We start from the raw sequence: 144,179 nt of genomic DNA on the forward strand, positions 1-144,179 counted from the left end.
ACACTCTGATTGCTTAATATAATTCTGAAAAAAAAAGCTCATAGAAACCCCTAAACTTAGAAACTCTGGCAGCAGCTCCCTTGGGCCCCCTCCCTCTTCAGGAACTTTGTATTATTTGCTTAATAAACTTTGCATTGCCGCTCACCTCTGTTCATCTGGTCGACCTCCTCATTCTTTGAAGCAGCATGACCAAGAACCACGGACACAAAAGGCTGAGAAATCCTGCAATGACAGGCACAGAGGAAGAGCAGTAAGTCTACCCTTTAAGAAATTCAGTGAATGAATGAACCATTAGCCTCTCATTCTTTATAGTCAACACCACTTCGACAAGTAAGTAATTTTCTTAGAGAGCCACAATTATTTGTTAAATAAAATTATATGTATTTAAGGTGTACAACATCAAGTTTTGATATTAAATTTTTGCTTCTTTGCTGAGTTATCTCATAGGGACTCAGGTAAGAGTGGGTAGGTTAGTCATGGAGTGAGGGGCTAGTAGTGGTGATGGTGGTTGGCTGATTACTAAGTCATAGGAATACAAATGGACTCCCACATGTTAAATTCATTTTCAAAAATGTGTATTTATTTCTGTTTGTCACCACCATTTGTTCTTATTTTGGGACCACAGGGCAAGAGGACACATTTCACTTAATGTCAAGTTAAATAAATATTTTAAGTGTGCAAAGTGAAGAGTAAAATGGGTAAAAATCTTGTGTCCAAGGAGAATGCCTGAATTCGGTATTCTTCCAAAACAGACCCTAAAGTAAGGGTGTGGGTATATAGCATTCATTTCAGAAAGCATAAGTGAGGGGAGCTTGTAACAGCAAAGCCAAAGAAAGCCAATTAAGTGTTCCTAATGTGTGATCTATTGCTGTGGGCTCAGGCTCACTGGAGATTCTAGACAGCATAAAGCTCAGCATTGTCCCATTGAGGAACAGGGCCAGGGCAGCTGACATGTTGACCTTACCCATTCCCATTCCTGATTAGATCAGCACTGAACCTAGGGACAGTAAATGACAGCCTTTGTAGGGCTGCCTTTCCTATGTGTTTAGCAAGCTTTGAAGATACTAGTCCATGCAGAGAAATGAAAAAGCACAGGTATTTAAAAAAATATAATAATAATAGGAGATCTTAGATTTCTTTTTTTGAACTTCTTAAAAGATTTTTATTTATGTATTCATGAGAGATACAGAGAGAGGCAGGGACACAGGCAGAGGGAGAAGCAGGCTCCACACAGGGAGCCCAATGCAGGACTTGATCCTGGGATTCTGGTCCTGGGACCCCGGGATCACACCCTGAGCTGGAGGCAGATGCTCAACCACTGAGCCACCCAGGCATCCCAAGAACTCTTATATTTCTACAAACTTTCCACCCCACCTGCTGGTGAATTTAGAGGTGGATTGGGAGATTCAAAGCAGAGTTCCCATATCAGCTGTGATGAGGCCATAGCCATTCAGCTAGGTTCTCCAATTCCAAATTCAGTGGTCTGTGTGCTTCCAATAATCTGTATTTCAATTACAGGAGAAAGATGGGTGGTTTCCATAGAAACCTCAGAGACACAACATACAGAAGAATTTCTTTTTTCAAGCTTTTTATTTTCATTTTTGGTCATCTTATCAGTTATTAAGTTTGAGTAGTATATATCTAACTGCCCACAGTTCTGAGTGGAAAGAAAGACATTATTTCTTGTGCTAAAATGATCTTGCATCTGTGGACAAAATAAGAAATTTCATAAACTACCTATTTTTCTCTTCAATTAATCCAAACTAATAAGCATTGTTAAGTTATCCTAATAAAGGATGAAATAGTTAAATTGCAACAAATTCACAGGTTTGGACTACTATCTAGCATGGAAAAATCTTGAATAAATCTTGGCCACTGAAAAAATCATCTTTGACACTGCCCCATACCTGAAGGTGACTATTTATTGCCATATGAGGGCATTCAAGTAGCTTTGAAATGCACTTGATAATTGAGTGAACGTATTCATAGATAGTATATCTCATTGTAACTGTAGAATATTCTTTAGATCTGAAATTAGAAGGTTATTTAATCAAGCTTTATGCCACATATTTCTGCTGAAAGAATTGTTCTCATCCCCTGTAAGAACCAAACAAATGGGAAAAAAAATTAAAAATGGGTAAGCTAGAAGCAGGCACAGATGAAGAAGGAGATAATGGTGACAGTGCTAGAAAGCAATGGAATATTGCATGCTCTGGGTAACTGAAGCATTCAAAGACAATTTGGGGTAACTGAAGGGTTTATGATGAAGATGTCTTGGAGAGTAAAGCCAGGGGGGAATACAATGACAGGGAAAATTAAGAAAGTCCCTTGTCTAAAGTCTTCCCTGTCTGCATAATGGAGACAGCTCTTGTTATGAAGACTCCCTGTGACTGGACTTTTGTTAAGATTCTGATCTTTGCAAGCAATCTGCAAATTAATGTAATTTGCATGCATACATTTTATGTTAATTATAATTATCAAAAGTATTTGAATTCTTAAAAGGCTGTTGGGAATCTGTATTGTTCAATGTCTCGTAAATTCTAAGATGTGCCTAATTAAGACCAAGTGAAGTAGGAGATGCTAAACAGTGAATAGTTTCCTTGGGGTATTTAGAAAATGGGTAGGAAATTCTTAGACTAGGAAACAGAGAAATGACCCCAAATTCATGGGATAGAAGAAATTGGGTTTGACAGTAGATATAGGTAGTATATCTGGGATCATCTTTATATATACGAAATCTGTAGTTAGATTTATAAATTGGAATATTAGTGGGAGCTTACTCCACTCAAATCTAGGATAGCAATAAGTAAAACAGGGAGGAGACTCCTGACTCAGCAAATAAAGAAGGAAAAAATTGAATTGTATGTCAAAACAGGAAGTGTTTTAAAGAAAAACCAATGAAAAACAAGCAAAAGAACAAAAAAAAAAAAGAAAGAAAAGAAAACCAGACATACACCTTTTTTTTTTTTTTTTTTTTTTTTTTTGGTCATTGAGGTAAAGAGATCATGAATTGATAATGGGCATTCTTAAATGAATTAAGTTGGGATATTCTTTAATTTCTTAATTCATTTATTTACTCAATAAACATTAATTGAACTAATGCCATGTGAAAATTCTGTGTCATTTGGATCTAAAACTGTGAAATCTCCAAAATGTCTTTAACTGCTGCACAGCTGATTAAGCATTGATTTCATTTCTGCATTTGCTGACATGTGCATTGTTATGAACATCTTCATTTTCTTAAAATCATTTTGCCCACTCAAATATATTGATCTGAGAGAACATTACAATAAACACCTGATTTCTAACAAAGACCCAATGAAAGATGACACGAGAGATAATCAACTCTTGCCATGCAAGAATCATTTTCACATATATTATCTATCTTATCAATAGTTCAATATTAGCTGAAAAGTTCAATATTTATAATGAGCCAAATTGATTTGAACTATATTAAATGATTATTATGTCTCAAGCTTTGTACTACGCTAGGTACTGTAAATTTACTTTAAGAGTAAGTTATGGTATTTGCCTTCACAGAACTTAAAATACGTAAGAGAGATTCAGACATATTATTTTGACCCACTATAATATGCTAAATATAGTGATAGAGGTATGTACTGGGTACCATGACATCAAAATATGTTGAGGTGGGTCAAGGTAATATTATCATCCCATTCCATATGACAAAAGTGAAATTCAAGATATCAAACAACTTATGCAGAGGTAATGATAATAAACGACTGCATGGCAAAGACAATACAGGAGACCATCATCTGAGTGCAAGTGTTACCCATTGGGCCAGGGAAATGGCCTTCTGTGAAGGATTGGTTGGTGCACTTGGGTGGGTCAGAGAAAATAATAGAAACGTCAGGTAATTTGAATAGAAATATTGTCTCTTCAGTCTCTGAGTTATAGCATTTTTTTTCACTTCCTTAACATTATTTTTGTCTTTCCATACTGGAACTGTGGCAGAGGAAAAGAAAACCATCCACAGAAGCCATATTTCTAAATGTTCTGGACACTTCCTCACCCTCATTTCTTTACAACTTGCATCAGACTGGGAGATAGAAAACAAACGGTCCAGTTATATCCTTATTGGTCCAAAGCCTTAGATCCAATACTTACTACTTGATCTGATTTGTGCACTTATGTGCTAGTGATAATGAATCCTGATGCTTGTATCATTGAGAAAAAAAAAATGTTTTGAAAGAATAGCTTCCATATACATAAGGTACATTTTGATTTGGCTATTTGATGCATATTTGGTTTTCTTTTCTTTTTGTGTTTATCTATTCCTCTATCCCCTAAGGCTCTTTGTTGAAAGACTTCACCAGAGAAATTGGCAACTCTGCTAAATAACAAATGGTGATGAAAGTATTAGGTTGTCCTGGGAATAAAAATAAGTTCAATTTCACTTTTAGGTTTAATCATTTTATTATTAAACTAAATTCACTTACTGAATTTGAAACAAATTCAAAGCAAAGAATCCCTTAATTCTCCTGAAGCATCTGGTAACCAAAAATCCAATATCCAAGAAACACAATGATGACCAGGGACCCTCTGGGACTCATGTCTGGATTAGCTTCGACAGCCACAGAATGGATGCAAGCTCCAACTCTCCATCAATTTCAAAGTGAACTCAGTGGGCCATAGAGAATAAAAGGAAAACTATGTAGTATGTGGATAATTCCACCTAGGACAATTTCCAGGGTCTGACACTGGATTTGGGAGCACTTGAACATCAAATCCCAAATAATAGATCTTAGCAACCTGCAAAGCTCCAAAGCCCTACTTTGATTCTGTTTTTTTTTTTTTTTAAATCATCTACAGCATGAAGATAAATGCTAAAGAATTATGTTCTTTATGGGAAAAGTGAAACAAAATAATTTCAAATAAAATATGAAGACACCTTTGCCTAGAATATTTCTGAAACTCCTTTCCTGCTTCTGTAGAACATGATTAAGAGCTTTAGTCAGTGTTATGATGGATTAGCTTAATTCAGGCGGGTCTTGTTCCCCCAACAGGCCACCCTTGAGTGGTTACGTAAACTCAGATTTAAATCAATAGAAGTTTGAATTGTTTGTACTAGAGATATTTGTTCTTGGAATTGGGTACTTATTTGCCTAGGAGATTTCTAAAGTATCATATCTTAGTGGGAGGTAAATATGGTTTATTGTCCTGTCAGTGACTAGAAACCTGTGCTAAAATACAAGCTTCTTGAGTCTGCTATTCATCAAGTGTTTGGGGAAATGTTAATTGGATAGAAAGTGGTATTATCATAACTCAGGAGCCTAAGAGGACCTCAGCAATTATAGATGTCTCTATTTCAATGGAGAACTGATGTACAATTTGAAAATAAAAAAAAAATACGTATTAAGAGCTATTGTGTCAGGTACAATGAAACTTCTAACGAAGCATAAACCTATTGCCTGTCACCAAGACCATACCATTTTGTAAGGAGACAGCCCAAGGACTAGAGTAATAAATATCAGAGATAAAATGAAATATGTTATACAATGAAGAGTACAAGTGCAGCAAAACATGAGAGAAAGAGTTCTTAAAAATTCAGATTTGGAGAAGTCTTAAGATACCAGTAGGGCCTCAAGAAGGACTTGAAAGGATAAATCAAATTTGATTGGCACAAAAAAGTCAGGAGGCCAGCAGTGCTTCGAGGAGGTGTACAAACTATGGCAAAGGGGAGGAGGGAGCAAGGTACATGAAGAAACAGTTCTTTGGGAGAAGTGAACTGGGAGCTTGAGCAGCTGAGTTTTCTGTTTTGCAGGATTTAGAAAGCCAGGCTTAGCAATCAATGTAAAATCCTTGGAAGTGAAGAATCCTTCTGTTTTCTTGAGCAAAAAGGGAGTGTTGAAAAAAAACATATGTGCCCATGTATGTAACATATATGTATATATGAATACGTACTAACCATGCACATATTGTGTATATATATATAGACATTATAACTAGAATGTTCGCATATGTATAGTATACATGTGTTTATAGTGACTTTCTAATGTATAGGAGGGAAGAAAAGAAGGATGGAAGGGAGGGAGGCAAAGAAGGAAAGGAAGAGGGAAGAAGAAAAAAAAAAGAAAGAGGAAAGAAAGGAAGGAGGGAGGGAGAGAGGGAGAAAGCAGGAAGAAAGGAGAAAAGGAAAACTTGGAGTAGCCAACAAGCTGGTTTAGAAGGAAAAGAGACTGAAGGCAGACAGAGGAATTAAAAAGCTCTCAAATTGTATTTGGTGAAGGGATCAATGTGAAGGTACATTGAGATGGTAACAGTGGGGACAACTCCACAGACTGGTTCTTTAGGCCATTTTGTTTAAATGAGGTGAGGAAAATGAGTGTGGAAAAAATAATAGAGTTTCAATCCTGTGCTTATTTTATAATTTTTTTACTGGGTGCTTCATGAATAATAATGTTGTTACTATACTATTATACAAATACTATTGTCAAAAAACTGATTTGCAGATAGATGTGATGATTTTGCTTGTCATCCCATGGCAGTCTGGTGTTTATGTTTACAACCCATGACAATGTGGTCAATCACACTTATTCCCTGAGGAGTGCCTTAGTCCCTGAGGAACCAAAGATATACACTATGTTTCAGTAGATTTAGCAGAAAGGGATATGTGCAATGAAAAAATGTACAATATCCTTCCTTAACTTTTCCTTTTTTCTTATAAGATTTTATTTATTTCAGACACACAGAGAGGCAGAGACATAAGCAGAGGGAGAAGTAGGCTCCCTGCAGGGGACTCGATCCCAGGACCCTGAGATCACGACCTGAGCCAAATGCCAGTGCTCAACAACTGAGCCTCCCAGGTGACCCCTAACTTTTCCTTTTGAAGTAATTTTACACTAAAATTAGGTTACCAAAGGGGTACAGAGAATTCTCTAATACCTTCACTCAGACCCCCCCGCCCCCGACAGCATCTCACATGACCACAGTATAGTGACCGGAACATCAGGAGGTAACACTAATATAATAGTCTTCACTACATTATTTACCTTATTTGGATTTTACCAGTCATAACATGCACTCAATCTTGGCATATACATTTTCATAAATTTTTTGTCCTGTAATGTTGTATAACCACCATCGCAATCAGGATGCAGAACTATTCTGATACTTGGAAGAAATTCATTCATATTACTCTTTTATAATCACATTCTCTCCATCTCTAATGCCTGGCTACAAAGGACCTGTTCTCCGTAACTGTAATGTCATTTAGAGGTCATTGCCATTTTGCACTAGAAGAAAGAGGATTAGAAATAGCAAGTTGAACATTACAGAATGAGAATTGGGATGGCAGCATTCTTTGAGGTACACTCTAGTTCCAAGACTACACAAAGTCAAAATGATTTTCTCTTTTTCTTTATTGCCTGTCCTTGGTTTACATGTAGGGATGCATATGTGCCTATGTATGTAAATGTTTCTACTCTTGTTTTTTAATAAGAATTGATATACATAGAATATACTATACATACTCTGATAAATAGTTTGATGAACTTTGCTAGTGTCACCTCCACTTTCCTAATTAGAGAGATTTAAAAGCTAAAATCTACATGTTACTCAATCCCTTGAACTGAAGTTTTAGGACACAAACTAGGTTTCACCAGTTAGATGCATGCTTAAGAAATTCAACAACAGAGTGAATTTGGAAGTCACCTTCTTGCTGTTATTTCAGCTTACAGATCAAGGTTTTGAGACAGGAATGCTTTAAGATGGCTACTGCAACAAAACTCAATATTCTTTTTTTTTTTTTTTTTGGAGTTCGATTTGCCAACATATACCTTAACACCCAGTGCTCATCCCATCAAGTGCCCCCCTCAGTGCCCGTCACCCAGTCACCTATCCCCCCCACCCACCTCCCTTCCACTATCCCTTGTTCGTTTCCCAGAGTTAGGAGTCTCTCATGTTCTGTCTCCCTCTCTGATATTTCCCACTCATTTTCTCTCCTTTCCCCTTTATTCCCTTTCACTATTTTTTATATTCCCCAAACGAATGAGGCCATATAATGTTTGTCCTTCTCCGATTGACTTATTTCACTCAGCATAATACCCTCCAGTTGAAGCAAATAGTGGGTATTTGTCGTTTCTAATGGCTGAGTAATATTCCATCTTATACATAGACCACATCTTCTTTATCCATTCATCTTTCAATGGACACCGAGGCTCCATCCACAGTTTGGCTATTGTGGACATTGCTGCTAGAAACATCGGGGTGCAGGTGTCCCGGCGTTTCATTGCATCTGTATCTTTGGGGTAAATACCCAGCAGTGCAATTGCTGGGTTGTAAGGTAGTTCTATTTTTAACTCTTTGAGGAACCTCCACACAGTTTTCCAGAGTGGCTGCACAAGTTCATATTCCCACCAATAGTGCAGGAGGGTTCCCCTTTCTCCACATCCTCTCCAACATTTGTCGTTTTCTATCTTGAAGACTCGACATTCTTAAATAATCTGCAAATATATATTTAAGCACCCAAAGCCAAACTTGTATTACTTTTAATTTAGATTTATTTCACTTATTATTTTTGCATTTCTGTACCCTAAATTTTTCTTCCCTTACACTTATATCGTAAAGATATTATTCTGCATTTTCTTATAACACATATTAAGTTTTACTTTCTACATTTATATAGTTAGTAGAGCTAAAGTTTATTTTGTTTATTGTGTGAGATAATCAGATATTCTTTTTGCATATAGAGAGTCAATTTCCTCAATGGTATTTCTTTTAAAACATCTAGTTTTCCTTGGTGGATGTTATCAAATTTTTAAATATCCTGAGCTTTCTCTATATTTCTTTCCTAATTTCTCAATCTTGTTCAACTAGTACATTTGTGTATTTAATCAATATTTATGCTTTTAGTTAGTATATATGTAAAATATATACTCCTTTCAATCACATATATGTATAATATGTCTTGACAGCTGGAAGGCAAAGCCTCATCCTCTTATTGCAGCTTCCTTAGTTGCTTTTTTCTTTTTTCCTTTTCTTTATTTTGTCATACAAATTTTAAGATAAGCTTATCAAAATTTTTGTGAAGATATATTCTTTTCGCTAAAATTACATTGAATTTCTTAATTTATTTGACTAGAAACAATGTATTTTCATACTTAAGTAAAATATTTATTTTAATATTCTTTCAAGGCTTTAAATACAGATGCAAAAAGTTCTTATTTTTTAACTTTTTTCTTAAATGATTATTTGTATTCTTTTAATTGGTTATTATTAAATTAGAAGTGTGCCGTTGATTGTGTTTGTGGGAAAAGTGGGGGCTATGTAGTTGTATCTGAAAGGAAAATTGAGAGAAAGATGGAATTTGTTTTTTCTTTTTTTAAAAAAGATATTTTATTGATTTATTCATGAGAGACACAGAGAGAGAGACAGAGACAGAGACAGAGACAGAGGGAGAAGCAGGCTCCATGCAGTGAGCCTGATATGGGTCTTGATCCTGGGATCCCGGGATCACGCCCTGAGCTGAAAGCAAATGTTCAACTGCTTAGCCATCTAGGCATCCCAAGTTTTTTTGTCCACTAAATGGTATTGGTACCATTACTTTGTTTTTTTATATCCATTACAACTTTTTTTTTCTCTTTTCAATCTATAGTCTCTGTCTCTCTTTTATGCATAGATGAGGACGTCCAATAAAATAAAAAACAAAATGGCTATAATAGGGATTCTTATCATCTTCTACCTTAAAGGAAATAATTCCAACTTTCTAATCATTAAAAGTGATATGTAACTGTTTTATATCATACGTTAAGTAAATGAAACCTTTTTATTAGCTTGTTCTAAATGGTTATGATAAATGTGAGTTAATTTTAACAATTATTTTCCTATTTACAATCATAATTTTTATCCTTTGTATTAATTGAGTTAAAAGATTATTTTGTTTTGATACATCTTTATATATTATATTCCTCAGATAATTCCAACATGTCATAATTATTATATTTATTAATTATAATTAATAATTATAATCATTTTTAAATATTGGAGTACAAATTATAAATATAATTTTTTGGCAACTATATCCTTATGTTGAGCTTTAAATTTCCATTTTCATACTGTGCTTGTCCAGTTTTGGAATCAGTTTTCATGAAACTGAATTAATGTCTTCCACTTTTCCTATTTTACTTAAAAGTCTGTATAATCTTGGAGTTATCATCCCATAAATATTTGATTTATCAAAAAACACCTGAAAAATATTTTCCTATGGAAGAGACATGAAGTAGAATCAGTGAGTAATAATGTCTTGTTTTAATTTTTAATTAAATGAATGAAATTGAATAATATTTTATAGATTTATCTTTTTTCCCCCTTTTAGTGAAGTTTTTTAGTAGTTTTGCTAAATTTGTTTCTTTCATGGGTTATTTCTGTTTATGTGAAAGTGTTCCTTGCCTACATTTCCCATTTTTTCCCATACTTTCAGTATTTTGGCAGTAGTAGCGGTAGCAGTATTGTTGTCCAGGGAATTTCTGGCAAAAAGTATATTTAACATTTTATGTATTTAAGTTCATATTTAACTTGGTTTCTACTTAAGATATCTATATCTATCTATCATCTATCTATCTATATACACACACCCTCTCCATATATTTGATTTTTAAGACCTGTAGAGTTTTCCTTTCTTTTCTTTTAAAGTGATTAAATCTTTGATCTGCAATTTATTTTTATATGAGCACTAAGGGAAGAATTCAATAAAACTTTTTTTTTTTTTCCCCAAATGACCAGTTAGTTTTGTGAAAAAGATGGCTCTTTACTCTTACACCACTTAATGAGCAATTGCTCTTTTCCCCACTAGAGCTCGCAAGTTAGGCGAACTTATGCCGAGTAACCACAATTGCAAGCCACTGTGACTTAAAACAACAAGGTTTTACGTCTCACTGTCATTATATGTCTATCATGTCCTTTTTCTATTCCGGGATTCAATTAGGGATACCGCATAGTATGCATGCATCAGGTCTCCTTAATATCCCTTCCTCCAAGTTTTCTCAGTTGTTTCTTGTTTTTCTCGACCCCCACAGTTCTGAAGCTCACTAGTCAGGTGTTTGTAAAATACTCCTCATCTTGAGTCTGTCTGTTCCATGCTTTCTAATGATTAGACTGGGGTTTGCGTTTTGGGGGAGAATATCATGGAGATCTAGTTCCCTTCTCATTCTTTCACTTCCGGAGTACATGATATCGATATGACAAGTTTATTCATTGTAAAGTTATGATTTTTTTTTCTCTCCATTCTTTGGAAACAAATCAATAAGTCAGCCTTCAGTCAAGAGCAGGGGAATTAAGCTCACTCCCTTGAGTAGAGATTGCATATACTATAAGGAATTCTTTTGTAAGGATAATTGATTATTTCTCCCATTTATTTATTCAATAATTTATATGCTATGAACGCATGGATATTTATTTTATTATATTTTACTTTAATTTTATTTCTTAGTTTTTTTTAAGTTTTTATCAGTGTTATAGCAACTGTTTCACTATGCACTGAAATTATAAAACAAACCAGCAAAAACATCGGGAATATCCAGTTGTGTAGAGTTTGAAAAAATTCATCTGGGCAACCATCCCAAGAGCAAAGTAAGTAACACTTTGATCATTTTCTCGTATTCTTTTGTTGTTGTTGTTTTGTTTTTTGGCTTCCCCTATGTCTATTATGTGTTTGACATTTCAATAAGGCATATCACACTAAGACACTCAAGTGGTATTATATGCTTGCATGTCCAAAAATGAGACATTTCATTTTAATCTGAAGACATTTGAATTTAAGATCAAACTTCTGGCCCTCTTCTTAAATGAGTATTCACTGAACTTATATTTTATTTTATTTTTTTAAGATTTTGTTTATTCATGAGAGACACAGAGAGAGAGAAAGAGGCAGACACACAGGCAAAGGGAGAAGCAGGTTCCATGCAGGGAGCCTGATGTGGGACTTGATCCCGGGACTCCAGAATCAGGCCCTGGACCAAAGGCAGGCACTAAACTGCTGAGCCACTCAGGGATCCCCACTGAACTTATATTTTAAAAGTTTAATTTTACCTTTCTTTTATGTCTCCTTTAGAGTTCTCAAATATTGCATAAAACTATGGGTTTGCATCATTTATTACAGATTTTTATATTTGGGCTAGTGTTTCTTAAAGTAGCAGGAAATGCAAACTCAAACTGTACCTAGTATAGACACAATCACATGATCTTATCCAGAAAATGATAATGCCATCCTGTCGCTGTTCAGTGATACTAATTGCCAGGCAAACTAGTGTGTGCCCGGTGGCAGGCAGGTTATCTCTCCCTCAAGAGTTTTGTGACTTACCACATTTGTGTTGACAGGCTTTTCCTAAGATAATATCATATCACAGTGTTTTAGTATTACCTGCCAGACAGAATTATTCTTCCTTGACGGTAATTTGTCTTTCAGAATTTCAGTGTCTCCTGCTTTAAAATCCCTTTCATCTGTCATCATATCCATATTGGTCCTTTAATTAGATTTTTTAAAAGTCTGAACAATATTTTAGCTTATGTCTCAGAGAGTCATTGAAATTAGCCCCCTCCTCCTCTTCCTATCCTTTCCTACTAGCTTTCTAAAGCCTAGTAGAAGTTCTTTTTTTTTTTTTTTTGTATATTTTTTATTGGAGTTCTATTTGCCAATATATAATGCTCAGAACACCCAGTGCTCATCCCGCCAAGTGACCCCCTCAGTGCCCGTCACCCAGTCACCCATCCCCCCTCACACCTCCCTTCCACTACCCCTTGTTCATTTCCCAGTTAGGAGTCTCTCAGGTTCTGTCACCCTCACTGATATTTTCCACTCATTTTCTCTCCTTTCCCCTTTATTCCCTTTCACTAATTTTTATATTCCTCATCTGAGTAAAACCATATAATGATTGTCCTTCTCCGATTGACTTACTTCACTCAGCGTAATACCCTCCAGTTCCATCCACGTTGAAGCAAATGGTGGTTATTTGTCGTTTCTAATGGCTGAGGAATATTCCATTGTGTATATAGACCACAATTGCTGTCTGTGTGTATAGTGCCATATAGATGTGGTCAGTGTTCATCTTTCAATGGACACCGAGGCTCCTTCCACAGTTTGGCTATTGTGGACGTTGCTGTTATAAACATTGGGGTGCAGGTGTGCCCGGGTTTCACTGCATCTGTATCTTTGGGGTAAATCCCCAGCAGTGCAATTGCTGAGTCGTAGGGCAGCTCTATTTTTAACTCTTTGAGGAACCTCCACACAGTTTTCCAGAGTGGCTGTACCAGTTCACATTCCCACCAACAGTGCAAGAGGGTTCCCTTTTCTCCGCATCCTCTCCAACGTTTGTGGTTTCCTGTCTTGTTCATTTTCATCATTCTCACTGGAGTGAGGTGGTATCTCATTGTGGTTTTGATTTGCATTTCCCTGATGGCCAGTGATGTGAAGCATTTTCTCATGTGCTTGTTGGCCATGTGTATGTCTTTTTTGGTGAAAATCCTTTTCATGTATTTTGCCCATTTCATGATTAGATTGTTTCTTTGATGTTGAGTTTATTAAGTTCTTTATAGGTCTTGGATACTAGCCCTTTATCTGATATGTCATTTGCAAATATCTTCTTCCATTTTGCAGATTGTCTTTTAGTTTTGTTGACTATTTCTTTTGTTGTGCAGAAGCTTTTTATCTTGATGAAGTCCCAATAGTTCATTTTTGCTTTTGTTTCCCTTGCCTTCATAGATGTATCTTGCAAGAAGTTGCTGTGGCCGAGTTCAAAAAGGGTGTTGCCTGTGCTCTCCTCTAGGATTTTGATGGATTTTTGTCTCACATTTAGATCTTTCATCCATTTTGAGTTTATCATTGTGTCTGGTGTAAGAGAATGGTCTAGTTTCATTCTTCTGCACGTGGCTGTCCAATTTTCCCAGTACCACTTATTGAAGAGACTGTCCTTTTTCCAGTGGATAGCCTTTCCTGCTTTGTCGAATATTAGTTGACCATAGAGTTGAGGGTCCATTTCTGGATTCTCTATTCTGTTCCATTGATCTATGTGTCTGTTTTTGTGCCAGTACCATACTGTCTTGATGATCACAGCTTTGTAGTACAAATTGAAGTCTGGCATTGTGATGCCCCCGTATCTGGGTTTCTTTTTCTTTTCTTTTCTTTTTTTCTTTTCTTTTCTTTTCTTTTCTTTTCTTTTCTTTTCTTTTCTTTTCTTTCCTTTTCTTTTTCTTTTCTTTTCTTTTTTTCTTTTCTTTCTTTTCTTTTTTTTCTTTTCTTTTCTTTTCCTTCTTTTTTTTCTTTCTTTTTTTCCCTGTTTTCTTTTTTAATATTCCCTTGGGTATTCAGGGTCTTTTCTGATTCCACACAAATCTTAAGATGATTTTTTCCAATTCTCTGAAGAAAGTCCATGGTATTTTGATAGGGATTGCATTGAATGTGTAAATCGCCCTGGTAGCATTGACACTTTCACAATATTAATTCTTCCAATTCATGAACATGGAATATTTTTCCATCTCTTTGTGTCTTCCTCAATTTCCTTCAGAAGTGTTCTGTTGTTTTAGGGTATAGATCCTTTACCTCTTTGGTTAGGTTTATTCCTAGGTATCTTATGCTTTTGGCTGCAATTGTAATTGGGATTGATTCCTTAATTTCTCTTTCTTCAGTCTCATTGTTAGTGTATAGAAACGCCACTGATTTCTGGTCATTGATTTTGTATCCTGACACACTGCTGAATTGCTGTGTGAGTTCTAGCAATTTTGGGGTGGAGTCTTTTGGGTTTTCTATGTAGAGTATCATGTCATCTGCAAAGAGGGGGAGTTTGACTTCTTTGCCAATGTGAATGTCTTTTATTTCTTTTTGCTGTGTGATGGCTGAGGCTAGCACTTCTAGTACTATGTTGAATAGCAGTGGTGAGAGTGGACATCCCTGTCATGTTCCTGCTCTTAGGGGAAATGCTCCCAGTGTTTCCCCACTGAGAATGATATTTGCTGTGGGTTTTTCGTAGATGGCCTTTAAGATGCTGAGAAATGTTCCCTTTATCCCTACACTCGGAAGAGTTTTGATCAGGAATGTATGCTGTATTTTGTCAATGATTTCTATGTATCTATTGAGAGGATCATATGGCTTTTATTTTTTTCTCTTGTTGATATGATTGATCACATTGATTGCTTTATGAGTGTTGAACCAGCCTTGCATCCTGGGGATAAATCCCACTTGATCATAGTGAATAATCTTAATGTACTGTTGGATCCTATTGGCTAGGATCTTGTTGAGCATTTTTGCATCTGTGTTCATCAGGGATACTGATCTATAATTCTCCTTTTTGGTGGGGTCTTTGTCTGGTTTTGGAATTAAGGTGATGCTGGCCTCATAAAATGAGTTTGGAAGTATTCAGTCCCTTTCTATCTTTCAGAATGGCTTTAGTAGAATAGGTATTATTGCTTCTTTAAACGTTTGATAGAATTCCCCTGGGAAGCCATCTGGTCCTGGACTTTTGTGTTATGGGAGGTTTTTGATGACTGCTTCAGTTTCCTTCCTGGTTATCGGCCTGTTCAGATTTTCTATTTCTTCCTGTTCCAATTTTGGTAATTTGTGGTATTCCAGAAATGCATCCATTTCTCATAGATTGCCTAATTTATTGGCGTACGCTGCTCATAATATGTTTTTAAAATCATTTGTGTTTCCTTGGTATTGGTTGTGATCTCTCCTTTTTCATTCATGACTTTATTAATTTGAGTCTTTTCTTTTTTGTTTTTAATAAGGCTGGCTAATGGTTTATCTATCTTATTAATTCTTTCAAAGAACCAACTCCTGGTTTTGTTGATCTGTTCTACAGTTCTTCTGGTCTCTATTTCATTGAGTTCTACTCGAATCTTTATTAACTCTCTTCTGCTTTGTGTAGGTTTTATTTGCTCTTCTTTCTCCAGTTCCTTTAATGTGAGGTTAGCTTGTGTGTTTGAGTTATTTTCAATTTTTGAGGGATGCTTGTATTGTGATGTATTTCCCTCTTAGGACTGTTTTTGCTGTATCCCAAAGATTTTAAACAATTGTATCTTCATTTTCATTAGTTTCCATGAATCTTTTTAATTTTCTCTATTTTCCTGGTTGACCTATTCATCTTTTAGCAGGATGTTCTTTAACCTCTATATGCTTGAGTTTCTTCCAAATTTCTTCTTGTGATTGAGTTCTAGTTTCAAAGCATTGTGGTCTGAAAATATGCAGGGGACAATCTCAATCATTTGGTATCAGTTGAGACCTGATTTGTGACCCAGTAAGTGGTCTATTCTGAAGAAAGTTCCATGTACACTTGAGAAGAATGTGCATTCAGTTGCATTTGGATGCAAAGTTCTGTATATATCTGTGAAATCCATCTGGTCCAGTGTATCATTTAAAGTTCTTGTTTCTTTGGTGATGCTGTGCTTAGAAAATCTGTCATTTGCAGAAAGTGCCATGTTGAAGTCTCCTACTATTAGTGTATTATTATCTAATTATGTCTTTACTTTGGTTATTAATTGATTAATATACTTCGCAGCTCCCACATTAGGGTCATAAATATTCATGATTGTTAGGTCTTCTTGTTGGATAGACCTTTTAAGTATGGTAGAGTGTCCCTCTTCATCTCTTACTACAGTCTTTGGAATAAACTTTATCTTATATGAGGATTGCTACCTCAGCTTTCTTTTGATAACCATTTGAATGGTAAATGGTTCTTCAAACTTCCATTTTCAGGCTGTAGGTGTCCTTAGGTCTAAAATGTGTCTCTTAAAAAATAATAAAATAAAATAAAATAAAATAAAATAAAATAAAATTAAATTAAATTAAATGGGTCTCTTGTAGACAGCAAATGGAAGGGTCTCACTTTTTCATCCAGTCTGAAACCCTGAGTCTTTTGATGGGATCGTTTAGCTCAGTCACATTCAGAGTAACTATTGAAAGATATTAATTTAGTGTCATCGTAATGCCTATTCAGTCCCTTTTTTGTGGATTATTTCTTTGGGCTTCCTCTTTCTTTTACAGGATCCTTCTTAATATTTCTTGCCGAGCTGGTTTGGTGATCACATATTCTTTCATTTTCCGTCTATCTTGGAAGCTCTTTATCTCTCCTTCTATTCTGAATGATAGCCTTGCTGGATAAAATATTATTGACTGCATGTTCTTGTCATTTAGTACTCTGAATATATCCTGCCAGTCCTTTCTGTGCTGCCAGGTCTCTGTGGTGAGGTCTGCTTTTAATCAAATATTTCTCCCCATATAAGTTAGGGATCTCTTGTCTCTCACTGCTTTAAGGATTTTCTCTTTATTTTTGGAATTTGCAAGTTTCACTATTAAATGTCGAGGTGTTGAACAGTTTTTATTGATTGGGGGGCGGGGAACCTCTCTATCTCCTTGATATGAATGCCTGCTTCTCTCCCCAAATTAGGTAAGTTCTTAGCTATGATTTGTTCAAATATGCTTTCTGGCCCTCTGGCCCTCTTGGCACTCTCTGGAACTCCAATTATACATAGATTTTTCCTTCTGAGGCTATCACTTATTCCCCTTAATCTTTCTTCATGGTATTTTAATTGTTTTTCTCTTTTTTCCTCAGCTTCTTTCCTTGCCATCAACCTGTATTCTATGTCACTCACTCTTTCTTCCACCTCATTAACCCTTATTGTTAGGACTTCCAGTTTGGATTGCATCTCATTTAATAGATTTTTAATTTCGACCTGATTAGATCTAAATTCTGCAGTCATGAAGTCTCTTGCGTCCTTTATGCTTTTTTTCCAGAGCCAGCAGTAGCTTTATAATTGTCCTTCTGAATTGACTTTTTGACATTGAATTGTAATCCAAATTCTGTAACTCTGTGGCAGAGAGTACTGTTCTGATTCTTTCTTTTGTGGGGAGTTCTTCCTTCTAGTCATTTTGCTCAGTGCAGAGTGGCTATGCATGAGCTGAGTCCAGAATATCAACCACAACCTAAGTAAACTTCACCCTAGATGACTCTGATGAGGTCAGAAACCAGAAACTGAAAAGAAAGATCAGAACAAAATGAAACAAAAGGACCACTACAGTGAAAAACAAATTTTAAAGCAAAGTAGTAAAAAATAAAAGTCCAATAATCCCAAAGAAGAAGGAAAAAGAAGAAAAGACATAAAAAGAATATAAAAAAGCAAAAGTAAAGAGGAAAAAAATGAAAAAAGAAAAAAAAAGAAGAAAAAAAGGAGTGGGACTGGGAGATGTTGGTGGTGATGAAGTTGTAGTGGAGGGAGATTGTAGTCTCTAGTAGAAGTTCTTGGATTACTCTATTCACCATTAGAGTAGTTAGTATATGTGAATCTATAGAAGGCATGGACATCATTTGGTATTTCTCATTATAATGGTTTTATAAGAGAGCTTCAAGAGGAGAACAGAAGACTTACATACATGCCATACATTGGAGACTTTTCCAGAGAAGACATGACAAAATATGGCACCCAGACCTATTCTAGCCAAGGAGTGACCATTCTCCCTGTTTTAGTGCAGAACCATATACTAGACAAATATTATATATAATTTTTTATTCTCCCATGATTACTTTGTTCAATATGGAAGTATAGCCACCCTTCAACTGGTCTAATGTTCACAAAAGCTTTTCTGGTAGAAACTTGTCCTGTTCCAACAAAGAAAAACATAGTTAGGTAGCTGGAATTAGTTTTAATCACTTTATGCAAGATGAAAGAAAGATACAGGAGAGTCAAGATAAATAGGTTTATTTAAAGCCTGGTGAAGTTTCTGTAAGTCACACACACATTGAAGACCTAATGTTAGGAAGGAGAAGCATTCATACACCCCGCAATCCAATTTATTTTTGCTGATTGTAAAGATAGTTTTCAAACTGAAGAAGGCAAAAAAAAAAAAAAAAAAACATATGGTAGTGTGAATTGGAGAAAGGTATTTCTTCCTGACCCTGTCTATATTGGTAATGGTTTATGTGTGCCAATGAAGCCATTTAGAGAAATACACTCTGCTGATTCTGGAGTAATAAAGCTAAATCTACTTAAAAAGTCTGAGTCACAAAATGGAAAACATTACAATACTTAGATGGAGTAACTGCATGACCTTTGACAAGTCACTTCCTATATCTGGTTTATGATCTGTAAGATCCCTTCCAATTCAAGATCTTCAAGGACTCGAAGACCATGCTTGTTGATATGTAATTCCAGAAGCAACCACATCAGCATTGGTCGAAATGCAAATTCTTAGATTCCCTTTTTAGAATTAGTGAATCAGAATCTCTGGAGGTGGGAGGTTGGGTTTAACAAGATCTCCTGGTGATTCTTATGAAAACTCAAGTTGAAAAGCACTGCTCTAAGACATTTGGTGAAGGTCAGAAATAAGCTGAACACACAAATTTGTAGACTACAGGGAACAAAAGGAAGTTGTGAAGGAAGATGTGGTTTCTTTCTGGGTATAGGAGCAACCATTGGACAAAGTTGAGAATATATTTCTTGAGGTAAAACATTTTGGCTCCATCTAAACAGCAGCGAGTGATGGTTATTGTCCATTATGAGGAATTATTTCTCTTTGTCTTGTAAAAATAGCTGTGTCACTAGAGTGCAGTCTCACTCTGAATCCAAAACCAAGGGAGGTGGAAAGCCTTGCTAAAAACAAACAAAACAAAACAAAACAAAACAAAAAAACAAAACAAAACAAAACAAAACAAAAAACAACCTTGGCAAACAATACAGGCTTACAAGCTCACAGTACACTTTTCCTGCTGTGGCTCTGGAGGCTGGTGCTTCTGCTCTGAACTTGCTGCGGTTTTCTGGTCTCCAAATGCACAAAAGTCCATTTTTCTTTATGACACCCGAGATCACACTACAGGCTATAACACTGCTGGTCTTCTAGCCCTGACACAGGCTCCTACAAGGAAAAGACCCTATGGTTTTAACAATAATCACTTTCCTATCACACAAAGAAAACTCATGATTCAAACAAGACTTTCCCTTGGCACTTATAATATCAGCTTTATTGTACCTGTGGTCTTAGGGAAAAAAAAAAAAAAAAAACAATGGAGAAAGAAGAGAATCAACCAGTAAAACATACCAGGAGCAAAATGAAAAGATGATGGCTTCCATAAGGCAAAGGAATGGCACGATCCAAGAAGGGGATCTGATGTTGGGCAAAGACATTTATTTAACACAGCTGAAGCCAAGAAGAAGGGCCACAGTCCTGTTATTCAGTGCTCCTTAGATATTCTTATAGAAACAGTTTACTCCATCAGCAGTTCAAGATTATAATTCTAGCCAGGAAAAAAAAAAAAAAAAGAATAACGTTGAAACCTTAAAGGTGGCTAGAGTAACAAAGCAGTACTGCCACAGGAAGGTCATGATAAATCTTTATGGGGGACAGGAATGAATGAGTAAATGAACCAATTTATGACAACTTGTGTAATAAAGCTTTTTCGAATACAAAATGCAATACAGAGGAATGAGATCTGATCCCAGTTATTCAAGCAGGGCAACCACTAGCATTTTCCCAGTTGATTGTTTGGAGAAAAGGGAACTTTGAAAAGAACTATAGCTGTACAAACAGATTAAATGTTCAAATGGGAATATGGCATATCATTGGCATTATACTGGAATGCCAATATCATATGGTGATATTGGCATATCACCAGCTTTGGTGTCATACTGCTTGAGTTCAAATCTTGACTGTACCATTTGATAGATGTTTTAACTTCAATAAGTCTGTAAAGGGGGAAAAATGTCCCATTCCATGGACTTGATTTGTAGATAAAATCAGCTAATGGATTTCCATAATTTGACATAATACTTTGTAAGAGCTCACCTAACGGGACATCTGGGTGCCTCAGTGGTTAAGTGTCTGCCTTTGGCTCAGGCCATGATCCCAGGGTCCCAGGATCAAGTCCAGCATCGGACTCCCTGCATGGAGCCTGCTTCTCCTTCTGCCTATGTCTCTGCCTCTCTCTTTCTGTGTCTCTCATGAATAAATAAATAAAATCTTAAAAAAGGGAAAGAGCTCACCTAACTATTGACTCATTCTTATTAACACTGATTATTAAACACTATATGTTACTATGTAATTTTAGAATGATGCGCTTGTCTGAGAGAGGTGACAAATACTGCTTGTTTCTCTTTTACTGAATGTTTCAATGGTTGATGAGAGAAAAGGGAGAGGTTTTTAAGGGATAGAGATAGCTTGGTGAGACACTGTTGCCCATATGACAATGAGCATTAATATTTAAGGAGTTAAAGCCCCAGCAGTGCTGAAACTCATGACTTTCAACAAAAATGAAGTTTTTTTTTTTTCCAGACACCCAAAATTTTCTCCTCTACAAACACCCCCCCCCCCCCCACACACACACATTGAAATTATGTCTTGGCTGAGAAAAGGAGGTCAGAAGATGAAAGTCACAGAGGAAATAGAGTGTTTGGATTAAAGAGATAATGCATATCACAACATGCATCTCCTACAGTGCACCCCAACTCACATGAAAGATAGGGCTTTCAGACTGAGCAATTAGTCACAAAAGGGAAGGGAGGAAGGAAGGGAGGGTGAGAAAGAAGAAGAAAGAAAGAAAGAAAGAAAGAAGAAAGAAAGAAGAAAGAAGGAAAGAAAGAAAGAAAGAAAGAAAGAAAGAAAGAAAGAAAGAAAGAAAGAAAGAAGAAAGAAAGAAAGAAGAAAGAAAGAAAGAAAAGTAGTAGGAAATGTAGGAAGTAAGAAAAATTCTGGCCTAAAGAGTAAACAGTGCTGACCATTTCCAGAATTAGCAAGAGAAGGCAATCTCTTCCTAACAATACCACTGATAAAAACATGGTACTTAGAGGAAACTTTTAATTAAGTATGTAAGCAAGGGTTTATTTATTTATTTTTTCCTGAGGAAAAGTAATCAGGGCTCTGACACAAAGATGTGACATTCCAGAGCAGTGGGATGGGAGATAGTGTAGAAGCAAGAAAAAGCCGGGCATCAGGATTAAACAGAAAGGAAAACTAGACTCAAACCAGCAGTTTTAAAATATCTATTATTTCGTGAGAAATAAAATTTGGGATTATTGTCAGAAGAGTTTGACATACCTGGGTTTATGTAGAATTATGGACTTGACAGTGTGTAATAATAACAAAATAACTCTGTGGTACTCTTTCCTTTATGTGGATTTCTCCTTTTTTTTTTTTTTTAACCGAATTTTAGTTATGTGAGTCAAAGAAACCTTCGAAACAATGCCATAGGTGTATATTTGATAGGGTAATTCTTTCTCAAAAATTAAAGACAAGGGGGGATCCCTGGGTGGCGCAGCGGTTTGGCGCTGCCTTTGGCCCAGGGCGCAATCCTGGAGACCCGGGATCGAATCCCACATCGGGCTCTCGGTGCATGGAGCCTGCTTCTCCCTCTGCCTATGTCTCTGCCTCTCTCTCTCTGTGACTATCATAAATAAATTAAAAACCTTAAAAAAATAAATTAAAAAAAATTAGAGACAAGAGTGAGCTGAAAGTAGAATATACTAGAAACGATTCTTAGATAACAGCTTATAAATTACTTACTACTTATTGTGCTCCACGTGGAGACGTTCAACTGTTGACCACAATTAACATGCCCTTTTGTTTGTAGACCTCCAATGCTGCGGTTTGGAAAGCATCCTAATATCAGGAACTGAGCTTCCTGATGCTGAGAACTATATCCTAACCACTATCTATGCTATACATCAGAAATTAATGTTTATAGTTGAGGTAGCACCTAATATTTTCTGAAATGAACTTTTGTCAAACTTTATGCTTTCTATGAATTATTAATATTTATTTTTTAAAGATTTTATTTATTTATTCATGAAAGAGAGTGCGAGAGAGAGGCAGAGACACAGAGGCAGAAGCAGGCTCCATACAGGGAGCCAGATATGGGACTCGATCCCAGAACTCTGGAATTGTGCCCTGAGCTGAAGGCAGATGCTTAACAGCTGAGCCACTCAGGTATCCCTGAATTATTAATATTTAATTCTGGAAAATACCTTGTGATTTAGCTATTTTTATTATCCCTTATAAGGGATAAAGAAAGTGAAGTAAGATGTGCCTGGGTAGCTCAGTTGGTTGGCATCCAACTCTTGGTTTCATCTCAGGTTGTGATCTTAGGCTGCTGGAGTCCAGGCTGGGATGGACTCTGTGCTCAGAAGGGAGTCGGCCTGAAGATTTTCTCCCTTTGCCCCTCCCCCCACTTGTACACTCTCTCTCCCCCTCTAAAATAAACAAATAAATCTTAAAAAAAAAAAAAAAGAAAGAAAAAAGAAAAGAAAAAAAGAAAAGAAAGAAAAGAAAAGAAAAGAAACTGAGGAAATGCAGATTAAATAAATTGCCTGAGGTCATAGTGATGCAAGAGCAGAGTCTCTGTAACACATACTCAGCATATGCTTACAGGCATATCAAAATTTGTTTCAGTGTATAAGTCACTTTCCTAATATATTTTTTATCTTAATACTTTTTGCAACTTGAACACTTATTCATAATATAAAATAATTCTAGAATATCTATGTTGAGTGTCAACCGTAGATATTCTCCCCCAAATATCAAGTGGATTAACCAGAGTGAATTAAAAAACAGAAAGCCTGATTGTACTCAGTAAATAAAACAAAATAAAAAAGCCCAGTATGTACATTTATCATCTCTAATTCTGGAAAGCAAATGAAATCAAATAAAGCATCATTTAGAATACCTTAATGTGAACCTTTGCCCTAGACTCATTACAAGGAATATCTTTTAGCACTGAAAATGTGTCTACTTTGTCTCAAATGGGCATACTTTCCAGTCCCCAAAAGAGTTCACTGTTTCACATATTTAGGCCAAATGAAAAGCATTATCCATCAACTACCAAAAGCCCTTGTAATGTTTTTATCAAAATCACAAACTATCGTTTGAGTTGACAGATTAAGAAATAAAAATAAAGGACAACACAAGGCTACATTTGAATTTTAGAAGGACAATGAATTTTGTTTAGTGTTAGGGTATATTCTGTGATACTTGTGGGGACATACACTAAATATTACTTGCTGTTTATCTAAAATCTAAATTTAACTCAATATCCTATATTTTATTTGGCAGTGCTCCTATAAGAAATCAAAACAAACCAAATAATTTGTGAAATTATTGAATATGGTTATGCCCAATATGAGTCTTCTCAAGTGATAAATTGACTTCTGAAGAAAATAATACAATGTATACACATTTTTGCTGTAAACTAAGGCTTTTCATATTGCGGCTTCATTAGCTGCTCAAACGCTTCGAGATGAGCTCCTTTTTCATGTTTTTTAAACTAATTTTACCCTTTATTTTTTCCTCCTGGATTATCATATTTAATGTGGTGACACTGAAACATTTTCATTTCATGTTTACAAAAGAGAAGTACTCTGATGAATAATTAAATCTAGGATGAGAGTTTTTAGAATTTCCTTAGATGAAGCACTGTGGTGCTGTTTTACTTTCCTTTTTAAAGGGTATATGTACAGACATCAGCCCTCCTTCCTCAAATCCTATTAAGATGAAATAAACTAAAGGAAGTGATGAGTCTCCACCTTGTCCCTCACACAAATTCTATTTAGGAAACACCAGATCTATTCTTTGCAAGATTACTTAAGGAGGGAATCAACCCAAAAAGACAATTTAATTATCAATATCTGGAACAAAAGGTAGCTATGTTTGCAGAGTTGTTACCTGAGAAAGAGAAACAAACTTTATATTCTGTTTATCTAATTATAAAATATTCCTAATGCATTTTTCTGACAGGTTAAATTTGAAAATGATGGTAATTCAGAAGCTAGAATCACATTTGTGTTTGTATTAACATTCAAAATGCCCCATTTGGGTCATCCTGATAATAATAGTTAATATTAACCGAGTTGTGTTTTTATGCCAGTTTCTCTGTGCTAATTGTTTTATAAGAGTTATCTCCTTAAACCCACCAACACCATGAAACGGGTAGTAATATAATCCTCATTTTGTAGATTAGAATACTTGTCTAAAGCCATAGAGATAATAAGTGGCCAAACTTGTCCAAGATATTGTCCTAGGCGGAGAAAACATTCTGACCCCCTATAAAATGGGACAAGAGTGACAAAATCTACAGAGGACCCTGAATTAAGCTGACATACATCTTTCCATTTTTTTTGATTGATCATCCCCAATCCCAATAAGTACATAAAACTAGATACACTTTTTAAATCATGATTGAAGAAATTGCTCTATAAAAATAAAATAAGTTGTAGAAGCTAAACACATCCAACCAGATTTTGTCTTTAATAAAAAATATTGAAGCCTTAGTCCCTGGCTGGAGAACATGATTGAATCTACCTGGGTTATGGTCTGGGTATCAGGATATTTTAAATCTCCTTAATTACAGGAAGAAAAAACAAAACAAAAACAAAACAAGCAGACAAACAAAACAAAACAAACAAACAAAAAAACACTGTCACAATGTGCAGCATTTGTAGGTTAAACCTTAAAGCAATGGTTTACAGCAGTCTTTGCAAGTGTCTGAACAACATTCAAATTGATCCTGGCAGCTTTTCTAGTTAGTATATATGAACTATTTCTAAAAATACATTATTCTGAACAGACATCTATCCCAGCTTCTCACTGGAATGCAGAACTAGAGAAGTAGGTTTTATTTGTTCCCAGAAGAGGATGAGAAAGGAAGAGAGAAGTTATAAAGTATACGGAGATGCAAAAAAGTTGCTTAGAATTTCAGTAACAACAATAATAATAATAAAGTGGGAAGGCATATCCTCAAAGACCAGCATTTCAGAGGACTGCCTTGCTTCTCAGTGTATGACGATAATACTGCAGTAAATCATGTCCCCAGCTTCCAGTTCCATAGCTCCAAATTCTCCTAGCAATTGGCATTCTCCTGAGAAAAACAAACATACCCATGCATTAAGCCTCTAGTCCCTTGAAGTTCCCAGAAAGCAAATTAGTCCACACAGTAGATTAGAAATAGAAAAAGGAAAGTAGGGGGTGGTGACTTTTGGTGATAGCAGGAATAGGAACCTGATGATTTAAGAATGTGTGAGTGGCTTTCGGCAACAGGGATTGGCTGTGAGCTTTGAGCCCCTCTGGGTTTGTTGGCTGTGGGAGTCCTAATTATGAGTATAATAGATAAACTCATCATGGCCACAACCAGCTACTAATCTGGTTCTGCTATTAACAACCAATTAAGTTTGCATTATGAAATGATTTCCGGAATTGAAGGTAGGTGGACTTTTAATTATGTATTGTTTGAAAACATTAAAGATTTTGAATCAAGGGCTTGAAACATTATCTTTGATATGTGGTAATAATTCTGATCATACCAAAATTGTCTGCTGTACCTAAAATAGCAAATCAATGAGAAGTGGAGTCAAATTGTTGTGTAATTTGGATATAGGAGATTAGTATTATGTGTTTGTATTATTTTTTCCTCCAGACCTTCCATTATTTCTGGCTAATTTTAATCAAGATACCAAATGGCCTTTTATCTCTATTTCTCTCCCAGATATGATTCTAACTACCTAACATTTGTTTGAATTTGGATTTAGTAAATGCCTTCTTCTCAACCCCTACAGCTAAGCATTTGAACTAGTGGGTTGGTAATGAAGATATATAAAGATAAAGAGGAAAGAGGAACATTGGAATTGCATATAATAGATCTGCAGTTTCTAAGATGTCTGCAGCGCTTTGATTTTATTCTAGCTGCCTGTGGAAGTAAAGATGAATAAATATCAAACAACTTAAATCATAGTCTGAGATCACAAGAGAAGGAGCCTCAATTTTGCTACGGGTCTCTTATTGTAAACACAATTTCCAAATAATAGAAGTAAAAAAACAACTGGTTTCTAAATTCATATGTTGGAATCCTTCTACTTACTTATTTGTGTTTGTTGGCTTTGTTCTGTTTTATTAGGCTCTATGTTTAGATGCCTACGAAAAAGAGTAAAGTAAGTTTTTCTGTAGATGTTTAATAGAGGGATTTTGGTTGGACAAGTAGATTTAAGTGTGAATCACAATATCAGTCCACAGCACCGATTCTCAAAGTCTAGCATGATCAGAATCTCCTGGAGAGCCTGTGAAGACAAGGATTACCGCTTTCCATCCCCACCATGTGTGATTCAGTATTCCTAGGGGGAGTACGAAGAATTCATATTTATTTTTTTATTTCTAGAATTCATATTTCTAATAAGCTCCCAGGTGATGCTGATACTGCTGGGCCAAGGACCATACTCTGAAACACAGATTCATTAGTACTCATAAAACAATAACATTACACACTATAATATAAAAAGACATGGCCAATTTAGTCATGACCTAAAGTCTCATTTGGTTCACTCTGAAAATATGAATCCACATGAAAGAGAAGCATTTTCATGGCTTCCTTAATCAAGCACATCAAATTTTGTAACTTCCCCAGGAACCAGTCGAACACAAGAGAATGCATTCTGTGCTAGCACCCAATTTCCATCCTTCTGTGTAAATTTTACTGACATTGATGGTATTTATATACTTAATCCTCCTACTTTTCTTTTGTTATTATTATGATTATTATTATTACTATTATTATATCTATACCATCATGAGAAACAACCAAAGTAACATTTTTTTTATTAGGGTCTAGAAGGTAAGTGTCATGTTAGTGACCACGTATCTTCTCCTAAATGCCTAAATCTCAGAGTCACTGTGTCAAGTAAGACTTGTCCTCTAACTCCAAAGATGATATTGATAATCCCAATGCCTTTATCACAGTTCTGAAAACTGCATTTTGAAAGAAATCCTAGAGTCCTGAACAAAGTTTTTGCAGAACAAGAGGTAAAAGCAATCTGAAAGGCCAGGGCTTAATAGGAATCCAAAGCAGAAATGCAGAGTCATAAATCCTTATACCCCTGACAGGAACAGAATCATTGAGGAAGTTAGAGATGACACATTAAACACCCAAACAAAACGACAACACTCCCCTTGATCTGGGGCAGATGGATACCAGGGTTTCTATGGATTTTATTACTTTAATCAACCAATCAAGCTTGTTTCAGAGACCTGTGCACTCCTCATACATATGGACATGAAATTCCTGGCCAGTCCATTCTCACTTTACCTTTAGAAAATGCCTCTAGCAAATGTTTCCTGCCTATGCAAGCCATATGTTACTGGAAGGAGGTCTTTGTAGAGCTTCGTCCTTCTGGAGATAGTAACCACAAATGACGGATCACAGAGATTAGGTAAGGTTAAAACAGGAAGAGTCTGTGGAGATGAGCTAATCTAATTTTGTCGTTTTACAGATGAATGCACTTAGGGGGAGATGAGAGAATGTCACACGGCCCGTTAGCGACAGATGATATAGGGTTGCTGAATTGTGATTCTCTGCATGGCACACTTTCCTTTACTCATCCCTTCTTAAGGGATTCAGCTATTCTAGAAGATGCTTGTCAAGAGTAGCATGATTTCAATGTCTGCAAATTGAAAATTGATCTACTTATTTTGTATATTGCATCATGTATTATGATTCTATTTTGTAAACGAACAGAATCAATAGGATATATAGATACAGATATATGGATATAGATATCTGTATGGAGAGGTTTATTTTAAAGAGTTGGCCCACATGATTGTAGTGGCTGGCAAGTCTGAAATCTGTAGGGCAGCCTTAAAGGTCGGAAATTGAGATAAGACTTGATATTGTAGTCTTGACTCTGAAATCTGTAGAGCAACCCAGCAGCCTAGAAACTCAGGCTAGGTTTATAATTTGCAGACTTGAAGCAGAATTGCTTCTCTATCTGGAAACTTCAATTTTTGCCCCGAAGACCTTCAATTGACTGGATGAGGTCCACCCACATTATAGAGGGCATTCTGCTTTACTGTAGGTTTCCTGATTATAAGTCTCATCACAACTACAATTACTTTCACAGCAACATCTAGACTATTATTTGACCAAACAACTGGGCATGACAGCCTAGCCAAGTGTGCACATAATATTAATCATCACACATTTCTTTATTTGTGATTCCTAAACACGTGTTTCATTCAATCGTGAAAGACTTGAGAGTCAGATGTATAGGAGTCACCCCTTACCCATTCAGGAGTTACCTAAGAATCCTATAGATGCCTAAAACCACAGATAGTGCCAAACTCTATACATATTGTTTTTCCTATACTTATGTAGATATGAAAACTTAAAAAGCTTAATTTATAAGTTAGGTGTACTAAGAGATAAACAACAATAATTAATAATAGAGTAATTATTATTGTACAATAATTATTATAATTATTATTATACAATAATTATTGTATATTATACAATATAGTGTAATAAAAGTCATGTGAATGTGGTCTCTCTCTCTCTCTCTAAATATCTTAGTGCACTGTACTTATCCTTCTTCTTGTGATTATGTGAGAGCATAAAATGCCTATGTGGTGAGATGAAGTGAGGTGCATGACAGTATACACTGTGGCATTGTGTTAGGCTACTATTGTCCTTCTGAGGCATTGTCAGAAGGAGGAACATCTGTTTCCAGATGGGGGATGAAGAAAGTGAAACCACAGGTAAGTGGAAGCTGTTGTATTTAAAAGGCACCAAGTTGAAAGTTGCCTAGGTTAAGCAATGTTTCCCAGTATGGCCTTAGTGGATGTTGCACTCTCCATCCATGTGATCCCTCTGTTTATTAATCTGCACCAATGTTTGAGTGAAGATGAAGGCTTGGTTAATTACCACTCTAAAACCTCCATTCATATAAAGGGTCTTGACAGGGACAGAATGGGGATATCTAAATATCTTGATATTAAAAATACTTGTAAACTATATAACTCTACTCAATGTTCATTTTTAGATGATTTTCAGAGATGGGTATTATCTAAGATTTTCTTTTATCTATCAGAAAGGCAACTAAAAGTTGATTCTCCAGATTTTTTTCTTCACATTTCTTATTGTAAAATGTGTATATACACGTCACAAAAATACACAAAATTAGATTGTAAAATGGTTGAAATAAAATAAAAATAACTAGAAGCTTAAATGTTTCTTTTCCTGGTCCAATTAGCCTGCTTTTTGCACTGCAGGGTTTTATAACTCAGCCTCCAAACCCACATAATATGCCCTCATCATTGTGTCACCCTGCTTAGAATATTCAAACATTGTCATATTTCTTATTTTTTTACATTATCCTATTTTTATCCTCAAGTGTCCATGGCACTATAGACAGAGCATTCCAAAACAAAACACAACAAAACAAAACACTTCAGATTTAAGGGGAAATTGACCTTGGTCATCTGAGACTGCAACAACAGAAGCCTTAATTCCTGGGTTTTTTCTATGTAAACTATGAAAAATATTACCTCAGCCTACATTTACATATACTTTAAAAGGAAAGCTGTCCTAAAGTATTTTTGATGTTTGCACAGACTCATGCATGTAGAGATTATTGTCACGTGCAGAGTTCTTGCCTTCCCTGAAATCTGTCTCCCCTAGTTTCCTGACACTATCCTAACTTTCCCTCCACCCCTGGCTGCTTCCTTCACAATTTACAACCATGCATTCTGTGGGAATCGCAAAAGTGAGTGCAATCTAGAAATTATGGAGAAATAATTCCATCTATTCAATGGAAGCCTATTAAAAATTTAAAGAACATTGTCTCAAGTAAACTTTCTAGTAATGATTGGTTTACTCGTGTCTTTATTTCTTTCTTATTAAAAAAAAAAGCTGTTTTCTAAAATCAGAAATCGTATATTCACTACTGTTCTTTGGTTTAAAAATGTGTGTAGATCGAGCCATTAAAAAATCAAAGTTTATTTCATTATATTGACATTTTGTGGGGGGAAAAGTGCACATTAAGAAATACACGTTAGGTCTGGAAATTACAGTCATAATTTATTCTAAGTTTAATAAATGCACTGCTAGATTTTAAGTTTCCAGAATTTTAATTTTTTAATCACTCCATATTTAGAGTGTATTTTTTCTTCTTTTTTTGCTTTGTTTTTAAAGGCTAAATAGATTACCTGAAATGTTGAAGTCTCACACATTTTTCTTGGTGCCTACAATCTCATTGCTTGAAAAATGCCTACTTATTGCTGAAGCAAGTGTCATGACCTGGATGAGGACACCCCTGGTTGTACCTGCTACTAAGTCTCATCCTACTCAGTTCAGGACAGCATTCTGTTTGATGAACTGCAGTATCTCATTGGGAAAAATATGACATGTGAGGCATCTACTCTGTGCCAGGCACTTGCTCAACACCTCAGAAAAGTCCTAAGAAGTTGAGATAAAGAGAATCATTTTACAGCTTAAGAACTGAGTGTTAAATTATGTAAAGAACCCAAGGCCTGGCAGTTTGTAATATGCAAACACAGGATTTGGACCGCTTACTAGCTAGCTGTTTATATTTATTCATCCACTTAGAGCTCTGTCAGCACTAAATAAACTGTTCTATTTATCTGTTTATCCTCAACTCCAAATGCGGCCCATGGCACATAATTATTAATGAATCTTGAGTGATTGAATGAATGAATGAAGTTCGCTTTTTTTCTAAATTCAAGTCTTTCACAGTAAATTTATAGAGATTTACAAAGTCCTAAACCTCAAACAGATAAGAACATTTATTTCCAGCTCTCCTATCCATCCTACTTCAAGGTTCCTTCTAGAGGTTAGCAGTTTTTTTACCTTTGACACAGGGTTAACACATAATTATCTTCTTATTGTGAAAAAAATGTAAAGGTTATCATGACATTTGATGGAAAAAGTCAAATGAAATAATACATTCTGTGAAGTACAATTGTCAAAGAAGAAATCCAATATAGTTCTTTTATTTCTCTGCAAAACATATATACATTTAGCTACAGATAATTAACATTTATAAAACCCATAAAAGCTCACCTGAAACTTTTGGCAGGTAATTAGTAGGATGAATTGATTAATGTACATCTTTATCACTTATAATAGAGTGGCTTTGTGTGTGTGTGTGTCTGTTTTGCAAGCCCGAACAGGAAAACCGCCACAAGTTTAATGCTATGTCATGTCCAACTTCTCAAAGAAAACCATAAAAGCTTCTATAATTATGATTCATTGCATGAATATCTTTTCAAACAAATTTGGGACATAAAATCTGAAGTGATATGTGCTATTAGAATTCCAAGTTAAGAGTGAACATAGAATGATTGTATCCAAGAGCATATATGTTAGATTATACTACAAAAAATTAAGTGGTATGTCACTTATCCTGTGTCATTTCCAGTGAGAATTTAAGAATCTATTACATTTATCTTCTATGGACCACTGAAGGCAGCTGAGATTTTTTTGAAAGTAGTTTAAGAAAGAAATTCTTTGAAAATTCCTAAACTTGGTTTTGGGCCTTTTCAGATTTTCCTTGAACTTAAAGATACTCAAAGACTCCTTAGAGATGAGTATTTATAAACTATTTTATGAGAAGCCAAATACTGAGCAGATTTTTTAGAAAGCTAACATCAAGATTTTCATAAAAATAGTTTTAAAACCTGGACCAAAGATTTTCTTAGATCATTAATTAATGAGAAAAACACTAAGATATCTTAGCTGCTTCTGAGGGGAACCCAAAGAGCATAATTATATAGGCAGTCAGAAATTGTGACAAGGAATTTATGATTATATCTGCAGTTAGATCAATATCTATAGGACAATAATCAATGATATTCCATCAGAATTCTTGCATTTCTGTGCACTGGAATTATCTGCATTATTATCATATTTCCCTGGCTTACAAAATTGCAAATAGCTCAAGGACAATAAAAGATAGAATATGCCATATGGTAAGCTTGACAGGATAGTACAGTCTGTGATGGTTTTGCTCATTTCAAAATCTTGTACAGTATGACCTGAGACTTGAACAACACATCTTGGAAGTTTTTCTGGGAGATCTCTGGGTGGCTCAGCGGTTTAGCGCCTGCCTTCAGCGCTGGGCATGATCCTGGAGTCCTGGGATCAGGTCCCACATCAGGCTTCCTGCATGGAGCCTGCTTCTGCCTCTGCCTGTGTTTCTGCCTCTCTCTCTCTCTGTGTGTCTCTCATGAATAAAAAAATAAAATCTTTAAAAAAAAAGAAAAGAAAAGTTTTTTTGGTAAACTATTAATTGAGTCGCTGAGGTACTTGGGGTGTCAGATGCTATTAAGGCTTTAGAGAAGACCATGAGGCTACTTTGCATGAGACAATGGAAGAATGATATCTGGCTTTTGAAACATGGTGCGTGAGGTAGGAAGAAGGGGGAGAGTGTGAATAGGGGAGGTTGTAATGCTCAGGGTGCACCCCTCACCAACTTTCCTGAAGTCTGAGTTTCAACACAAAATAAGATGAATGTTGAAAAAAAAAAAAAAAAAGATGAATGTTTCCTGTGATTGGATTTGTAGGAAGAACTGGTAAAAGAAGAGTTTATAGTTGTGGAGAGTAGGAGAGAGTCAACGTGGGAGAGCTCAGGCCCTGGGTAAATGTCAATGTTCTCCATGGTATTTCCCTTTTCTACCTTGATGCTTTCACTATAACAATTTCAGGGCCCTTGGGATGCCTTACCTTCTCCTCTCTGTTTAGAATCTTTCAACCAAATTCTGGAAGCACCATGGAAGTTATCTTGGTGGACTTTAATTTTTCATTTATCTGAAGATTTGTTGCCCTTAGAACAGTACAGCTAAGGATACCGTTGTGTTCAACCCAATTAGACTATAAGCTCCTAAAAGGCACAGAAGTGCCACATGAGAATTTTTGTTCTTCAGTAATAATTGTTCATTTAGGGAGTATGAGTCCTTATTTAATGGCTCTAAAGGAAATGACAGCCATGGCCAAACAAATATGTTTTACTTAATCATAAAAGCAAATAAAATATTTGCTTCCATGAATTTGCATCATAATCAGGTTATTTAACACTTACTAAAATTACTTGCTATGTGATGTGTATATAGTAGGCATTGTCATATTCATTGTCACACTGGATTATGTTTATTTTCCTCAAAGTATACGATTTCAAGAGGTGAAAATAGATACAAAGTTAAATAGTCATTAAGGGGTCATGCAATTATTGAGTGCCAGTGTCAAAAGTAGTAATCAACACCTCTTATTTCTGTTCCCTCTCAGCTATGCTTGGATTCAGTTTAAATAAATCAGTGGCAATCTCAGGGCACAGTAGAATGTGTATGTAGCAGACAATCACCTACCATAATAGACACCTTTGTATCTTTCTATTTCCTTTCTTTTTATTTAATATGCCTCTTTCTTTTTCCTTCACCCACAAGATAATGTGGATGAGAATAAAAACAGGATTCTAATGATAAACTCTATATTTGACCTTGAACAAATCAATTAGCTTGTGTGATGTTATCTGGAGAGTTGCAACAAACTTAGCTGGATCATAATGCTGGTGATAAAACATATCCCAGGAGTGTGTTAATAATCAACAGATGCTGTAGAAATCTAATGCGTTATTTTTATTTTCCCATTTTCACTTTCTTTTCTCCTTTGCTGCTGTTTAAGGCTAGGTCTTCCAATGCCACTTCAGTGGGCTACTTAACTCTCTGCTGACACTTAGGACTTAAATAGTTTAGATGATGACCTAAATTAGCCTTTGGACTGTCTCAGTCCCTGGAAAGTGTTGAGTGTCTCCTCTAATTGTTGTGTTTCACAGGATGTATTCTTTGAGTTGACTTCTTCCATCGATTGTCATGATAACCTTCTTATTCTTCACAATGAGGAGATAATTATGTGTTAACCTGGTGTCTGAGGTAAAAAGCTGTCAACTTTTAGACCAAAGCCTTGCTATAGGATATATAGGAACCTGAAAAATTAATGTTCTTAGCAGTTTGAGGTTTAACACTTTGTACATTTTTAAGAAGCTACTTTGAAAAGGCAGAAGGATTCAAAACACAGAACAAAAGTAACCTCAAATGCAAATATTTCTATTATATTTTTAAAACAGAAATTGGTTTATTTACATAGAAGCATTTTGCCCAGAATGAGTAGTTGTTTTGATATGTCTATCAAATCATGTAAGCCATTATTCTAAAGTTCAAAACAAATCAGGGCAGTAGACCATATGCTATAAACCCAATTTGATTTTGATTGTTGGGCCTACCAACTGTAAGCTCTGTGGTTTTGGAAAAGTTAACTTAAGATTTTGAGCCTCAGTTTCCTCATCTGTAAAAAAGTGAGCAACACCATTAACTATTAGATATCAGCTCTAAATTCCCAGGCTGCAACAGAGCAGGTGTTTGATGCCCTCAACTGTGTTTTGACATATGAAGTAATAGCCAGAGCTTTGAGCTATTGGTCTGTATCACTTCACCCTCGCTTGGATTGAGTGCTCCTTTTTCTACAAATGTCCTTTGGGATCCCCATCTACTCTCTGCTTGACTAATTTTCTTTTCTTTTTTTTTTTAAAGATTTTATTTATATTTTTCACAAGAGACACAGAGAGGGAAGCAGAGAGAGAAGCAGCCAGCCCCCCCACCCCAGGAAGCCTAATGTGGGATTTGATCCCAGGACCCTGGGTCATAACCTGAGCTGAAGGCAGACCCTCAACCACGGAGTCACCCAGATGTCCCTGCTTGACCAATTTTCTTTTTTTCTCTTTTTTGATTCTAATTACCTTTCTGTTCTCCTTGGAATGCTATTGTACCCCCACATTTATGCTTCATCTTTTTAGCTAACACTTTACTCTGTTATTTTCCAAAGGAGTTTAAAATTAAACAATAAATTCTTGCTCCCTGTAAGCATGTTTGCATATATATGTTTGACTATAAAAGATGACTTTATGCTTAATATGTTTGACATGCAATTACACAAATTCACTCAAAATATTTCTTTTGAACTCTTAAAGCAGTAATAGATTCATTATGAAGTATGGTGAGTGTGTTAGTTTTCTGTGGATGCATGACAAACTACCAAAAATTTAGTATATAAAACAATACAGATATATTCTCTTACCATCTCTATGAGTCAGAAATCCAGGCATAGTTTGGCTGGGTTCCCTGCAAGGCAGCAGTCAAGGTGTCTGCCAAGAATGGATTCTCATCTAAGGTTTTCCTAGGTCATGTGGGAATAATCCGCTAGCAGAATTCAGTTTTGTGTAGGCCACTGGATAGAGGGCCTAAGTTTGTTTCTGGCTGTGGGCCAGATGCCACCCTCAACCCCTTGCCACTGGTCACCTATAGGGTAGCTCACCATGTGGCACCTTGCTTCTTGAAAACCAGGGATGGAGAACATCTCCTAGCAAGACAAATGTTAGTCATAATATGTAACACAATCTTGTCTACCTAATCTCATACATCCAGTCACCTTTACCATAGTTTATCAGTAAGAAGCAAGTCACAAATGTTGCCCACACTCAAGGGGAAAGGATTATATAAGAATAACAGGAAGGTAGAGTTGGTCCACCACAGTGAATAAAGATAGGACATCTTGACAATTAAAGATGATTCACCATATTTTGGACTCCTGGGTGGCTCAGTGATTGAGCATCTGCCTTTGGCTCAGGGCATGATCCCAGGGTCCTGGGATTGAGTCCCCCATCGGGATCTCTGCCTGGAGTCTGCTTCTCCCTCTGCCTATGTCTCTGCCTTTCTCTGTGTGTCTCTCATAAATAAATAAATAAATAAATAAATAAATAAATAATAAATAAAATCTTTAAAAAAGATTATTCACCATATTTCTTTTTCATGGATCAGTGAAGACCAGATTATCAATAATCTTATAAATTGCATGAAAAAGCATGAACTATATTAAAAAGAATGATTTTCCATTGAAGGTGTGAAGGTGCAAGGTATCAACATGGGCTTGCATTTTAGAAGGATTGCTTGTTGCCATCTGATGAAAGCCATTGGAGGAGAAGACTGGCAATAGAAAAATCACTTATGCTGCCCATCAATCCATGTAAAAGGTAGCATCATATCAGATTAGGGAGTGGTTACATAACTGACAAGCAGTGGATGGAGGTGAGATGCTGTTCTGAAAATAGCATTGACTGAATTTAGTAAAGTAAAAAAAAAAAAAAAAAAGAAGAAGAAGAAGAAGATGAAACCAACTTACCTGGAATAGAAGTTGATGATGCTCATTTACTGAGATTTATTGAAATCACTAAAAGAGGAGTGGGTTAGTTCATGATAAGGCAAGATATCACCCCATAGAAGGCAACTAAAGGCTTGGGACTCAAAGTGAGAAGAGAAGAAAGTTGAACATCCTCCCAGCCTAGCATTGGGATTAAGATGAGGGAAAGGAACAAAAAAGTCAGGAAAAGGGGTGACAAGTGACAGTCAGAGGGAGGAGGAAATCTACACAATATGGAACCCATGGAGGATAACTTTTGAGGAGTCAATGATGAAATTGTTTAGTACAACTGAGATATGAGCAAGATAAATAATGCAAAAACCATTGTATTATCGATAAAGACATTTTAGGTACACTTCATTAGTACAGATGTTCCTCACACTACAGCTCTAATGGCCTTCTGAAGTTATTTATAAGTTCAAAAACCTAATATTGCAAATTAGTTCCTACAAATACTGTCTATTTTCTTCTACTTATGGTGACATTTCACTGCAGGACAATTTCACCCAGCATTGAATCCTGAAGAAATTCAATCTGCATCAGCACCTTGAAAAGTTGTAAATGCTGTCCAGCATTTTAGCAAACAGAACAGTTGAAACACAAATTATTTGTTCCTCTGGAGATTTATTGGGGATCGAAACTGCCATTTGTCCTGTAGTGACAAGTACAAGTCTAGCATTTCTCTTTGAATTCTCTCGCAAGCTTTTATTTAAGCAATTACAATTGCAGCATAAGGCATTTCTGGAGATTAATGACTGCCTGGGAGGGGTTGCTCTGTGGTCCATTAACTCCAACCAGTCATTAATTTACATGAAAGGTCTTGCATGAAAGTTATTATTACTAATATAAGCTGAAAATAAAAGAAACATACAGTAGGTATATCGACTTCACCTTCTTCCCCAGGATGATGTAAAGTCATTTCATTTGAATGAGGATCTTCAAGAAAAGTGAAGTCCCTGCATCTAAGCCAATTATTTGACTTAGTGCTATTGGCGATCTAGCTTTGCCTACATTGAATCAATGAACTTAAAAAGGAAATAGGAGAGCGGAAGTCCCCAGACCTAACAAGCATCCCAAACCTACAAAAATGAGTTAATATTAACCATAATTTTTGTTAAACAGAGTAGTGTAAAAAAACACTTTGCCCTAGTTTATACTGAGATCTGTCCTAAATTTGTCAGAAATATTCCCATAAGTGGCGTATATTAGTTTTATCTTTTAAGAGATATAAACTGTTTACTCACCTTCAATTTACTAAATTTTAACCTATGAATGCTAAAATTGACCTTTTGTTCCAAATATTTGAGTGCTTTGTAAAATGTTTTCCATAATATTTATTGCTAGGAATCATTATAAGAAAGTGCTTCTAAAGAGCGGAATATAATAATCAAGTTTTATTCTTTAAATAGGTCTTGAGGGATCCCTGGGTGGCGCAGCGGTTTGGCGCCTGCCTTTGGCCCAGGGCGCGATCCTGGAGACCCGAGATCGAATCCCACGTCGGGCTCCCGGTGCATGGAGCCTGCTTCTCCCTCTGCCTGTGTCTCTGCCTCTCTCTCTCTCTCTCTCTCTCTGTGTGACTATCATAAATAAATAAAAATTTATAAAAAAAAATAAATAAATAGGTCTTGAATATTTTTTGGAGTACAAGTGTTTAAATTTATGGAATAAAATTCATGGGCAAAAAAAATTATGTGATCTCTTGTATGCGTGTGTGGAGGTGAGAGTAAAGAAGGCCGTTATATCTTATCTTTTCTAAACATACCATGATATATTTCAGCAACATTCAACTTTCATCTTTCATCTCATAAAATATTTTATACTTTCAGCCTTCTCTCTATAAAAATTACATTAAGCTAAATATGTTAGATGCCAGAATACTCATTTTTAGCACTAAATGCTTTTACCTTTTATTAAATACATAGAAGATTTGATTACAAGACCTGATGATATTAATAAAAAATACATGTACATATATACATATAATACATACAAGCATGTAAACATATCTGCACCTGTGTAGACGTGCACATGCATGAGTCAATGTGTGTATATATGTACATATGAATATATGTGCGTGTATATGAACAATGCACATGTGTGTAGGTACTGGTGTGTGCATGTGCATGCATATACAGGCATATGTATGTGTGTCTGTTTGCATATATACATATATCTACCCACACATTTATGCAAATCTGTATTTAATTAACCCCAAAATGCCCAACATGCAAAAACTACATATTCATTGAAATCATATTGTTTTGCAACACAGTCTTCATTTTACAGATGATTTATACTTAAAGTCACATTTGCATTGATTTATTACAAGTCAGAAAATAAATAATAAACATATGTTTAGTAATTTGTTATACAACATAAAGATAATTTTAATGCCTATAAACTTGAATTTGATACTTTCAATAATCTATCTTATATGCTCTATATATTTTTTAAAATGCTTATTAACATGTTTATTTCAATTAAACTGTGAAATAAGTTGTTCTCTAATAAAAAGTGAGTCTGATTCATCTGATCAGTTTAACAACAAAGATTTCCTTAGACATATAGTTAATACAATGATTGTTCTCATACATGGAATAACCTAAATCTGGATCTTCAAAGTGTTGATAGAAATGTATTTGGAACCTGTGATAAGATAAAAGTAGTTTGTCAAAATCTATCATGATGATAAAAGTCTTTTGAAATTAATGTTTAGATTTTTTAAACCCTTTCTGATTATATAAGCTAAAATGAGGTGCCCCAGAGTAAAAGTCACAGACGTAGTTAAATAGCCATTTGATACGATCTTGTTAAGCATTTTTGATAGAATCTGTGAAAAGAAATGCCATTACTAACTTGGTAACAGATGATTTTGCAAATAATATGGTTTTCAATTTTATTTCAAAATTATTAAAGGAGTATCTCATCAATTGTCTCTTGAAAGATTATTATAAAAAGTTTTGATCATAAATCATACTCATTTTGGCTTATAACTTGGAAAAATTCAACAACTTGGTTGGCATCACTATAACAAAACTCATTCAGTCTGGATCCATTAATTTCCATCAGTAAGTTTTCTTAGTATTTATATCTATGAAAATAAAGAACAATCTCATTCTAAAACTAAATAATAGGCAATCACTGGATATATTAACCTATGAACAGAAAACAAAGATGTAGTAAACAAGATTAATGGGAAAACAAAAACTGCACAAGGTCATTTGAAAAGAGTAACAAAATAGATAAACCTCCAAAAAAATTGATCGCAGAAATACAAATAAGTCCAAATAAAAATTATCACAGACAGAAAATTGGGCACGATGATGAATTGACCCTAGACGTTTATATTCAACCAAAATTTTATAGAAATATGATGATATAATAAAAAAGCCTCATGCATATAATTATAGAGGAGGCAAAGATTAAAGAGGGACATGATTACAGATAGCAAAGATTAAAATATATTAGGTATCTCTATATAAGTTTATTTCAACAATTTTGAAAACTTACATAAAAAAATTAGAGAAATGTAACTGACTAAAAAGGATTAAAAGATAGAATGCATCAATAGTACTATACATAAGAAATAGAAGTTATAATTAAAAATATTCCCACAAAGAGAGTATCCATCCAAATATATATAATGCTTATGTATGGAAAGAGTTAATAAAATTAATTTAGTAAAGGGTACACTGAATAAATACATCAAGTGTCTTCACTGTGATGATACTAAAGTTCAACATGATTTCAATAAAATATTCAAATTCATGGAATTTTTCAAAATCTATTTAAAATTTACATTGCAGTCCTAAGTATAGCCAGTTACATCTTGGGGGGGAGAGAATTATTTAAAACACACACACACTCAAAGAGATATTTGTCCTATCTCTAGTGCTATTTTTTACTAAGCAGTTTCTGACATAGTGATAGACAAAGTGATGAATATAATGATAGAATTAAGAGCCTAGAAACAAACCTACACATGTATGGAACATTGATTTATGTGGGAAGAGACATCAGATCAGTGGGGAAAAAGAAGTCTATTCTACAATTTGAGCTAACAAAACATCATGTGCATATGAAAATCCAAACATTCAAAAATGATTCGTATCTTAAAATATATACAAGTATCCATGGCAAACCTATTACCATTAAATGTCAAAAGCAAAATGTTTTAACATTTAGGAAAATACAGATAAATAGATCTCTAGCTTTGGGGTAAGGAACACAATCTTAACACAAAAGCACTTAAATACAAGAGAAAACATACACTTGACTATATTAAAGCATAAACCCTGTGTCCATCAAAAGGCACTTAAAATAACTAAAAATATATGACATAAACTGAGATAAAATGTATAACATATGTAACTAACAAAAGGTTAATACTGAGGAGCAGTATCTAGCAAACTATTGCAGAAAAGTCAAAGCAACAGAGAAAAAAAAAGGGCCAAAATTATAAACATACATTTCATAGAGGAGAAAACACAAGTAGAACTATGATGAGATGGTCCATCGTTTTCAGGAAAATTAAAAATCAGAATCACAGTAAGATATTATTTTATAATCACTCAACTGACATTAGCAAATGTTAAATCTGACAATTTGAGGGTTGGAGAAAATGTAAATCAACAGACTCTCTTAAGGTAGCAGATATAAGTGTAGATTAGTACAACTGGTTTTAGAAAAATATTTGGTATCACGTAAAGTTCTAGAATCACATGCTTTGCCAACTAGCATGTCTACTCCTGAGAGAGACTTTTACAAGGCACTTATCAGGATACTTGTTCAAGAAAGTTACAGGAAAAATATGAAATATGAAAAAAAATACATTCTGTTGATAATATAATGAATAAACAAAGAGTGACACATTAAGTCAATGGTTTTCAACCTCGAGTGACTTTGTGTCCTGGGGACATTTGATAACATCTGGAGACTTTTCTTTTTTTGTCACAACGGAAGGGATGCTACTAGCATCTAGTGAGCAGAGGCCAGGGATGTTGCTCAACATCCTACCTTGCTACAGGACAGCCTCCCATAGCAAAGAATTATCCAGTCCAAAATATCAATTGTTCTGTCAACGTTGGGAAATCCTGGGTTAAAACAATGAGATACACAGACAAGACAATAAACCAACTAAAATGAACTCTACCTACATACCACCATATAGATGAATCATGACAACAAAACATGGAATGGCAGATTTATAGGCCCAAATATTATTTACAGGATGGTAATCTCATTTAATAAGTTTTATTTTTATTCTTTTTAAAGATTCATTTCTTTATTTTAGAGAGAGAGAGTGTGTGCGAGAGAGAGCAGAAGCAAGGGGAGGGGCAGAGGAGAAAGGAGAGAGAGAATCCATTAGCAGACGTGCTGAGCAGAGCCTGACTCCAGGCCCCGATCCCAGGACCCTGCAATCATGACCTGAGTTGGAACCAAGAGCTGCTCAACAGACTGAGACACCAGGTGACCTATCTTTTCTGATGAATTTTAAAACATAAAAATCAAAATAACACATGTATGAGTACTATATTCATGTAAAAACTATGTTAAACAAAACAGGCCAATTATGAGTGTAATAAAAAATGTATCAGTTGGAAAGGGCAGAAGGATAGGATGGGAATACACAGGTAGATATAAGCAATTTGCAAATGTTGAAGTTCTCATTCTCAGTGATGGGCTTACAGGTGTTTATAAAAGAGACAGAAGGCCACCCTGAACCTGTTAGGAGAGTATGTTATGAACAAGGATCATGACTCATTCTTCTTTTAATTATATTTTATTAATATACTCCCACTTTCAAAATAAATTCATGTATTTATTCACTCTTTGTTTAACCTCAAAACACAGAAACACTGACATCAAGAGATCTTTGTTAGATTGGAAACAAAATAAACATGGAGAGGTTGGCTCTGTCAAGCCTCAGATTGCTTTTCTAACATTTGTCTTCTCTTTAGTTTGTATATAGGTTACTTTTAGAAATATACTACTTAGTAAGCCAATTAGCTAGTATATACAGATAATGTCTATCATGTTTTTATTGATTTATTGAGTCAGTTAAGTTAGGAGGGAAATGTGATTTTCCTTCCATGTGGAATTGGAAAGGAAGTCTGGAAGTTTATTTTTCCTCCCTCAGAATACTCACTTGGTCCAGCACCAGTTGGTGGAAAGACCATTATTTATCCACTCAGTTGCTTTTGCCCATTTGTCAAAAAAACAAATGAGTGTACTGGTGTGGGTTTATGGTTTTCTTTGAATAATACTAATAATCAATTAAAAGATATTAAAATTAGGTTGGCATATTGGTTTTGCCCCAAACTAAACTCAAACTGTGTCAGGTTGAGTTAGTTTACTAGAATTTGTAAAGCAAGGTTTCTGCCTAAAGGTTAACCATAGAATTCATTAAATATACACATCATTATCATGGACATGGAGTCATGTCTTCAGAAAATTTATTTATGCTTGAAATAGGATCGTCACTTAATCCATCTATTCTATTCTTAGATTCTCTCCTCACAGTAGACATTGGAAAAGCCACATATCACTGAGTTTTTAACATTGAGCTCAAATTTGCCTATGATAGAAAAACCAGTGCAAAACTGGGATGAGAAGGCTATTTAGGGCGAGCTTGGCCCTGATACTATCTGCAAAACTTCTATGAATTGGCCTTCTTTGGTTAGAACTCAAACTTCGATTTTGTCGTGGGTCTTAGCTGTAGCTGTTAATCAGTGGGGAGTGATGTCACTGGTGTGTTGAATCAGGTAAAAGAGTCTTGACTGGATACAACTCTGGTTGTACAAGTTCTCTACAGAACCTCACCTGGAGCTGGGAGGTCTATACACAAATCTAAAATGATGGTCCCCATGGGGTATTAGTCTAGGCTTCTGGAAAAATTTTCAATGTCCACCTATCTATATCCAAATCATCTTTCAGTTTCGTAGATACTCAAACTTAAAGAAATTCATCCCAGGCAGAGGTCTGCAGACCTTAAATTTGGGGGATGAGCTAGTGCTAATTCCCGGGCTGAGCTGTGCTGACTTATAAATAAGATGGCTTTCCTCTAAGAAAGAAAATGGGTTATTGTCTATACAGAAAGACAAGGCTACCTTGGGTCTCTCAGACTGTGGAAGTCCTTAAGATTCTTTGGTTTGTACACTTTCTAACCCATTTGTAGCACTCTTGGATAAACTGCATTTGTTCCTTATTGTCACTGTAACAAATTACTCCAAGTTTAGTAGCTTAGAACAACATACATCTATGTTTGTACAGCGTTGGAGGTCAAAAGTCTAAAGTGGCCCCAGAGGGTTGAATCCCTTCTAACGGCTCCAGAGAAGAACACTTTTCCTGACTATCTAGAGGATATCTAGAGTCATCTAGAGGATGACTGGCCTCTTTGGCTCATGGCACCCCTTCTCCACTTCAAAGCCAGCAACCTGGCAACTTTTCTCCTCTCTGACCTCTGTCCATCTTCTCAAAGACTCCAACCCATCTGTCTCCTTCTTACAAGGACTCTTGTGATTACACTGGGTCCACCCATGTAATCCAGGATCATTTCCACCCCTCAAGATCTTTAATGTATACATATCTCCAAAATTCTCTTTACCATGGAAAGTAGTGTATTTACAGGTTACCAAGATGAGGGCATGAACATCTTTGGTGGGGAGGTAGAGGTGGAAAGAAAGAATTATTCAGTCTAAATTTTCTTTTCTTTTCTTTTTCATTTTTTAAAAGATTTATTTATTTTAGAGAGAATGAGAAAGAGCATGGAGGAGGGTTGTTGGGGGAAGGAGTAGAGGGAGAGAGAGAGTCTCAGGCAGACTCCATGCTCAGTGCAAGACTCCAACTCACAACTCTGAGATCAGGACCTGAGCTGAAACCAAAAGCTGGATGCTTAACTGACCTTGTCACTCAGGGGCCCCCAATAAGTTTTCTTTTCAATATTGAGCTGTAGTCCATGCAAACTAAGAGATGCTAACAACATTATTTGATTACACGTGGGTAAGACCTTGTTAAAGTGTAAAACATATGCCTAATAAAACTGAGTTTCTCATAAGAAAATAAAGTATTAGTGATTCTAAATATAGCGCTGTCCATACTTCTTAAAACCTGGAAATACTTTAGGGGAGTATATAATAATCTATTTGGAGGGAGCACAGCATGGAGGAAAAGAATCCTGGTTCTAAGAAGGAACTCTAGTTAAAGTCACTGAATGCAAAGAACTGCGGAGAGACTTGGAAAACAAGAATTTCATGGCAAGGACACCATATCACAACTGCCTTTAGGTGCTGTGAAGCCACGTATCTGTAAAAGTATGAGAAATGGAGAAAATGTGTCAGAAAAAAATTAAGTTTAAATAAAATTCAGCAAGGAAGCTAATTGTGCATGCCAATATGTACCCCTTTAGCATTTTATGGAAACTTTGCTGTCTTTCCTAGTTATAGGATCTTCTGTAGAGAATATTTCTATTAATGTGCTAATTTAAACCGTGACAAACACATAGACATAAGTGGGAGTCGTGCAGCCCCTATAAGAGAATTTGTGTTAATGCTTATGTTACACTTTTAATTTTGTCCCTGAAACAATATTACAAGGTGAGTCTGTTGACTCTCTCTGGCTATTGGGCTATTAGGCTGATACACATACAGTAAACATAAACAACAAAAGGAACATTTTTTTAACATCTCACATGTGTTATTGTGTGTACAAGAATAAAGTGTCTTCCCTTAGTAGTGTACAATATCTCATAAAATCAGCTAGTCTGAGTCTATGACATAAAAACTCCTTGCTGTTTGCTAGTTGCAAGAACATTAGAAGATGTCCCATATCTTGACAATAGTCTAGAATGAGAGTGAGAAGTTTCTTAGTTGTCTGTGCTGTGTAGCAAATTGCCATACACTTAGAAGTTTAAAACAATGCACATCTCTCATCTCTGTGAGTCAAGAGTACAGGCCGAGGCTAAGTGTGTCCTCTGCTTAGGCTGTCAGAGGCTGCAGTCAATGGGCAGGGTTGCGTTTCCAGTAAAGCTCAACTCAGTGGGGTGCTGCTACTAATCTCCTTCAGCTTGTTTGCATAATTTATTTTCTTGTGGTGCTAGGATTCATAGCAGCTTGTTTCTTTGAAGCCTATGAGGGAAAGAAAGAGAGAATGATGAGAGCAATCTGCTAGCAAGAGATTTGTATCATCAGTGGAGTGATATCCCATCACCTTCACATGTTCTATTGGTTGGAAGTAAGTCACCAGGCCCATCCACCCACAAGGAGAGAGGGTTACACAGGACACCCAGAAGTGGAATCATGGGGCCATACTCAAGTCTAACATTCACAGAGAGGAAAACTAGACATAACAGATAACATAAAACCCCAGCACCATGGCTCATGCTTCCAATTAAAGACTTTGTAAAATTCCTATAACTTGAAAAATGCATTGTTAGCAATGCAAATGGTGGTTACATATTTTGGCTAAATCTGTGCTAGAATCATTTTTTCTGTGAGTCTGTCTTCGTGTGTTGAGAAATATAGACATACACCAGGAGGGAAGGATTTCAGGAAGTGTTTTTTTCAGAATGATGTCCCATAGGTAAATTCTGAAGATCTAACTTTGATAAATTTATTCACTTCATAGAAGCTCTGATTTTCTCTAACATAATGTTTTTTATCATCTTAAGAGGAGTATTCTAAGAAAGAGTACCATCTTAAGATACTAGTTTTTTTTTTTTTTTTGTATCTTGATATGACTAGTGAATTTGATGAACAGTTTCCAGCAGAAAGAACCAATAAGACAGCATTAGGCATGAGCAAGAGTGCAAGAGGGAAAAACAGAAGTTTCCAGGTGCCACGATTTTGCAGTTTTCCTTGTCTTTAAATAAAATAGATGATGATATGTAAGGAGAGTTCCTTCTCATTATCTCTAAACAAAATTCTAGGCCATATAAGTATATGATTAGTAGCCAATATATTCATTTATGAATGTAACCAATGAGTCTAATAGAGAGGGGTGGATGTATGTGGAATATTAACAGAAACTGTGATTTAAGTACAAAGAGGTAAATTCAATCTCTGCTAGAATTTCTAATGGAGACAATGAGATCTAAAAGGCAATGTACCTGGAAACACTTCAAATGGAGAGGACATGCAAAATGGCTCAGCTGATCACTCAGTGGGCTGCAAACAAAATGAGCAAATGCTAACTTTACACTTGCCCTGTCTATTCTTGTGGACTGGGAAATTCCCCATCATTTTTTTCTAAGTACTCAAAACGTGTTTTGTTTTGTTAAGTTTCATAGAGGTGGATTAAACAGGCTCCTAGGGGCAGAATGAAGCTAAACTTTTCAGTAGATCAAACAACACAAACCTTTATGTAGAGGCAGGATCTGAAATCAATGGCATTCTGAGACTAGAACTCCACTGTACTGCTCTGCTTACTAGCTTCTTAAATACTTTTAGGCAAGGTCAGAGACTCATGCAAAATATTTTTCAGTTGTCAATGTAACTTGAACGCCATTTCAATAATTAAAAAATTAATTTTTACCTTTTTATGCTGATGATCATATCCTCCTGTATTAGTTTATGTTGCAATAATGTAACTTGTAGTACAGCCACCTTTGGAGTTTAATCTCCAAAAGGTATAATAGTCATGAAGATAGCACGACATTTTTTCTTCATAGTCTTGCATTTGCTACCAGAATTAAAAGACCTGGATTTCACAATTGCATAGAAAACATTTATTGTTTAATATAATGATATATATTCTCAATAGAAAGTAAAGTCAAAATGACAATTGGTTCCCATTCTTGTAAGTGGTTGTTTTCCACAATGGCATTCAGCAGAAACAAAGATACTTGAAGATATTGAAACATTTATCTCAACAAATATAAGGTAAATTGGCACAGTTTTTCCAAGGGCTAATTGACTTTTTCAGCATAAGAAAATAAAACATGTACTTTATACATCTAAAATTAATAGGGACTAAAAAAATTAAAAAATAAAATTTTTAGGGCCTACACTTAAAAAGCATTAAATTTTGATTTAACCAATTCAATACAGTTGGGTTAACACAAACTTTAAAATTTCTGAGTAAAGTGTTAGGCCTCTTTGAAGCAGTTGGGCAGGCAATGCATACCTTCCGACTTTGGTTGATGATTATTTTGTATACTGAATTGAGAAATCGAATTATCCCATGGAATTCCATAAGCTAATGTCATTGAAAGTAGGGAGAGTAGTCATTTTTCAACTTTTAAAAGTTTACCAGCAGCATTTCACTGTTCTTGACTTTGTTTACCTTAATTGTATCCATAAAGGTGTTTTAGGGAAACTCCAAAGTCAGAAAGGAGGAATTATTTTATTTCAGTTTTATTTATCTTATCCCACCCCATACTTAACTGCCATTATCGTTACTAACATAGTTCTGCTTGGCATTTAGCCATGTAGGGAGCAATAAATCTGTAATTTGAACAGAGTCTTTGAAAGCAAACATGAAGAATTTTTGTAAATTTACTGGGACAAGCATAAAGTGAATGTCATCTTATAATACTTGGGAAATGACCAAGTTACATTACTAAAGGGAAACGAGAGAACAAGAATGAGCCTTGGGTAAGCAGAGAATATCATAAATCATGTAAGATAGTTCTGTGCTTTTATCCTTGGATCCATATGTTCTCCTCAAAGAAAAACAGTGTATAACAATTTAGCATTATTTTACATAGCTCAAAGAAAGCCTGGAATTCCCTTAAAACAGCTAAGTGACACCACTTATAAACAGTATAAATACATTTTGTTTTTTTTTTCTAAGTTTTGTTCAATTCCATTTTTAAAAAAATAATTTTTTCAAGACATATTCTGATCTTGTGGATCAGGCAGGGAATATTAAAATGTTTTATCTATTAGAAATTATTTTCATTTTTTAAACATTCTCCTTTAGGACCTGGTTGGCAAGGTCCTAAACTACAAGGACCTTCTGGACAAAGAAACTAAAATTTGTATTTTGCAGTAATCTCTCAACCTTCTTATCTTGTATATATAAAAATATATCATTGATGATCATTTGTATAATTATAATGCATGTATTATTTATGTATATATGCATATGGATTACACACAAATATGCATTTTTAAGAATACTGATAACATTTCTTCAATAACATCTGTCACACGTTTATCAGTGCAAGCCATCAGATCCAATGGGTAGTTATCCATGATCATCACTAATATCTCTGTTATTCCTCCTTCTGGACACAGGGTACAATTAAGCTTTTCTGCTCTCTTCAAATGGCCATGTGCCTTGTTTTAGCCAGTGAATTGAGAATAGAAGTAAAAATGTATATTATGTAAGAACAAAAGTGATTGAGCAAATATGTGGTTCTCCATGTGCCTTTCCCCCAACACAGCCCCCAATGACATTTTAACCAGTGATATGCTACAGACTTTATTAGCTGATCTTTGAATAAGACATGGATCAGAGTCCCTCATCAACCCAAGATGAGCATGTGGTAAAATTGAAAATTTTCGAGGATCCCTGGGTGACTCAGCAGTTTAGTGCCTGCCTTCCGCCCAGGGTCACCCTGGAGGCCCCGGGATTGAATCCCACATTGGGCTCCTTGCGTGGAGCCTGCTTCTCCCTCTGCTTCTCTCTCTCTCTCTTGTCTCTCATGAATAAATAAATAAAATCTTAAAAAAGAGAGAAAATTTTCAATCTTTTCTTTTCCTTAAGAATTTTCAACATTTTTACATTAAGCTTCTGAAAGTTTGGCTGTGTTACTGTGGCACACCCTAAACCATCCAATGACCAACGATCAATACATTCAGAAACTAACCAACCTGGTTTAAAATACATTAACTTAATTCCAGTGACTTCTAAAAATATTACTTCATGGTCCACTTTGAGCATTGCATTCATCTTTAAAGTCTATAAGGGCAACATGCTAATCTCTCATTTCATTTTCTCATATCTACCATTTAACATTAATATAGTTTGACACTCACATAGTTCAGTTAGTTGGGACCCAAGTCATAGCATTTAGAAAAAAACCTCACCAGATTTTGTGGTGAACTTGAGGTAAACATGACATTTTCCTCATATTTCCAGCAAAAATTACTAGATTAATCACTCCAGGCAGATTTTACAGTATTTCATACCTTTTTCTAGTCCCTACTTCTGGTATATTTTCTTCTTTTGAACACTGACAAGGACTCATTCAAACTGCTAAGCCATATATACAATGGATGTTTAGAAATGTTAGCTGCAGAAAGTTCCCATGTTACCAACAATGAATCTCACATTTATTCTGTGGAGCTGAAGTATTTGTAAAATGATAGAGGCTTTAGAATTCTCCCCTGGATTATTGTTGTTATAATTTCCCTTGACTGCTACCTTTTCAATGTGTTTAACTTCTTTATTTTGTCGTTTTGACTCTTTGCATATTATTCCTTTAATATGCATTTCATTTATTAACATTTCCTTACAACTGTTATAATTCATTGCACCTGCCCCTTTATTCTGCTTTTAATTATAATGAAATACAAAGGATTTTCTAATTTTATAAAATTCCCTGAAAGGTTTATAATAACAGACAATTGTAACATATACTGATTTTAAGAAGGATTAAACCTGGGGCACCTGGCTGATTCAATAATCAGAGCATGTGACTGTTGATCTCAGGGTTGTGAATTTGAGCCCTAATCTGGGCATAGAATATTTAGAAATTTTTTAAATGAAAAAAAAATTAAGGGGTAGCTGGATGGCTCAGTCAGTTAAGCATATGACTCTGGGTTTCTACTCAGGTCATGATCCCAGGGTCTTGAGATGGAGCCCAGAGTTCTTGGGCTCTGTGCTCAGCAGGGAGTCTGTTGAGATTCTTTCCCTCTCCTATCTCCCCACCCAGCTCTCATGCACTCTCTCTTCTCTCTCTTTCTTTCTCTCTCTGTCATAAATCAATCAACCAATCAATCAAAAATATCTTTTTAAAAAAATTTTAAAAAGGAGTAAAGTCTTAGGACAGCATGAAGTTTACTGTAGTTAGACAAAAAAATGAGGGGGGAAGAAAAGAGCACAACCAAGAACTTCATCCAGAAATCAGTTCAATTTCATTAAATTTCTGGAATGTTTTCTTTGACTGAATGTAAGTTGATAACTTTTGTCTCTCATGTCACCAACCATGTGATATAAGGCTTCTACAATGGTGAGGCCAGGTTTAAGGGCCAAAAGACCTTCCAAGTTACCAGAATTAAACTTCAAAAAAAATAAAGTAAGGGACCTATTATAACAATTGCAAGTATATCAAGCTAGAAAATGCAGGTTCTTGATTCAAGACATCAAAGAACTGGTCAGGAGTGTGATGATAAGATGCTAGTCTTCCAAGAATGTTGAGCTTGTAGCAACTATGGAAGCAGACACAAATGTTTATGGCATTTCCACACACATACATAATCAAATTCAAACTTAGAATGTCCATGCCAAAAAAAGGTCCAAGATGCTCTGAGAAAGAATAGCCATGAGGTGGGTGTAAGTTTATTTATAATTTTCCTTAACAAAAATTACACAACACTGATTATTTTACCCAAAATTTTAGGACCAGGAATTTGATGTTTCAGGTTCCTTGAACTATCTCTGCTATTATCATTGAAAAACAAGCAAAAAACCAATTAGATGAGTTCTATCTTGGAAAAAGTTTTCTGAACTTTCTCCCTTATAAACTGATGAAAAAATTATCTTCTATTTGTTCAATGCTCACCCTCACTAATAACAATCATTTGATCTGAGATAATGGCTCTCACCAAGGATATCAAAACTTTATATATATGAGTCAGTTCATCACAGAACCTTATAAATAGCCATTAAAAATGAAATGCCCTACAGAAGTTAAAGCAATATCATTCAGCCAATACTTTTTGACTCGTGCGTGCACGTGTGTGTGCGTGTATGTGTGATTTATATGAGAAAATTTTGGCCTCCAGTTACAATTCTGACCCTTAGGTGATCAACTTTAAGATAAATATATGATTTCTCCCAAAGACCATCAATTTAAAAGAACAACTTATAATGTGTCTTTTTTAACCTCTCCATTTCCTAAACCAGAATGAGCCCCATTATGCCTTCATAACTCTCTCAGACCAATCCTATCCTTCACTAAACATTCCACGAGAAGACCTCAATGTAATTGCTTTACCAACAAATGCCTGCCATTCTAGATGACAGCACTTAAAATCTGGGTCTATCATACATTAACAGCTTTAAAAAACCAATATAAATAACCACATCCACACAACCTACCAATTCTTTTTTTAAAAGATTTTATTTGTTTATTCATGAGAGACATAGAGAGAGAAAAAGAGAGGCAGAGACACAGGCAGAAGGAGAAGCAGGCTCTATGCAGGGATCCTGATGTGGGACTTGATCCCAGATCCCAGGATCACGCCCTGAGCCAAAAGCAGATGCTCAACTGCTGAGCTACCCAGGAGTCCCAGAACCTACCAATTCTTAACCTTGCATAACTATAGAGTATTAGCAGAGTAGGGGCAACATCTGGACATCAGAACATAGCATCTTCAATTTATTACAATGTACTCACATGTTTGTGTCTTGTGCATGATGAATGGTAAGTATAGCTTATTTTCATTTCTGTGGTTAAAAGTAGTTGTTAAAAAATCACAAATAAAGGGTTTCCAGGTGATTTCTAACTCAAAATGAATTAAAATGAGCCTTAGTTAAAAGAAATAGAAACCTAATTCCAATTAGAAAACTAGTGAACAAGATACTTTAGTGCTATAGGTTTAAAATAATCTGATTAAAAATATATCATTGTTTAGGTGAGTATAAAGAGAAAAAATACATTTGTTTCATGAACTAGTTAAATTAAAGCTTTGAGAACTGATCAGTCTACCATGAAAGCAGAACTTGAAGCAATATAATTCCATTTGGAAAGTTCAAGCTAACTAAATTTCCTAACCCCATGGTCACATAGACCTCTTGAAATAGCTCACTTAGGTAAAAGGTTAATGAAAGTTAGAATCTGTACAACTATTTGGGATGCAATGTCATTTGTTTTTCTTTCTGGTGCTATTAATCCAATGGCATGAAATTTATATTTAGTTAAAATAAATAATAATGGAATTACATATTTCTAATTAAAGTGATGCACCTAGTAAACCTACGTATGCCCCAAATGGTGTTTTTTTTTTGTAACTGAATTACATTTCCATTAATTAATTTTCATTAATGTAAGGTTAAAGAAATGCTATATTTTATTTGCCCTTTCAACACAAACAGAGACCCATGGTCTACTTCTCTTAAACTGACATACTAAGTAATTACATGTTGATTAATCACATATTTGAATCTTTCAAATGGCCTTTTATACTAGTTTACTAAAACTTTTAATGACTTGTCTTCAAGAGCTCCATAAAAATACTTATTTATTCTCTTTTTCAAAAAATAAAATAACTCACAGAAAATGTGGCACACAAGAAGTTAGGAACTTGTTCTAGTTCTATGCCTGCAATTGCTTTTGCGGTGTCAATATCATCCAGTGTATTGAAACTCTCCTTAAACCTCCATTTTCTCATTTGGAAAGTAGAAGAGTCAGAACGTGTGGTAGAGCCTGGCTTGCTGGTCACTATATCCATTTATACTTCCTACAGGGTACAGTTAGACTGCATTCCCCAGTCTCCCTATAGGCATTATGACACTAGTTTATGGCCAAAGACATGGTGGCAGAAATTTTGTAAGCCAATTTCCAACACTGCTCATAAAATCTTATGAGCAATATTCTATCCATTTTCCCCTTCTGTGGAAAGCTCAGGAATGAATTAGAAATGGCAGAGCCTTAAGAATGAAAAACCCAGGATATCTAGTGTACACTGATAAGAGGGATTCATACAGATCAGAAATGTGTGTTTGAACTTTATGTTAATGAGATGAATGGCTATTTTGTATGCTATGATTTTGGTTTTATTAATTACAGTCATTATTATTATTACCTCAACTAATACAGATTTTGTCAACAACTAGGTCCAAAATGTTATTATTTTATCATCCTATGCTATAGTTAAAGATCCAAAGGTGAATGTCCATAGTAGGGAAGAAAAAACTCATTTTCTTTTCACTTATATTTCAGAATGCCAAAAATAACTGTATATTTGTATCAAGTATCTTACCTTCAGTAAGTTCATTTATATCACAAAACAAAGCTGCCTTGGGGTTTTATCAATTGAGGTCCACAACTTTTAATCTTTGTGTCCTCAGCATGTATCAGTTGATGAAGAAGATAATTTCCTTCAGAAAGACCTATACTAAGAGTCCTATTAGTTACCAATTGCTGGGTAGCAGATTACTACATCGGTAGCTTGAAACAGCACAGGTTTATTATCTAATGGTCTCTGTCGAATCCAGAAGTTGCACATGGCTTAGCTGGTCCTCTACCACACTCTCTCAGAAGCCAACAATCAAAAGTGTCTGCTGAGACTGGGGTCTTTTCCAAATACTCAATTATAGAAGGATCCACTTCCAAGGTAATTCATGTGGCTGGCTATTGGCAGTTCCTCAGATTCTCCAGGGTTATCAGAGGAAAGGTTTTAGTTCTTTGTTGGCTGGTGACTGGAGTCTGCCCCCAAGTCCTTGGCAAATGGATCTCTCCCACGTGGCAGCTTGTTTTATCAAAACCAGCAATGGAGAGAGAGACACAGAATCTATCAGCAAGACAGAAGTCACCACTGGTTGTAACCTAATTACAGAAGTGTTAGTTCCTCAATATTACCATATTGTATTGATTAGTATCAAATTATTCAAGAGGAGAAAATTATACAAAGCTATAGCTACCAAGAGGCAAGATCACTAGAAGCTATCTTAGAGGATTCCTGCCAGAGATTATTTTTAAAATCATTTATGATTATACCCCACAAGTAACAATCAGATGCCACAGTTAGACCTTGATAAGGTTTCTTTCTTAATGGCTTTTCCTACTGCCATTAGCCAGGTTCTGGAGAAAAGACAGGGAAAAGAGCAAGCAAGAAAAGGAAGATAAAGAGTAGGAAGAGAAATGAGAACTTGGGGAAATTTTTTTTTTTTTTAAAAAAGCATGTTGATTTCTGTGTACTTCACTTTCTATCATGCAATTGTATCTATCTGAATCGGCAACATAATGTGTACTACTATAGATGTTAAAGCAGTTTGAACCCCTGAGAAAAGGTGCTGGGACAGAGCTGGCTTAGCAGAATGAAGATGTGTGATGTGAATGCATAATAAGAGTCAGAAATATAAATAGCTGTGAAGAGAACAAGAAATGGCACTTTTATAGAAATCAAAAAAGCATATGACTGAGCTTATTAGGGGTACAGTAACAATGTGTTAGATCACGGGACTACTGGAAAATGAGCTTGTCAAATTGGCATGTGATTTTTTTTTATTGCTTTAATAAATCTCACTTGAAATCCACCTATTTCAATGAGGCCTGACTTATATGAAATAAGAATGCTTAAAATTTATAATGAATTTTATTAACTGCTTTTATATGCATTGTTTTATTTTGCTCTCATACAGCATTCCCTCCTCTCATGATATACAGATTTGTTAAGTCATACCACTATTAAAATTCTTCTTTTGCTCCTCATTCTCTAGAGGTAAAGTCTAGAGTCCTTCACCTAATATACAAAACCATTCATAAGGGACGCCCAGGTGGTTCAGTGGTTGAGCATCTGCCTTCGGCTCAAGGCATGATCCCGGAGTCCAGGGATTGAGTCCCACATCAGGTTCCCTGCGGGGAGTCTGCTTCTCCCTCTGCAGATGTCTCTGCCTCCCTCTGTGTCGTTCATGAATAAATAAAATCTTTAAAAAAATTCATGAGTAGTACATGGCTGCCTTCACCACTCTCTTCTTTCCATCTATACACTTCATTACTTTGTGGTAGGCATTGGAACTACTTATTTCCTGCACTTGCCACTTTTCAGACATCTGTGTATGCTCTAGGTTAGAGTTTCTCAATTTTGGCTCTACTGACATTTAGGATCAGATAACTTTTCTTGTGGATTTGCTGTGCATTGCAAGATGGAAATTAGCATTTCTGGCCTCTTCCCACTAGAGGCCACCAGCAATCCCATAGGGTGTGACAGGTAACAATGTCTCCAGACATTACAAAATGCCTCTTGGGGGGCAAAATCATGCCCCCTTGGGAAACACTGCTCTAGATATTTTTTTCATTCTGTTTTCTCAGTCTGGAAAATGCTAATCTGATTTCTATAATTGACTGACCCCAACGTGTTCACTAGAAGTTGCCTCCACTGGTGGCTGTTACTTTGGAAAACAGTATGGAGGTACCTCAGAAAATTTCAAACAGAACTACCATAAAATCCAGCAATCCCACTTTTGGGTTTATGTCCAAAGTAAATGAAAAGAAGTTTTTGAATTATTTACAATAGCCAAAATAATGTAAATATCCATCAACAGATGAATGGATAAAGAAAATATGGTATATATTCATGAAAGAATATTATTCAGCTGTGAGAAAGAAGTAAATCTTGCCTTCTGTGACAACACAGATAAACTTGAAGGTGTTATGCTAAGTGAAATAAGCCAGACAGAGAAAAACTGCATTGTGTCACTTATATGAGAAATAAAATAAACAAGAGAAGGAAGGAAGGAAGGAAGGAAGGAAGGAAGGAAGGAAGGGAGGGAGGGAGGGAGGGAGGGAGGGAGGGAGGAAGGAAGGAAGGAAGGAAGGAAGGAAGGAAGGAAGGAAGGAAGGAAGGAGGGAAGGAGTCAAATTCAGAAATGGAGACTAAAACAAGTAGTTTCCAGGCGCTGGGGGAGGTGGTGGTAGGAATAGAGAGAGTTAAGTATTAAAAAATAAAGTTACAAATTTTTAACTGGAACATGACTAAACCTGAAGATCTAATGTAAAACATGGTGACTATAGTTGATGACAATGGATTATATAATTAAAAACAAACAAGAGAATACATTATCTCTCTTGGAAAGCTTCTCTCTATTCCCTCCACACTAAGATGCCTTCCTTGGTTCTTGCCTCTGTCTGAGCCCTAAGCACAATACTCAGAAGGATTACTTCCATCTTAATTTCATACACATTAGCTATTTGAAGATTTTACTCAGTCTATACTTTTTCTCCCTTAACTCTAAAATGGGAGTGATAATATGAAATAATTCACAGTATCTGGCACATATTCAATACTCAATATATGTCAATTAACATTACTACCATTGTGACTTTATTACTTGTTTGAGTGAGATGATGGTGAATTCTAGTTCAGTAGATGTTGTAATATGAATTGACAAATTCAAAGTTGATATATTATAGAGATAAATCTAAATAATAACATAATTATTTATTACCATTTCATATTTCTATAGCAACATGCTCACCTTGGAGAAAATCTTTGCTTAATTAAAGGATGATACATATAATTTTGGATATAAATATATAGTCCATGATCCACACTGCTGCTAAACTCAGCCAAAAAGAGAAAATACTCTACTGGAACATGCATTTTCTTTCTCTATTCATCAACCAATATTGTGAGAAGGGCTCAATATGAACTTCTTGAGAGCAAAATATTTACAGAAAGCAGCAAAAAGAAAATATATGTCAAAACAAACATTTAAAATATCCATAAATTGGTGCCCCGTGTTAACACACTAACTAGATCAGTAAAAATACATGCGTGGAACAGCAAAACTGGGTAAACATTCACATAGATGAATTGCTAAAAAAAATATGAAGACTTCATAAAATATATGCTGCTTTAAATACAGGAGAAAGATACAGAATAACTTGTCTTTGTTGAGAATTCAATACCCAGTGACCCTTAAGATAAGTATCCTGTGATTTACTTTGAAATGCACACACACACACACAAAGTTGGATCAATGGAGAGAAGGAGGGGTTAGTGGTTAGTGGATAGTGGTTGGATGGTGCAGTTGACAGAATAATGTCAAACAGTGAATGTTACATTACATGGCAATGAGGTTTTTGCAGATGTCATTAATTTAAGGATCTTAAAATAGGAAGATGATCCTGGGTTATCCTGGGTTCAATATTATTACAAGGGTCCTTAAAAGATGGAAGAATGAAGCAGAAGGTCAGAGAAAGAGATGTGGCAAGGGAAACAGGGATCAGAGTCAGAAAAAAGATTCAAAGATGCCTTGCTTCTGAACTTGCAGGTGGCAGAGAGGGGCCAGGGCCAAAGAATACAGTGGCCCCTAGCAACTAGAAAAGTCAAGGGAACGGGTTTTTCCTTGGTGTCTCCAGAAAATCATATAGTGAGAACCCAGTTCTGCAAACATCCTCATTCCTAGCTGCAGGAAAACTGTTTTAGCTTTCTGACATCCAGCTTTGTCAGATAAAAAATTTGTGTTGTCTAAACACAACCTGTAGTGTTTTATTAAATGTTAAGTGTCAAATACAGGTTATGGGTATAAAGGTCTGGACTCTATACTTCCATTTTAGCTGCGTATTTGAAAATGTTTATTAAAATGTCTGGAAAAAATAAATAAACAAAGGGTTGCACCACAAAAGAAAGAAAAACTGATAGTACATTGTGGAAAACCACTCTTAAATACTGGATTGATCAACAACAATTGATGAAAAAATTGTTTTGGATATAAATTTCTTTTTTTTAATATTTTTTTTAATTTTTATTTATTTATGATAGTCACACAGAGAGAGAGAGAGAGAGAGAGAGAGGCAGAGACACAGGCAGAGGGAGAAGCAGGCCCCATGCAGGGAGCCCGACGTGGGATTCGATCCCGGGTCTCCAGGATCGCGCCCTGGGCCAAAGGCAGGCGCCAAACTGCTGCGCCACCCAGGGATCCCGGATATAAATTTCTATATCGGTTACTCATTTTATTATAGTAATCAGCATTTCCTTCTTGAGTTCATTTCCCTTATTGATATAGAAAAAGTAACAATCACATTTCAGATTGTTAGCATTCAATAAGTACTAACAGAATATAGTGCAATCGAATATACACTTCAACTGGAATTAAATTGTATGTTTGCTGAGTTGAGATGCCCAAATCTGCAAAGTTAATGAAGTTACCATAAGTAGCATAATGTGGATGTGATTCTTTCAGCTGCCAAACATGAGTAAATGCTCCGCATCACTTGCCATCAGGGAAATACAAATCAAAACCACAATGAGATACCACCTCACACCAGTGAGAATGGGGAAAATTAACAGGGCAGGAAACAACAAATGTTGGAGAGGATGTGAAGAAAGGGAAACCCTCTTGCACTGTTGGTGGGAATGTGAACTGGTGCAGCCACTCTGGAAAACTGTGTGGAGGTTCCTCAAAGAGTTAACAATAGATCGGCCCTACGACCCAGCAATTGCACTGCTGGGGATTTACCCCAAAATACAGATGCAGTGAAAAACCAAGACACCTGCACCCCGATTTTTATATCAGCAATGTCCACGATAGCCAAACTGGAAGGAGCCTCGGTGTCCGTCGACAGATGAATGGATAAAGAAGATGTGATCTATGTATACAATGGAATATTACTCAGCCATTAGAAATGACGAACACCCACCATTTGCTTCAACGTGGATGGAACTGGGGGGTATTATGCTGAGTGAAGCAAGTCAGAGAAGGGCAATCATTATATGGTTTCAATCATATGGGCAATATAAGAAATAGTGAAAGGGAAGATAGGAGAAAGGAGGAAAAATGAGTGGGAAAAATTAGAGAGGGTGACAGAACCTGAGAGACCCATAACTCTGGGAAATGAACAAGGGGTAGTAGAAGGGGAGGTGGGAGGGGGGATGGGGTGACTGGGTGACGGGCACTGAGGGGGGCACTTGATGGGATGAGCACTGGGTGTTATGCTATATGTTGGCAAATCGAACTCCAATAAAAAATTTTAAAAATAAAAAGAAATTATGAATTGTTACTTATTTATCGCCTTCTGAAAGGTTCTCATTACTGGTACAATATATGACTCATCACTGTTGAAAATGGAGCAGAGTAGACATTGTTACTTTTTGTCATCTTGGGGATTAGGGACACTCACCAAAATAGATTAGTTTAATTCATTTTTTTAAATATGCATTAGCATATTTTCCAGGCCAATTAGCCCAGTAAATTTTTTTGTATTCTTGAAATAAAAGCTGCATAAAATCTTTGCCCTAGTTTCTACTTGTAAAAAAAAAAAGAAAGAAAGAAAGAAATGTTGATATGCCTCTGTAGCAGATACTTACAATATCCTGCTTCTATTCCCCTGACATAGTGATCTGACTTCCAACTGCCCAAATCTATGCTTTTCCTGCCCTAGGGCTTCCTTTGGCCACCAGAGCCAGCTCTGCTCAGGGCAGGGCTGACTGGAAAGGGCTGGGAATTACAGCCCCCAGAATAAGTCATTACTCAGTGGCAGAGAGTTGGTGGAAAACAGTCTAGCTTCCTATTTCTCAGGTGGAATAGTTCTGCAGCACAGTTGACTCTGATTCTCCATTGGGATTAAGCTCCAGTTGTCTGTAGTGGTAATGCCCTTGATAACACTTCATTAATTGGCTCCGTCCCATCATTTCCCCTACACTCTACTGGTAATTTCTTGGACTTACTTCTCAAAAAAAAAAAAAAAAAAATCCTGCTTTGAGAGCATTCAAATGAAAAAGTTTCCCAGCCTCAGAAAGGAAATAACAATAGAGCATATTTAAAAAATAAATTCTAGAAAGCTTTGTAATATACTGATACATTCTGAAAGGTTTTCTAATTGCCTAAGAATTTACTTCTGTCCAAACAAAGTATTACACAATACCTAGATCTCTGTCCAATGAAACTGAGTTTTAACGTCATCGTCTTCTTGTTACTACTTAAAATCTGTTATCAGCAAACAAAATCCTTTCAACATCCGTCTTGATTTGGCCACTTAACCACATGGCTTGAGCTAACAAAATCCAGTGGAAGAGTTAACTCTGATGGTCTCTCCATCTGACCTTAGTGATTTCAGATGGCAGTGATAGAACATTGCAGACACATCTTAGACCATGGCAGTGGTCTCCCCCTGTGCATTGTATCCTGGCACCCATGACAAGAATCACTGAGATTGATTCCACAAAGTATTTTTTGCTGCCACACAATTGGGAATATAATGATGTTTCTATGTTTTAGCTGTGTGGCCTGTTTCATATAGATGGGCTGTGAAAATCAGAATAATTGAGTTTCACGGTTCTTTTCAGCTTCTGCATATAGAAAATGAAGAAAAAAGAAAAGTCACACTTTCAAATATGCTTGCTAAAGAGGTTTCAACAGTAGAAGTTAAACCTGAAAAAAATAATTGAAGTTTAACAATGGTGAAAATGAACCCAGAGGTGACTGCTAGACTTGATATCAGTTACTGGGTAACTAAGGGTTGCCAATGGCTGAGGAATGGTCGTATGCTTTATTGGGAGTTAATGTGGACCCTGACATGCTCCATCAGAAAATGCTACAGTAGATAGATACAACAGTTACATAGCTAATTCATAATATCCCAAGAGTAGTCACCATCATGATGTGTAGTAGTCACCAAATGATGTCACCTCATTTACCCACCATATTTCTTTAGGTAGATCTTTGAGTTACTTTCTGGCTTTAAATTCATGACCATTGTGACAATAACTGGAACTGTAGTGAATATTGATCATTTCTGTCTCACCGGACACTCATCTCTTCATCTAGGAAGAGGAACTCAGCTTTCCTTTGGCTACACATAGCCCTTTGTGTGTAGACCCATTGGTGGTGGCAACAACAACAAAAATCCATCTATTCCCCTTCCCTGGTCAAGTTTGTGACTCCAACAAGATAGATGAGATTCTACTGGGAAAACACTGGAACATGGAGACCAGAACTGAGATGAGGATAATTTAAGAATAAAAGTAAAAGTAGGAGAAGCTATTCATCCTGGAAGAAGGGCTTGGATAGTATCCTGACTTGATATTCCTCACCAGTCTTCACTATATAAGGGGCCAGACCAGGCTGGCCCTGCTTTCTATTCATCCTGGTTTTCTTTAATTTCACAAGGTCACCCACACATTCAATAGGTCATCAGGGCCATTTCTGTTGTATGAAAATATTTACTCCTAATCATTTATTTTTCCAATACATCACTCGATGTTTCCTTTTATTGAGTCAGTTACTCAGTTTGAAAAAAATCATTTCTCATTTTATTTTTATTATTCTTCTGTTAGGTACCAATATCCTAATTTCTTTTTAAAGTAAGTATTTACTCTGCCAGGCACTGTGATTAGCCATTTTCATGCATCATTTCCCTTGGTTTTCACAAAACCTATAAGGATGTATAGTTTGGTTTTAAAATCTTTTTCTTAATTTATCTGTATTTATTTTCTAGGGAAAGAGAATAATAAAAATGTAGAACATCAACTAATGAAAGAGCTAAAGGCGCATAAGTTGCAAATCATATATATGATATATAAATAGGCGCATATATATGTATGTATTTGTTTCAGGGCTTCTGTTATGTTCTAGATACTGCATAAAAAGTATATTTTCAAACATTACTTAAATGATTGTACTTTACCTTACTCTCCAGATAAGTAAACTGAGACTTAAAAATGGCTTTTAAAATATACTTTTTCTAAGCCCCTATATATTACATAAGCAGGAAGTGGCAAAATGGGGATTTGAACCCAGGTCTGGGTGACTACAAAGCCTACCACTGTTCTTTCCAATTTTTGTGAAAGGGCCTTCTGTAGAAGACCGTATTCTCTAGATATTTATTTTCTTTGGATATGACCATGAGACTTATGTTACATTATTTTACTATAGAACTATTTAAACTTAAGGAAAACAGGAAAGAAGAAACTGTTTATAAATTCTCTATGACCTTTAAAGTAGAAACATCTGTTGGGTTACACTGATCTTGAGTGAACACAGACAGATATTTCAGGTGGATGGACTGTAGATTTTATGTGCATTGTCATTTTACTCTTCGGAAAACTCTTGGAGAAAGCTGTGGGGAATAATTTACTGTATTTTTAATAAAAATAAATGCTATAATGTAATAATATAAAATGACAGTCCTTGATTACATTGCCGGGTGAACCTGGTTCCTGAATTTCTGTTAATAGTGATAAATAATCCCAAGGGAAGCCAGTCCAGGTCCTCACCTTTGAGCAGCTTCCAAAAGCTGAGTAATATATGGATTCATTCTGGGGAATCTACTCAGAAACCTTTAGAGTTGGCTTAAAATATTTTAATATAATGTTATGTAAACAAATACAGACATGGATTCAATTTTTTATTTTTTAAGATTGTATTTATTTATTTACTTATGAGAGACACAGAGAGAGAGAGAGAAAGGCAGAGGCACAGGCAGAGGGAGAAGCAAGCTCTATGCAGGGAGCCCAACATGGGACTCGATCCTGGAGATCCAGGATCACACCCTGAGCTGAAGGCAATGCTAAACTGCTGAGCCACCCAGGCTGCCCCTGGATTCAGTTTTAAATTCCTTATACTTATAGTTTTTATGTAACCAAAAAACAAAGATACATGCAAAAATTAACTACAAACTAAAATACAAACTACTGCACTTCAAATTAATAATATTGATTTAATCCAGGGGAGGATCCTATTTTGCAGAATTCAAATTGCTGTCCATATGAGTATAGTACTAACTGCTGTAATTAGAGGGAATCTTTTTTTAAAGATTTGTCTATTTATTTTGGGGGGCAGGGCAGAGGCAGAGAAACTCAAGCAGACTAAGTGTTGAGCAGCGAGACTGACTCAGGGCTCCATCTCATGACCATGGGACCATGGCCTGAGCTGAAGTCAAGCGTCAGATGCTTAGCCAACTGAGCCACCCAGGTACCCCATAGAGGGACTCTTGAATTTGTTTTGTATTTACTACGCAGCCCTGGGGACAATGCAATTTCCCACCGCTTTTTTCTATTCAAATTCTTGGGCAATTTTAATTCAAATAAGCTGTGAAGTTTTATTTTCAATGAATTTTCAGGATTTTATCATTCTTATAATAACCCTATTATTGAAATTATTTTATTGTTACTGCTTTTAGGCCTCTGAAATTTGACAGAACTATTTGGCAACCAAGAATATCTTAAATAATAAGGGGATTCAGGGTCTTAGTCTGGGTTTTTCCAAAGCCAACCTTGAGACAAAAGCTAATCTATGAATGATTTACTCAGAAATGTGATTTTAGGAAGATAGACTAAGAGTAAATATTTATCCAAAAATATGTTATAGAATTGGCTCCCTCAAGGGAATATTGTTTGCTTGATCCAAAGGAGTTCTAAGAAATCTTCTGGTATGTTTGAGACCATCTAGCACAGGGTTAAAAAGGGAAGTCATTTATCTATTCATTCACCTTCCCAAACCTAGGCATTGTGCATGTGTGATTAGCAAACCCTTCATGGGACACATGTACTCAGTGTCAGAGGATCTTTGGGCAGAAAGTCAGGGGACCTGCTGTGCATTGTGACCGCTCTGTCAGATTACACGTGTGTCAAGCTGCTCAAAGCCTGTGTGAAACTGTCCATGGCAGCAGTAGCTGGGATAAGATAGGAGGCCAACAAGTCTTGAACCCATGCGCAAGATGGTTTCCCGTTCATTCACTGACATCATAGCTAATTTATACATCTTTATATAATTAAAACAATCAGCAGACATTTAAAATTTGTCACTAGACAACACATGGACACCTTATTGAGAAACATTCTTAGCATATCTCATTCATGTATATTTTACACAATCATTCCAGAAGTTTAACTATAGTTCTAAAGATACCTATGCACCAGTTGCTTGACCGATGTTTTGTCAATGCAGGCTCTCAAAAAAGGCATAGAATTTTTCTAAGTAGCTGATTCTTTTAATTCAATTCAACATATTTTATCAAATCCCTCTTTTGTGTATTCTCCTACACTCTGGGAATTCAAACATGATCAAGCCGCAAACACTAGAGGGTCCCTCAGTCTTTTGGGAAAGTGAGAACCTAATTCCCAAATCTTACAGAGTTCTACAGTTGACACATGTTCAAATGTTTTCTACATATAAAGACCATATTTCAGATACACAATTGGCATTCAAAAAACGGATGGCTTAATTTCAAATGTGCAGCAATAACAACAACACAAGTATGTTACTGGAGGGAAAAATAATAGGATTTTCCATAGAATTTCTAGTTGTGGCCCTTGAAATAGTGACAGAATGGAATCATTTCCTTAATCTAATGGCATAGTAAGCCCAAGCATGTCATATAAGGCTAGAGATTGAATGCTGCTCCTGTGCTTAATTCAAGTTAAATTAGATTAGGAGAAATGACACTGTGAGCTTTTACATTCATTCTTAATCCATATTTTCCACATAAAATAACTGATCTTGCAAAAAAAAAAACTCTTTTATTTTTTGCCTTGAAAAATTTTTCTGATATTTGTATTCAAACAAATGTGTCATTCTTTTTAATATTATAAATTCATCCACTGTAAATGAGTCAATAACATTGCTTCTTTATCAAAAAAAGAATGTTTTCTGTCATACTCATGTTGTTTTTGCCAAGGTACAAACAAAGGCATACACATACATAAACATATACATATGCGCGTGCATATATGTGCATGTTTACATACACATAACTATATATGTGTGTAAGACCATTTTTGCAAGTAGTAATAGCTATTAAGGGCAAAATGCTCTTTTAGGTATAATCATCTTTTATACATAATTTCAAAATAATTCGATGGAACTATCCTGCCGTCTGGCAACATTAAAGACTAAATCAAAAGCCTAATGAAGTGTAAGAATATTGAATAAATTAACTCTGTTTATGTTTTCTTTAATATGGATTTGACAGCCAAGTGCTTTCAAATACAGCCATTTGTTCTCACTATGTTACTTTGTACAAATAATATGGTGTTATTGCTATCACTCCATGTTTTTTGATGGCATTTTTTAATGCATAAAATGATCTTGATCAGAACAAACTTCTATGACATTCCAGTCTTAATACTGGAAGTATGACACACACCAAAATGGAACAATTTCATGATTTCTGAGCTGAGAATGGTCACCCATTGAAATGCAGCTTCTACCACAAATACCAATTCTGGCCACCTCTCTTTCAAGAATCTAAAGGTATTTTTCTTACTATTTTGGGGTACTTTGATTTCTGTGTAGTTTTGTTTCTTTCTGTATTTGCTTAAGTTTAAACAAATAAACAAACAAACAAGCAATTAGCCCTTAAAGCTTCATGTCTTAGTCTGCTTGAGCTGTCAAACAAAACACTATAGACTGGGTTATTTTAACAATAAAAAATTATTTTCTCAGAGTTCTAAGGGCTTACAGGTCCAAGATTCAGATGTAAGCCAATTTGATCCCTAGTGAAATCTCTTTCCTGGCCATGTTCCAGCTGTGTCCTCATATGGCAAAGAAAATGGGCTCTGTTGTCTCTTCCTTCTTTGAAGGGCACCACGCCTATCAGGTTAGGGCCTCACCTTCATGATCTCATCTAATCTCTATCACCTGCTCACAGGCCGGGTCTGCAATGCCAATCAACTTGGGGTTAGGGCTTCTGCATATGAATTTGACAGGGAGAGAGGCACAGTTAGGTCCATAAATCTTTCTTTTATTTCTTTTTTTTTTTTTTTTTCTTTTTGAGACAGATTGCATGTGTGAGGGGTTGGGGAGAGACAGAGGGAGAGGGAGTTAATCTTAAGCAGGCTCCATGCCCAGCACAGAGCCTGACTCGGGGCTCGATCTCACAATGGTGAGATCATGACCTGAGTCAAAATCAAAAGTCAGACACTTAACTCAATGAGCCACCCAGGTGCCTCATAGCACTTTATTAAATTTAAACTCTATTTTCTGGGACTCCTGGGTAGCTCAGTGGTTGAGTGTCTGCCTTTGTCTCAGGTCGTGATCCCAGGGTCCTGGGATCAAGTCCCGCACAAGGCTCCCTGCAGAGAGCCTGCTTCTCCCTCTGCCTCTGTCTCTGCCTCTCTCTGTGTGTCTCTCATGAATAAATAAACACAATCTTTTAAAAAATAAAATGAAATTCATTTTCTAATAACTCTGTAATACTTGCCTCCTATATTATTCAATCTATAGTCACACAAGTCTATTTTCCAGAGATCCTTATTTTAGTAACCACTGATAATACTGAGGATGAAGATTTTGGAAACTATCAGGAAGATGCCCTTGAGTAACTACGGTTTATTTGGCACCTCTGGTATGCCAATACTCTGTATCGAATGCCTCATTCAAGCCACAGCACCTCCCCATGACACTTACGTTATTCTGTACATTTTCCAAATAGAGAAAAGTCTTAAGGAGGTTAATGGACTTTTGCATAGTCTGAATCATGATATAATAAATAACTCCTCTCTTAGTGCTCTTTCTTTAATATTTCTGCCGACTCCAGCATGTTTAAAACAAGAAGAGCTCTGGGAACAGTGTTTAGAACTCCCTTTGGGGGAAGGTTGATCTGCTATATTGTTACATTTTTCATCTTCAAGCACATTTTACAAATCATTAGTGCATTTTAAAGATGTAGAAGTATATTATGAAATATAATGCATATTTAATATGAGGGTTTCGACATCCCTGTTTTGTATCCTTTTAATGAATTAGTATGTAAAAAGAAAGGGTGTTGGGGGGATTAGAATTGACTGAGTCTGCTATGTCTAAGGTTTGAACTTTCTCCCAAGAGGCTTTGGTTCTCCCAAGTCTATGCTATAGATGGCTCTCCCTGTGATGTGATGAAGTTAAATCATTTTCAACATCAATATGTGCCTTGAGATAAACTGCTTCCCTTTGTTTTGAGGCAGTAGGACATGGCATGTGGATTATTATTTCCTTGGTGAGATTTTTTTTTTCTTTCACTGGAATGTCTCCAATACTTCATCCTTCAGGAAAAGGAAACTTGACAGCTCATTTTCCATCCCTATATTGCCTACTTCCACCCCTAAAAAGAACAGTTGACAACTCACATTTTACAGAGATAGGATATGGAAACATGGAGCCCACACCTCAGTAGGGAGACCAAGCAAAAACTTTCCAGTGTGGGTGGTATTAATCACAAATGATAATTCAAGGTGGGAAATGGGTCAAGATATTTAGGCCCATTTTGGTATAAAATGAGATTAAAATGATAATGGAATCACGTTAGTACCCAAAACAGAAAATAGATGCTAAGTACTCATTTGTAAAAAGCAACTACTTTTCTCATTTTCCAAAACATAAAGTGCTTCCATGCCCCTCCCTCAATGCAATACTGTGATATGCTATGAAATTCCAGTACTGAGTTAAAATAAGATTTTCTAAAATCCTGGATGCATGAGATTCTGTACTTTCTAATGCAAAAGTTAGCTTTGGGTCCTCGAAATGAAGTGACCCTGCCTCTTGGCTCTGGACCACATACCCAGGACAAAATAACAAACAAGCAAACAAACAAAACCAGGAAACCTCTGTTTCTCAACAGCTGTATGAGTCCACTTCAGCTGTTATAACAAAATAATCATAGACTAGCTGGCTTACACAACAGAAATTTATTTTCTCACAGTTAAGAAGATTGGAAGTCTAAGATCAATGCTCACCCAGTTGAGGACTGGTGAAGTTTCTCTCCTTGGTCTGTGGATGGCTGCCGCCTTCCTGTTGTGTTCTCACATGACCTCTTTGTGCACACATGGAAAGAGCACAGCCTGGCAAGATCTTCGGTGCCGGCTGCTTCTCCTGCTTCTTCTTCTTCTTTTAAGATTTCATTTATTCATGAGAGACACAGAAAGAGCAAGGCAGAGACATAGGCCGAGGGAGAACCAGGCTCCATGCTGGGAGCCTGAGGTAGGACTCGACCCGGGACCCCTGGATCACACCGTAGGCCAAAGGCAGACACTTAACCGCTGAGCCATCCAGGCATCCCAGATCTTCAGTGAGTTCTTATAAGGACACCAATCCTCTTGGTTTAGAGCCTGTCCACACACACACACACACACACACACACACACACACACACACCATTTATAATCTCATTTAACCTTTATTACTTCTTTAGAAGCCTCATCTCCAAAATAGTTGCCCTGGAGGATAGGGCTTCAATGTACAAATTGAGGGTGGGGGGGGGGATACAAGCATTCAGTCCATAAGAACAACCAAAGGTAAAATGCACATCTAGTTAACTTAGGAACCATCTCCTGTATCTGTTCTATCCTTTGTTAGCGTTCTGTACTAGATATGTGTGCACAGACACACACACACACACACACACACACACACAGTTAATTCATTTTCCCAAAGGTGCTGAGCACAGTTATAAATAATTTCATGATGTGTCTGTAGCCACATGGTGATCTATAGACAAAACTACCTCTGTAATCTTAGCCTCTGTGTGGACACTTTGCAATCCTAAACAGCTGTCTCTGTTTCTGTAACCCCATGGAGGTGTAGACAGCTACATTTGTCCTTTTAAGAAGGAAAGAAAATCATCCTTTTTTCTCCCCCTCAAAAGTGTTTACAGCACAGATGCTTCTAATGAAGAGGTTTGTGTTTACGCTCTGTCTAATGGCAGGCAAATATTTGGTTTGTTCAGGAAACCAAAATATGGCTCAAACCCTGAAGTGTGGGAAGGAATTTAGAATAATGATATCAGGCATCTTTCTACACGAGTGTAGTTGGGTTCTAATCCTGGCTCTGGTTTTCATTAATTGGGGGACATTGTTTTAGGTTTCCTGATTCCTCTTTTGTCCCAGTAGGAGCTATCCTCCACATAGCAGCTGGAGCCTGGCTTTTAAAATGTAACCTTCCCTGAGCATAGCTCTTACCTGCTCAGAGGCCTCATGTATCTTCCCACCATACTATGACCAAAGTCCTTAGCACCGTCCTGGGATCCCAGTAGGATCTGGCTTCTGCTTATCTCAACAGCATCCCTAAGACTCTCAATCTGATTAATTGTGCCACAGCCACGCTGGCTGTCCTGCTATCTCTTGAAAGCATTTCTTCTCACCTCTGTTTTTCCCATCTCTCTCTCTCTCTCTCTCTCTCTCTCTCTTATAAATTGCTATTTCCCCAGTGCCTACAATAGTGCCTGGAACCTACAGATATTCAGCTGACTCTGAATAAATGTGGAAATAACACTGTTGCTAATGAAAAGTATCAAAACTGAAGATGCTAGCCTAATTGGGAGTTATTGTCATTATACGTATCCTTTAATTTAAAAGCTTCCTGACTAGCATAGCGGTTACCTTGTCATTTCCAGCTGAAAAAAAAATATTTAAATCATGTTTTTAAATGTGCCTATTATTATTAAGACTCATTAAGTAGAATATAAATGGGAAAATACATAAGGTGAATCTATACTTTTATATACTGTATTTTGGTTATATAAAATTAGATAATATCTCAAGAAAGATTAGATTTTGTTTCAGTGAGGTTCTATATTTATTCCAAGGAGTTCTGCTGAGAACTGGCAGCTGCCATGTAATAAGGGAGAAGTTCAGGTAAGAATTCATCATGGGCAAATCTTTTCGTGTGTTGCTCCCAGAGAAATGGATCAGGATTAGGGGGCAGGACATTTGCACCCCATCATATAGAAGCCATACGCAAAACACTTAGCATTGACATTCAGCTTGGCTGCCATGAGGATTCAGCTAATTGAATTTATCTACAGCCAAGCCTTCCTTTCCCTGGGTAAGAGTGCGGTTCCCTAATCCCCTGGCATTTATAGTTATATTTCTAGGGGTTCTCTAATTCCATAGAATTTCTTCTCCATCTCACTGATACCAGGCTAGCTTTGGATGGAAGACTTATCTTCATTTTCTGAGCACCCTCTGTACCGTTTCTTGATTCTCTCTCTGCCTTTGTCCCACCTGCTCTGAGTCTCAGGAAGCTGATCCATGTGGACTGCACCAATGGGCTCCTCCACCTTCTGCTTTCCTTTTGAGTTGGATCATGCCAAGTGACACCAATGGAATATTAAAGGGAGAGAAAGAGGGAAGAGCTTAATATGTTCCTTCATCCCCTCCCTGCAGGTCACTATTCCTGGTGCTCTCCAGACTCCTGGGAAATATATATATTATTATAAATCTCTTTATAAACCCTCCCACACAAATGTATATATAGACATCCTACTGGTTTTGTTTCTTTGCCAAACTCTGACTAATACACTGACCTAACTTCACATCAGAATCATCCAAAAAACTAAAAAAAATTGCCTCAAAATTTACCTCCAAATTTTCATTTGTGAAAGAAGGGTCCAGGGAGCTACATTATTAAAAAGATCTTCATGTGATTTTCTGCAGGTGATTGTCATAGACCAGAGTAGACCCTGACCAGTTTCTACTCAGTATCTTCCCATTTGGGAAATACTGAGTAGAAAAACAATTACAACTCCCCAGTCCACACAAGCTGAAGTTCTACTCAGCATTCTAGAGGTGTGATCTTATGACAGTTATTTAAATTTTGTACATCAGCATCCTCCTCTAGAAATGATATCAATTATGCTAAAAGCTTTTATATATTGTATTGTTTAATTCATGAAATATGTACCATTTGTTCTAGGGAGAAAAGCATTTCTTGATTCATAGCAAAACATCATGTGATCTAACAAACCGTTGTTGCTTTTTTGCTAGTAATTTTATCATCATTATTATTGAATATAAAGTATTTCTTTTTCATATGTTGATTCATTTAATACTTATTGAGTACTCTTTATATGCCCAGCACTATTCTTGTACTGGGAGCACAATGGTGACCCAGACAGTCACTGTGCCCAGCCCTCATATAACTTATATTCTCATGGGGGAGAAAAATATATACCTAACAAGAAATTCATCTCATCACTTAATGTTAAAGTGTGATAAATGCTGAATAGAAAAAAAAGTAACAAAGTGAAAAGGGTAGAGGTAACAGCAAAATAAGAATTCAGCAGAGACCCAATTGAATCAGGGAATGAGCTACAGAACCTGGTGGGGTGGAAGTCTAGGCTCCCCACTGGTCCTTGTTAGGTCTGGGGTGGGGGGTAGGGCTGCAGGGCTGCAGGGCTGCAGGATCCCCCCCCCCCACGGTTTTTGGCTTGAGGAGAGAAGTTTTTGTCTAAAATTGCCCACCTTGCTAAGATGCCCCTTTCCTAGTCTTTTGGCTAGAAAGAGTAGACATTGCTCAAAAGAAGTGACATGATGGGCATTTCTTTGTTTGCACCTGCTGTGCTTTGGGATGTTGGCTCTTTCAGAACCAAGCCTGGGATATATGGAGGCCAAAAGAAAACCTTAATCCACACAACTGACTTACTCTGCATGATGGCCAGTTATATTTCCAACTGAAAGCATTTTTGTCTTTCTTAATAATAAAAGGCTAGGTGGTGTTCAAGAAGGTGTCTAGATTGGCCAAAGAAATGGGCTGACTGGAAGCTCTGTCTTCTAGAAGTGACTTTAGAGAATCTTTCCCTGATAACAACCCATGATGGGCCACCTTTTTTTTTTTCTTTCCAGTTTTTCATCCTACATTTCTTATGACCCACAAAATTTTTGTCTTCAGCTAATTTGAAAGTCATGATTCTAAACTACCAAGCCATCTTACAGTGGGAGTACGTGATTAAGCTATCTATGGCAGGAGCATCACTGTGTTTCATCCCAGACAGTGTATGAGAGGAAAGTCAAGTATTTCTAAATTCTCATGAAGTATGTCATTATGGATTTGCAAGTCATAGGCTGTGTTGTGTCTCCACTAAATTTGTGTGAGGCCCCTATTAATGTTAGATTTTGAAACCAGCATGTGTCCCAGAGCCCATAGTTTACTGGGACACTGTAAAATCTGCATATTGGGGCTGAGATCATCCAGTTTGATGCTTCCCTGTCACCATAATGACAAAAACACACATCAATTAGAAAACCATGGTCTTTAGCAATCTACATCTCGACATCTTCAATGTTACTTCCCATTTTCTGGAGTCTGTTAAATGCAATTTTTTTCACGCTCACCACATTGGCAACTTTGGAGGGTGATTATGTCTCGCTGCTTTGCTTAACACTGTCAGCCAAATTCTTAATAAGAAAATCTGTCACGTCTTGATAAATCATCTTCTTCTACCACACTGGGTTTCACAGAGCAGCTGGACAACACTTCCACAGCTGCTGCTTCCCATTGCAGAATTCAGTGTTGAACGAAATGATTCCTATGGGTAGTATCCTTTGGGTCTCTTTCAGGATGAAAATACCTTCATTATCTTTACCATTAAAGCAATTCCATGTGGAAACTGAGTGAAATCCACAGAAAACACAGCTGGCTTGAGAGCATCAGTAATACTATTTTTATTAGTAGATATTTTTTTCTGATTATGCACATATTGCAGGGAATTGTTTCCAAATTTGGCAAACCTCACAAAAATCTGGCTTGTTGTAAACCTATCTGTTTTGAAGTAAATGAAAGATGTTGTTGCCTTCAGTGTTAAACTTTATTTCTTTTTCTTTTTCTCTATCCAGGTCAACTTAATCGAGACCAATAAGGTGAATACGGTAAAGGGGAAGCACTGAGCGAATCCTGGAGCTGCTTGTTTTCATCCCCATAGTCTCTCTGGGTCCCACTTCTCTTTCTGAGTTGTTTGGTTTTTGATGAAATGTTTTACACATGCAAGGCTTCCCTTGGGGAACTGATGCCCTCAATCCAACCCAATAATAGAATTTTTAAGTGTGGTTTTATATGACTTTTTACCTTAATTGATAACAGGAAAATAGGTGATTTGAAAAAATGAAAATCTCATACAATTTTAAAGTTATTGCCTTTCTAAGGCCATGCCAATATGTTTCTACAACATTGCTTACAGCATGTCCGTTTCATCATGTGTTGGAGCACAATTATACTAACTAGCTACATGGCTACTCCATTCGGGTGTAAAATATTGAACTGTCTGTGCTGAGAGAATATTTTTGGACACCTACTCTCTTTCCTTTTTAGTTATTAACACTTTGTTTGATAACATGACAATAATATCATGTCACTATCGTTTTACACAAACACACTAAGCAACACACACATAATTAGGATCGAGTGTACTGATGAACAGAGAAGAGTGCTGTAGAGATAGAATCGTGACTTAACCACTGATTCAAATTAAATACCAGCATCCTGTTGCTCAGAAGTCTTCACTTACCTTACTTGAAGAAAAAAAAACAATTATAAGAAGTCCTGAAATCCTGTATATAATGTTTCAGGTCCTACAAAAAAATCTGTAACCCCCATTATCGTTCTGAGAAAATAGAAAGTTCATGTATAGAGTGGGTAGGCATATAGCTGAGGCTCTAATTCAAAGTCATGTGCCAGGTACACTCTGGGTAGCTGTTGGCAAGTTACTTCACTGGGGGCATTCATGAAATTTCAGTAAGATGAAGTGTACATACACAGAGGACAGTTTCTAGCAAAAACTGTGCCCTCAAAATGGTTCTTTTTCCCATGTCTTCCTTCTCGGTTAGGACCAAAATGAGCAGAACTAACCCTACCAAATATTCTCAGAAAGCTGTCAAGGTATCAGTTATGAGAGATATGAGAAACCTCTCTCGTTGCTCTGGGTCATTGTAAGACAGACAAAGCCTTCTCAATATTAATATGTGGGGCGTTAGCCTGGGTGGCTCAGCGGTTTAGCACCACCTTTCACCCAGGTTGTGATCCTGGAGACCCCGGATGAAGTCCCATATAGGGCTCCCTGCGTGGAGCCTGCTTCTCCCTCTGCCTGTATCTCTGCCTTTCTCTCTTTGTCTCTCATGAATAGATAAATAAAATCTTTAAAAAAATGTGGGGAAGCAAGTCCTTCAGCATAGTGGGTAGTCCAGACATGCAGAAATCACAATAGAAATTGCCAACATGTGAACCCATTCAGAAATGCTAGATTAACTTTGTACCTCAGTGAAATTTCATCATTTTAGCCGAAAGATACTAAGAAAAGTTTTTGGAAGAAGGAAGCCGGAGGGAGGTAGGTGTTTGTTTTTAGGTAGAAAGAAATGAGTCAAAGAATATTCTAAAAGCAGGACTAAAGGAATGAAATTTTATGTGTGCATCTGCAGTTCCTTGGTGGTCCCCAATCTTGGGGAAAAAAGTTATTTTTGTAAGCCAAGATAATCTGAAACAGATTATAGGGAAATCCATCAGAAAAATAAATACAGAGTGTCTAGTATGACGTGAGGATGTCCATTAGTGTAGCTGCAGTGCAAATATGGTGAAAGAATTGTTTGTTTTTTTGTAATTTTGCACAGTTGTGTTTTTGTCTAGCTTGATCAATGCTACTCTTGTATCCCAAATCTCCCTTTCTTTGCCTTCCTTGTGAGTCACTGACCATATGGCTCCAGCTCCCAGTCTAGCTGCTGAGGGGGAAGGAAAAAAAATAGTCTCGATAAACATGCAGACCATTCTGAGTATGAGGTTGACATGGCTGATTCCGCCGCACAGCCTCAAGAGAACTGGCACATTGACTCTCTTTCATTAAAGGCCAAGTGTACCCTATTCTTATCTAGGCACTGAGTTCATCTGCGGGGTCCTTCAAAACCAAATTCAGATTTCTTACTATTTTATTTACAGTGCATGCATAAAAGCCACTATGATTTTTATGTTAGGAGAAGACATTTGTGTGTTTGGGGAATCTATGACTCTATGTTTAACTCTGTTAAATAAATTTAGGGGGCATTAAACAATTTTGTAAATATTTTTGTAACTCTTTTTCTGACGATTTTGCAAGGCAAATTGCATATATTGCGGTACTTATTCCCTCTACCAAGAATGTTGACTTGCTATCTCAGTGGTTATTCTTTATATCTAAATATTGGAAAGAGCATTAAAAATTAAAAGGACATTTTAAATAATGAGTAGAATATAGCGTCGGTATTATGTAGACTACTGTAGGTCTACCCAAGTTTTCTCCTCAAACCTTTGCTGCTGTTTGTAATTTAGTAAATTTAAGTAAGAATATTTACATTATAACTATTTTAAAACTCCAGTTATAAAATTTGGCCAAATGGAGGGCAATCTTTGTTCCGGAAAACTAGTTTTTGAAGTGTCCAATGAGAGAAATTTTAAAAATGGTGCTTTCAATCTCTTCCTGAACTTTGTTGAACTTCAAACAACCAAAGAACAGGAGTTACATTTTATTTATTTATTTATTTTTAGGAGTTATATTTTAAAGACAAAAGAAGCAATAGCCCTCTGAATTCAAATTTTCCTCTATATGTTTTTGCTATCAAATAATATGTTGTATAGTAATTTTTTTTTTTAGAAAGAGAGAAAGAGAGCTTGAGCCTGGTGGAAGAGGCAGAGGGAGAAGAGAATTTTTTAAATAAATTTACTTTTTTTTGAGAGAGAGAGAAAGAGAGAGAGCACACACCTAGGTAGAAGGGGAGTGACAGAGAAAGAGTCTTAAGCAAACTCCACACTCAGCACGGAGCCAGAAGTGGGACTCCACCTCAAGATCCTGAGATCATGACCGGAGTCTAGATCGAAAGTCAGATGCTCGACCACTTGAGACATCCAAGCACCCCTATATAGTGAAATTTTTTGAGTATTTAGATTTTTTTCAGTTTGCTCTTGGTAAATTTCTTGGAGCAAAAGTAACATTTTGATTCTTTGTATAGTAAAATGTATCAAGATTTTCACCTGCCTCTTTGCTTTGAATCACAATTAGGGAGTTCCACACTCCTAGGTTATAGAAAAATGCATTCATGTTTTCTTCCAGCATTTTGTTTGTTTGGTTATTTGTTTTGTTTTGGTTCTGCTTTATTTTATTTTATTTTTTAAAGATTCATTTATTTATTTGAGAGAGAAAGAGAGCACACACATGGAGTGAGGAGTGTGGAGGGAGAGAGAGAATCCTTAAGCAGACTCCCTGCTGAGTGCAGAGCCCAACTTGGGGCCTGGACCCAGGACCCTGAGATCACGACCTGAGTTGAAATCCTGAGCCGACCACTTAATCAACTGAGCCACTCAGGTGCCTCTGGTGTGGTTTTAACTTTAGATATTCAATACAACTGGAATTTATTCTGATAATACTGTGTGAAATTTGAAACCAGTTTTATTAACTTCCAAGCCATTCACATTATTACAATACCCTTTATTGAAAAAAAAAAATCCTTTTACCTAGTGGCTCAGTCAGTTGAGTTTCTACTTTAGGATCATGTCATGGTCTTGGGGTCCTGGGATCAGCCCTACATGGGGGAAGTCCCTGCTCATTGGGGAGTCTGCTTCTCCCTCTGCATCTCCCTCCTGCTTATGCATGTGCTCTCTCTCTCTGTCAAATAAATAAGTAAAATCTTAAAAAAAAAAATCCCTATACCCCAGCAGTTTGAGATTGTATCTTCAGTAAATATGAAGTTGTCATCTCTCCATGAATCTATTTCAGGTCTTTCTGTTTTGTATTGCAGGGAAGGTAAAATGTGCCTTCACCCTCCTAGTGTCTAGCTGCGACTGACAGGACAAATTAACCAGGAGAAAAACATACGAATATTATTTACAGGTACATGGGACCCCCTCACAAGAAAAATGAAGACCCAAAAAAGTGACTAAGCCTAAGTTATTACATTCTAGCTTGAACAAAGAGAAGAAAATATGGAAAAGTAACTTAAACATAGAGTGAGATAAAGGGAAGCGAAGAGTCATTTTATCAAATTTCTGTTGGCAAAGATTTTCTCAGTCTCTATGGGTCATCTCAAGTGCCAAGAATGTTTCTTCCTCTTGATAGAAGAAAGATGCTTTTCACATGGAAATTTTATCTCCTTTGTAGTATTTGCAGTGTTTCAAGTGCCTTTGACTCAAAATAATCAATATGACAAAGTGGCATATTTTGGGATGCATATCCTGAATTCCTTCAATAGCATTCATCTGTTTACGCCCCAGGAAAACTAGTGAGCCAAGCAGCCCTGCCAAATCTCACTGCTACCCTCACGAAACTTATAGTCAAGATAGGCATATAAATAAATCATATATTAGAGCTTTCCTGAATGCTAGAATTATATAGAGATATTTTGTAATATCCTATGTCCTTGCAATTACACAGGTGACTACCTGAGTCATAAAGTAGAAATGTGAATATTTATCACCTGAAGGATATCCTATTTGGCTTAAGTTATTAAAAAATAAATGAATAAACTACTCAATCTACAAGTTTGTTGGCTCTCATCGAATTGTATTCCAAAATTTGGGAATTGGGGAAATACACATGGCTGGTCTGCATTCTATTGTACTCTTATGTTCCTAATTAATAAATATATCTTGTAATGTGTTTCTTTTAGAGATAATATAATATATTTTTAAATTGCTATTGTTCATATATTTAAAGAACATTGCATGCATGCAATACATTTGATGGGATAATTTCTAAAATGTCTAATTTTTTGCATATGTGGCTTCCAGAATTCCTGTTATTGCCTATTCCTTCTTTGTTGACTCAGTATTACCATAATTCCCCATCAACCTTCCCCTGCATTTTCATTTCATTTGATAAAACATAAATATGCATGTGCATGTACATATGTATAAGTACACACACTTGCATTTGTATATAAAATATATATAAAATGCACATGTGCATGACATATTTTTATTATAGTAATTTCATAATGACAATAGAGAGGATCCATATGAGTCACCATTTCAGCTCTTATTTCTGTTTGTCCTGACTTCTCTTGCTTGACTCGGTTGTAAGTGGTAAGAATCCATGAATTTCAGATTTACCTCCTTGCTTCCTCATAAACACACACACACACACACACACACACACACACACACACACACGTTATCCTGGGCACCATGCTCTGAGTCATTAAAAATAAATAGAAACACTTTGGGAATACTTCACTTTGGGAATACTTCATGTACTGGGAGTTATCTATTGCCTCTAGTCTGTGTCCTCTGGGATCTAATGCTGTGTGAGTTTCTGTTTTTTTTTTTTTTTTTTAAGATTTATTTTCTTTTTGAGAGAGAGAGAGAATGAGTTGGGAGGGGCAGAGGCTTCTTTTAAAAATTATTTCTTTTTAGAGAGAGAGAGAGTCGAAATGGCAAAGGGAGAGAGGAAGAGAGAATCCCAAGGAAACTCCATGCTGAACACAGAAGGTTGATCTCATGACCCTGCAGTCACGACCTGAGCCAAAATCAAGAGTCAGCTGCTTCACCAACTGCACCTCCCAGACATCCCTACTGTGCGAGTTTCCTGCCACACCTTTCAATCTAGAACTTTATGGTGATCCCAGGGTTAATGCCCTGCAAGCCAGCTGGCAGAAATCAGCATGCTGTTATATTTAGTTTTTAATGTCTCTGTACTGTATGTAGGCTTTTGTCTCCTTAATTTTAAAATCTGAGTGAGTTTAGGTGGGGCATGATCTTTCCCCTCATCTTATGCCAGGTTTCTTCACATATTTATTTAACTGCTCTGTCCTAAGTCATCTGCGTATTTTTAAACTTCTGCTGAAGCTTCCTGTCCAAATTCCTGCTTTTCACATATTTCCTTCCAAGACTGTGGCCAACCACGACATCTATCTTCATGCACCAAGCGCCCAAACGTACATGCACTGCGTTTTCCTTTCAAGATAGAGTCTGTTCCAGCATTTTTTGCATTAACTCAGAACTGTGATTCTGAGTTAATGCAAGATCTTTAAAAGCCTTTCTGTAGCGGCTCAGAAATCCTGTGAACCAAGCCCCTCAGTTTTGCCATTCAGCAGCTCCCTAGGTCTTGTTGATTAAAACACCAGTCTGTATACCATCAGTCAGTCACTGGTACTGTTTCGAGGGGGGGCATAGTCTTCTCTGCTGTACTTGCTAAGCCCCAGCTCTCTTGTATTGACTGAATTACCCAGGCAAGCAACCTCTAGCATTCATTACTTTCAGAACAGCTTGTAGCAGACACAATTGGGTTCAAGTGACATTGATGTAAATTGAGAACCCATTTCTCCTTATTATGTGGATAAATTGGGCAGATTATTTAAATCAATTCTGCCTTAGTTTCCTTGATTGTTAATATGGATAATACCAATATTTTAGGATTTTTTCCTTTTCACTGAGAATTAAATGATACTGAGCATATGTATAATGATACGAAAATAGCAACCATTTATATTATATATCATACTCCAGTTGCTTTACATATATTATCTCTAGTCCTTACAACAAGGAAAGCTATTTTTCACCACCACCATTTTTGTTGTGTGTTTACAAATGAAGCTCTAGAAGGCTGACTCAATTTAGGCTACCATGGTATTGAATGACCGAATTATTTAAAGTAAAATACTTGGTCCCATCACCCATGCACTCTGCATCATACCATCCTGTCTTCAGATGTCAGTAGTTGGCACATGCAAAACACTCAGTAAATGTGATTTTTACCATTTCCTTTAAGATAACATAGTATCGTCACAGAAATAGTTAAATTAAATCACTGCAACACTATCCAGCATATGGATATTTTGAGGACAGGAATCTTAACAATCATAATTACTTCTCCTGAATATTCAATATGATGATTCCATATAGTCTATGCTCAACAAATATTTGTTGTCTTACTGACAGATTATTAAATTCAATTTTGATTCGAAAATGACAGCTGTAATGTTACTGTGTGAATTTTATGTGCACGAATCTAGAAAAATGCTTGAGTGAAAAAAATCTTAAATAGTATAAAATCATGATAACTTGGATGCATTTAATCTGCGGACTGCTGTAAAATGATTTATAAGAGATCATTAGCAATATTGCCAAAATGTAATTGAATTCAGGATCAGCAACATCAGTAAGTTAAAATTCAAAATAAATATAAAATTCATCTAAAATTCATATCAGTCACGGTTAGAGTAATTGCTTTTTATTAACTTTTACTTTTCTTCAAAGTGATTTAGTCTTTCTCTTGATTGGATGTTAAGGATGTTGAGGGTGCAGAGAATGAGCGAGAGCTAATTTTCACATTGATTTTAAGAACATCCCCATCCATTTGGGAAGATAACCTCACACATGGTTTTACTTCTATGATAAATGACTATCACAATAATGGCAGCCAATGAGCCAGAATTCCAACCACAGTCAAAGTCTGTGTACACGTTGGGTTGCAGAGCCAGTGCGTGTTGGAAGCAATCAGAAAATGACTTCAGGGACGGGACAGACCAGTCCTACAGCAGGACTATTTCTTTACCAAATGTTATTCATTCACAGTGGGCTAAAGAGGATGACTATCAATCACCTCAATGAGTTGCTATCATAGAGGAGAATCTGCACCCAAATACTGACATGTAGATATTTTCCTTTTGATGAATGCAATTGTGACCCTTTGCTCAGTTACTATGGAGGTAAAATTCCTTGGTGATATGAAACACATTTAAATAAATGTCTTTGACGGGCGCCTGGGTGGCTCAGTGGGTTAAGCATCGGCCTTTGGCTCAGGTCATGATTTTGGGGTCCTGGGATATAAAGCCCTGCATCAGGCTATCTGCTCAGTGGGGAATCTGCTTTTTCTGTCCCTTCCCTGTTAATTCTCTCTCTCTCTCAAGTAAATAAATAAAATCCTTAAAAATAAATCAATACATACCTTTTGAAAATGGCACCAATTCTCAAAGTAATGATGTCCCTAGTGTGATTTTATGCAATTTTGACAGGCTATACTATGATGGTGGCTTTACTTAAAGCCAATACTCTGTTTCTACTTCTTTAAGAAATGCATGTGGCATTATTTATGTGCATGCTTTGTAAAGATATTTGCATTGAATAGAACAGCAACATCAACCATGTCCTTTGTTTCATTAGCCTGATTAAACAGAAGAATCTACCAGCCAGTCAAATAGAATATGTTGATTAATAGAATTTTAATTAGTATAAGCTTTGCGAGAAAAAATAACACTCAGAAAAGGAAAAAGGCAAATAAAATGTTTTTGATTTACTTAGCTCTCATTGACCATCAAAGGAATGTTGTGGTCAGTAAATCCATCCACAAATATTTAGACAGTACCTATGATGCTCGAGGCAGTGTTCTAGATGCTGCAAGGAATACACATAATTATGCTCTGTTACACATAATTGTTACTCTACATGATGTGGTTACTGAATTTAGGAGAATATAATATAGTTTGTACTATATTATATGTACATGTGGTTACTGAATTGTTACTCTGCATGATGTGATTACTGAACTTAGGAGAATATAATATATTTTGTACATAGTTAGGCAGTAGGTGATATTGGGGAAACTGACATTTTGAACATTTTCTGCATACTAGTCACTTTAGGAATGCTATTTCTTCCTTAATCTTTCCCAATAGACATTATCTTTGGATTTTAAGACGCAGGAACTCAGACATAGCAAATGTAAATTCGTTGTCAGAGTCTGCATAGCTAGTCATTGATGGAACCAGTACTTCAACTCAGACTTTTCTTACCTTAAACTCCATATTCTTTACAGTGGTATACGATTGTACACCATTGCTTTGTATACCATTGAGGGATTGGAAAACACATGGGATACGAGCGCTAGAATACGAAAAAGCAAATGTACCATAATATTTTATGTTAAGGGGGATGAAAAATAAGGACATGCATTTTTCATAGCAAAATAGGAGTCCTGGTGAATCATAATATTCATTGAAATAGTCACTGCTGTCAATTCTTTGCCTCTTTGTTTAGAGTAAACCCTACCTATAATGTCAGACATAAATCTGCTTAATATTTCACATCTATGCCTGGAAACATCAGCTTCTGTTTTGTAAATTCTTAGAGTTAATCGGATCCTCCAATAAAGTGTATATATTGAAGCTATAATGGTTACACCAAGATCACACAACTATTTGTGCTAAGGTTAAACACACACACACACACACACAAACACACACACTTTTTTTCCTTCTTTTCAGGGAATAATACTGTCCTGGATAAAATTTCCTACCAACTAAAGATCCAACTAAATTTGTAGTGCCTATGTAATAATTTTCTTAATGAATCTACTCTGTTAAACTGTTAACTCTTAGATACTACAAATTGCAGAAAGATAGCACTTACAAAAACTTTAAAAAGCAACTAATACTTTATTATAAATACAGATTTCAAGTTAGAAGAGTACTCACTGAGTTAAATGAATTAGAAAAGAGATAAAGGGATTATAATTACCCATAATCCTTTCACTCTTCTTCATATAATTGCTTTTATCATTATGCTATAAAATTTAATAATGTGTTTTAATTTTTATGGAACTAGAACAGACCAATATTCTCTCATACTTATAAACCATAAGGTGCTCAGCCTCCAGTATAATTTTTTTTCCATTTTTTCTGTTATCAATAATGCTCTTAGAAATATACCCACCCATAAGCCTCTCACTCCTTCATAGCCCTCATATATTTGATCTTTTTTTAAGGAAGTTTCAGAGAAATGTTTACTTAAGAAATGTTTCTATGAATTCCTAAAGATCTGGAAAATTATCAGCTGCATGCTCATTCAAAAGAATTATATGATTTTATCAACAACTTAGGAAGGGATTGGCTTTATCATACCATCACTAGGAAATAATAAATCCTTTGTATTATAAGCACTGTGGTTCTAATGAAGAACACCTGGATAATTAGAAGAGATATTAAGAGGCCTTTGGTTTGTTTTAATTCTTTCACTTTAAAATTTTATGAGTGTAGCAAGTCCATTTTCGAATTTTATGCTTTTCATTCCTTATTAAATAAATTTTGACTTACATAATTTGTGACTTCCATCTAAGGCACTGGCAGTGCCTCTTATTCTTTACTTGTATTGGTATGTGTGAAAGCTGAGTGCATAATTCACACAAGCACCACACCAAATGTGGCCTAAGTACTCACTAAGAGAAGGATCTTTTTGAATTAGGTGCCTGGTACTCCTGACTGACAAGCAATTCTTAATTGTCTGTGAAACCACAGAGGGGTCTGAGCTCTACCATCTAACCATGGCCCCACACACATTTTTCCACATTCATTGAAAAAAAAAAAAGTTTATTAAACACCTACTGTATCCCAGGCTCTATTCTAAGCAATGGAGGTATAAAACTCAGGATCATTTCTGAAAAAAGGTCTGACATTTCTGTTGAGGGTATGTCCTGTGTGGGTGAGACAAAAGACAAACATGAAAATGGTGAGAACTATAATGTCAATTCAAGAGTGGAGAAATATCAGAAGAAAATAAATGAGGTAGTGAGCCAGAGAAAGAGGGAGGGGCATCATCTGAGCTTATGTGGTTAAGAAATCCCTTACAACACTGGGGACATTTGAGATACCATCCCAGTGACAGAAATAAGCCAGCCATCTGAAGAGTCTTTCATATTAGCATAGACAGTGGCTCATCATCTCAAAGCTGGAAGTATCTGGGGACATTTGAAGAAGAGAGAAAGCCAGTGAGACTGACAGGATGTGCGGTAGAAAATGCTTCCAGAGAGGTAAGCAGGTGCCAGATCAGTTTGAGAACTTTCTAGGTAATTACGTTAGATTGTAAATGAGGAGCCCCTATAGTAAACAGAGGAGTTGCATGTTCTGATAGATGTTTAAACAATATCCTTGGATGTTGTCTGGAGAATCGAATGTAGGAAGCAAAAGAAAAAGAGAGCAGAACATACAGGAAGCTCTCACTACAGTCTAGGCGAGAGGTATACACATCTTTAATGGAAGTGGGAGTAGTGAAAACAGTAGTAGCCTTGGCAGGTTTGGGTTCTTACTTGGACACAGACCTTTGTGGCTGTGGTGTGCTGGTGATCTGGCTCCATAACCAACCAAACAAACTTTGATGTGTGATAGTGCCAATTTTTATGCTGTAAATGTGTCAACTATGAGCATGTTTGAACTATCAATACAATATCACTGAAGATGTAGCTAAGGAAGGATAAGCAGGAACAGCTCTTCGGAGTCATTATGAACCAGCTCCAACATATCACTACTTGCCTGCCTTCTGCATTTCACTCAACTGCCATCTTTTCTCTTGGTTGTTATCCCACTCATATCACACCACTGTTCTACCTCAACTGGGATGAAATGTCACTCCATGTAGCAAGAGATCTGTGCTTTTGCATAGTGTCACGGTGGTCAAAGGATAATTTCCACACAAAACCTTAAAAGAGGGAAATGTGAGGCAAGATAAAACTAGTAAATTGAATTGTCCACTCTTTCACTTTTTAAGATTTATTTATCTATTTAAGAGAGGGAGAGAGAATGACTGAGCCTCCCAGGGTCCCCTTTTCTCCCTTTCAGTATGAAGCTAGATATAGTTTTACTGATGCAAACAATTGCTCTGACTTTTAGTGGCCGATATTGTAACACGACATAATGCATCATTTACATGATCTGTTTCCTGGCATTTACGTGATTTGTTATCCTCACCTTCGCATCCTTGGGCTGGATGGCATGTCACACATAGAGTGTCAGACCTTCAGTGCTTCCTTGAAGCTCTTGTTTCTAGTGGATGTAGACAGAGATTTGTATGTGTGTAAGTAGGTATGAGTGCATGATAGACAGACATGACTATGCTTGCTAATAGAATGGACGTGTGGGATGACAGAGAAAAAGAAGTGGCCAATTGTTTTTCAATAAAATTTTTATTTTAGAACAGTTTAGATTTACAGAAAGATTGTGAAGATAGTACAGAAAGTTCTCATGTACTCCCCATCTAGCTTCCCTTTTTTATTATCATCTAACATGGTACGTATGTCACGATTAATGAACCAATTTTGTAACATTGTTGTTAACTGAAGTCCGAGTTTTATTCAGATCCCCTTAGTTTTTATTGAATGTACTTTTTGTCTTCCAGGATCTCATCCAGATACCTCACTGCATTTGATTGTCTTGTTCCCTTAAGCATCATCTTGACTGTGACAATCACTCAGACTGCCCTTGTTTTTGATGCTCTTGAGAGTTTTGAAGAAATCTGCCCAGTTATTTTGTAGAACGTTCCTTATTGAGATTTGTCCAGTGGTTTCTAGGAATAGAGAAGGATTATCTGTTTTGGCAAAAAAGATCACAGAAGTAAAGTCCATTTTCATCTTACATCAAGGGGACATACAATCAACATGCCTTATATTGACCTTAACTTCTGAGCTCACATAGTCTTTGCCAGATTTTTGTGCTGTCAAGTTATTCCTTCCCCATCTCCCTTTCCCACATTGTGCTCTGGAAGGCAGTCACTATGTGAAGCTCATTCTTTTCCTTAAAAACATTTTATTTATTTATTTATTTATTTATTTATTTATTTATTTATTTATTTATTTAAGGGAGAGAGCGCACAAGCAGGGGGAACAGCAGGAAACCTGACGCAGGGCTTCGTCCCAAGGACCCTAGGATCATGACCTGAGCCAAAGACGGATACTCAATGGACTGAGCCACCTAGGAACCCCTGAAAGTCATACTTAATAGTGGAAAATTATGCTGTTCCTGAGAGTAGAGTACATAAATTATTTGGGATTCTACTGTACAGGAGATTTGTCTCTAATTATTTATTTAAATATTTAATCATTTACTAGTATCAATATAAATTCATGGTTGTATATATATATATATATATATATATATATATCATGGGTTATAATCTGATACTATTTTGTCTATTTTCTTGCTCAGATAATTTCAGTTTTGCCATGGAGAGGTCTTTTAATTGGCTCCTACCCCATAGCATGGGTTTTTGTTTGAGCACTTCCTTACTTTCAGAGACTGCAAAATGCCAAGTTCATCCTTTGTTTCCTGTCCCTATCCTTGAAAAAATCAGCCCATTTTGAAGAGTAGCATTACAAATTAAGATCTAGGACCTTGACATGCTAATTGTTACTGAAATGCCTTTGGTTCTATGCTTTCCCTGCTGACAAAGCAAGGAAAAATGTGTGTACATTAACATATATAGATCTATGTATTTTTATATATATCTCTATGTGTATTAAGTTAAATATCAGTAGAAATGTCAATAGTGAGTCTTTACTGATATTTCCAACTCTAATCCATCAGCACATGAAACACTTTAGCCTTCTCCCCTTTCTTGCCTGTAAACTTCCACTCCAGCAGTGAGAAATCGGCTTCTTACCATCTGCCATCCATTTACCAAATTTTTCAGTTTCAGTGTACACGTGCCCATGTATATCAGCATCTGAACTGTTAACCCATACCCCCATGGGGAAAATTATCGACTAGAGTACGGTCCTCACATACAATTTCCTTAGCCTTTAGTTTACTGACACATTTCATTTCTGAAATCACTTAGGTCAACACCTTTCCCCCCCACATCCTTTGGTGAAGTTGTTTTATATATCTGTAAAAAATTAGATTATTTTGTAACATTTTGCAATGCATCTTGATGTTCCTTGATCTGATTTTTTTCAAAATTTTGCATACATTTTCAAATTTGTAAGAACTCTTTGTACTTTAAAGTTCTATGGGTTTTCAAACATGTGCACCTTTATAGTATTACACAGAATATTCACTCTGTGTTGTCTTTTCAATTAGACTTACATCAATACAAATGCCTGGCAACCACTGCTTTTTACCTTCTTTATAGTTTCTATAACTTTGCCTTTTCTAGAAGACCATATAATTAAAATCATATAGTATATAACCTTTCAGAATAGTTTATTTCAATCAGCAATATGGATTTAGTAGCTTTCCTTGGTGTAATAGCTCATTTCTTTTTATCACTGGATACTATTATATTTATGGATATACCACAATTACAGTTCACCTATTTAAAGACATATTGGTTGCTTTCAGTTTGGGGTGATTATGAATGAAGCTACTATAAACATTCACTTACAGGTTATCATGTAAACACAGCATTCATATATATTGGTAATTATCAAGTAGAGCCATTACTACATTGTATAGTAAAAATATTCTAGCTTTTTGGGAGCTATCAAACTGTCTTCCAAAATAACAATGTATATTCCTACCAGCAACGAAAGAGAGAACCTGTTGTTCCACATCCTTGCCAGCTATGGATGAATATTGTCAGATTTTGGGATTTTTAGCCTTTCTAATAGGAGTGTAGCACTATATCATTTTAATTCGCATTTTGTGAACAAAATATTAGTTGAGCATCTGTAATAATGATTAAATGTGCCATGCATATATCTTCTTCATTGAGTTATCTGTCAGATATTTTGGCCGTTTTTTGATTGGTTGTTTTCTTTATTGCTGATTTTTTTCTTTTTTTTTTCTTTTTTTTTTTACATTTTTTTTTATTGGAGTTCAATTTGCCAACATATAGCATAACACTCAGTGCTCATCCCGAGTGCCCCCCTCATTGCCCATCACCCAGTCACCCCAATCCTCCACCCACTTCCCCTTCCCCTTTCATTTCCCAGAATTAAGTGTCTCTTATCTTTTGTCACCCTTACTGATATTTTCACTCATTTTCTCTCCTTTTCCTTTATTTCCTTTCACTAATTTTTATATTCCCCAAATGAATGAGACCATAGAATGTCCTTTTCCGATTGAAAGTTCTTTTCATATTTTGGAAATAAATCTTCAATTAGGTGTTTTACAAATGTTTTCTCCCAATCTCTAACTTGTCTTTTCATTTTTTTTAACTTGAATAAGTTCCAACTTATCAATTATTTTTGATAGATTATAATTTTGCTGTTTTATCTAAAAACTTACTGCCATATACAAGGTCACATTGATTTACTTACATGTTTTCTTACTAGAAGTTTTAAAGTTTTGTGATTTATATTCAGCTTTATAATCAACTGTTGAGTTTTTCTTTTTTTTGAGTTTTTAATTTTTTTTGAGTTTTTCTTTTTAATTGTACATCTGTGTCACACTGATTTTTATTTATTTATTTTTTCCCCAGTCTGGACATCAAATTGTTTCACAATAATTCGCTGAAAGACTATCATTTCTCCATTGAATACCTTTGCTTCTTTATACAGGACCAGTTGACTGTATTTATATGGGTCTATTTTTGGCCTCTCTATCCTGTTGCATTGATCTGTGTGTTTATTCTTTTGCGTGTGTGTGTGTGTGTGTGTGTAGAAGGCATCTCTTTTGGGATCCCTAGGTGGCTCAGTGATTGAGTGTCTGCCTTTGGGTCAGGGCATGATCCTGGGGTCCTGCATCAAGTCCTGCATTGGGCTTCCCACAGGGAGCCAGCTTCTCCCTCTGCCTATATTGCTGCCTCTCTTTCTATGTCTCTCATGAATGAATAAATAACATATTTTTTAAAAGGGGGGGAAAGCATCTATTTTTATTTAAATTCAATTTACCAACATATAGTAGTACATCACTAGTTTCAAATGTAGTTTTCAATAATACATCAGTTGTGTATAACACCCAGTGATCATCAAATCACATGCCTTCCTTATGCTCATCACCAAGTTATCCTATCCACCCATTCACTTCCCCTTCAGCACCCATCGGTTTGTTTCCCAGAGTTAATAGTCTCATGGCTTGTCTTCCTCTCTTATTTTCCCCTTTCCGTTTCCCCTCCTTCTCTTATGCTCCTTGCCCTATTGCTTATATTCTGCATATACATGAAACCATATGATAATTGTCTTTCAGATTTTTTTAAGATTTTATTTATTTATTCATGAGAGACACACAGAGAGAGGCCATAGGCAGAGGGAGAAGCAGGCTCCATGCGGGAAGCCTGATGTGGGATTCAATCCCAGGACCCCAGGATCACGCCCTGGGTCAAAGGCAGACGCTCAGCCACTGAGCCACCCAGGCATCCCATCTTTCTCAGATTAACTTATTTCACTTAGAATAATACCCTTCAGTTCCAACCACATAGATGAAAATTATTGATATTTATCCTTTCTGATGGCTATTCTTTTTCTTCTTTAGTCTGGTGGTGTGGTGAGTTATATTGATTGAACTTTGAGTGTTGAACCAACCTTACATCTTTGGAGTATCTCACTTATTTATAGAGCATAACACTTTGTATACATTGTCAAATTCATTTTCTGATATTTCTATAAGAAGTTTTGAATCTAGATTTAGAAGAGACATCGATGTGTAATTTTGCTTTCTTATAATATCTTTGTATGCTTTGAGTATTAGGGTAATCCTGCTCTCATAGAATGAGTTAGTAAGTTTTAACTCTTGTTCCATTGCTACAATTACTAGTAAAAACATCTGGGACTCGTGCTTTCTTTGGGGGCTATTAACTGATACAATTTCCTTAACAGAAACAAAGTTATTTCAATTATATATTTCTTTGTGTGTGAATTTTGGTAGTTTTTGTGTTTCTTGGAATTAGCATATCTTATCTAAGTCATCGTTTGTATGGGCATAGAGTTGTTCATAATGTTCCTTTACTATCCTTTTATGTTCGGGAATCAGTAGAGATGGTTCTTCTTTTGTTTCTGATATTATTAGTATTACCTTTTCTCTTTTTCTCTTGGTTAGTGGTTTATAAATTTTATTGATCTTTTCAGAGGACCACTTGTTTTTCAAAGAACTAACTTTAAAGCTGACACTTGTTTCTTATTCTGAGGTCTACTTTGTCTAAAATTAATATTAGCTACTCCAGTATTCTTTCAACTAGGGTCAGCATGTCATATCTTCCTTCATCCCTTTACTTTTTCTCACAACAGAGGCTTTATATTTAAAATAGGCTTCTCTTTAACAATGCATAATTGTTTTTCTTTTAATCACCTTAGATATTTTCTGTGTTTGAATCAGTACATTTAGACTATTCATACTTAAAGTAATTATAGATATATTGGTTTGATACTATTTTTACCAGTTTCTATTCATTACTTTTGTTTTTATTTTTATTTTTCTATTTTTTCTGATGTTAATTATACATTTATTTAACATATCTATTATATCCTTTTAAAATATTATTGGTTATCCTCAGAGTTTGCAGTATACATTTTTAACTAATTTAACTGCATCTTCATGTAACACTATACTGTTTCATGTATAGTGCAAGTAACTTAGAGTAGTTCCAATTTTTCCCTCCTATCCCTTATGACATTTCTGCCATTCATATCTCTTATCGACCAGTTATAATATCCAGTATATGTTTACTATCATTACTTTAAATATGTAACTATCTTTAGTTAAATTGATAGTAAGAATTTTAAAAGATTTTATTTTGTCATCATATATTCCTTTTATAACACTCTCTTTATGTAGATCTGAGTTTCTAACCTAAGTAATTTTCTTCTTCCCTGAATCACTTCTGGTCAACATTTTTTTAGACATTATTTATTTATTCATGAGACACACACACACAGAGGCAGAGACACAAGCAGAGAGAGAAACAGGCTCCACGCAGAAGGAGATGCTCAACCACTGAGCTACCCAGGCATCCCTAGTCAACATTTTCTTAGTGCAAATATGCTAGCTGTGACTTCCCATTAGCTTATAGTTGTCTGATAAAGCCATTATTTCTCCTTCACGTCTGAAGTATAATTTCACTGCATAAAGCATACTAGATTATTGGATTATTTTTTTCCTTTCAATAATTTGAATATTTCATTCTGTTCTCTTTTTGCTTGAATAATTTCTGACAAAACATTTGCTTTAATTTTTAACCTTGTTCCTATATAAGTAAAGCATACTGTCTTCCCTCTAGATTCTTTCAAATCTTTCTCTTTGTCTTTGGTTTTCTGCAGTTTGTATATGATTTGCCTAGGTATCATTTTTGGTATGTGGCTCATAAAATGTTATCTGAGCTTCCTTAATCCATGGTTTGGTATGTGTTATTAATTTTGGATATTTCACAAATATCATTATTTCAAACATTTCTTTGATGTTTCTTCTAACTTCTGTTTCTGATAGTTCAATAATGTATATGTTCCGCCTTTTGAAATTGTCCCACACACTCACAGTTCTTTTATGTTCTACTCTTTTCTCTTTTTCCTTCTCTTTTTTACCCTCTTTACATATAAGTCTGGTATATTTCTATTGATCTTTCTTCTAGCTTACTAGTCTTCCCTTGGCTATATTGAATCTATCATTGTGTCAGTCAAAGGCCTTCTTCATTTTTGTTATAGTATTTAACACACTAATCATAATTATTTTACATTCCCTGTCTCATAACTCTGACAACCTTTATCATATTTGAGTCAGATTCTCGTAATTGCTTGGCCTCTTTTGGCTGTATTTTTACTTGCCTTTGGCATGCCTTGTTATTTATTTTTGGAAAGTTCAGCATGTTTATCAAGTAATAGGAACTTGGAAAAATAAGCTTTTAGTGGGAGGATTTATGTTAATCTGATGAGAAGTTGGGTTGTCTTTGATATTTGCCATAGCTTTAGTGCCAGGGGTTTCAAATTCTTCCAAATATCTCTATTTTCTCTCCTCTGTTGACTTTGGGCTTTTCTAAATACTCCCCCTCAGAATCTTGCAGGTATTTCAGCTGAAAACAACTATTACTACATTAGAGCTCTTTAGATGTGAAGGAAGGGAAAACATTCTTTAATTTTATGATAAGTCTCAGTCTTTTAGTAGGCCTGGGTCTCTTGGCAGGGGCCTTACAACTCTATCTCATGTCCTCTTAGACAGGATGGCTAGAGGACGGACTAGATGAATTAACATATGGAAAGGAAAAAAATAGCTGTAAGAAGATTAATATAGAGGTAAACAAAAATATCCTTGACCTCAAGGATCTTTTGTAATGAATTAGTATATTTACAAATATCCAATATATTGGTTCACACTAGGGTGATTTTGTATTTGATGATAAGAAACAATCATCAAGTAGATGACTTTATTGACATTTGTTTTCAGAGTTAAGTACTGTCTTTTTGGTGGGTTAAGAAGCAGTTCATCCTTTTCTATGCTTTTTCTCCAAGTATACATCTTCAAAACTTTAGCATAAATCAGAGCCATATGATAAAAGGAGGTTGGGTCATGAATTGCTATGTGGGAGATACACTCACCAAGGAGAATCATCAAGGAGAATGACCCCGTGGAAGTTATATGAGAAACAGTAAACACTTCTATGAAATCAATTTAGAGGCTGTTTGAAGGACATATAGCTTTGTTCTATAGGTTAACCTTACATAGCTTCATCTTCTTGTTAGCCAGCCTTTCTCACACTTTACATTTGTCAGTTAGATTTAGTGCTTCAGTTACTATGATGCTAATCTGTGGAGGATAAGATAGAGTGTGTGGTTTTGTTTCCAAACCCCCTTTTCCGGGATCCCTGGGTGGCGCAGCGGTTTGGCGCCTGCCTTTGGCCCAGGGCGCGATCCTGGAGACCCGGGATCGAATCCCACATCGGGCCCCCTGTGCATGGAGCCTGCTTCTCCCTCTGCCTATGTCTCTGCCTCTCTCTATTTCTTTCTCTGTGACTATCATAAATAAATAAAAATTAAAAAAAAAAAAAACCCTTTTCCAAATAAAAACTAATGTAAAATTGATTCAAATGGAGTTGCTTGGGTCCCGTACTGGCTGGGGTGCTTGGGGTGCATCCAGTGGGGCCATTCTATCTAGCCTCTGTGTTGACATTTGAGTTTTCTGCTCAATACCTTCAAGAGTCTGAAGGCCATGGTTTGAAACACATGGGGACACTAATATTGAAAAGCATGCTGGAGTCAACAGATACGGTTTTTAGTAGTCTAGGCTTTGCTAGTTACATGTTATGTGACATAGAAGAGTCATTTTTGTCACTGAATCCAGTATTCTTAATTATGAAACTTGAGGATGTTTAAATTTTAATTAAGTTAAATTTAAAGCAATAACATAAACTAAAACTGCCCGTCAACTTATTATCTGAATCTGTAAAGAATTTCCACAAGCTACAAAGTCCTAAGACTAATTTATTTAAAAAATGAATTTAGGGCAGCCCAGGTAGCTCAGCGGTTTAAGCGCTGCCTTCAGCCCAGGGTGTGATCCTGGAGTCCAGGGATCGAGTCCCACATCGAGCTCCCTGCATAGAGCCTGCTTCTCCCTCTGCCTGTGTCTCTGCTTCTCTCTTTGTGTGTCTCTCAAGAATAAATAAATAAAATCTTAAAAAAAAAAGCCTTTGTTACCTTTGAAAAAAATAAATAAATTTGATTATTTAATTTAAAAAAAATAAATCAGAGGACAAGTAATGTTGGCCATTTAGAAAAGTTTGTGCTGTTTTGGGAAAGAGAAAAAGCACCTGAAAATGTGCAAAAATGTGTCTTTCCTCCTCCTCTCATTGTCTGCTGCGTCAATTCATTCAGAGATGTTTATTAAGTACCATCAAGATTGCAAGATATGCAATTTGGAATTTCAAAATTTATATTAACCAGAACACTGAAAAACTATTCGTCTAATAAGCAAATGCGGAATTTTAAAGCCTCACTAGTGCCATCACTTACCCTTTATAAATACTTGCCTTGATCTGTGCAATCAAAGGCTGAATTTTTTATAAAATACATAAACAGAGATACAGAAGGCTGATAAAAATGATCACCTATGTTTATACAATTATGGATGATGTTAGTGATTTTATCAGTAAAAAAGTGATACATACTCTGCATAGATTTGGAAGGTATAAATGTGTAATCAGAACAATATCATCTTATAAAATTTAGCTTATTTAGCTTAATATAAAAATCATTGCCAAGAGATTGTGGGGAAAGCTAAGATTTATGGATTCTTGCTGCTCTATCAAAACTGCCAACAGAAAGTTTAATCTGGTTGCTAGGAAGAAGTCCAGTGAGATTATTTGACACGTATGTCACTGCCTTGAATCTTGAGGTCAGCATAGTACACTACCAGATATGGTGATGATATAGCTTGGCAAGATGATAGTCCTTGCCCCCTGGCAATGAGAGGCCTTCTATAGGGCTGTCTGCATTTTCTTGTGCTGAAGAACCCAAGTTGTATAATATTGAGACGAAGACTGTCTCTACTGCCGTGTGCTACTGAAAATCATTTTCAAAATATTCCCCAGGACTCACGCCGTCAAAGTTCCTTTTGCTCATAAATTCTTCAGACTGCAAGTTCATGTTTTGTAGAGGAAGATCATAAATTCGACGTTACGCACATGGATTCCTAGATGCCTTTGAGACCTTGAAGTGTCCAGTAGTCCATTGTATATATGTCTGAAGGTCAGAAGAAGGATTTGAACTAGAGATAAAATTTTGTTCATCTTCTGAGTATAGAAGAGTCTGTGCATGGAGGGTAGAGAGTGAGAGGAGAAGAGCTTTGAGACTTTTCCTGAAAGACTCAATATTTTAAAAAGTGTTGGCGGAGATGGAGCCCACCAAAAACACTGAGAAAGGAAATCAGAAGGGAAAGATGAACATCTGGAAGGAATGTGCACCATCCTGGTAATGAAAGCAAGAGAAACTTTCCGAAGGGCAGGTGTGGGGAACTGTTTATAGTTGCTAAGATTTCTAGTAAAATAAACATGGAAAAAAATGCATTTCGTTTGGAGATATGGAGGTCTCTCAACAAGTAGGCAAATTCACATTATCCATGGATCCCATACTTGGGAATTCACCTATTCACTACAGTTTATTTGCAATCCCCCACATCAATATTTGCAGTATTTTCACCATCATTTGTGGATATGCACAGAGCTGCAAAAAATTTCTTAGCCTATGGTGCAGGTACCCAGCTGAGGCTGAACCGGGCATCATTCTGCCTTCTTTCTTTCAGTTCTCATACCACAAATGTGTCTTTTTCATACTTTATTTAGTGGCAGGTATTTCTCATTTGTGTGTTGGTGATGGTGGTTGTGGTGACTTCAGTGTTTCAAATATCCTCCAAGCATAGCGCCGAAGTATTGTCTGATGTTACTTACCAAGTGTGAGAAGGCTGGGATGTGCCTTATGAAGAAAATACAGGTGTTAATTAAATTCATTCATGAATAGTTTATAGTGCTATTGGTCGTGAGATCAATGTTAAAGACTCAACAATGATATGGAATAAGGTGTCTTTAAATGGAAACATGATAAAACAGGTTACTTACTGACCTATTGATGAAAATACTTTAACTAGAGGCTTATAGGAACCACTACCGGTATTTCTCCTAGGAGCAAATGGTTCATAATAAGCTCATTGCTCATGGTGATGTTGTAGAATGCAACTACTAAGAATAATGAGAAGCACTTATATATTTAAATGAATCAATACAATTTTTATCAGACATTTGTACCATAGAGACAGAGAATTCATTATCACCCTAAGCAGGCTTGTGTCACTTTGGATTTTATGTTAAAATATTCTTTTTTATATTAAAATATTCTTAATATTTACTGAAATCTCTCCCACTATTTCTCCTGTTGATTAGGAGATTCATTTGCTTTATTTTAGTAAAGCTTCATTTATTTCCTTTATTTTAGTGCAAACTTGGAAACTTTTATAGCAATTTTAATTTCAGTTGAGAGTTGGAAAACATTTATCTTTCAATATCATTTTTTTAATTTGGACTAGTAGAGAATAACAGGTCAGTATAATTGCCTGATACTTTCTATATTGTATAGTTTTTTGGTCTAAATAAAATAATTTGTATATCTATGTTTTAAAATGCTGGAAAAAGAGTATTAAATTTACCATTTGTTATTTGTCTTTACCTCCTTGTCTCTGATTGCTCTCTTATTAATAAAATGCCAAAAAATGTATTATTTGACTCTTCAAACTCTTTTTCACTGTGTTATTCTATGAAATCAACTTGGAGATTGGGTTGAAGGACATATAGCTTAGTTCTATAGGTTAATCTTATATAGTTTCATCTTTCATCAGCTAGTCTTTCTCACAAGGTACATTTGTCAAAGTTAGATTTAGTGCCTCAGTAACTATAGTACTAATCTGTGGGGAGTAAAGGTAGAGTGTATGGTTTTATTTTCAAACCCCCTTTTCCAAATAAAAGTCTATGAGGAAAGCTTAATATGTAAAATCAATTCAAGCAGAGTTGCTAGGGTCCCATAGTGACTGGGGTGCTTGGGGTGCATCCCAGTGGGGCCATTCTATCTAGTCTCTGTGTTGACATTTGAGCTTTCAGCTCAATACCCTTGGGAGTCTGGAGGCCATGATTTGAAACACATGGGGACGCTTATATTGAAAAGCATGCTGGAGTCAACAGATATGGTTTTTAGTCTAGACTTTGCTAGTTACATGTTATGTGACACAGAGGAGTCATTTTTGTCACTGAATCCCGTATTATTAATTATGAAATAAAAATTCTGATATCTAAGGCCATGGTATCTATGAAAGAGTTTTTAGATACTATAGAAATTGGAAAGTATTCTTGAAACATTGCTAGATGTATGGGTTTAGGGATAATCTAGAATTATTTGTTTCCAAAATTATCAGTCTAATAAAAATATGACCTAACTACATATTCCAGAAGACAGAGGTATATGTCTACCTGAATATTTAGGTTATTCTGACAGCCAGAGCAGTCAAGGAATATTTGGATTTAATTTATCTTGCAGGTGTTGGTCAGGTTTGAAGACAGAGCTCTTTGAAAGAAATTTTGTGTGGTAGAGAAGGCATAAAACTTTGATAAAAAAATAAACAAGGAAGGTTATATTCTAGGGAATACACATTAAGCCATGATCATTTATTAATATCTCGGCTGCAAGAATGGTAAATAATTAGATAAATATTTCTAGCCAAGCTGAGCATTGAGAGAATGGAATAGTTTTATAGATTGTGGCTGAAAGAGTAGTCTCAGGCCACCAACACTTAACGGACTTTTTGTCTTTTTACTTGTCATGTTTCTCCTCCAAATGTAGTATAAGAAAACATTGTGTATCTTTCCATTTCTTTTAAAATCCCCAATGAAGAGTTGTTTCTGCCATTATTCCTGGGAATCTTCTTTCTCATTCGATCACCTACTCTGATCACCTATTACATCTCCATGAAAGAAGTAAAACAACTACTTCTTGGAAGTAGCATTGTTTAGTGTTTCTGAGTTTAACATTCTGTGCATCAATCTTCTCTTCCTACCCTTTTAATTCACACTTAAATATGTCTAATTTTTTTTAATTTTTAGAAATATGCATAACATCTAAGTGAAAAAAAACAGGGACTGCATTTTTAATTTCATTTCATAGATGAAGGCTCATCTGATGTATGAATATATTCGTTGTCTATTCTTAGCACAAATTTCCAATTTAATTTACTACAGAGAGACAGCAAGTAAGTGTGAAATGTATATATATTTTTTTAATTTTTCAAACAGCAAAAGTTAATTTTTCCCGTATTAAATCACTGTTTTTGTATCCATTTCCTGCAAGCATGAGCTCAGGAAGTGATAAAGTTGACACAGTTGCTGATGGATTTTTCAGCAGCTCATGCCAGGTTGTTTCCTGGTGCCAAACACAATGGAGCAGGAAATATGGCACGTGACCAGAAAAATCTTATTGTTTTAAATAAGTTTTCTCTCTCACTATGTCTCTGAGCAGAATTTCCCAGAATATTTAAATATTTCTTCACTATGATGGATGAGCCTACAAATGTTCTGATAGTTATCTTCATGCATAGTTTTCTTGTTAGCTTAACACTTAGAAGCCCCAAATTATGAAATAGTCCAAGAAATTCATGATAACTCTTTTCAGAACAGATTAAATAAGACATATTTTTGGAAGAAAGGATTTGATCAAATAGAAAAACAAAAATGTCTCAATATAATTCTTATGACTTTGATTTCATTTAAAGTAATAATCCACTTATTAATGTTGTATTTCAAATAAAGGATTTTGCTTCTAAGAAATATTTTTCATAATGCTATATTATCTGTCCTTTTTATAGGACCGATTGTTGCCAAACATTGAATTTTCTTCCCATCTTTATCCCCAAATGTTTATTAATTTATAAAAAGCATTTCTTCCTTTCCAAAGATCCAAAACTTATGGCTTTCTGGCTGTTCCCTTGTAGTTAGTATAAATTTGGCTTGGATAGTCATTTATGTATTTTTTTTTCTCAGAGTGGAATTAAAGTTTTTATAAGGACACTGCAATCAAGAAGTCAGCAGCCAAATGTAGACTTTAAAAAGACTATTCATGTTGCATAAGGGTCTTTTCAAGTACAAAGACCACATCATCATTTAATGTGTGAATTGTTTAAATGAGCATTTTAAAAATCAAGCCTGCGGAATTAAATTACTCTATTCCCAACTGCCAGGACATAAATAGATCATACTAAGAGTTAGGAAGCCTTTACTTTCTCCTGAAAAAACATACTACCAGGATTCTTTCTTTCTTTCTTTCTTTTTTTTTTTTTTTTTTTTTTAAGATTTTATTTATTTATTCATGAGACAGAGAGAGAGAGAGGCAGAGACACAGGCAGAGGGAGAAGCAGGCTCCATTCAGGGAACCCAATGTGGGACTCGATCCAGGTCTCCAGAATCAGGCCCTGGACTGAAGGCGGTGCTAAACCACTGAGCCACCCGGGCTGCCCTACCAGGATTATTTCTTGAAGCAAACACTGTCACTGAAAAACTGCGATTCATTTGGTGGACTAATGGTAACTCCTACTGTAGGCAGCTGTAAGAAAGTAACCAAACAGATAATCAGACAAACAGACCTGCTATGGGTAGGCCATAGTTCTGTTGGTAAAGCTGAGCTGTGGTTCAGATTACCAAATTCATTAGCATCAGAATATTGTTATTTCTTAAGAAATGGGATGAAAACAAATAAGTAGGCAAGGAAACAAAATGAAAACCTTATTTAAAAATGAAAATTGGGGAAAAGATGATAAACTACAATGGTGAATATATCACATAATGGAGTTGACTTACTGTAAAATTTTAACTTTCTGTGCATCTATTGTCCTTTCTAAATTTATCACAAAATATCAGGAAAATCAGAAAAGAGACACAAAAAATGAGAGGGAGAAAAAAAGGGAGAGGGAGACAGATGGAGAGAGAAAAAAAGAGAGAGGGGTGCGTTTATAGCCTTTCCTGTTTTCCTGAAAGTAGTGAACACAGCAAATACAAGAGAAGAGGGCAGCTCAATTCTTACTAAAGAGAAAGTTGCCATTGCCTTAAACAAAGCAGAGATATCACCCATTACTGTAGAATGACCCACCAACAAAGAGATCAGACTGTGGAGGTTGCATCTGTTTGCCCCATATTTTAACTTTATTTTGGTGTGCTGACATTTGGAGTGGCTCTGATTGGTCTGGAATTAGCCTTCTTATCATGTGAAACATCTGTACTGTATTGTTCCAAAGGATTAGCTGCCCACTGGGGATTTTGTGAAGTCAGGACAATAGAGGTCATTAAAGGTGCAAACATTTATTTTCCGGTCTCTAGTTCAGCAGGGGAAAGCCATGCAGCTGATAGATTTTTTTTCCTTTTTAATCCAAAGCTCAGCATTCTTGCAAATATAATGAAACAAGAGTGATCCGAGCTGGAGTTGTTAGACTGGAATTGATGACTTTAGGAATTCAGAATTTTTTTGCTGGCCAGAAAGAGGAGAGAGGAAAACATGAATTCTATGTTGAAGTTATGAGTTGAAAGCAAAAGAACATGCTTTTGGAGAGTGGTGCCTGATGGTTCTGAGTGGGATACCCAGAACAGTCTTGTGTGATATTGCAAATTAAAATATAAGCTTTCTCCTGCAGTTTCAAGACTTGCAATCAACATTTTCTTGTTTTCCCTTTCATCTGGTATCCCTAATTCCATCAATTGTACTCTCCCCAAGCTTCCTGACAGTGCAGTTATAACTTACAACATAGTGATATTGGATAGATAAAATCTGAGAATGTGGAAAAATGAGTTTTCTAGTGTTACAGGTTGAAATCCGCCAGTCCCACAAAATAGATTATGAAGTCCTAACCTCCAGTACTTTAGAATGTGAACTTATTTAAAAATTGAGTCTTTACAGATATAGTTGATTTAGATGGATCATACTGGAGGAGGAAGGGCTGCCAATCCAATGACTGCTCTCCTTATAGGAAGACAACTACGTGAAGATAGAGGCAATGGGAAGAATTCCATGTGGCAATGAAAGCAGAGAGCGGAGTCATTCAGCGGCAAGCCAAGAAAAGCCAAAGATTGCCAGCAAATCACTAGAAGCTAAGAAGAGGCAAGGGAGGATTCCAGAAGGTATCAGAAGAATCATGGCCCTTGATTTTGGACTTCTAGTCTCCAGAAGTGTAAAACAATACATTTCTATTGTTTTAAGCCACCCAGTGTGTGGTATTTCGTTATGGCAGCCCTAGAAAAACAATATACCTAATATCATAAGTTTAATGAGTGAGGCCCTGCTTCAACCTTAGCTTTCTCTAAGTGGCAAAACGATCTGCCTATACCATCCTTTTATCTTCTAAGCTGTATTAAGGACAATGTGAAGGTTGAGTAGGTAGGCACATGGAGGTGGTGTTGACACATAAAATTTTGCAAGCAGGTATGTCATCTCCCAACTCTCTTTGCACATTGAAGGGCTAAGGGCCCCTCCACTGGTCTGCTCTGAGCAGCTTTTCGCTAATACTTTGCATATCACCTCTGAAAAGTTGTCTTACCTTTGAGTTCTATAAGGTACATGATTTAAATGCCCATTATATATATTGGACCAATATTTTTCAAGTTGTGGGTTGTGACCCACTAGTGGATGATAAAATCGATTTAATGGATAACCCCCCTCCCACACAAATGAAACCAAATAGGATGAAACAGAATAGTTATGAAGTACACTTATGCATTCTTCAGATATTGTTTTGGAGACATTTATACACCTATGGCTGTATGGAAGGTAGAGGCTTGTGTGTGTGTACCCGCACCTGTGTGAGCGCACACATTCTACGTTGTGTTATAAAATGCATTTCTTATTATGGGTCACTTAGAAAAATATTTGAAAGCCTCAGGATTAGGTTCTGTCTCATAAGTGACAACTATCTAATTATACGAAATTGAGAATAAATCACTTTAAATAAACTTAATGTTTTATTTTACAGAATACACTGGTCATGATCCCATTATTTTTGATAAATAATAGAAATTTGTGGATTTTCAGTGAGAAAAAGGACATGTTAGGATTGCCAAACTGCTTTTTCTCCAATCACAGACTTGTCAGATATCTTAAATATTACGAAATTTTATGTTTGCTTTCAAATCAGAGTTTCCTTAGTTTTCCAGGCCTCTTGCCCTAGGAACAATAGGGCAAGGAAACACATTATAATAAATATTTTCAAAGCTCCATTACACAGCATCAACAAACAGAAGAAAAAAACAACACATCTGTGAAAAATAACACAGATAAACTATATAAGAACTTTCAAAGTAAAACATCCAGAAGGAACAACTAAATGTGTTATTGTTTAATGGGACATTCTTTTGTTCATAATGTGAAAGGATCACTTTATTTTTGGTCCCTCAAAGGTTATCTAGCCATTTCCTTCTAAGTCAAATGAGAGGTTTAGCTGGCCAGAATTATGAAATGTTTTACCAGTGATATCCAAGAAAAAGGAAGACTGACCCTGGTGTCCTAATTTCCAGACTTGTACTTTAGAAACCATATAATTCTGATACAATGGAATCAAACCAATAATTTCTTGAAAGATACAAATTACCAAAAATGATAAGATACAGAATATCTGACTGACTTTTAACAAGTGATATGATTGAATCAGTAATTAAAGTTCTTCCAATGAAGAACAGGCTAATTTGAGTTTGCTTAATTGGATATATCTATCAAATGTTTAAAGAAGAAATAATATTAGTCCTCATGGAATCTTATAGAAAATAAAGAAGGAGGAAATATTTCACAACTCCCTCTAGGAGGCCAGTATTAGTCTGATAATATCAAAACTAGGCCAAAACATCACAAGGAAAACAACTACAGGCCAATAACTCTCATGAACATAACACATGTAAACAATATAAGAACTTTCAATAGTTTCCATATAATAACAACAATATTTATATAATTATTTTAATATTATTTATAATAGCATCAAAAATAAAATACTTAAGAATAAAGTTAACAAAAATGCAAGACCTCAACAGTAAATATTATAAAATATTGCTGAGAGAAATTAAATGTATAAATCGAGAGACATTCCATGTCTGTAAATTGAAAAACTAAATTGTTAGGATCACTGTTCTATCCAAATTTTTCTACAGAATTTTTAATAGAAATTTACAAGCTGACCCTAAAATTCACATGGAAATAAGAACCCCGAATAGGCAAAATTAGTTTTAAAAGAAAAAAGTGAAGGACTTCTACTACCTTACTATAAAGATTTCAAACTTGATTATAAAGCTACTGCAACAAGACAATGAGAAAACTACTATGGAGATAAACATACAGACCAATGGAACAGAATTAATACCCAGAAATAAACTCTTATACTGATGGTCAACTAATTTTCAACAAAGATGCCAAAAGTATTCGATGGGAAATTTTTCAACAAGTGAATCAGAAACAGAAGAAATTACCAAATTAATTATATAAAATGATTAATTTAGTTTTCTAACCTCATTCCATATATAAATATTGGTCACAGGCTTTAATTTACAAGTGACAGCTATTCAACCTATAGAAGAAAATATTGGAGAAATATTGATGATCTTGTGTTGTATAGAGTTTTTAAATACGGCATCAAAAGCAGGAGCCATTTTGTCAAAAATCTTATATTAAATTGGGGTTCACCAAATAAAAACTGTGTGTACTTCAAAAGACTTCATTATAAAAGGAAAGGATGGAAGTGGAGATAGTGATGAATAGAGAGCACAGAGAACATTTAGGACAGTGAAAGCATGATGTATGATACTATCACAATGACTACATGTCATTATACATTCATCCAACCTGTAGAGTATACAACACCAAGAATGGATGCCAAGGCAAATGATGGACTTTGGGTGTCATAGATGTGTTAATTAATATAGGTTCATCAATTGTAGCCAATGAATCAATCTGGTGGGGAATATTAATAATGGAAGAGGTGATGCATGTTTGGGGACAGGGGCTATATGAGTAATCTCTATATCTTCCTTTTAATTTTGATGTAAACCTAAAATAGTTCAGGGACTCCTAGGTGGATCAGTGGTTGAGCTTCTGCCTTTTTTTTCTTTAGAGACAGACTGCATGTGTGAGGGGTGGGGGAGAAACAGAGGGAGAGGGAGATAATTTTAAGCAGACTCCATGCCCAGTGCAGAGCCTGACATGGTGCTTGATCTCACAATGGTGAGATCATGACCTGAGTCAAAATCAAAAGTCAAAAAAAAAAAAAAAAAGTCAGATGCTTAACTCACTGAGCCACTCAGGTGCCTCATAGCACTTTCCTAATTTAAGATTTATTTACTGGGATGCGTGGGTAGCTCAGTGGTGGAGCATTTACCTTTGGCTCAGGGTGTGATCCTGGGGTTCTGGGATAGAGTCCTACATCAGGCTCCCTGCAGGGATCCTGCTTCTCCCTCTGCCTATGTGTCTCTGCCTCTCTCTTGTCTCTCATGAATAAATAAATAAAATCTTAAAAAAAAAAAAACTGAAACAGTTCAATAAAAATACAGAAAAAGAAAAGACACGGACTGGAAGAAAACATTTGCAGATTATGTATCTGATAAAGCACTCATATCCAGACCATATAAAGAACTACAACTCATAGTAAGAACATAAACAACCCAATTAAAAATTGGCAAAAATGCTGTATCAGTTTCCAAGGGCTGCTATAACAAAGTACCAGAAACCAGTGGCTTTAAAACAACAGAAATTTATTGTTTCACTATTTTAGAGGTTATAAGACTAAAATCAAATGGAGTCATGCTCTTTTTGAAGCTCTGGGTAGAATCTGTTCTTGCCTCTTCCTAGCCTCAGGCTTGTTATAATCTCTGCCTCTGTCATCACACAGTGTTTTTTCCTCCTGTGTCTGTGTCTTCATATGGTGTTCTCTTCCCTCTGTCTCTCTCTTTCTTATAAAAGTATTGGTTATGTTGAATTAAGGTCCTACCCTACTCCAATATGACTCCATGTTAATATGACTGCATCAGGGAAATTCTTATTTCCAAATAAGGTCAAATTCACAGGTACCAGGGGGTGGGACTTCACAATAACTTTGGGAAAATACAATTAAACTCATAGTGGATGTATATAGACATTTCACCAAAAAGATATACAAATTGTCAATAAACACACGTTCAATATCAATAGTCATGGGATAATACAAATTAAAAATATAGTAAGCTATCACTTCATACATTTCTGATGGCTATAATAAAACTGATAGGCTCTGACAAGTATTAGGTAGAGCTGAGGAAACTGGAAACTAGATTTTCTCCTCTAGCGGGCATAAAAAGGGAGAAGTTCAGCACTTTCATGAAAAATTAAACATAATTTTGCTATGCAATTTAGTAATTCCTCTCCTAGATACTGACAAAAGAAAAACCAAAACACGTCCTCACAAAGGCTTATATGTGAATATTTATAGCAGCATTACATGAAATAGCCAAGAGCCTTAAACAATTTAAATGTCCATCAGTTGGTGACTGGATAAACAATATGTCTATACACAGAATATTATTTAGCTGGGGGTTCCCTGGGTGGCTCAGTGGTTTAGCGCTGCCTTCAGCCCAGGGCATGATCCTAGAAACCCGGGATCGAGTCCCACGTCGGATTCCCTGCATGGAGCCTGCTTCTCCCTCTGCCTGTGTCCATGCCTGTCTCTCTCTCTCTCTCTCTCTCTCTGTCTCTCTCTGTCTCTCTCTCTCGTCTCCCATGAATAAATAAATAAATAAATCTTTAAAAAAAGAATATTATTTAGTGATACAATGGAACTTGCTGCAACATGGATACATCTTACTAACATTAGGGTAAGTGACGGGAGTTAGATTCAAAACACTACATATTGGGGGTACCTGGGTGGCTCAGTTGATTGAGCATCTGCCTTTGGCTCAGGTCATGATCCCAGGGTCCTGGAACCGAGCCCCATATCAGGATCCCTGCTCCGAGGGGAGCCTGCTTCTCCCTCTCCTCTGCCTGCTGCTCCTCTTGCTTGTGCTCTCTCTCTCTCTCTCAAATAAATAAATAAATAAATATTTAAAAAATAAATAAAAATACAATGATTCTACCTAAATAAGTTTTAAAAAACACACACAAAATACTACATATTGTGTGATTTGATTTACATGAAATTTCCTGAAAAGCTAAATGAAAAGGACAGATAATCAGTGATTGCCTGGGGTTGAGCATGGGAGTGGGAATTGACTGCTGAGGGGATTATAAATTGGGATGATGGAATGTTCTTTTTTTTTTTTTTAAGAATTTATTTATCTATTTCAGAGAGAGAGAGAAAACACAAGTTGAGGGAGCGGCAGAGGGAAGGGAGAAGCAGAGGGAGCCCATGCTGGGCTAGATCTCAGGACTCTGGGATCATAATTTGAGCTAAAGGGAGACACTTAACCGACTGAGCCACCCAGGCACCCCTAATGGGAATGTTCTAAAACTAGATTGTGGTGATGGTTTCACATGTTTATACATTTACTAAAAATCACTTGTCTGCATTTCTAATCTGTGATCAATCTGTAAATTATACATTGCCGGAACTACTAACAATTTACTGGCAAGGATGGTGGTTAGGCAGTATAGATGGATGAAGCCAGCTTACAGTGATGATTATCAAAGGTGGATAATAATTAATGGAGATTCATTATAGTATTCTTTTTACTTTAGTGCAGATTTGGCATTATTCATAAAAATTTTTAATTAAAGAAATCAAGGAGGTAAGGTTCTATCTCAGAAGCTTGAAAAAGGACAAATTAAAAATAAGTAAACATAAAGAAGCAAGTATTAAAGATAAAACCATAAATCAATAAAATTGAAACTAGAGAACAATCTACAAACCCCAAAGTGGGTCCGCTGGAAAGGTCAATAAAATTGATAAACACTTATAGCACTGAAGAAAAAAGGGAAAAATATATCTGTGGTAGGTATTATTACAAATCTTATAGACATTAATAAGATAATTAGAAGATATGGACACATTATATAAATCTTAGGCAAGATGAACAGATTCCTTGAAAAATACATGTTATAAAACTGACACAAAAAGAAATCAGAAATCTGAACAGTGACATAACTGTTGAAGAAATTGAATTTGTAATTGGAAAGAGAAAATTTTACTTAATTGGCTTCACTTGTAAATTCTGCCAAACATCCGAGGAAGAGAAACTATCATTGTTATACCAGCCCTTTCAGTACAGAATGAGAAACACACACACATACACACACATATTATTTTAGTTATAAAATCAGTCTAAAACTATTGTAGAAAATTAGAATATAAAGATAAGAGTAAGATGAAAATAAAAACCATTTACCTTTCCCTTTCCTCTACATTGCCTAGGTTAACGTGGTTGATTTTATTTTATAATTATTGTGTCATTTAATTGACTGTATCATTTAATTATAAACAAAAGAATGTGGCATGCTTTAACACAGCAAAAGCAACCATCATGCTGCTAATAATTGACAGTATTATCTGGAATGAAATCATGAATTTGCAAAAAAATATATTTATTATTATTATTATTTAAGATGTATTTATTTAACCATGAAAGTCATAGGCTGAGAGAGACAGAGACAGAGACATAGGCAGAGGGAGATGCAAACTCCTTGCAGGGAGCCAGATACGGAACTCGATCCCGGATCCCGGGATCATGACCTGAGCCGAAGGCAGGTGCCCAACTACTGAGCCACTCAGGTGTCCCTTTATTACTTTTTTAAATGATTGAAGTATAGTTGATATGCAATATGTAATTAGTTTCAGGTGTACAACATAGTCAATAATTCTACATATTACTCAATGTTCACCAAGATAAGTATGCTACCATCTGTCACCATCCAATATTAGTTTTTTAAACATTTTGTTTAAATTCAATTTGCCAACATATAGTATAAACACCGGGTACTCATCCCATTATGTGCCCTCCATAGTGCCATCATTCAGTTACCCCACCCCACCCCAATCACTTCCCTTTCTGGAATCCTGTTTGTTTCCCAGAGTTAGGAGTCTCTCATGGTTTGTTCTCTTCTCCAATTTTTCCCCATTCTGTTTCCCTCCCTTCCTTTATGGTCTCTTTCATTGTTTCTTATATTCTACATATAAGTGAGGTCATATGATAACCGTCCAATATTATTACGATATTATTGTCTGATATTCCCCATACCACACTTTTCAATCCTGTGACTCATGTATTTTATAACTGGAAGTCTGTACTCCTTAATCTCCTTGAACTGTTTCACCCCTCACTCCATGTCCCTCTTCTCTGGCAACCACCAGTTTGTTCTGTGTATTAATGAGTCTGTTTCTGTGTTTTTGTTTGTTTGTTTTGTTTTTCAGATTTCACATATAAGTGAAATCATAGGGTATTTGTCTTTGTCTGACTTATTTACTTAGCATAATATCTTCTTAAGTCCATCCATGTTGTAACAAATGGCAAAATCTCATTTTTTATGGCTTTGTACACACACACACACACACACACACACACACACACATACCCCACATTTCCTTTATCCATCCATCTACTCATGTACACACGTGGGCTGCTCTCATATCTTGGCTATTGTAAATAACGCTACAATAAACATAGTGTTGCACATATCTTTTTGAATTAGTGTCTTCATTTTCTTCAGGTAAATACCCAGGAGTGGAACAAATGGATCATATGGTAGTATATTTTTAGGTTTTTGAGGAATCCCCATTTGTTTTCTACTGCAGCTGTATCAATTTAGTAATTGTTTTTATTTTTATTTTTTTGCAATTTTCCTTTATGAATGATAATCATATAGCTAAATTCATAAACCTTATACACTATTCTTTTTATATCACTCAATAATATAATAACCTTTTTGTGATATTAAAAAATGAAATGTTCTCATAATATTCAATGTTATTAGACATAATACTCATAATAGGTATCACTTGCACAACACTTATTGATAGGATGATATATATATGTCATATATGTATATGTCATATATATATATAATTTTAAGCACAGAACTAAATCATTGCATTTGAATCTCAAAAAATACATGCAGGGACACCTGGGTGGCTCAGTTGGGTTAGCATCTGACTTCCGCTCAGGTCATGATCTTGGGTCTTGGTATCAAGCCCAAAGTAGGGCTCTCCACTCAGCAAGGAGTCTGCTTCTCCCTCTCCCTTTCCCTTTGCCTCTCCCCCAACTCCTGCTCTCTCCCTCTCTCTCTCTCAAATAAATACACAAACTATTTTTAAAAATTACCTACAGGTGTCCATTTTAGGGGTATGGAAAATGTGACAAAGAGGTTATATAATATGCCCAAGTCTACACAGCCAGGAGCTAGCAAAATCATACTCTTAACCACTATGGTCCACTGTTTCCATGCCAAATTATAGCTTACTCACTCGTTCTCTCCTACTGTAGACTTTTAGTCTTGATTATCTCTTTGTATAAGACTGTCTAGAGTTTGGATTGAGTGAATTTCCTAGTAATTAATTTTTCTTCTAAGTTTTAGGCATTGCCCCAGTGGGAAAAATCTTGATTTTGAGAAATTTAGTGAGTATATTTATATCTCTCCATTGGATTACTTTTCTCCACTATCTGTGCTTTATTCTCTGTTCTTTTAGTAGCCAAGTGCCCCTGGAATTATATAGTATGAGAATAAGGAAACCACCTCTGCTAAATGTCAGTTTGGTTCATTTGAAAGAGAGTATTGCCGTCAGAAACCAATTTTTGTTTTATTGCTTGCCATCTTATTTCAAATTAAATCACCTAATCTATTCTTTGCACCATACAGTATTTGTTATAAAAATAGTACAATACTGGCATGATAAATGTTTAATATATGTCCATTTAAATTTGGAAAATTTTCTAGACTACTTTGAGTATTTATATTGTTTTTATTTCTCCCATCTGGATATAGAATACATGTGCATATATATTAAAATATGTGTATATAAAATGGTATATATATATATACATGTATTTGAGAATATATATTGGAAGTCATATTATTATAGTCAAACATTTATCTGAGTTTTTCCTTTTTTGGTAATCTAAAAAAATAATTATCACTCATTGAAAGTATCTTGTATGCCAAGTATTTTATATGTTTTGTGTACATTATTTCATTTAATCCTTTTGATAATTCTGTGAGGTCAGTATTACATATGAGAAAACTGAGATACCCTTAAGGAGCTTGATAGTAAAGATAAATTCTATATTATTATTATATTCTTTTTTTAAAAAAAATATTTATTTATTCATGAGGGACACAGAGAGAGAGAGGCAGAGGCATAGAGGAAGAAGCAGGCTCCTCGCAGGGAGACCGATGTAGGACTGGATCCCCGGACCCAGGATCACGCCCTGAGCTGAAGGCAGATATTCAACTGCTGAGCCACCCAGGCATCCCGTGAAGGTAAATTTTAAGTTGCAGATCCAGCACATTCAGAATTGTAAAAGCATACCGTTTGACTTTCAAAGTCCATAACCTGAACCACAAGGCAATAGTATCTCCATGGGTTAAATTATCCATTGACAGTATAGTCTTAAACTATTTCTACGTTAATTTTCACACATACTTAAATAGTATTATAATAGAGCAGTTTTCTTAACCCTTCCTGCAGTTTTGAATTACTGGGGATGCTTTTAAAATACTGAAGCCTGGGCCCCAACTCACCTAAATTGAAAGCAGAAAATTAAGACATTGTGTCCAAATGTCAGCATTTTTCTAAAGCATTTTAGTGATGGAAAGTAAGTGAGGGTTCTAAACTACTATAACAAAACAGTGCATGAGCAAGCATTTCCTTGAAGTTTGAAGACCAATAAGGTTTTTTTTTTTTTAGTTTCCAATAATAAGATATCAAAATGTCAATTTACTGGTATGAAATCATTTATTTAATTAATATCTGTGAGTAAATATATTTATAAACTCTGACTAAGTCTACCTCCATGAAAATACCCTCTTGAAGTTTCTACATTTCTTCATGAATGATAGGCAATAGCACTGCCATTATTAGGGAATGGATTAACAGCAGGGTTGGGTTATAACCGTTATCAAAGGATATCAAGTTACAAACTTTGGAAAGCAGTTATAGGTAATGAATTAATTATTGAAACATGCAATTAAATAAAAATGTTCTGAATCTCTTAGATACAAATTTCAGAAATAAGCAGAGGTAAAGCAGATATACAAACGAAACTAAACTAACCAGATGTCATTTATTATGGAGAATGTCAGTGTTTCAAAAAAAAAAAACAATTTTAGCCAGTAAATGAAACTAGAAAATAAAATAGAGGAAAAATATAATTTTATAGGATATAAATAGTGAAAGATAGAAAAGCAATGTTTTTGTAGCGGGGGAGGATGATGTGATAGCAATTGTTCAGTGTGCTCCATAGGTAAGATAATTGGTAAGGAAGGGCATCATATATTGGACCAGTTCCCTCTATTTTTGTGAGTTACTCATATGCAGTGCACATCTGCTGTAAGTTTTCATGCCTAGAGGATAAAAGGAACTGAGTGCCTAGAGTTTCAAGCAGAAAAAGACTAAGAGAGTGGAGAAAATAGATCATGGGCAAACATATGTACATAAGTAGAATAATTGGGAAAGTACAAGAATCTTGGAAGATTGAAATTATAGAAATGTGAAGTCTGATAAGGAATAATAGCATAAAACTGAGAAAGAGTAGGTTTGGAAAGTTCCAGACATGGGAATCCTCACAACCTAATCATCCACGTGAACAGGTTAAAACTCTATCACTTATTAGAGTTAGTGAGGACTAGAAAACACTCCAACTATTATAGGGGAGATTTGCATAGACTAGGACAGAGAGCCGGCGGGATTTAATTATAATTGCATAATTTAGAATGAGTTTATTGTCAAAATTGAGAAAATACACTCTATGTTATTTTTTATTTTTATTATTTTGTAAGATTTTATTTATTTATTTGAGAGGGAGAGACAGAGCATGAGCAGGGGTAGAGGGAAAGAGAGAAGCAGACTCCCCACTGAGTGAGGAGCCTGATGTGGGCTCCATCCCAGAACGCTGAGATCACGACCTGAGCCAAAGGACGCTTAACCAACTGAGCCACCCAGGTGCTCTGAGAAAATACACTCTAATTAGTTATTTCATTACAGTTTTGCTGCTATCTTGATGCATTTACCCTTTGTATTATTATATTCCACACTTGCTCTGCAGAAACATCTCTGTAAGGGCTGAGCCAGAATTTCTATATTGTAAGGCTTTTCCTTCCTGGGTAATTAGATGTAGTGGAGTAGGGCTAAGCTAATTTTCCAGAAACTGCTTTTAGATAGCAAGCTCGTGGTCTTTGGATAGACTGTAGGTTAATTTGAGATGAATTGGCAATAAAGGTCATTTAATAATGCATTTTATTCATTTTATATATTACATATGTTATATATAAATGTACATATATGTGTGTATATATGTATGTATATGTGCATACATATGCACATATACATATTACTGAATGAAATGAAAATTGAGGTGGGATGTTAATGGAGAATTATAATAATATTGAGTCAACAAATAAGGAATAGGCAATAAGATGGGTTCTGGAAGATCTCACAAGTCTGAGATCACAACCTGAGTGAAACCAAGAGTCTGATGCTTAACCTCTTAACCTACTGTGCCACCCAGGCACCCCTATTTAATCCATTTCAAAATGCCAAATCTGGAGAGTGGATTAGGGCCACAAATGGAAGATGGGGCTAGAATTCAAATCTAAAAGGACAAAATTAATCCAAAATAAAAGGATCTTAGAAAAAATTCAAGAATAATTTAGGCTGGCTTCAGGGATTACCTGAAACCCTCTCTTGCCAATTCATTGAATGAAATTTGAAAAGCATATTAGAGAAACACTGTATTCAAGGTAATGCTTACCTGTCAGGGAAGGAAAAGGAATGGGACAAAAAAGAAGCACCTATTTAAATGCAATGACATTGGTGATGTTCTATTTGTTAAATGGATGGTGGGTTCATAGTTGTTCATTTTATTATTATATTTCATCACTTACACATATGTAGTACACATTCCAAATGTATCAAATAGCTAATAATTAAATTTTAAATGTTAAAAAATATCGGTTTAAAACTTAGAACATATTGTAATTCTTATTGGTACGATGTCAACAAATATAATAAGTAACAGTGTGCTGAGCATTTTTCCTAAATGTGGAACTGTTGCCACGTGCACTGTATGTTCATTTGCTCATGTGATTTTTCTTGCAAGAGTTGGGAATGAGAGAAAAGTAAACGAGAGCAATCTCTTTAATGACAGATCGAATTTTCAAATCTATGGGCAATAAATTGTAAGATATTGAAGAGATTTATTCAAAAACTAAAAGTTTAAAATAATCTGCTACAGCCCTTCATGCATAGTTGTCTGGAAAATCATGTTCCTGTTATTCATTTTTATTTATTTGGCATCTGTCACAATCCCATTGCACATAATCATTCAAACAAAACTTTGTTTTCTTCTGGTACTAGGTTCTACGTTTCTCAGGTTTAAACAACTATCTATCCCTGTTTAAGAGGAGTGCAAGGAAATCTTAGTGTTTGGAAGGCCCATCTCATGCCTGTGTGCCAGTAGATTTAATTTATAACACTGATTTAGTTTTCTGCAATTTTCAGAAACCATGCTTTTCAATCCTGTGTGGAAAGCACACATACTCAACCCCCCAACACAATCACATACACTCTTCCAGGTAAACAGGTGTAAAAGAAGAGATTGACATACCTTTTCTAGTTGACCAGCAATATGGGTACCATCAGGAGGTTTTCTATCTATCTGGGAAGCAGGAGTTTTCAAAATGCTACAGAGTAGTAAACTGAGTAAATAAAGAACAAACAGCAATAACTCGTTTAGCAGAAACACATTGTCCCCTATTAAGAACTTCTGATCTATAGGTTTTCTCATACCCCTGGAAGTGTCTCCCCTGAGGAGTTCTCTACCCACATACCAACAGTTGGAAAACATTAGCAATGAGAAAAACATTGTCACACGTGTGAAATTAGTTCTCGATCCAACCTTCCTTCACAAGTTAATGTCACCGTGCTTATTCTGAAAGACCCTTTTATATAAAGAATGGCCAGAGCAGACATGCTGGAATTCTTTGTATAAAATAATCTCTGTTCCCTGAAAGGTCTGAGCTCAGACCGATACTCTTTCAAATCCTCCTTTGCAGATTTAATTTTGGACAAGCCCAAGGATGCTAGTGAACATAAGACCTGTGCTTCAACATAAGAAACGACTCTGTTGCCAGACAGGTGTGTATGCATATGTTTTAGAATATATTATTGTTGTTACTACTTTTGATAAATTAAATTTCTGAAAATCCCAAAGTAAAAATATTTCCCCCATTGGAAACTACTCATTAGTATCTAAAATTTTGTGAAACCGGGTGCTGGATGGTTTGTACCAGTAACTTCTGAATCTGTATCTCTTTCCTTAGCAGGAGACTCACCTCTTCCATGGTGTATATGCATGTGGGTGTCCATCTGCCAAGCTTCAACATGGCTGAGATTGCATATCCCCCTGTCAAATTCTCCCCACTTCATCATCCATTTTATCTTAAAAACCTGACTGCCATCCTTGATTTTTTTTCTTCCCTCTTACTCACCAACTCTTCTCCAAATCAGCTCTCCAACTTGCCCATTTCTCCTGGTTCCCACACTCTACCTTCATCTGGGGCCATTTTTATCATTAGTGTTTGCTCCACTTCCAGCCCATCCACTTTCCATTCTGTGACCTCAGTAGTCTTTCTACACCTAAGTGTGGTCATGAGCTTCCCTACTGACAACACTGTAAACTTCTTTGTTCATGAGACTTACTTATTGAATAAAGTTGAAACTCCTTAAATGGCCATCAAGTTCCTTTAAACACTGTCCAGTACTCTCTAATCTCGGCTTCTGATGCCCTTACTCCTCAGCCTCCTGAAGTTCTCCCAGCTCCAGAGCTCTCTCTTCGCTCCGAGTTATTTTCAATGTTACTCTTTTGCCAAATTTCAAACCTGTTCACTAGCCCCAGTGTCTCTTTTATCTACATAAAAAATAGGTCGTTCTTTCCTTGATAATGATGACTGGCTCCCTTAGAAGTTTCTATAATCTCTCCAGAGGAGAACCCATTGAGACAAAGTCACAAATAAATGTAAATTCATGTTCATTAAATGTGCAAATATTATAGAATCCAGGAATACTAAGTGTCAGTGAGGCTGAGAAGCCAGGCTGGGTATCATATACTGCTGATGGGAATATACATTGATTCAACCACTAGGGAAAATAATACATCATTAGTTAGTTATGCAAAGATATAAATACTAAGCTGCAGCAATTCATCCCCCAGGTATATATTACTAAAGATAGTCTTACATGTACACTCCAGGAAGACATAAAAATATCATCATTTATAATATATATGGGATATATATATAGATAGGAGGGATATATACAGTAGTCCCTCCTTATCCATGTATCCATGTTTCACTTTCTGGATTTTTAGCCACCTGTAGTCATCCGTGGTCCGGAAGCAGATGGTCCTCCTCTGACATATTATCAGAAGGTCAGTAATGGCCTAATATTATATCCTAATGCCTAGGTCATTCTCCGCACTTCATCTCATCATATCGGCATTTTATTATCTCGCATCACTTCAAGAAGAAAGATGAGTGGGTTGGGGGTGCTAGGTGGCTCAGTTGGTTAAGCATCCAACTCCTGATTTGGGCTCAGATCATGATCTCAGGGTCCTGGGATCAAGTCCTATGATGAGTTCCATGTTCAACAGGGAGTCTGCTTGGGATCCTCTCTCTCTTCTTGTCTCTCTCCCTGCTCGCTCTTCTCCTCTCTCTCTCTAAAAATAAATAAATAAATCTTTAAAGAAATAAAAGAGGAAACATGGGTACAGTACAGTAAGATATTTTGAGAGACCACATTTACATAACTTTTATTACAGTATATTGTTCTAAATTATTCTATTTTATTATTTTATTCATTATTATTAATCTCTTACTCTGACTAACTTATACAATAAATTCTTATCATAGTTATGTATGTATGGGGGGAAAATCGGGGTGTACATGGGTGGGGTTGGTTCTATCCACAGCTTCAGGCATCTATTGGAGGTCTTTGGGCATATCCTCCATGGAGAAGGGGGCATTACTATACAATATAATATACTATCATTCACTTCATCAATAGAATTCCATCAATGGAATTTCAAAATTTAAAGGGAATTTTCAGTATTGAAATTGAACATTAATTAATTTTTAAAATTAATTGAACAAAATTCATTTCAAAAAATATAAACTGTTGTGAGTCAAATTTACAAAATATTGCAGAGTTTACCTAATATATTTGTACATATTCACATGATTTAGGGATTTTCACATATGAAGTGAAATTATGAAGGAAAGTAAGTGACTTATTAATGGACAAGCCAGGATGGTTACCATTAGGTAGAAAAGATAATGTAATTAAAGAGGGACACACTGAGGACTTGAAAGCTTCTGGGATGTTTTATATCTTAAGTTATTTGGTATACTTATGATTTTTAAAATATTTTTAATTTAAATAACATATAAAATTATATATATATTTTTTTTTTCACAAAACAATTATAAACAAAAACCTGAAAGGATTTTAACCATACCAAGAGTAAAGTAGATCTTTGTAGACTATGTCATGATTCAAATAAAGCATCTATAGGTCCAGTCTTTGGGCAGATAGAGTTAAGAGATGACAAGAACCTTAAAACTTTTGAAAACTATTTTCCTTCTAACTTCTCTATTGATAAAAAAGAGCTTTGTAGAGAGGCAAAGAGAAAACATGGTGCTATAAAGAAGCTGAATTCATAATAGGTCCAGAGATTTGTAGGAAACACCTCAGTATTTCTAATGAAAATTAGATATCAAGGAGCTGAAAAATCTTACCAAGTTAAGTTATTATCTTCTTATTCATGCTTTTGTTATAATTTGTACATAAATTGAACATTAAGATGCAAGATCATGTTTAGTTTGTCCCATGGTCCATTAATGCATTGAGACTAGAGAAACTTACATTATCACAGTAGGAATTCAAAACTGTGTTGAATGAGTGCATGAAATTTTTAAAAATGTGATAATGACCTGTATAAAATAAAATAAGAAATAATGTTAGCAGTATAACAAAACTGGGAACAAGTAAATGTATTTCTGATGTTTTATAACTTGGGAACAATTGGTTTCTAAAGCTAAAATTTAGGAACGTAATATACATTAAAAAAACATACTTCCTATAAATAATTCCATAAGAATATGAAGGTCCTCAGCAGTCAACATCAGTTGCATAAGGAGAGTTTGCCTGAATATCAAAGCAGTGAGCTTTCCAATGGGGAAAGGGCCCTACAAGATTAGTAATAATACTAGGGGCAGGCTCTAATCTGTGCTTAGTAGTTCTTTATGCATGATCTTACTACAGCTTAATAAATGCATAACAGCTTTATATTTGCATGCAGTACCACACTTGCTGGGACAGCTAGTAACTTTATATTTTTAAAGATGTATTTATTTATTTTAGAAAGAGAGAGAGAGCACCAGAGCACATGAGTGGTGGGAGGGGCAGAGGGAGAAAGAGAGAATCTCAAGCAGACTCCCCGCCGATTTAGAAGCGGGACTATGTGAGGCTCTATGTGGGGCTCAATGTAGGGCTCAGTCTCACGACCTGAGATCATAACCTGAGCCAAAATCGAGTCAGTGGTTTAACTGAGCCACCCAAGTGCCCTATGGGACAGCTAGTAACTTTAATAATGACAATGATATAGTGAAGTTATTTTTCAGAATTTTCATGTGTCAGGCACTGATATAATTGGTTCACAAACTGCATCTAATTCATCAGTAGCTGCTGTTATTATTCCTGTTTTGCAGATGAATAAATTTAGTGAAGCTAATTGGCTTGCCCACAAATACACAGCTAATCAGTGTCAGAACCAGGATTAGAACCCAGGAGGCAGACAGTGATAGAGCACATGTTCTTAAATGATATACATGTGTGCACTGGATCTCAAATTACTGGAATAATCAGTCCAAATGAAATGCAAAGTTATATTTATATATATACTCCCACAAATCATTGTAAGAAATCAATCCCCCGTTAGAGAATGAGGGCAACTAATTCTCTACCTAAAACTTGTGTTTGTTATGTGCTCAGAAAGAGGAAGCAATATGGTACAGCTGTCAAAAGAGGTGAACATATTTGGCTGAATTAATTAGAAAAAAAATTGTTTCCTGAAATAAAAAGACAACTTGGCATGGTATTCTGGACATGATTAAAGAACATCTGAAATATTTCGGTCAGTTTGGGATGATATATTTTAAGAATTTAATACTTGGCTAGTGAGACTAGGATATAAACATGTCTGAAAAGCATATCACAGTAGAGAGAGTTGAAAGAATTTGAGCAACTTCATTGTAAAAGACTTTTGATGAGACCCAACAATTTTCTTCAAATATCAGAAAACCACATGGAAAAAAGAGGAATTAGACATCCCATGTCATTCTTTGTGCAGAACCATACCCACCATCTAGAAATTACAGTAAATTGAATTTACTTTCATTGTGCTGAAGAAGAGTCCATTCAGACCTCCTCAAATGGTATCAGCCAGCTAAGGAGATGCTCATTTTCAGAGTTGAAGCCAAAGCTGAATGAATACCTATCAAAACTATTACACTGGTCATTTTTGCATGGAGTGAGAAGTTGAACCAATGAACTCTAAAGTGTCTTCAATTTCTCAGATCAAATTTTATGTCTGTATTTTAATGAAAAAAAAAAGAGAAAGGAAAGGATAATCACTATTCTTTGTGGTTTTATTCTGCACTAGCAAAAATAAAAGTATAATTTAATTTAAAAAAATTTACAACCCTTTTAATGCCCAAGCCATTTTCGACATAGTATCTGATGCATGAATATGGACAGACCAGCCTGCATTTTGTTTTCAAGAGATAAATAATTTTAAAGCACTATATCAAGGTAGTAATTATAGCCTCAATATTAGGCGCCTAAAAATATAGTTTATACTATCGAATTTAGCAGGTAGGACCCAATGGCGAAATACTAGTTTTGCTTTTGAGTTTCAGATAAGACATTACAACTTAACCCACTAGCAGGAAAAGAAACTGTAAATTATCTAACTAGAAGTCTAGAACACAGTACACAGAGAAAAAGACAAGAGTTCTGAGTTCATATACTTTCTGTAATTTTGTTCATCAGCAATATACCTCCTTATGGAAGATGCTGATCTTCAGGAATTCTCTTCATTTCATCACTGAAACAAAAATGATATGCCTATCTTTTTCAAAACCCAGGTTTCTCAGTCTCATCTTTCTGCTTAATTATCTTCCTGTAAAATCAACAAGTAGTGGATTGAGTATGGGTGTAGGAGAATCCATTATGGTAGGAAATGAAAAACAAAGTTGCAGACCAGCCTTCATCATAACCTAATTGTGTGACTCTTGGGCATTATAAATAACATGATTGGACTTCTGGTGTTTGGCTACGATTAAAGGATACAGCTCCCCTATTTACCTCACAAGGCTATAAAACACCTCAAATTCATTCCATCGAATACTTACTCTTCACTAAATATTGAGCTAGTTCCTGGGGGAGGAGACATATAAAACAAAGACAAAACCTTGGAAAACATCACTGATTTGGAAATCAAACAGGAAAACTTTTCATGGATGTGGAATTTAAACCACTAAGGTGAGATCGTCATGTGTCTTCATGATGTAGCACAGTGCCTGGAAAGTGAAAAGTACTAGAACTCTTTGTAAGTATCATAACAAATAATTCCCACGTAATCCAGACATCAACATTATTATTCCCATTTTATGCATGAGGAAAATAAAGTTGAGAAAGATACAAATGAGAAAATTGGGACCAACAATCATATTACCTGAACAACTTTTGTTTATAAAAAGTGCTTTACTAAGATAACACAGATACTCTACATATGCAGTAAAACTTTGGACCAGTTCTATCATCAGTAAAAGCTTAAATGGAGGAATGAATGAATCACTAAATAGTTCATAAATATGGTGAAAAGCATAAATGTAGTTTAAAAAGCATCACTATAACTTCATCAAAGTTTTAACCATGAGTATTTCAGGCATTAATTCATGTCTCAGTGCTGATTTTCTTTTAGGTTTACACTCAGTAAGAAGTTACAATTTACTTGTTTCCTTTTTCCAAGTTCAAGGCTCGTCCCAACTGAAAAGTAATTCTGTACTAAGCATCATGAACCATCTTGATGGAGAGAGATAATTTCCTCCTTTGGGAAGTTTCAAGGTTTCCCTAGTTTGCTATAATACAGCTGTTTCCTGCTCACCCAGCACTCCCCTTTAGTTCATGGTTCTTTGAGATTTTTTTCCTGATTTCTGATCTCTTAATCCCAGCAGTATAAGTGTCTTCCAGGAGAAACTACCCTTCCCAGTTTCTGATTTACAGGCGCTCTATGCCATTTTACTGTGGGCCAGATACCTTAATCCTGCCTGCAGCATCTGTGGCTGTCTTCTCTTGAATCTCCATTTGCTTCATCTTGTGTCTTAGCACCCTTAATTTTATAGCCACAGTTTTATTATCCCACACTGACAGAATTAGTTATGAATTTTCTTCCTTTCCAAGACAGAAACAGAACTGATTTGTTCTCATTGTAGCCGGCCATTTTCTATAGAAGATAAGGAACATCTCTTTTAAACACTGATGAGTGGCAAATGCCAAGAAAGTGAGAAAAGGCAAGCTCTCTTTGGAATGTTAGCCCCAAAAAGGAATATCAAGATGATCACCCCCAGGCACTCGCAACTGAAATTAGCTGATGTGCTAATTGCTTTTTTTGCAGATGGATGACTTCTACTGAACCACCTTGAGATGCTGCAGCACAAGACGGCATTTGAAAAAAAAAAAAAATCTAACTTTTATCAGGCTTCTGTGTTCTCTCCCAACCCTATATTAGAACAATGGATTTGGAAGTAAATGAGATATTTAAAAAACACTCATAAAGCTACTTGAATTGCATACTCAGAGAAGGCCAAACTGTGATTTAATTAAAGGAATTATACATCTACAAATTGTCTACCCTGACTGTTTTCGATGAAGAAATGATCAAAAGCATATGCTTCTTTAACAACAATTCAGAGTGCAATTGGAAAAATGCTATTACTTCAGAAATTGATGACGGTGCTGCAGGCCCCCAAAGATGTGGACAATACATTTGGAGAATAGTAGCTACTCTGAAGACCAGATTCTTCTTTCAGGCTTATATGGCACCATCACCAACCCAAACTTTGTATCCATCTAAAGTATGCAGGTAGAATTAACATCAAGGGACACTGTGGGGTTGCGTTTGATTCAGCGATATGTGGAGAATTTATGCTAGCATAAAAATGATGAATTTAGTTACCTCTGATAATGCCACTGGAATTGGAGAGCATCAGGTGTAGGGTTGGAGCTTAGATTAGATGCCACTCCCTGAGAAGTTTCACTGTGAAGAAGGCAGCTCACAAATACAGTCATTATTTGCCATAACCTTAGAGGATTTTTGAAATTTACAAAAGATCAGAGTAAACAAAAAATAAATAATAATTGAAATTGTAGAGTTTGAATCCTTACAAGATTCCTAACCTCTGAATTGATTGCATATTGTAATCTGTCATAACATGTTTAGTATTTAATAGTGTAATGAAAGTATTGAGTTTTTGGCAAATAGTGTGAACTATTCTTTTACAAAGTTTTTAAACATTTATGTGAAGAGGCTTATTTAATGTAGATGAACATAATGTCAAGTTTCTAGGGAAAGAGACATGTTGAGAAATGCATTACAGATATTAGAATTCAGACAGTTATGTTCTTTCTTAATTTACTGAGTGAATTATTTTCCAGGTACACACTACAAGGCACATTTTTGTTGATTCTCCATCAGGATGAAGTTATTTCAAATTTCTCCTTTATGTGTCTTTTAAAAACACAACATCATCATTCAAAACAGAATTTTCCTATAATATGATTTACTCTCAATTAAGAAACATACATATATTTTTGAACTTTTGTTATTATCATATCAGAGCTTTTATCAGGCACTCTTTAGTAAACTTGTGGTCATTGCACATTGTCTTTATTATTAGGAGAGTAATCCAACTGTTTCCTCTACTCTTTATTTTTCATGTGTGAGTTCCTAATAATTCTAGGACTCAAAATTAACAAAGGTACAAAAGCCCAGTCTGTGTTACCAGAGTTTTATGGTATATAAGCAAACTCTCCCTTCCTTCCTTCCTTCCTTCCTTGCTTCCTTCCCTTCTTCCTTCCTTCCTTCCTTCCTCCCTCCCTCCCTCCGTCTCTCTCTCTTTCTCTTTCTTTCTTTCTTTCTTTCTTTCTTTCTTTCTTTCTTTCTTTCTTTCTTTCTTCTTCTTCTTTCTTTTTTTTCTTTCTTCTTTCTTTTTCTCTTTCTTTCTCTCTATCCCTCTCTTGCCCTCTCTCTCTCTTCCTCCCCCTCCTTGAGCACACACACACACACACATATTTAAAAATAATGTTTTCAATTTCACAGTTATTCATCTACATAATAACTAAAGATTGGTTATATGCAGCTGGCATTTATGGCAATTAACTTTATATTTACTTTGCAGATAATGTTAATAATTTTCCAACTCCCATACTTCACCTGCATAATTATAATACTCTTTGTTCCAGTCCCTAAAGAGACTGATGACTAGGTTTTCATTCTCATTGCTCCAACACAGGCATTTGGGAGGGGTGGAGGGGAAGAGGCTGGAGAACTTCCAAAAGCTTCTTCCAGAACTTGGTGGTAAATTGACACTTCCTCTTCTCCCCAGCAATTTTCAAAGGAAACAAACAAACAAACAAACAAACACTCTCATGCAGCTTTGATACGAGCCATAATTCTAGCTGGAATAGAGGATACAAAACAATATAAGTAATTCTCAAATTATAAATAGTTAACCAACCAATAATGATTAATATTGGAAATGTTGCCTATAGTCAACCACCCAAGCCTTTAAGTGGATATTTAAAAATGATGTAGGGGATCCCTGGGTGGCTCAGTTGTTTAACGTCTGCCTTCGGCCCAGGGCATGATCCTGGAGTCCTGGGATCAAGTCCCGCATCGGGGTCCCTGCATGGAGCCTGCTTCTCCCTCTGCCTGTGTCTCTGCCTCTCTCTCTCTCTCTTTCTCTCTCTCTCTGGTTGTGTGTGTGTGTCTCATGAATAAATAAATAAGATCTTTTACAAAAATGATGTAACACTATTTCGATGTGCTGAACGAGGACACTGAGTGGGTGCTAGTTTGAGCAAGGAAAGAATGAAGATAGAAAAAGCAACAGCTCAATATCCCCACAGTCAGGGAGAAGCATTGCCCATTTTCTCTTCTGTCACTTGTTAATTGGTAAAATTATGGTGCAATGGCATGAAGAGTAGAGAAATTGACATGTCATTTTACAAGCTAGTAATTGTTCTAGATATCTTACTGTATTCCCTACCTGGAATAGTTTTGCCCTTAATGCTATAATGTAGCTAAATGAAGAGCACTTGAAAATACAAATCCAAGCAGGAATTAAAGGTAAGGGATTTGAAGAATTTGGGCAGGACCCATCAAATAGTATAACTTTAGGATTTTTCTATCTCAAACAATTTTACTCAGAATTTTTGTAGTAATTCTCTGGAAATATTCCTGTGGCTAGGGTAGTGGAGAATGATATAATAGCATTGATTAAAGCCCTCGTGTGTGTGTGTGTGTGTGTGTGTGTATGTGTGTGTGTTTTAATTTATGGAACTTCTGCAGATTCATGAAAGTTAGAAATAAAAACACTAGCAATAAACATTCACCACACTCTATGAGATTATCACAATTATAATCTCAATTTTATAAATGTGTCAACTGAAACTTATGTACTTAATTAACCAGACCAAGAACAATCAGTTATCAAGTCATAGAGTGAAGCTGTGGTGTGGAAAGACCCAGATCTCAAGACATTTTCTTATCTAACCTCAAAATTACTGTGCAGGTATAAAATACAGCAAACACAAGAGAGTCAAAAGTGCTTGCTGACAAGGACTGTCACCCTGTTCAGGACACTTAACATCTCTGGTTTCTGCTGTAAAATAAAATGATGAGACCAGATAGTTAATTGGCAGGGTCCAAGGCAGAGGACAAAGGTGTGAAAGACATCTCTATCAGTGAGAGATAGGCATTGACTTGTGCTGTTTGGACTCTAGGATGTCTTAGGTGAATTTACTGTTCAATGACAAGAACACAAACCACATGAAATGTTAACTCTCTAATCTGGCCCCCCATGAACAGCAGCATCAGCAAAGTATGACAAATAAGGTTGGCCACAGTATGTCCCACAAGGGTGGCAAAGTTTATCACAGTAAGTGAGACCCAGATTGTGAAATACTTGGGACTCCTGGGTGGCTCAGCAGTTGGGTGCCTGCCTTCAGCTCAGGTGTGATCTTGGGATCCCAAATTGAGGCCCACATGGGGCTCACCATAAGGAGCCTCCTTCTCCCTTTGCCTATGTCTCTGCCTCTCTCTCTCAGTGTGTGTCTCTCATGAATATATAAATAAATCTTTGAAAAAAAAAAAGAAATGTGAAATACTCAAGCTTCAATGTAAGCTCAACAAATACTCAGACCCTCAGTTGCTTGGAAATGTGGTTTTTAAATATCAGAGCAATTTACAAAAAGTACTGTTTTAAAGAGGAAAGATGATTAAACTGGAAATCAATCTGGCTCCAGCTCTGTGAGAAACTGAGACAGCGAGCTTAGGCAAATTATCTAAATCTTTGGGTCTCAACTATCTTCATTTTCAAAATGAAGGAGTCACACTCGATAGGCTCTAGAGACTCGTCCAATTCTAAAATTACCTGGCCTTTTTTTTTTATTTTTAGATTTTATTCATTAATCCATGAGAGAGACAGACAGAGGCAGAGACATAGGCAGAGGGAGAAGCAGGCTCCCTGTGGGGAGCCTGATGACGGACTCCATCCCAGGACTCTAGGATCAGCCCTGAGCCAAAGGCAGATGCTCCACCACTGAGCCACCCATACAACCCTGGTCTTTCATCTCTAGAAAAATGTTGATAAGGAGTGAGAATATATGACACCGAAACTCTGCGCTCAACGCCATTAGAAACAATACCTGGTTGCTGTTTGGAAGCTGTGTGTGTATCCTCAAAGAATGAAGACATTTCCTGTGTGAATTTAAGACAAGTAGTATGCAATATTGCAGCTTGAGAACTGATTCAAAGATTACTAAAATTTGTGCATAATTGCAAAACATTAAGTAATTTTAAATATATGGTTTTTAGAAATGTAGGAAATTCTAGATTTTAACCATCGCACTTTCTTTTTAGTATCACAAATTTGATTTATTTTGGTAAATGCACATGAAATCAATGGAACTTATCTGATAACCTGGGGTTGATCAGAAGTACTTCAATTTTGAATTGATAATCCAGTTACAGTGAAGTATTATCATCTAAGGATATAGTACCCCAAGCCATTTTATGGGGATAAATTGCCTCATAGGTTCTGGCTGACATTTCTTTTCTGTGCATATGTTTTATCAAGATTTTTCTCCTGTTGTCCCAATCCTTTCAGGAGAGTTTGATACGAAGGGCCTTGGTTTAATATTCTTTGAACAATGTTTTGAGTTATTTGGATAATAGGTGCTATATAAATCTAATAAACAAATGGTAAATGTTAGAAAATATTAAATGGGCGCACAGTAAAATGAAGTTTCATTATGTTGTGTTTGGCTTTGACAGTGTTCATAAACGTAGCATGTTTAGATTAAATTTATTTCCAATATAACACCAGCTTACCACATGTTTCGGAAATGAATAAAATTTTTTGAATTTCCCATAGAGTGATCACACTTTTTCTAAATATTTCAGCTTTAAGCTGCAGCTGAAAAGTTTCAGTTCAAATTATTGCTCAATAAAAGGCACAGGATATGTATTAAGTCTGAATATAAATATCATATAAGTGAAGCACCCCAAATGACATTTCAGTTTTTCCCAGCTCATGGAGTCAACTCTAAAATATACTCAAGTATACTTGCACACAAAAGTCATAAAAGTCAAAGGAATATGAACAATGTAAAATGGCATAAGCCTTTGCTTCCATCAAGGTTACCATTAATTTTCTATACTTGATGGATTAGATAATATTCAAGCATGAAACACAAAGGAGACATATTTTATTAATTTAAAACAAATATGTTCAAATAGGAGTTGGCAAGCTCTAGCATATTAGTCGATCACTGAGATATAAGTGCTGAGTTTCCTTTTCTACTCCTTCTTGTCCTGTACTTTCGCTTTGCTCCCCACATGTCCTATAAAATCCTGATTGTTCATGTTTCAACTCTAAATATATAAGTGTACCTTCACAGATTAAAAGTGATAAAAGGAATCTAATTTTCCTCTTATCCAGAATTGCCATATAGTTGTCAAAATCAAAGGAAAGAGTGACACATTACTCAATCAGAGTAATTAATACCAAACTCGTTGCTCAGTCCCAAATGGTAGAAACCATGTATCTCACTCAGCATGAAAGAAGGGATGGTCTCTGACCTCACTCCTTTATTCTTATCTGGGATTGCATGGAATAAAATGTAGATGACAAAGGTAAGAAGGTTTGAAATAAGTTATGCAGGACAGTATATTTTTTGTATATTTAGGAAATCTGTCTCCTAAACAATAGATAGGGGAGGAAATGGTCATTTCTTCATTGATAGTAATTACATAGTGAAAAGTGATTTATGAAGTTAGTGAGACTAGATGAAATACAGTATAGTGTCTCCTCTATATAGAAAATTTGTGACTCAATAGGTGACTTTTGAATTGGTATGTCAATAAATTATAGGGTCCACACTAAGATCAGTAAACATATGTGTCCAGCACCAAGGAACCAAATCATAATTTTCACCTCTTGAGACTCTAAAGAATTGAGACTTACCATGCAGGTGGATAGATAATTTATATTTTAGCCAGAGATTCTCTCTGTGTGTGTGTGTGTCAGGCATGTTGTCATAATTTAGATGTAATATTTAGAGCTTTTTAGTACAGGTAACATCAGAGCAGCATTGACTAAGCATTAATTAGTCAATGTTAGGTCAAGAGAAAAAAACAACTTCAACAAGAAACCATGAAATTAGACCCAAGTCAATGGAATTGGCAGAAGAGTTTTCAAACAAACGAAACTTTATAGTTTCAACTACAACTTGGCTAAAAAGTCAACATTTTCCAAAGACGAGGGCTTCTAATTTCCTAAAATACATACTAAACTTTCAGAATTACTTGAGACTTTCCTACCTTGACCACAGTAATTCAATAACATCTTTTTTTTTTTCCACTGCCAGTACAATGGAAGCATGAAAATCAAGCCATACATTTTCTAGTGTTTCCTACCTTCTTGCCTAATCCCTTTTCTCTTAGGGCAAAATTGATAGTAGATTGCTGGAATGGAAACACATCTAGGAAGTAGCTCTAACACTTAAGAAAATTGAAACTTTCTTGAGAAGTATGAGGGGGATATAAGCATACAAACACACACAAACACACATCTCATAACCTCCATATGAAAATATTTCTATCCTGAATACTTAGAAGAAGGTCTTTCAAATTAACACATTGCCAATGCATATTTTTGAATGCATTAATAACAAAAGCAATACATAAGGCTAGAATTGCCTCTGGAGGTCAGGAAAGACCAGTCAACATGCACTAAGGTAGAAAAGTCTTCAGAGTGAAGATCAGTTTGACACATCAGTAGAATCTGAATAGGCGGAGAGAGACATGGAAGATGTTGCATGACATGAGCAAAGATGTAGGATTATAGTAAGAATGATATGTATGAGAGGAAGTAAAGGAAGTAAAGGCAAGAAGAGTAGATTTAGTTGGTCATTTATACAAATATAGGGCAATATATGGTCATATGAGATAGGAAGAAGATATGGTTTGACTTTCTGAAAAAATTAATTGTTCTGGTGCATTCAAAATGGCACTTCTTTACATATAGAGGTAAGTGGCATATAGAAGATACAGAATTTGACATTTGGGACTTTCTTATAAGATGGATTTTTATCATTCTTGTTATGTAGAATGAAATAAGCCCTTGAAGATATGTGTGCCTTCACCTTATCAAATGTTTCCATAACATATGTTCATGGAATATGGTAGACATTTTTTGTCTCCTACCCAGTGAATCCCCATTTCCCCTTCCTAAACTCTTTCTTATTTTATTTGATATACAACCTGCTCTCCTCCTTCTACTACACACACGCACACACACACACATCCACACACCATGTGTTTTGGTGGATACTGGCCCCAACAAGAGTCCAGAGTGCTTTGAAGGTATTTCATCCCCCACCCCTATGCCATAATGATTTTTTCTTCGGGAACTAAGACCCAAGGTAGCCACCTTTTAATATTTTTGCCTGATCGCAGGAATTAATTTAAAAAAAAACAGTAATGTGACATACTGCAAGCAAGGGTAGAGAGGAAATTTTTGTTATGGAATATTGGGAAAGACATCTCTTTGCCTATATGAAAAATAAATCATAATAAGAAGAAGCTCTCTCTTCCCCTGAATGACTAAATATGCGCTGATAAGCCCGAATCTGGTGCCTTTATTTTGCCATCACATAAAAGATCAAAGGACACTAGATTAAGTCAAATGCCAAGCTTGAGCCATTTCTGAACTTCCAATATATGCATCACTAAATTATCTCGTACATGTAAAGCTTATATCTGGTGCTCTGTTACCTACAGCTGAAACCATCCTAATTAAAATACAGAACTTAAAAAAAATCCAATTAAAGGACTAAGGACAGATTATGGTTTTGTTCATGTGTTATTCTATGCCAATCCCTCATAAAACATTTATGTGCAGATTTTTTTTACAGTAAAGATTGACCTTTTAGTATTCTAAAATCTTTCTATAATATGACACAGTTTCTTGTTAGCATAAGACAAACTTAATTAACTCTGCGCATTTCTGTTACTTTAGATAAATCCAATGGCATGTCCTTAGAGTAAAGTAATTGGCTTCCCAGTATAATGCACATTATACTAATTATAATATATCCTCTGAACATGACAGGATACATGTGCCTTAAATTAACTTCGTTTGAATATAGGGAACACGGGGTGATACCTCCAAATTTATATTCTTTTTAAAATTAGACTCACTTCTTCCCAACTCTACTTATTTATCAGGTCAAATGAATATATTTCTCTAGGGTAATCAAAGTGTCAGGGAGAACCTGCAGTATCTGTAGAACCGAAGAGGATCATGGCATCATATTTGTGATTTAAACATATTTCAAGCCATGAGAAAAATAAATGGCCAGTTGGCTTTTCTTTTGAAAGATACTTTTTCATAAGTTTATTGAAACATGTGAAGGACCTTTATGGATTTTAGCTTTCTGATACATAAGCTGCACACTGTGCTTGTCTATACTGAAAATCACAGTGAAAGCAGAACTCAGTACCTATGATGTCATTTGAAAACTCAGTGCTTAAAAAAAGAAAAGAAAGAAAACTCAGTGCTTGATTCTCTTGTTTGTGGCTGTTTGAGGGCTGCCTTTGTGCAGTAGGAATGATTTCATTTACTTAACGCATGTGTTCTGCTAAAAAGATTGATTTTTCTCTTATAAATTCTCCATATCATCTCTCTGCTTTAAAGAAGCGAAGTTTGGGGAATCCCTGGGAGCGCCTGCCTTTGGTCCAAGGGCGTGATCCTGGAGTCCTGGGATCGAGTCCCACATCAGGCTCAATGCAGGGAGCCCTCTGCCTGTGTCTCCCTCTGCCTGTGTCTCTGCCTCTCTCTCTCTCTCCTGTGTCTTTCATGAAAAATAAATAAATAATCTTTTAAAAAAATTTAAAAATTAAAAAAAAATTTAAAAAAATTTAAAATTTAAAAATAAAGAAGCGAAGTTTGTATTTGGTGGTGTCATGGTCAGACCAACTATGGGTTGCTGTTATCATTCTCATCATCAAGAACTCCCATGTTCATCCCAATAAGATGCACTCAAAATCAGAGATAGATTCAAGGAATTGAAATCAAGCAACTCTTCTGCATTAGGTCAGCTTGAGGGAAGATGGTATGACCCGCCGAAAACCACAGTTATTTATTGTACGAATTGCAACATAGACTCTGAGGTTCCAAACATCAGTCCGGCTCCATTCATCACGCTTATCTAAAAACATCCACTTGTATGAGAGGGTAAAGAAGCACTTCTCCTAAAACCATTACAGTTATTTTAATTATACCTTTATGGTAGAAGACTATTTGTAATAAACTTATACAGATTCAATTTACATGGTCTCACATAGTCTTATCAATCAGCATTTGATAGTAATACTATGCCAACTTTATAACTACTGAAACTGATACAGAAATTAACAAGAAACATGGCACACAATCAGTAAGTACACAAATTTAAATTTGAATTCTAAAATTACTTAACTGTCAACTTAAACTTGTTTGGTAGCTATATTTATCCAAAAAATTTAGGAGAACAAATTCCCCAATTTAACCTATATTCTTTTCCCTGCTTAAGAATCCACTTCTTCAATCATTGAAAAATTGTCTTTACTAAGATAATCTTTCTTTTAATATTTCTTACATTTCTGTCTACCTCTTTCCCTTCATAAAGTCATAGCTCTAGATGTTACAATTCAAGGTCACACACATCTCATATCACTAAGCATTGCAATGATATTTACGTTATGTAACCCTGAAGGTCTCAGACCACAGTTGAAAGGACGAGGGAAGGAGGACTGAAGAGGCAACCAGAGTTGAGCCACTTCTATTTTGTACACATTTAGAATGTGGATATTGAGGTTTTCACTAATCTCTGTTAAAAAGCTGAACTCAGAAGTTATGAAAACCGAGGGATCTTATTCACACAAAAACAAAGAAACCTGTTCTTCAGAGAGTGAATAAAAGTGAAGGACATCTGAACCAGAAGAAGCAGAGAAAAGAAATGACAGATTTAGAAAAATGAAAAAAAGTAGGAGCATAGGTGTCACTGTGCCCCTGGTCCTTACCTCATGAAAAATCTCCAAACACGCCCAATAAATGATTTTTCAAAGTTATCTTAATACAATTTTTTCAATTAAAGTAAATCACATCTTGTGGGAATCTCACATATAGAAACCAACATCCTTTCTTTGTGAGCACAGAAGCCCTTGTAATTCTGGCAAACAGGCTGATTAAATAAAACCAAAGAAAGAGTTCTTGGAAAGAATAAGTCTTTTGTTTTAAAAACTATTGTCTTGTTTTTAAGAATTTGCTTATCCTTTGGGCTTATGTTATATCAAAACTTGGTGTACTTGTACATTAACTTATTTAATTATTAAATTGAGAATGGTTATTGTGAGCCACGCATCATTGAAAGACATTGACTATATCAGAATGAGACAAACCTCAGAATGTCACGTTTTATTTTTTTGACAAATTGATTTTAAAATATGTTTATAAATGAAAGGCCTCAGATTAGCCAAAACAGTCTGGGGAGGTGGGAGAGCAAAATTACAGCATTTATATTTCCCAATTTCATAATTTACTCAAATAAATAGTAAGCAAAAAAGTGTGGTCTAGTCATAAGGACAGATAAATAGATCAGTGGAATAAAGCTGAGAAAGGAAGGAAGAAGAGAGAGAGAGAGATAGAGAAGGACAAAAGAAACAAAGGGAAGGAGGGAAGAAAGAAAGGAAAAAGGAAAAGCAATGGAAAGAAAGAAAGAAAGAGAGAAGAAGGAATAAGGCAAGCAGGCAGGCATTTTTGGTTAATGGATTCAGACATAGGCTCCATGACATTGCAATGAGATAAGAATAGTCTTTTCACTAAATGGTGCTGAGACTCCTGGATATCTACATAAAAATGAGGTTTGGACCCTTACCCCACACCATAGACAAAAATTAAATCAAAATGAATTATAGTCCTAAATGTAAAAGCTAAAATTTAAATGACAAAAAAGGATAATTTTTCATGACCTTGGATTAGGCAATGGTTTTTTGACTATTACATGGAAAGTATAAGTGACAAAATACAGAATAAGTAAGTTGCACTTCACCAAAATTAAATTCATTTGTGCTTCAAAGCACACCATCAAGAAAGTAAAAATACAATCTAGAGAATAGGAGAATATGTCTGCAGATCATACAGCTGATAAGGGATTTGCATCCAGAATATGTAAAGAACACTTTCATCTAAACAATAAAAAGATGAATAACCCCATTAAAAACTGGATAAAGGATATGAATAGTCATTTTTCCAAGGAAATATAGAAATAGCCTACAAGAACACAAAAATGTGTTCAATATCATCAGTCACTAAGGGAATACACGTAAAAAACCCGTCCTACCCACTAGCATCTCTAAAATAAAACAGTAAGGGATCCCTGGGTGGCGCAGCGGTTTAGCGCCTGCCTTTGGCCCAGGGCGTGATCTTGGAGACCCGGGATGGAATCCCACGTCGGGATAGGGATCCCGGTGCATGGAGCCTGCTTCTCCCTCTGCCTGTGTCTCCGCCTCTCTCTCTCTCTCTCTCTCTCTTTCTCTGTGTGTGTGACTATCATAAATAAATAAAAATTTAAAAAAATAAATAAAATAAAACAGTAAGACAATAACAAATGTTAAAAAGATGTGTAGATATTTGAATTCCCATATATTGGTGAGATTTTAAAATGGCCAAACAACTTTGGAATAAACCGTTTGGCAGTTCCTTAAAATATTGTAGATGGAGCTTCCCTATGACCAAACAATTCCACTCCTATGTAGATAGTCAATAGAAATGAAACAGATTTCCATGCAAAAACATGTACATGGATGTTTATAACAGCATTATGCAAATTAACAATTCAAAAAGTGGGAACAGTTCAAACATTTATCAGCTGTAAGTGGACAATATAATGGAATATTATTTGGAGATTAAATAAAGGAATACTGATACAGGCTACACTGTGGATGAAAGCATTTGTTAATGAAAATGCCCATGAATTTGCTTTGAAAACCTTATACTAATGACAAAAGCCAGTCACAAAAGACCACATATCACATGATTCCATGTTTGAAACAGCCAGGACAGGCAAATCCATAGAGCCAGAAAGCAGATTGTTTACTAGGGTATTGGAACAGGGAAGAATGGAGAGTAGCTGCTAATGGGCACAGGGTTTCTTTTTAGGTTAAGGAATATCCTGAAATTAGTTAAAGGTGATGGTTGCAGAACTCTGTGAATATACTAAAAGAAAAACCTGAATTGCACATTTTGAAAGGGTCACTTTTATGATCTATGATGATAAATTACGAAAATTACAAATAATAAAACACCTAGTAAGTTAAAGACATGGACCATGAACCCATTCCGTCTGGTTTCAGAACTGCAAACACCAAAGAATTTTTACTCTTTGTGTGGAGCATGTTTTACAGACCTCTTGTGCAAATGTGGATCCTTTAAGTGGCTTCATGAGTAGCCAGGTACCAAAACCTATTTTATTACTGAGGATGAGGTGAAATTGCTTTGAGTGACAATAAAGAAGACAGAACCCATGAGTATGTTGATGAGAGGACTGAAAGCCAGTCTTTGCTCTCTAAATCCAAGATGGTCTCCTTCATCTCATGACCCCATGCTGCTGCTGAAAGTCCTGACTATAGTTTCTGCACTTCTTTTTGTTCATATGTTACTAATTTTTACTTCCCGTAATTTGTTTCAATAAATTGAAGGAGAGATGAAAACTCTCTTTTGCCCTCTCAAATCTATGCAAATGCTGCGTTGAAATAACACAGATGTGGCTAGATATAATAAGATTTATCACAAGTTTATATTTATCACAAGTTTATATTCTGATAATGACAGCAATTTAACCTCCTAAGTCAACTCAATTTCAAGTCTCATTTCTTTGAGAAGGAAGGTCCTAATGGTTGCACTTATTTAAACGTGGAGCTAATAAAGAAATCAGCAGATTGCATGCACACACGAAGTGTGTTCCAAGCTAAGGTATTAAACCAATATGTAAGTGTAGCCAGGGCCAGTATATTTTTCTAAATATTGATCCACTGGCAAACCCATATCTTTTGCTTAGAATTTTTCAATTCATACAGAGACCATTCATTTTCCCAGCAAATATCCAAAGCACAAACAAATCAATGGGCTGCACACCAACCAATATATTAAACTTACAGTTCTATTCAACTGCTGCATGCAACTATTTATTTCACACATAGGGCCAACTAATTTTGTCAGGCTTTTACATATATTAATGTTGACGTTTCCCTAAATGGCATGCAGTATGGGGAATCACCATTACACCTTATGATTTCACCTTTCATTGTGCCAAATACGTACATCAGGAGTTACAGATCGAATGGCTCTATCAACGGTTTGGTAGGTATGCAAATACCACCTTTACTACTTTTGAAGATTTATTTATTTGTTTCTGTATTTAGGTGAGAGAGAAAGTGCATGCAAGTGAAAAGGAAGAGGAGCAGAGGAGGAGGAACAAAGAGGGAAGGAATTTCAGGCAGACTCGGTGTTGAGCACACCTACCTAAGATACCTGTGGCTCAGATTCTGGATCCTAAAATACAACATAAGCCCAAACCAGGAGCTGGTCCCTTAACGGACTGAGCCACCTGGGTGCCCCACCTTTTGTACTTTTTAATGATAGAGTATGAATATTTTTGATATCAAGAGAAAGCCAGAAATTTGAATGGATCAGGATGGACATTTCCTGGTTCATGTTAAGAGCAGCTCCTGCAAGGAAATTAACTGCTGCTTTATGCCCACTAGGCTATAATTGAGAGGTGATTCATTTCTTTGGTTCTTACAAGAATAATAGAAGCTCTCATTTTCACTTAAAGGTTTCAGAGTTTGGAGATTTTTCACATAGGTGACTAACCTTGTATTTGGTGAGAAATGTGCATTGTTCATTAATGAGACTGTATTTTTTTATTTCACTATCATATTTTTACCACCGTTTTTAAATTTGACTTCATATCCAAGAAGACATTATGACTAAAAATGCAAGTCATTAGAACTCATGCAGGCTGACAACTTCAATGGGAAAGGCCAGCCGCCACGAAGACTATGTAACTCTTCTTCCTGGGAGAAATGGCTACACCTTGACATTGTGCATTTCAGATGTCCCCACACCTAATAAATATACTAGACTTTAGTGGCCACTCTTTTGTACATCTGTTTGAAAAGAGCCAACCTACTATAAAATGTGACATTAACCTTTAATTTTAATTCCTTTCTCTCTCTTAGTCTAGGCTGTTGGATTGCTCTCTCAGTATAAAATCATGCAGCGTGTTATTGGAATGTCATCGACATGAATAATGGAGCCCACACTCATGGAGATGAACCCCAGAAAGAAGGGTTATCAAGATGGTCATCATCGTTCACACAGGGCATTTTGAAAGGAATGTCCTAGATATCCAAGACACCTAATGGGACTAACCTAAAAAACCACAACAGTGGTTTTTTTTTTTTTTTTTTTTTTTTTTTTTTTTTTTTTTTAGTGGCTTAATATTGGTGTTACGACTAGTGCTTTTTAAATATACCATGGATTGTGCACACACCAAGGATGACAAACGTATCACACGAATGTATTAATAAACTCGATGGTTCTCAATTGTGAACATTGACTTTTCTACTTTTTTTTTTTAGCAGTACAACGAAAATGCATGTAGGTTATTGGTAGTGTGGGGATTGTATAAAAATGGTCAATCCAGCACTGGTTGCTTTTAGGAGATTGGACCTTGAACTGGAGATGCCAATAGTGAAATTCCAGTATAAGTAACGTCTCTCAGAAATGTCAATCCACCTATCACTTGTGTAGTTGTCATTTTCTTAAACTTATTTTTGCCGTCCCAGAATTGTGCTCTCATCTTTGCATGTGTTGTTTTTGTAAAGAAGATGCACTTTCTTTTTGAAAAGAAAAATATCACAGGCACATGTTTTTTAAAATTGAATTAGCATAGGTATTAATAAATATCACTTCAACATTTGAGACTAGTGGGTTTATTTTACACGCAAGAGACTAGACTCGCTTTACATGTCGTAGACTGACAGAGGAGGCTAGCTCTTGTACGACACCAATTTTTAAAATTGTTCTCAATCAGGACGATTTCTGAGTGGTCAAAGGAGAGTTTCTTTGCAGAATGGCAGACTGACCTTCAATGGCAGAAGAAAGCCTGTTCACCTGAGCATGAATTACTTCTTCAGTAGAGGTATGGAACAAATTGACTGAGAGGGCACCAAGTCAGTGAAAATCAGAAAGTTGAGTGTGCAAGAGCGCTTCATTTAGCCTCTCTAGTCACTGTTCTTCCTCTCTACCATGTTCTCTTCCCCGGAAGGCTGAACTGCAGGGATTATATTAGAAGTTCCTATCTTCTCTGACATCTGATAGAGCCCCTGCTAAGGAGAAAAAGAAAGGGAAAGTAGGCAAGTGAGAACAGCATATTTATAGTTTCCCACCTCCATCCTCATGAAATTACCTCAAGCTGGCTGTGTGCCTCTACCAACGGTGATTCTTTCTGTCAAAAGAGTTGACTACACAATTATGTCTTTTTGGGTTCTGCCGGCCAATCCCTCCCCCTCATCCCTTTAGACCTAGGGGTGGTAACACATTGCTTACTATAAGCTCTGGATTAATGCACTATTCTTTCTGGTTCCTTATAATTACACCTTTATGAATTAGTCACTATTTTTGATAGTTCATCCATTTTCTGATAGGGCCTGACTGATCCCATAGAATACTTAGGGATCAAATGGAGACTTGCTTTTTCTTCCACAATCTCCACACAGAATGGAAAATTTATTCAGATATCTAGATCCAGTTTTCACAGAATACACAGATCCAGAATAGCCACTGAATTGTGTCACTGTTTACTCTTCTTTTCTTTTTCTTTTTTGACATCATTTTTTCTTGCACAAAGATAAACAACAGTCTAGCTATAGGAATTTTCTAGTGTCATGATCTATATTATTCTTCTCACTAGGAGGTATCCTTTCTAGGTTGAGAAAGATATCTGACACATATCTAATTGCATGGAGAGGAAGCCTTATATTCATAGTCCAAGAAAATAAATATTCAAGTTCCTTGCACTTTCAATTATTTTTACCAGGTAATCATCAGATACATTTTAACCTGCTACATATAAAAGCTAAAATAAATAACTATTGATATCTTCCTAGTGTACAATTTGTATTCTAAGACTTTTCTCAATAAAAATGCATCTATAAAGGAAGTTTTATGTAATAGTAGTAAACAACAAAAGACCACTTCCCAGAAGTCAATAGTCAATTCCCTCTTGATTTTGCATGCACCTTGCTGGTTGCTCTTTTTCATCGTTATTTGACAATTCTTTCTCTTATCACTGTCCTCTTAACTATGAAGTAAACCTCTCTTTATCTATCTTATACACTCTCAGTTTTCTGACTTGGGCTTATTACTTTAAATACCTTAAATGAGCCTTAAATTTATCTCCAGCATGAATCTCTGCCTAAATCCCTGACTGATATATCAAAGTACCTACTCAATAGCTGTGCCTGGATATCTTGTAAACATCTCACACTCAACACTTTGCAAGCACAATCACTGATTTTAACTCCAAATTCTTTGCTCACAGCCTTCTCCCTCCTTCTGGCTATTCAGTCTAAAGTTGGAACAATTAATATTGTTCTCTCTCTTTCATGCCCCACAACCAGTCCATCAGCAAACGTTGTTAATTTGTATTAATGACGTCTGGACCATCCAGCTCCTTCTCACCAACTCCGTTGTTCTCTTGTCCAATCTGCCATCATCTCTGCCTTTAAATACTGTTCTGTGCTTCTAATCAGTTTTCTGCTTCCACACCCTCACCCTCTCTACCCCCAAACTGTCCACTATGTCTACTGCGTCCAGAATAATGGTTAAAACTGAGGTCAGGTGATGTTGCTGTATTTATATTTCTCCAGTGACAGTCTTCTGTATTCATTTCCTAGGGCTGCCCAAAGCATCACAAACTAGGTGGCTCCAAGCAATATAAGTTTGTTCTCTCACTATTGTGGAAGCTAAAGTTGGAAGTAAGTTGCCAGCAGGGGCTGTATTTTCTCTAAATCCTGGAATCTTAGGAAAGCCTCTTTCCTTGCCTCTGGTGGCTGTTGGTGACTCTTAGCATTCCTTGGTTTGAATTTGCATCACCCCAATTTCTGCCACCATTTTTATGTGGCCTTCTGCCCTGCGTCCCTTCTGTGTCTTTATATATAGACAGCCCCCTCATTTCTCCTATAAAGATACCAGTCATTGAATTTAGAGCCTACCCTAAAGCAATATAACCTTGTCTTGACTTAGTTAGTCTGCAAAGACCCTATTTCCAAATAAGGTCCCATTGACAGTTTCCAGGTAAACATGAATCTCATGGGGACACTATTCAATCTATACGTCCCTCCATACCATTTAGAGTCCTGGTACTTCAATGGGGCAATTTTGTTTCCTAGAGGATATTTGGCAATATCTAGAGACATTTTTGGTGTTAACAACTGGAGTTGCTATGGGCATCTAGAGATTAGAGGTTTCCAATGTTGTAAAACACCTTATAATGCACAGACCAGCATCTCAAAACAAAGAATTATCAGGGCCAAAAGATTAATGGTATCAAAGCTGAGAAACTTTGTGCTTGGAATAAAAGTCAAGACAGTAACAATGGTCTACAGGCCCTTCATATCTGTTTATCTTCCTCCGCTCCAATAGCATCCTCTTTTTCTTTGAATAGACTGGTCATGCTCCAACACTAACTATTTGGGGCTTTTTTAGAATTCTTGCATTTCTGATATCAGCATGGTAAAATTCCTCACTTCTTTCAGATAATTTTTCGTTTTTTTAAATAAAAGATTTTATTTATTTATTCATGAGAGATACAGAGAGAGAGAGAGAGAGAGGCAGCGACACAGACAGAGAGAGATGTAGGCTCCATGCAGGGAGCCCACCTTGGGACTCAATCCCAAGACTCCAGGATCACGCCCTGGGCTGAAGGCAGGTGCTCAACTGCTGAGCCATCCAGGCATCCCGCAGATAATTTTTCCAATGTCACCTTCCTGATGAATCAATCCTATTTTGATAACTCCATTTCATTTGGAACTGCTATCCCTTACACTGACAATTCCCATTATTGGATTCTATTATTTTCATAATGCTTCAGTCATATGCTTGTTTATTAGGTTTATTATTGTCAGACTTTTACCCTCTCTCTCCAAAATCAGTTACATAACAACAGGAATTCTTGTGAAATGAATACATATTTGAACAAATAAATTAACCAATAAATGAAAAATTTATTGTGCACCACCCAGAGAAAACTATAAATCACTGCATCTTCCAAAAGTACACAAATAGAATAAAACTGTATACTCATGGGCTTAGAATGCACAATTCATGTAAGCAAAATGCTGAAACTTTATTTTGCTTAAAATAAGATTTGGTTGTTTCACTTTTGACCACAGAGAAAAGACACCTAATGTTGTTTTTAATTCACCAGAGACTCTGCAAAGTAGTTATAATGAGGGGCCATATGGATATTCAGATGAAACTTCCACTATTCAAAATGTTGTGTAATTCCTTTCAGAAAGTATGGTATTTCTGACTTTATGGCATATTATTTTGAGTAGCATCAATACGGACAAATCAGTGGTTTATGAAATAAGCTGGAAATCCTCAGAGTAAGCCTGGTGAGTAATGAGAGAGGATGAATAAATTGTGTAAGGTGTTTTAGTGAAACAATAAAATGATAGAAGGGTGCCTGGGTGGCTCAGTCAGTTAGGCCCTCGACTCTCGATTTTTGGCTCAGGTCATGATCTCACCGTCCTGGGGTTGAGCCCACCTCAGGCTCCACACTCAGCACAGAGTCTGCTTGAGAGTCTCTTCTTCTTCTCCCTCTACCCCCCACCTCGCTTGTGTTAAATACATAACTAAAATCTTTAAAAATAAAATAAAAAATGCTATATGTAATGTCATTACCTAAAGAGAATGCTTCTTTAAAAAAAATCTTTGAGACTCCATTTATTCTAATTCTTTCACATTTTGCATGATGTGATGACAACAATGAAATAAATACAGAATATATAAAGTAGTAGTAAACAGACTCAAATGAGAAACAAAGCATTTTAAATATTTTTAAAAAATAGGTAAATATAGAACAGGTTAGAAAAAACCTTACAGATATAACTAAAGAAATGTGCCAAATTGCCATTTATATACTACCTTAGAAACAGTGGTCATTACATAAGTATTAAATAGATTAGTACATATATATTGATTTCAATAAAAGAGTAGATTGTTCTGAAACTTTTTTTCAAAACCAAAATAATTACTTTTCTTTTTGGGAAATGGTAGTCCTTCTGTGAAAAGTCTACTATTCTCTCAGATTCCAGGCCATTTCTAAGTCAGAAGTGTCACCTGCACAATTCTGCATCTTTGTGAAAATATTTTGCTTGGATTTATCCAATAGAATGGCTCTGAGTTTGAGATACTCTAATACTGCAATAAATTTGACAAGTGACTAATGTTCGATTCATGACCCAGTGGACAAGCATGTCAAATTTTTGTCTGCATGTAGGTAATTAATCCATCATGGTCAATGTTGCTTTGATGGCTTTGAAATAACCAAATGATTATTGATTTGGAATTTAAATGATTATGGGCAATGTTAGGTAGTAGTCACAATTGTAAGCTATCTATGCCAACTTATCTTGGTTCTAAACAAAGTTAAATTGATAAATTTTATGTGAAAATAACACATGTTTGTTGTCTATTTCTTGGGGCATTAGAGAAATTAAAATTGTGGAAAATAAGATTGTTCACTTAAAAATGTTATTTGATAAATAATTGCTAGATGATATTTACATCTCTCTTACTGAAATTTCCTTGTGTTTCAGTTGTTAAAAACAAGACAACAGGCCCAAAATGGAGTTCACCTATGCTAAACCCCATGTCACCAAAAGGAGACTTAATTATAGTTTTTACTATCCCAAAAATGGAATCTTAAACCAGTCAATCAGAAATTGCCTAACCAGCACTAGGTAAGTAATCTGCCTAATACACCTCTGTCATCTTTTGAAGGAAGGTAACCTTGAAATAACTAATAAATAACCCGCTTTTTTTTGAAAATATAACTTCCTCATCCTTACTCCTTTCTCCTTTCTGCTTATAAAAGTCTTTCCTTGAAGCAACTTTCCATCTGCTAGATTGGAAGCTGCCCAATTCAAATCAAATTTTGCTCAAACTTAAAACTTTACATATGCCTCATTTTATTTTTTTAACAAAACTTTAGCTCTGATAGTAACTAAGTTAGATGAGCATAGTACACATGTCAACATGTACGCTAGCTGCCTTCCAGGACTAGGTTCAGTTGATATAACTCTAATAGATAATGTTGTGTGGCTCACAGCATGTGATTCATAATATCCATCCTCCCTCCATCCCCTCAACTCACCATTCCTTCTTGAATAAAGAACTTTTTCTTAGCAGGGTCTTTATAGATGTTTGCTGAATTGAATTTATGAAATGACAAAATGTTATTTAATCCATGAGAAAAAAAAATCCAGTCTTTATAAAGTTTAAAACCATCATTTGCTTGATTCTACCACATTATTATTATTATTATTATTATTATTATTATTATGATTATTATTAGTTTCATCAATTTCACTAATGTATTTTAACTCTCAATTCTGTTCTGAAAGCAAATAATATCTAAATTCATTTATTTTGGCTTCCAAGAGGTCACTGAGTATTGTACTGTTTGTGAAATCAAAATATCTTGAGATTTTGGCTCAGTCCCTATTTGGGGCTCACAGATACAGTTTTGAGTGGAATTTGGAAAAGAGCAATAAAAACATGAAAAGGCCTGACAGACTTGATTTATGAGTTTAGATTAACATAATTACAGAGTACATATCTTAGGGATAAAAAAAAAAATCCTAAAGGGAAACTATCATGAAAAAACAAGCATAACTACTACAATTGTGTAAGACAGTGAATTACATTACAGGGAAAGGAATATTGTATATATTTGTTAAGAAAGTTTAACACTGGACTACAAAGAAACCTAGCAAAGAACATTTTGACTATAGATTGATCACAAATTACAATTTAAGGGAACGTAATGCCAGCTGTATGATATTCTCCCTAGGGAAGCAAGGTAGGGGCAGAACTGTCTCAATACTTACTATTGATGAAACTAAGAAACTAGAAATCACTTAGTTTTTAGTCAAATATTAAGATGACTTTAAGAATCCATTTTTTTCTGCACTGTATTTTTTAAAAAGATTTTATGTATGTATGTATGTACTTATTTAGAATATGAGGGGTGTTGCGCAGAAGGAGAGGAAGAGAGAAAAAATCTCAAGCAGATTCCCCACTGAACCTGGAGCCCAAGACAGGGATCCATCTCATGGATATTTATAGATGAGCCAAAATCAAGAGATGAGTGCTTTCCTGACTGAGCCACTCAGGGGCCCCTGCTCTGTGTTTATAATTATTCACATGTATGTGTACTGGGAAGCATTATAGGCAGAAGTTTGATTATTATCCTCTGAAGAGAGAAAATTTTAAAACTTCTATTGGAGAGATAGTAAATAACTGATAAATACAGTAGTGGAGCACAGGGCAGCTTCTTTTAGAAAGCAAAAAGTGAGTACAAATCAACTTTTTATTTTTCTTTTACCTTTTATCCTGTTGGCATCTTGCCAAAGCTTAAGATATAAGACCCAGGAATGACTGTTTCAGGTGAACAGACGTCTCATTGGGATGATTAAAGGCAAAGTCCTTGCTCCACCTGGACAGATGATCTAACAGCAATTTATAGTTTTTCTAAGAGCGATTCCAAAAATGTGTAAATCCCATCATATCCAATTTCTCTTAACCTTTTTAGTAAAATCTTTCTCTCTTTCAGAATCTTGAGTCCTCTTAACCAGCCTTAACTAGGTTGCCTCAAACAATATGAAGCTAAGAAAATAATTGGCATATAATATACTCAATCGAAAAAGGACCTTAGCTTGATTCATCCTCTGCCTCCCTTTGATGCTAAGAAAATGTGCTCTTTCTCAGGATGGGTCACCATAGCAATGACCATGACACATGATCATTTATGGTGTGAATTTTTGGTAGCTTTCAGTGGGACTACGGCAAGAATGAGGTTGCCCTGAACATTGCCCTTTTGAACAATCCATTGATATCTGGAGAGAAGAGGAAAGGCTAAGATAATTTCAGTGGAGTTTTTTTTCGTGTGAAATTCCAATTAAAATGGCCTTTGCTTGCTTACTTTATGAATGTCCAGTTTTTTTAAAAAAATTAATTAAATCGAAAGAGCCCTTTTTTGACATGTGAAGTGTAAGTTCTCACTCCAGCAAAATAATCAAGATCAGTGATATCATGGTGATTTGTGAGTCTTTCAAATCAGACATCATGCTGAGCCTGTTTCCCCACAAATAAAACAGTGGGTTTGCAAAGCTGCCCTGCCCATTGGGCTCCATGGGAATAGCTTCTGCAACCAGAAAACAGCATCATTTTGTGTTTCTCCACATTGCTGAATACATGTCAGATTCTGATGTGTATTGTTGATTCTGTTCTTATATCTGGTTTATAGTTAATGCACTTAATATCCAAAAATAAATATAGGCTAAGAAATAAACTTTATAGAGTAAATCTTTACAGTTCTTAGCAAGTGTAAGTGCACATGTTTTTTTAGGATTTTTTCCCCTAACCTCCTCAAATATTTAGGCAGATTAGGGGTGCCTAGGAGGTTCAGTTGGGCATCCCACAGTTGATCTCATCTCAGGTCTTGATCTCAGGGTTGTGAGTTCGAGCCCCTTGTTGGACTCCACACTGGGCATAAAGCCTACTTAAAAAAGAGAAAGAGAAAAAAAATTTAGGCAGATTAAATATGTTCATCTTTATACATCGGAATAAGGGATAGGCACACATTTCTAGTAGAGTCAAAAAGATAATATATGTGGGCAGCCTGGGTGGCTCAGCAGTCTAGCGCTGCCTTCAGCCAGGGCCTGATCCTGGAGACCGAGGATCGAGTCCCACATCAGGCTCCCAGCATGGAGCCTGCTTCTCCCTCTACCTGTGTCTCTGCCTCTCTGTCTCTCTCTCTGTGTGTCTCTCATGAATAAATTTAGAAAAAAAGATAATATATGTAAGCCAAGAAAGATATTATTTGAAAACACTTGTAACTGGATTGGAAGTTGAGATGCTGAAAGTCAGTTTCTTCTGATGAAATTTAATAAATATATAAATATTTACCTATTATATATTAGCATTGTTCTTGACTAAAAGTTTTTTTTTTTTTTTTTTTACATTTAAGTAGGTGGGGA

The 144,179-nt window shown here is 35.8% G+C and overlaps 2 long non-coding RNA genes across 2 annotated transcripts; one reads left to right on the forward strand and one right to left on the reverse strand.

The window, feature by feature from the left end:
* The first annotated feature begins 26,070 nt into the window (after window positions 1–26,070).
* On the forward strand, window positions 26,071–73,645 carry LOC125755528 (uncharacterized). The gene is made up of 3 exons (XR_007412230.1): window positions 26,071–26,185; window positions 42,306–42,479; window positions 73,430–73,645. It is a non-coding gene; the product is annotated as an uncharacterized LOC125755528 (long non-coding RNA).
* An 11,923-nt stretch (window positions 73,646–85,568) lies between these two features.
* LOC112656910 (uncharacterized) lies at window positions 85,569–114,555 on the reverse strand. The gene is made up of 3 exons (XR_003134740.2): window positions 114,391–114,555; window positions 113,508–113,598; window positions 85,569–85,877 (listed from the first exon to the last, which is right to left on the reverse strand). It is a non-coding gene; the product is annotated as an uncharacterized LOC112656910 (long non-coding RNA).
* Window positions 114,556–144,179: the final 29,624 nt, after the last annotated feature.

This window comes from Canis lupus, chromosome 8 (genome assembly GCF_003254725.2).
Source record: "Canis lupus dingo isolate Sandy chromosome 8, ASM325472v2, whole genome shotgun sequence".
NCBI classification, from domain to species: domain Eukaryota; kingdom Metazoa; phylum Chordata; class Mammalia; order Carnivora; family Canidae; genus Canis; species Canis lupus.